The sequence below is a fragment of the Carassius carassius genome, chromosome 1, assembly GCF_963082965.1.
Source record: "Carassius carassius chromosome 1, fCarCar2.1, whole genome shotgun sequence".
NCBI lineage: Eukaryota > Metazoa > Chordata > Actinopteri > Cypriniformes > Cyprinidae > Carassius > Carassius carassius.
Genome location: NC_081755.1, coordinates 6,235,877 through 6,380,055, shown reverse-complemented (window position 1 = coordinate 6,380,055; position 144,179 = coordinate 6,235,877). Strand labels below are relative to the sequence as shown.

Below are 144,179 nucleotides of genomic sequence, written 5' to 3'. Positions count from 1 at the left end.
GGCGATAAACGTGTAAGTTACGTGACTCAAAAGTGAAATGTGTATTTACAACTTACCAGGTTGCCCAATCTCCTCACCGACACTCTTCCAAGCGAGGTCCTTTTTATTCCTGTCTCTATAGAAATAGGAACTTGTGTCGTAAATTTCTGGGTGACTGCTCACTGATAATATCAGTCGTTCCTCCATTTTGAATGAGTGACTCCGGGCGGGCATGCCGCCACATTAGCTCCTTTTACCCACTGTTTTTTACATCGAGAAGCCCTTGCCAGTAAGAAACTGCACCCGGAGTTAAACGATGTATTGCAGACTGCCATCAAAATAGTAAATGATATCAAGGCCGAGGCACTCTCCTCACGACTTTTTACATCGCTATGCACTGAAATGGGCTCAGATCATCAGCACCTTCTGCTTCATGCCGAGGTCAGGTGGCTATCACGGGGTAAGGTGTTAACTCGTCTGCTTGAGCTGCGAGAAGAGGTCTCGCAGTTTTTAGCAAATGTTAATTCTCCTCTTGCTGTCAGATGAAGAATGGTGCGTGAAGCTTGCCTATCTGTTGGACATATTCACTCATATAAATGACAGTGAATGCACTTGAGACAATGTACATTCTCACCTCGACGCACTCATTCAGAAATTCCACGAGTATTTTCCTGAAATTAGAGGTAAAATATATATTTTTGGTTCTATTATTAATATCATTATTATTATTTTATACATGTTAAACACTCTTATCAGTTGACTTCATTGTAATAGTAATTTTTTTTTTCTTCTATCAAATCAATCATCTGTAGATATGACAGAATGGGACTGGATACAGGATCCTTTTTGTAGTGAGGCGAGAGAGAACTGTGTCCTAACAGGAAGAGCAGAGGAGGGGCTGATAGATGTGGCTCAGGCAGGAGCCTTCAACTGCTTTTCAGAGAGTCGAAGACTGGGTGTTTGTTGCCAAGGAATACCCCACATTAGGAGCTGCTGCACTCAAAGTTTTGGTACCGTTTTCTACCACTTACCTATGTGAGAGAGGATTTTCTGCTCTGACTGCAATGAAAACAAAATACAGATCACGGCTACAACCATCACAAGACATGCGTGTCAGTCTGTCGAAAATAATTTTGTAAACCTTTCGTATCCTTCCGATCTCCTCCGTGGGACTCGGTAACCCCACTTCTTATCATGATTTAAGAAACTGATACAAATTCTTTTTGCATCTTATACGCTTACAGACATGTGGTTCTTGCTGCCCATTTCAGCTTCTTAATACTTCCAGTAGGAAACTGTTTTAAGGTGTAATATAAATAATATTTAAATTAAAAACAATTAAAAGAAACATTCCATTGCTACAATTCACATAACTGTACACTATACAGTGATTAAAATATAAATATAAGAAGTATCAAACTAAAAATGGCATTGGCATGTTTTCTTATCCAAGGAACTATTTTCGGTTTTAAACTTTCACATAACATCTTTAGGTTATAATAACATGAAAAAAATTAAATTCAGATTTTGATTTTGAAATATTTATTATAAAATTTTATTTTTTTTCCCCCCAAAATGCAATAAATCCATTGAATCAATATAAAAGTTCTTTTTCTTATTGAAACTGATGAAAATACACAACTTAGTAAGTTGATCCACATATGACAGCCTCTGAACTTGGTCAATATTTACTATATATTATATCATAATTATCAATACATATATACCAGCATTTGACTAAAAACACCATCAGTCATTGCTTCCGAAATGAATTCAATGGGTCATCTTGTTAATGCTATAAATTACAGCAATAAAAGAAAATGTCTTAATTAACAGGAACATGAACAACATCACATTACCACAGAAATTTGAACATTATATTTCAACTTCCCAGAGTGCATTCATCTTTGCCATGTTACATTCATTTAGTTGACTAGTGCTATGTGCTGTATTAACAAAAACATGAATGGTATTAATAAAAAAATTAACACTGACAAGCTACACAATATCATGTTTATAATCGAATGTGATTCATCAAATGAACGTGATATTGTGCAACTTGTCAGTGATCTATGGCTGTGTATTAAAATTCACTCCATCTAAAAGTCCATGATGGAGATTTACCGGTACTATAAAATCACAGAATCGGCTTCACTGACGAGATGTTTATAATACAGTCCTGGTTTGTTGATCATAAAGTACAAATTAGAGGAGTAAAATGATGCAGATTTCATACAAATCGTTGCCATTACTGCCTAGAGTGTGTGGAATGGTGTGCTGTGATTGGTTGAGCGCATATCACATTCTGAAAAAAATGGAGACTGGCGCTTGTCACAGTTTGGGAATAATGGACAAAACTTGATCTAATAACTCAGCGAATATTGCATTTTTGTGAAAAAATAAAAATGTACTTTTCAATACCGACCAGAAACAATACTGATTTTAGGTGGGACTTGTCCCCACCACTTTTTGAAATATATCGCGACACAAATGCTCTGCTACTCAATGGGAGATTGACTTACATCTTTATTAGGTACATCCATTTTATTTGTTTGTTAAATGTGAGGAATGCAGCTCTATAATGCTCTTTGTGCCAATCACAGAGCTCTTTCACAAAGTAGAATACACTTTTGTGTAGAATGCAGAAAACACACAAGAACTGAAGAGGTGACACCACAGCACATCCAGTGTAGGAAAAACACACACGATACTTCAGTACTTTTACAAAAAAGTGTGTGGACACACTTCATGCTATGGGCTCAATCTGGCAACAGAATCGCCCTGATCCTTTTGCTGCAAACCTCTAAATACCTCAGACCAAGACAAACATCCCCCGAGATGGAGACAGATACTAACAATTGGAATTTGCATTAGGTCCGGTCCCAGACCAGGGTAGTTTACACCTCAAAGGGAACAGAAAGTAATTTACATGGAAGACCCTGGAAAAGGTCACTCCCATTTCAGTAATCAAAATATCTCTTAACTCTTAAGATCTGTATTATCTTTGAGACCATTGTACCAGTTGCACTGAGACAATTCAAATGACACCAAACATGACTGTAAATATCACTTGCATTAATGTAGACCATTATATTCTACTATTGACCATTCTGAGTGAGCTATGTGAAAGGAAGGAACTGATGCATATGTGAGAGAGGCGTTTCCTGTATTTTCTCTCAGTGAGATGTGGGAACAGATGTCTGTATGTTAATGCACTGTGTGTCTATTGTGTGTCTCAGAAGATCAAAGTGTCTGAGGTTTCTGTAATTCTTACATTCGAAGCAATTAGGAACCTATAATTGTACATATAAAGATGTACTAAAAAGTCCCATTTAAGTCCCACTTAAGAAATCACTCAAAAGTTCAACTTAATTGCTTTTAATATAACTTTAAAACGTGATACATTTAAAATTAATTACAAATACAATGTACTTAAGCGGCGAAAATAACATTTAATTTGCATTTATGTGTATTATTTTAAAGTATATTATTTCCGCAATAAGTACACTTTATAAAAGTATATTTTTACCAAAAAAAAGTAAATAAATACAAACATTTCAGCAGTTAACTGAGGGGAGTGCTGCTAGAGAGATGAGATGAGAAATGCTTGAACCTTGTTACAAAAAAGAGAGGAGTTCAGCTGGAGAGAGAGTTGAGGAACTGCCAGACTGGTGAGAAACATGTTAATGCTAATTATAACAACCACGCTAACACTCAAAGAAAAACAGCTACTTCAGAAGAGAGGAGGGGTGCAGCTGGAGAGAGATGAGGAGACCAACAGATTGTGGGAAACACAACCTTCTCACACAACAACAGACATGTTATTGCTAATGCTAACAGACAAAAAGTAACAGCTATTATAGAAGAAAGGAGTGAAGCTGGAGAGAGAGATTAGGAGCTCCCAGACAGGTAAGAGAGAGACACTAACCCCCTCGCACAAAAACAGACATGTTAATGCTAATGCTAACAAACATGCTAACAGACAAAGAGTAACAGCTACTATAGAAGAAAGGAGTGAAGCTGGAGAGAGGAGCTACCAGAGAAACACAATAACCTTCTCACACAACAACAGACATGTTAATGCTAATGCTAACAGAGAAAGAGTAACAGCTACTATATAGGAAAGGAGTGAAGCTGGAGAGAGGAGCTGCCAGAGAAACACACTAACCTCCTCACACAACAACAGACAAGCTAATGCTAACAGACAAAGAGTAACCGTTATAATAGAAGAAAGGAGTGAAGCTGGAGAGAGATTAGGAGCTGCCAGACAGGTAAGGGAGAGACACTAACTTCCTCGCACAAAAACAGACATGTTAATGCTAATGCTAACAAACATGCTAAAAGACAAAGAGTAACAGCTACTATAGAGGAGAGAAGATAAGCTGGAGAGAGGAGCTGCCAAAGAAACAAACTAACCTCCTCACACGACAACAGACATGTTAATGGTTATGCTAACAAACATGCTAAAAGACAAAGAGTAACAGCTACTATAGAGGAGAGCAGAGAAGCTGGAGAGAGGAGCTGCCAGAGAAACACACTAACCTTCTCACACGACAACAGACATGTTAATGCTAATGCTAACAGACAAACAGTAACAGCTACTATAGAGAGGAGTGAAGCTGGAAAGGAGCTGCCAGAGAAACACACTAACCTCCTCACACAACAACTGGCAAATGCTAATGCTAACAGACAGTAACAGCTCTTATAGAGGAAGGGAATGTTCTTTTACAAGAGATTCCCACTGAAACATTTCCTTGAATCAGTCTACTTGTAGTTTGCATCCTTTTATCAATCATGTATCTTAATACATTTCCAAAATGAAGTTAATGTCAGTAGACTCTTAAATTATAATGCATCATGCCTCAATAATTTTGGAAAATCAGTTTTATCCCAAGCAATAGAGATTCAGCTCTGAAAAAAAATAATCTATAGTAAATACTACAGTATGGTTCAAAAACACTTGTTGTGGTAATTCTACAGTTGTGGTAATATAACAACTATAGTAATATAAAAACATTACTTAACCTAATACTGTAGATCTTATAAGACTTTAGGGTATATTGAGCTAGAATACACTACAGTTTACTGTGGTAAAAAATGAAGTATAGGTACTACAGTATTTATTACACTTACTCAATTTACCATAGTTAATACCTACATTATGCAATAGCATTCTTTAACAAAGTGTTGTAAAAATTACAATACAGTTGTGCACATAAGTTTACATACCACTTGCAGAATGTGCAAAATGTTAATAACTGAAACAAATTATATGATAAAAGGAATCATGAAAATCGCATGTTATTTTTTATTTAGTACTGTCCTAAATAAGCTATTTAATATAACAGATGTTTACATATACTCAGTGTCCTCGGTGTGAAAATATGAATCTCAAAATCATACAGTCACTTTTGGAAAAGGTTCAAATATATAATAAAAAATAATTTCTACATTAAATTTAGTACTCTCTTATCAATGATGGCTAGTTTCCAAGTTGATGTCCACATGGCAGAAATGTACAGTAGAGTAAAGTCATGGTTAAACATACAATAAACACTATTTACAGCAATAAACTTAAACTGCAATCAAACTTAAAAAGTTAACCATTTTTTATTGTATTCTGGCATCCTCTGAGGGGTTCGCATCATCTCTTCTCAGGTCCTGTCATCTTAGGTCTTTGTATAGGCTGTATACAAATTAAAGCCTGTGTATTTCCTAGTTACGTAAGAATGTCAATCCTGTGGCAGAAACAGAAGCAAATAGAGACAAAATTTGTTAAAATCATTTTTGCCTGACTCAACCTGTCCTCCAACCAATACGCTTGTATAGGTCGTTTGTCCAAATCCCTGAAATACGACCCATCAGAGCGTAACCTACAATTGCACCCCTATCGGCAAAAGGTAGTTTTCATATTAATGTTTTGTATTCTTTTATTTGCACTCTGGTTTGCGTTTTGGGTAGCTCGGTTGGTAGATTATTGCGTTATACCTTGATATGTAATCATGCTATCATGGGTTCGATCCCAGCAAACGGACGTGCACGAAAATGTATATGCTCAATAAATCATAATTTAGCATGATTTCTGTGAGGGTTAGGTTTAGGGGTGGGGTTAGTGGTGGTCATTCGAATGAATTTGCAACCTAGTAAAATATGTAGGAAATACTGTGCGATCAGTGTAAAAAGCCCACACATTGCATTTAAATTGCAGGCTCGCCTGACTGATTCAGCAGCTGTGTTCAACCCAAGCAAAAGAATGATGACGTGCAATTGATCAGATTAACTGCAGTACAGGGTCATCAAATATATAATGTAAATGCTTGGTTAAAGAGATGCATATTTAATCTAGATTTAAGCAGAGAGTGTGTTTGAACCAGAGTTTGGGAGCCAAATGTGAAAAAGCTCTACCTCCTTTTGTGAATTTGTTATCCTAGGTACTGCCAAAAGTACTACTAATCTTCCTAGGTACTACTCTCCCTGTGTCTCTGGATGTTTGATGAATAGCACAGGGACCACCACTCAATCTCCACGCACACATCGCTGATAACGGCAGCGGCGAAAGACAAACGATGGTTGAAAGCATTTTGTTCTGACAGTTCTTTGCAAAACTGCTGCTTGGTCTTGGATCCAACTAGTTTTGCCATGAATGGAGGAGTCTGGTCTTTGAGCACTTGCATATTTATTCTGTCATTCCTTTCATGAAGGTCTGCCAAGAGCACTTTCAGAAGGTCCTCACCCACCACTGCCGGGGACACCTGAAAAGTGTCAGTCAGAGGAAATAGCCTCTCAGTGGCAGCGGACATTCTCCAACGTTTGCGCTTACCATAGGTGAAAGGCCCAGGAAGCCTCTTTGCTTTGTCAGGCTGTTGTCATCACTTGAGTTTGTCCCCAGGCCGATGGAGAACAGTGCAGACTGAGGATATAGCACCTTTCCATAGAATAGCTCCGTGCTATTTCACACTGTAGAGAGGTCCAACTTTGGATGAACCCACCTTTTTGCTTAAAAGTGACTGAAGGGTTTCATTCAGGTAGTTCGCAACCAGCCGAAGGCCCAGCTGGTGTTCTTGTCCCGAAATGGGATGAGCAAGGGGGTCTACTCAAGGAGGTGCTGCATTGCTGCTGTGCAGAAGAACTAATTCACTCTGAGTGTGAATCAGTGTCTTCAGACATTAACCTTCATCAGCTGTCTTGGGCTTATCCAGAATGGAGATTAGGTGTCCTTTGCACAGCTTGGTGCTCTCATGGGTGAGGATTGAAGATTCTATCTCCTTAAATACTGCTCCACTCACTTTCTCCTCCTGTTAAAAGACTGTAAACCTGAAACCGTACCACACAAAACGGTGCCCTTCGCCTAAACTAGTGACACAGGAGCCTCCTAAAAGGGCACCCTCTCCGCTAAGGTCAGAACCAGAAGTCCAGGAGGAAGATGCTGACCAAATTTCTTAACTGTGTGAAACACTGGCTTACAGAAGAAATTCAACTTGCAATGGAAAACCCCCACTTAAGCCATATGCAGGTGTACAAAAGTACCTACAAAGGTGCCAGGAGCTTGGGAGGTCATCGAGAACATCCCGGGCGTTCAGAGGCAAAAGACAAAGAACAAGCTGAATTTCCTTTTAACAAATGCCCTATGGTAAGGGTTGATTTTTATTGGACCTTAGGGAGTGTGATGGATTGTAGAGTGGTAAAGGACTAGTTAGGTATGCAGGAGCTAAACCAATAACTGCCTTAACTTAAAAAATAACACGCAATTTTCATGATCCCTCTTATTTGTTTCAATTATCAACATTTTCTGCAAGTGGTATGTAAACCTATGAGCACAACTGCATATACAACATATTTCAATATTCTTTAGTTTACATATGGGAATAAATATATAATGAGAAAAAAACTTATTCTGTATAAATTTGTAATATCATTTTAATTGATAAAAAAATATGTTTGTTCATGTTATAGTTTTTGGGTCTGAACTGAGGTTTGTTTGCGTCATCAAACCAGCAGCTGTGTACTCCGTTGCTTAGTAATAATGGCGCAGGAGGGCAAAAAACAGCGCTGCTCTCCTCAATGTTTTATCTTGAACTGTTGGTTTTGTTTCCAAAGCTTTGTAACATAAGGCACTTGTGTCTATCTGCCATGAATATACTGCAAATGCTCTAAATAAATGCAGAAGGCCAGAAGAAATTAGACATACATCTCTCTGCTTGAAGTGGGTCAGCCACACACATGAGTAAATGAGTGAGAGAAATGCACAATCAAGCACACATTTTTATTAAATAATACACCATTAATAACTTGAACATTCACTTGAACTGTACCCCAGACCATATTTTCTAAGCAGACTTAGGTACAGTTTGTGAGTGCACAACCAAGTTCAGTAGACAGCATTCGCATCATCAAAATATTACATTTTGATTGACATCAGTCAAACCTGAGTGTCCACCAAAAGTGCTGGTGTAAAAGCACACTTACATACTTTAATCATTCAATTTAATTTTACAATTTTTGGAAAATCTTCCAAAAAATTTGCATAAGTAATGTATCTATAAAAGCATTTAGAAAATTTGCGTAGAGTTGTGTTGTCATTTTTTTTTAGCAAACCTATCTAAATGACTTTTATGCAATGTTTATGTACATAGTCTTTAATGACTAATGATTTAATTTTTTTGGGGGGGGGGATTCTCAGATTGGAAACATGCTACTGGTCAAAGTTAGTTATCAGAACTGCAGGAAATTTATCAGGCTTCAGGATGGATTCATTTTTGAAGACTTTGTTGATGAAGGTGGGTTTTTTTGTTGTCGTTTTTTTTAATTCATTGGTTTGTTGTTTCTTTTTCATACATAAAATGCTGTCTATGTTTAGTCCACTATAGGTTTGGCTTACCACCTGAGACAAGTTTTCACATTTATGATGACACTGAAACTGAGATAGATGAGGACATTTTACAAGATGTGCTCAATGCGAGACCTGATACATCGCTCATTATTGTTAAAAGAGAGAATGAAGGTACAGTGTGGCATTGCATTCCTGTTGTGTAACAAATACATTATTCATGTTTTAATTAGCTTTTGTGTTTCAGAAATGTTTTCAGATGCAACAAGCAGCTCTTGGACTGACATTTTGTCACTTAATCATTCATCATATGAACTTGACCAAATGACAGAACACGTTTACAAGAAATCTAAGACAAATGATGCAGAAGCTGAGGCAAAAGAGGTTACTTGTACATTTAAATTTAAATACATTTTTTTAAATACATTAAGTTAGTACAATTTTGATATATAATGTTTTTTGTTTGTTTGTGTTTTTGAAGATGGTCCGTAGTGCCCTAAAGCAGACAAGTGGAGGAGATGCTGTCCTTGCTGAATACAGTTCCAAAAATACACTTTCAAGTGAAATGAGACGACTCCTAGTCAACATTTTGGTTGGACATATGGTGGAAATGCATGGGTAAAACTGCTTTTATTTGCTCTTAAATACTCATAGGCATGACAGCTTAACACAGAAGCTACAAAGTGAAGCCAGCATCACAATAGAGTTAGCTTCTGATAGAATGAAGCAAGCCGCTCCCAGGCACACAGGAAATATGGCAAAGGGAAGAGGAGTTACAGTCATACCCCAAGATGTTCCCTTTCTAGGGAACTTGTGTTATGTAGTATTATAACACTTTATGGAACAAAATACCCACTACAACATAATGACAAAATATCTGTCCTAATGCAACCCTCTACGGACATCTTGGCAATTGAATCTCCATTGGCTAGTACATTTTTAGTTAACTAAAAGTAAAAGTACTCCCTTTTCAATTTTACTCAAGTGAAAGTACAAAAGTACTCGATTTATGTAAAGTAAAAAAGTTAATTCTACTTTATAACTACCAGATAACAGATCTGACCATCTGATCTTCACCAGGATGAAAAAAAGTGTTTTAAAGTTTGTTGTTTTGCAAACCATCACAGTTATATATGACATGAGAATAAGGCCTGAATTTAGGAACAACATGTTAAGGAAAATATAATTATATTTCCATAATAATTTTTCCTTGTCAAAACTGTCTATGGTTTAAAAACACCTCTGGCCAAATGCCCCCAGAGGGCATCACTTCCACCTTTGATAATTACTGCAGTTTACATCTCTGACCATCACATCCTTTATTTTTCCCCCCCAGATGTAATCTATCTAATATTTGGACTTTATTTATAAAAATGACCTCAAATTAGCACCAGCAAGCTTATTAGCTACACACCGCATCAGCTAACAATATTTACTTATTTCCAGTATGGTTATGAATAAACATTCATATCTGTCTACTCGGCTAGTTAATTCAAACAATATAAAAATGTATACTGTTGATAAACAATATAAAAACAGACGTCACATAGGGGTAAATGCGTAGTATAATAAAATGCGCAAAAATTTTATTTTATTTTATTTAATCTTTTTTATTTTAATGTTTCTTACTTTTTCTTTTTTACCTAAAGCATAAAGACACTGATTGAAGAGTCTGTATCGTCTGCATTCAAGCATTTCAATTGGGCTTAAATAGATCACACTTTACAGCAGATTTAGGTCACAATCAACTGACCTAAATATAATTTTCAGTTACAATAATTAATCCTAAATTTCGACATTAATAACTTACTTTTAGCAGTACCAGACGAGCGCACTCGCCGTTCTCACCTGTGAATTCAGTTCACTGGAGACTCGCACTAAACTGTTCATTTGAATCAGTGAGTTGTCGACTTTAGAGCAGCTGCAATCGGATCATTCTAATTCGTAAATGAATCGTTTGGTGCGATTTGCGTTCCGATTTAAAAGGTTAATTGAAAATAATTTGTTAGTCAATGAATCAGAAACCGCTTCTGCATGTCGGAGCATGTAATGTATTATAAGGAGTAACTATATGTTTTATGAAATGTAGTGAAGTAAAAAGTATGATCTTATGCTTTGGAATATAGTATATAAAAGTAAAAGTTACTCAAAATTACTCCGTTACTGACCACCACTGATATATATATATATATATATATATATATATATATACATATATATATATATATATATATATATATATAAATTGTTTGTTTATGTTTGTAAAATGGTAAAGCTTTTTAGATATCTGAAAGTACACTCTTAACATCAGTCAGTCAAGCATTATAATATGATATTATGATAATCAGGAATTATTTAATGATATTTTAATGAACTTTTGTTGTTGAATTTTAATGATATTTTAATAGGTATCCATGTATAAATGCTTAGACATTGTAACTGAATTTAGGACTAGTGGTGGTGCTTTTTTGGTCATTTTGTGTTTCTGTAAAAAAAAAAAAAAAAAAAGGGAAAATTATAATACTGATAAAATGATTATGATAATAATAATTATATGAATTTTCTACTAATAAGAAAAGTAATAAAGGCAGTAAGTATTAACGAGCTGCTGGATTCATGATTATTAATCAAGTGTGTGTTTGCATGAACTCATTCGCTGAAATCAAAATAGGGACAATAATAAGTGAGCACCAGCCAGTAAGATTGCCATTTGTGGATTAGTTTTTATTTATGTATTTTTATTTAATTAGTCTATTTGTCAGGGACGATGTAAAAAATACATTAATCTTACGAAAAGATGTTTTGTACCAGAGTTAGCAAATGCAAATTTCCATCTGCAGTCCCGGGCAGGTGCACAGTGCACACAATATTAAAACATTACATTACAAATAACTGTCAGTAGCACTAACAAATACATGCAATATTAGTTAGACAAAGATCATTTAAAACTAATCAGATGTTTCAATGAAAAGCTAATCAAAAAACCATCACAGCCTAAAATATATACAACATAGTCAAAAACATTTACTTCAATATTACATTTGTTAAACTTTAAGTGTGCTTATGCTGACACAGCTGGTTTTTAGATAAATTATTTAGATCTACAGAAAACTTTAGACTTATCTGGAATTTATCTGGAAGTTGATTCCATTGTTTAATGGTTTTAAATGAGAAGGCTGTCTGTGCAAAAGTAGAGGATCTCTTCGGGATAGCACAATTTCTGTGAGCAGTGGAGCGGAATTTTTGGTTCGTTTATTCAGAATAAAGTTTTATGATTTTTTTCATTGATGGTGGAGCAATATTATTAACAATTTTGAAAATGGTTTTTAAATTTGTATATCGATTTAAGGAGTCAAAACTTAATATTTTATATTTACTGAGAATTTTGCAGTGATGATAGCGAGGGGCTTTTCTGTCAAGCAACTTTAACGGCTGATTGTAGACCGATCTGAGCGGTTTGAGTGTGGTCTCGTTGGTCTGAAACCAACGGGACAAACAGTAGGTGATGTGTGGAGAGATCATGGCATTAAAATACATGAAAGATGCTTCAGTTGTCAAACTATTATTAATGTGTCTAAAGATGGAGACACTTTATACTTAATAGAGTTGCACATTCTTTTAATTTGTTTTTTAAAACTTAGAGTTTGGTCCAAATGGACACCTAGATATTTTATCTCTGTCACGATGGATTTTTTGTCCATTAACATGGATGTTAGGCATATCTTTAACTTTATTGGACTTACCTAAATACATTCTGACAGTTTTTTTTAATAATTAATGTTAAGCAAGAAGATTTAGGCCAATTACTTATTTTGTCCATGGCTAAGGACAATTTAGTGGCTACTTGCTCCCTATCCCTCCCATCTATGCCCTCGCATACAGCCGGAAAATCATTGATGTAAATACTGAACAACAAGGATCCCAGAATTGATCCTTGTGGGACCCCAGTTGTGCAGGGCTTCAGAGAGGACAATACATTTTTTACCCTCAGATATTGCATCCGATTTGAGTGATATGATTGTATCCAATGCAATGTCTCCATGGACAGATTATACTTAGAAAGCTTAGATAGGAGCACACGGTGGGGTTTTTTTCACAAAGGATTTTCGCAAGTATTTTCCGCCCACTACCGGAAAATACAGAAGTTCTTAAAAGCTGAAAAAATCCAAAGGATTTTGACAGGAAAATACAACAAATAATAATATTTACAAGTAGTGCATAAATTCTGCATGTTCTATTCTCGCTCTCTCGAGTTGTGCTCCGTTACACTAGAGTTCACGGTACAACAAAAACAGGTACACTGCGCATCCATTGAGATGATGAACTGAAAAAAAGCACAGATCGCTTGACAGAGAGGGAAACTGAAGTGCTCATTTAGTGTGTTTGGCGAGTGAAAATATATCTGTGCTAAACTTATACTTAGCCTCCAAGTGACACACTGGCGAGTAAAATCTGAGAATTTATTAGCCATTGGCTAATATTAGACATCATTTAGTCGCCCAGGGTTAAGAGTTGGTCGCACATGTGAGTGATTTACTCGCAATGTAGCGGGTTGTAATGTGAAGCGGCTTGGGCACAACTCGGGACATGAGCACCTGAGACCCAGTAACTATGAGGTACAGGCTAAAAAATAGTATAGAAGTATGTTGGGAGGACCCACTTGCTGCATCATAAACGTCTTAAAGAGGAATGCACCTGAAAAAAGCCTTAGATGATGCCATTTCCTGTGTGGAATGTGCACGGACCTGGAGAGGCAAAGAGAGATCATGCTCCTCATAAGCCATAGAAATTGCCTCTACAATTCACTAATAGATTAGCTGGGCAACACTTCTTAAGGGACCAAAACATATTTGCAACTGGTGATTCTTTCTAGAAGTAGAGATCATCTGAACAAATACTTCAAGGTACATAATGTGTAGTTTCTCTTGTTCCGCCAAACCACGAGGAGGAGGATGAAAGGCTTAAAGGACTTGGAACTAGGTCACATTAGTGGGTACTTTAGTTACATAACCTAGTCTTGGGTGAAGAGTAGCTTTCAACCTTCAATTCCAAACAGAAGGAGGCAACTGACAAGTCCTGCAAATCTTCTAATTTCTGTATAAAAGTGATTGCCAACAAGTGTGTAATCTTAAAAGTGATACACTTAGGCTTGGTGGGTTCCAGTGACAGTTCTTTCAAGACAATAGCTTGGGGAAAGCCCCTGGTGCTGAGTCAGCACTGCAGAGGTTTCTAGTACAGCAGGTAAAATTGTATCAGATTGGACACGGCTGCCATGAGACCTAGCAGTCTCTGAAACAGTTTCACAGTGATGAACTAGCCTTGCTTGATTCTGGTCATTGCTGCCAGAATGTATTTGATACATGCGAGAGAGAAGTGTGTCCGCATCGTAACCAACTCACAGAAAACTGGAGTAAGCATAAACTGGAGCAAGCATATTTCATTGCCATTGAGTCTTGACCCCAAGCACTTTATGTGGTCAATGCTTCCATGCTAATATTAACCAAAAAATTGAGAAGTCGTAGCCCTAGAGTCTTAGAGGAGCCAGAGCGACATCCAGGCATTTTGTGAAAGTGCAAGGGTTAATGCTAGGCCAAACTGGTATTGGTATGCTTTGCCCCCGAGAGCGAACATCAGGAACTTCCTGTGCTGCAGAAAAATGCAGATACGGAAATAAACATCCTTTTGATCTATAGTGAGAAACCAGTCCTCTGGCTTGATATGACTTTCCAAATTGTTTTTGCCATTTGTATACCTGCTGGCATGTTTGGTTTGTACAATTGATGCAAACAAATGATTGTTGTGTTTTTGCTTATGTATAGTTTATGTCTTTGCTTTTAAGGAGAATTCCTACAAGGAACCAGAAGGAGAAGTATGCTCTAGGTGTTGTGACACTTTTTCCATCACTTAAGGATCCATTTTCAAAAAAAGGCCATGTGAGTATCCTTAACTTGTGTATTGTATATTGTAGCTGTCTAGATTGTCCCTGTGAATAATGAACCTTGTAATGTTTTTGCGAAATACCTTAGGAACATTTTTATGATGCAGACAGTGGGACTGGATACATTGCATGGCGACTTAAGACTGTTCAGAGGAATACCAAGAAGCGCAATAAGCCTAGCATCTCCAAAAGAAGTGAGACTGTTTTGAGTGGACCTTCTAGGAACAGATGTTCCAGTTCTGAGAAGCAGGATGAGGATACTTTAAGAGAGGCAATTGCCTTTCTTACTCATTCCACAAATGAATCACAGATCATACTCAAAATGAGGGAGACTTTTCACTATAGGCATAGGCTTGTTCATGACCCAAACAAGACGGCAGATGTTCTGAAGACCTTTCCTTCATTTCTAAATACTAAGGGACTTGTAAGTTTGGAGATTCAAACAGCTTATTCAAAGAATAATAAGCAACATTGTGAATTCTTATTTATTGTTTTTATTATTATTAAAGGTGAATCAAGACTTCTCACTACTCTTCAGTCCTGAAACATCGTCAAAGTTGCTTGAAATGTGGGATACCACTTTTAAGGCAAAAATCATTGAAGAAGCCATAGGCTTAACTTCAACTGCTGTTGTGCGCTCACTTCTTCTGTCAGCAAATAACCAGCGAGATAGTGAACATTGTCCTGGTAAGATGTTATTTTCTCAACTTCATTTATTGGTGTATTTTTTTAAATTGGTAGCCTCAAAGCATAAGTGATGCCTTCACAAAAACCTTATATAGATAAAGTATTTGTCAATTATATCTGAATTTTAGACTGGGACAGTGACATGGCAACATTGCTTTTGCTGCTCCATCTACTTCCACCAACACCTGGAAAGAAGGTCTCAAAAATCAGTGCATCAGATGCCATAAACAGGCTTGTGGTTTATCAGAAGGTAATGAGACTAGGAACGTGACTGCTTTAAATCTTCCTGAATTTACTGTTCCTAAGTTTTTCTTTTTTCATTATTATGTGACTGCATCTTGTATAATGTTTTTCATCTGTCTATTTGTAGTCTCATGCCAGCCTTGAACAACATCTTCAGCAACGAGAAGGAAGACAGCCATACCTCCTTGCTGTTGGCAGGAACCGCAACCAGATTGAGCACTTCTACATAGCTCTGGATAAGAATCTCATACCCTGTCAGACGAATACTTCTCTCGGTGCATTTGATGAGCTATTTAAAGCACACTTTGTTTTTAATTTAGCATATGATGAGGCACTCCTTCATTTTTACACTTTCATTCAGACAACAATCTACATGGTTGATGTAGGGAAAACCAAGGAGTCACCAAGAGTTAAGGAGCTGAGAGCAAAATTACTGAATTAGCCATATATGTTTTAAATGCTAAATAATCTTTTGTGACTCGGTAGCAACAGTTAAGATTTATAGAGGTCTGAATTATAATCAAACTTTCTGTCTTGTTAAGAATACCCCGTTATTTTTTGGTGATGTGGTGCCACAAGACAATAGAAACTGGAATTTGTTGCGAAAAATCTACATTCTTTTCTCCAGGGGTTTCTGATGGCATGACTGTATCTCATAGACATAACAGCACCACCAGCTTTTTTTTTTTGTCCAAAACATAAGTTTTTCAAAAAATGTTAATGAGTCCAACTGACATATTGGATATTGGATGTTTTCTAGAAGTTGGGTAATTTTACCAAGTTTCTTGCCAAGAAACATCCAATGTCCACTGTATGTCAGTTTGACTCATTAACAAATAACACAAAGAGTATGGGCCAATGTGTTTAATACTGAAAATCAAGACGGTGATAAAGAATTGTGATAAAATTCCACTTAAAATTCCTGTGTATACAAATATATGTTCCATTAATTAGGTTAGAATTGTTTCCATTGAATACAAAGTTGGGCTTATTGTTTATAACGAGTAAAAGAATGAAATTTCCGTATTGTCCAAAATGTATTGCTGAGTGTATATTATATTTAGTTGTTCAGCTTTTGTCTGATTTCAGTGAACCCCACCATGCCTCTATAGTATGCAGCTGTGAGGACTATAGAAAATTATGCAATGGTAAGCCATCCTAGATGTATATGACCTTCAGACAAACACAATCAGAGTTTATATATATATATATATATATATATATATATATATATTAGGGGTGGCACGATTCAACTTTTTCACGGTTCGGTTTGTTTCACAGTTTTAGAGTCACGGTTTTCGGTACAGTTGTGCTATATTTATGGAAAAACTATGCTTTCTAATAAAAAAAGAAGAATAATATTCTATCCAACTACAAACAACAGCACAAATAAATTCATTAGAGTAAAGATACAAACAATAAACAGTGATTTTCCATTTGTTTTTTTTGTTGTTGTTTTTTTTTAGGTAGGTCTAGCATAAGTTTTTAGGTAGACATACAGAAATTGAATAAAGTAATCAAATGTAAAACAGCATTGCATATTGGACTATATAAATTAAAGTTAATTCTTTATTAAAGTTACAAAAGCTTTTTAATCAAGAGCAGGGAGTGATTTCTTTGTTGTTGCTGTTCGATTAATATAAAGACTGTCACTTTAAGAGAATGCACAGATACAGTGGCCTGCATTCAGCCGGCTATGTCTGCCGTAGGATACTTACCAAAACTGGCATTTTGACGTAATTTTTGTGTGAATTTGTCCATACACAATACTTCAGAAAGAGCTTATATTTGCGCGCATACTGAGGTGCGAGTTTGCGCGGAGCGCATGCACAAATGTTCTCACTGCGCGTGCGAGCTCGCGTCCTCTGGCTCTTAAATGTTTAAACTGACAAAGCTTAAATTGTCACGACCGGGATACAAGGATTCACGGAGCGAGAACCAATTGCGAGTACGTCTTTATTAAGGGGTAATCCAAAGAGCATAAACAATCCAGGCATGAGTCGAAACCAAAACATCAATCCAAATATAAACACAAGGCAAGGGCACGAACTGATGGACATGAATTATACAAGGAATCCGTACACATGCTAAGATAGACCGGGTTAAATACACAAGGAGAGACAAACGCTAATGGGAAACTGACAGAGTGTGATGATTGGTAACTAGTGACAGCTGGGTGCAATAATACACAACAGAAGACACAACAGAAACCAAAAAACACGAAACATAAGTCCATGAAGGACATCATGTGGCACCCACCAGGGCGGAACAGAAGATCACCACAACCGTGTGATCAGGGCGGAAGCCCCCCAGGGCGGAGCAGAAGACCACCACCACCGTGTGGTCAGGACGAGAGTCCCCCAGGGCGGAGCAGAAGACCACCACAACCGTGTGGTCAGGGCGGAAGCCCCCCAGGGCGGAGCAGAATACCACCACAACCGTGTGGGCAGGGCGGAAGCCCCCCAGGGCGGAGCAGAAGACCAACACGACCGTGTGGTCATGGCGAGAGCCCCCCAGGGCGGAGCAGAAGACCACCACAACCGTGTGGTCAGGGCGGAAGCCCCCCAGGGCGGAGCAGAAGACCACCACAACCGTGTGGTCAGGACGAATGCCCCCCAGGGCGGAACAGAAGACCACCACAACCATGTGATCAGGACGAGAGCCCCCCAGGGTGGAGCAGACATCCGTGCAGCCGGACCAACGGGACGACGAAACTCTGGTAATCCCATGGTGTTTCTGCTGGACTCCAGAAGTTCGGTGCTGGCCTGACTCTGCTCACGAAGATCATTGGTGACTGGCATTTGTTCATTAAGGTCAATGGTGACTTGCCTTTGTTCTTGAAGATCACCAGTTACTTGACTCTGTCCTTGAAGATCACCGGTGACTTGACTCTGTCCCTGAAGATCACCAGTGACTTGACTCTGTCCTTGAAGATCACCGGTGACTTGACTTGCCTCTGGAAGGTCAACCGTGACTAGTCCAGACTCTGGAAGGTCATCGGGAACTAGCCCTGACTCTGGAGGGTCATCGGTGACTAGCCCTGACTCTGGAGGGTCATCGGTGACTAGCCCTGACTCTGGAGGGTCATCAGTGACTGGCCCTGACTCTGTAAGGTCATCGGTGACTGGCCCTGACTCTGGAGGGTCATCGGTGACTAGCCCTGACTCTGGAGGGTCATCGGTGACTAGCCCTGACTCTGGAGGGTCCTCGGTGACTAGCCCTGACTCTGAAGGGTCCACAAACACCTGACTCGACTCTGGAGGGTCCATGAGCACCTAACTCGACTCTGGAAAGTCCACGAGCACCTGACTCGACTCTGGAAAGTCCACGGGCACCTGCCTCGACTCTGGAAGGTCAACCGGAATCTGACTGGACTCTGGAGAGTCAACTGGAACCTGACTCGACTCTGGAGAGTTCACTGGAACCTGACTCGACTCTGGGGGGTCAACAGGAACCTGACTCGATTCTGGGGGGTCAACAGGAACCTGACTCGACTCTGGAGAGTCCACTGGAACCTGACTCGACTCTGGAGGGTCAACTGGAACCTGACTCGGTTCTGGAGGGTCAACTGGAACCTGACTCGACTCTGGAGAGTTCACTGGAACCTGACTCGACTCTGGAGGGTCAATAGGAGCCTGACTCGACTCTGGAGAGTTCACTGGAACCTGACTCGACTCTGGAGAGTTCACTGGAATCTGACTCGACTCTGGGGGGTCAATAGGAACCTGACTCGACTCTGGAGAGACCACTGGAACCTGACTCGACTCTGGAGGGTCAACTGGAACCTGACTCAGCTCTGGAGGGTCAACTGGAACCTGACTCGACTCTGAAGAGACCACTGAACCTGACTCGACTCTGGAGGGTCAACAGGAACCTGACTCGACTCCGGAGGGTCAGCTGTGGCTGTAATCCTGTGCAGCGCCGCTGGGCAAGCAGCCATCTTGGGCCATGACTCTGGACAGGCGGCCATCTTGTGCTGTGGTGCTGGGCTGGTGACCATTTTATGCTGTGGCGCTGGATTGGCGGCCATCTTGGGCCATGACTCTGGACGGGCGGCCATCTTGGACCGTGGCTCTGGACCAGTGGCCATCTTGGGCATTGGCGCTGGGTTAGTGGCCATCTTGTGCTGTGGTGCTGGGCTGGCGACCACCTGGTGCTGTGGCGCTGGGCTGGCGGCCATCTTGGGGTGTGGCGCTGGCTCAGCAGCCGTGACGTGAACAGTCTTTGGAATCTCTAGGATCTTTGACAGCGTGGAGAAATAATCCAAGAACGTGTTAGCGGCCATCTTGGGCGTTGGCGCTGAGCTGGCGGCCATCTTGCACCGTGGCGCTGGACTGGTGATCACCTTGTGTTGTGGTGCTGTGTTGGCGTCCATCCTGCCTCGTGGCGCTGGACTAGCGGCCATCATGGGCAGTGCCGCCTCCGTGGCGGACGTGCGCTTCCTCTCTCCTCTCCGTCCGCCATGGTGAGACGGTGGCTCTAATCCATCCCACACGAGCCCCGGGTCGAAGGGAGGCCATGGTTGAGAGCGGTGCTGAGTCTCCTCTCGACCACTCCCTCCTCGGCGACTTCCCCTGGTCCCCCAGAAAACCACCAGGCGAGTTCCCTCAAATCCATTCCTCTCCCGCTCTGTGGCTGGGGAGGAGACATAAGCTGACATACCGCTGGCTCTTGCAGTGACGGATTCCTTCTGTCACGACCGGGATACAAGGATTCACGGAGCAAGAACCAATTGCGAGTACGTCTTTATTAAGAGGTAATCCAAAGAGCATAAACAATCCAGGCATGAGTCGAAACCAAAACATCAATCCAAACATAAACACAAGGCAAGGGCACGAACTGACGGACATGAATTAAACAAGGAATCCGTACACATGCTAAGACAGACCGGGTTAAATACACAAGGAGAGTAACTAGTGACAGCTGGGTGCAATAATTAAGCAGAGGACGTGAGGAATGTGGTTCATAAAGTGACAGACACCGTTGGGAAGGAGGACATCTAGTGGATTCCCAGGGAACACAACCCAGACACTGTGACATAAATGAGTTTAGTTTAAACACATATTAAGGCCCAATCCCAATTCTATTTTATAGCCCTTCTCCTTCCCATACCCCTCCGCCTACCCCTTCCCCTTGTCCCTTGAAACAGAGTGTCAAGGGGTAGGGGAGAAAATATTCCCCTAAGGATTGGGACACCACTACCATGACATACCACGCCATCATTCGTCATCTAGCTCTTACAATACACACATATACTGGTGTGCTTTAGAGCCTTTAATTATCGTTCTGTATTAATGAGATGCTTACTGACACACAGACATATCGGAAATTGCGCAGCTCACACATCCAGGAGAAAATAAACTTGTCAACGCTGCCCCACGACTTTTATTAAATACAGTTTAAATACTGAATCACTACATTATATTTTCCAGTGACAAGAGGATACAATCGCTGTTTTTAAGTCACTCTAAAAAGATAAACGCACAGACGCGAATACTTCCATTTCTGTTTCTCTCTCTCTCTTTCTCTCTCAAATAGGCAATATTTGAGAAAATGGTTTAGCGATTTTTAATTATTCGGGGGATTAGCCCCCATCAATTTCTACTGCAGTTATCGCCCTGATCAGACACATGCTGTGGCACTATCATGCAGTCTGAAATGATATGACGTTAGAAAATATTAGCTATTTTTTGCAAACATTTCTTTGAGTAACATGACCATTAATATGAACTCACAATTGAATGTAACTTAAAACAAATGATTACTTTTCATTAAAATCTTTATTTATGCCAAAAAAGCTTACATTTATTTTTCTTTTTGTTCGCTGTAGAATACAAACATAAGTACAAACATAACAGGGGATTTATCATTAACATTTGTTTCTCTGGATAATGTTATATAAAGAACTATTAATTCAAACGAGTTATACTTGAAGCCTGCCCTCTGAGAAATCCTAAAATCATTGTTATAAATTGAAGCAACACCTCCCCCATTGCCTTTTAGACGCGGCTCATGTTTATAACAGTAATCTTGGGGGGTGGACTCATTAAAAATAATGCAATTATCATGTTTAGCCAGGTTTCCGTCCAACACAGCACATCTAGATTATGATCAGTGATCATATTATTTACAAAAAGTGTTTTCGTAGAAAGGGATCTGATATTCAATAAGTCAAGCTTTATCATTTGTTTATCCGTATTGCATCTGTTTTTTATTTGTTGAACCTCAATTAAATTGTTAATCTTAACCCTCTATGGCATGACTTTTTATTTTGGGGGGGGGATATGTTACCCCATTTTTATGGGAGCTTGGGGGTCCCTGATAATATATCCATCATAAAATGTTGGTTCGTTACCTCAGGGCAACAATGTGCTACGAGGGTACTAAAACAGCAAGGTTTTCAATATAAGTGGAATAAGGAAAACATGTAATATATTCATTAGAACATGTTTTATTTTGACAAACATAAATAACAAATGGTTCCAACCAATAAAAAAAAAAACAATGAACAATCAAATAAACAAACTAATACTAATTACAACACCAAATGTTTCTGACATTTCATATAAACATATTGTAACACTTACATTTTAACCAACATCCGAATGACTATGTGTGTATGTGTGTGTGAATGTGTGTTTGTGTGGTTTTTTGGATATTGTTTGAATCAGAGCTTCTCTTTTTGACAAAGCATACTCTGATTTCCTATTCTGTGTGAAACCTCAGAAAGCAGTTGCTGGTGGATGTACAACAGAGGTGAACATCACATTTCCGGCACTTGGCTTTTGGTGTACCTGTGCACCCTGGTACCTTATATCTCCCCTTCTTTTCAGCTATAATCATCCAGTGGGCTGTGGCATCCAGGCGCACACCAGGGACTGGAATTGGAGCAGCCTCTCCTCTTTTCCTCATACTCACCAGCAATTGTGGAACAGGGGCGACCTTTCTTGCGCTCCAGGCTCATTCCACTTTTGCATAGGGCTTCAGCAATGTAGGATTTGAAGGTATACAGCTTCATATGTTCATTCTTTCTCATGCCAGTACCTTCACAATCTCTTCGGTAGAGAAGCCATGTGGTCACGATGATCATATCCAGAAGGTGGAACACCAGCCGGTGGTACTTCTTTGATCTGATTTTGATCCGATACAGTGCAAGCAGTGAGTCAAGAAGATCCACCCCACCCATATTCTTGTTGTATTCTTTCACCACAGCAGGGCAGGGGACTTTGGTGATCATCTTTTGCTTGCGATCCCACCTGTCAACCTCGGTGACTGGGTGGGCTCCAGTGTAATCCCTGAGAAGGGTCACTGAGCAATTATCGTACCACTTTACAGCATACAAGGTGGTTTCTCTCACCATGGCCATCTTCTGTTCAAAAGATCCACGTCCTGCTCTTTTCAGCTCAGCATTGCACATCAAGTTGACACCTGGTAGTCTGTTGCCATGAACAGTACCAGTGCAGTGAATTCCCTGCTGAGCCAGTGTAAGCACAAGAGGGACCAACTCGTAAACCAGTTGTCGAAAAAAAACCTTGTTGTTCTTATGCTTGGGTATAGGCTGGGCCAGGCGGAGGACAACGTTGCCACTTGCTCCCACATCTGCTAGCTCAGGGGGTTGTACAACTCTCCCTGTGTAGATTTCCAAGTTGTACGGGACACCATCAGAGCCAGGCAAGACCAGAATCTTGTAGCCCCGTTTCTTTGGTTTTGATGGCAGATATTGCTTCAGTATGTTTCTTCCCTTGAATGGGACCATTTGCTCATCAACAGCCAGCTTCTCACTCATTGGGATTGATGTCAGTTTTGAGGTTAGATGAGTAACCAGTGGTCGGATCTTGTGGAGTGGATCATTATTATCCTCCTGTCTCTCTTCATTGTTATTGAAGTGCAGGTGTTTTTTTGATGGCCTCCCATCTATTCAGTGTCATGGTGTCAGCTACTTGGGATACTCTGCAGGCTTTGTTCCAAAACATGCGGGTGCCTGGTAAACCAAACAATGACATGTACACCACAATCCCCAGGAACTGCTCCAATTCTTTTATGGTGAGGTTAAGCGGCTTGTTTGCATCACATTGTATCGCATACAGATTTGACTGCTCTACAATAACTTCCAGAATGTCTTCAGAGAAAAACTGCTTGAAGTACTGGAGGGGGGACATGATATCATCAGATCTTGGAAGCAGGTCCTGCCATTCTGGGGCCGCGGCCCACAGGTTGAAAACCACTGGATTAATCAAATGTCCTCATGTTTAAACTCAAGTTCACACGATGTAAAAAAGAGAAAAAAGCTTCATTAATTGACAAATTCAGCAATTTAACGTGAGCCTTCTTTACTCACTTTCATACAATTTAAGTAAAAAAAAAAAATTAATAATAAAAAATTGCAGCTGCATTTAACCCTCTGGAGTCTAAGGGTATGTTTGGGGCCTGAAGAAGTTTTGTCATGCCCTGACATTTGAGCTTTTTTCAATTTCTTATAAATATCTAAATGGCTAAAGTCTAATATCACTGTAATCAGCACAAACTGGGCTATAATAATATGTGAAATGCATGTATGTACATGATTGTGTTTTTGAGAAAAAAAAATGTTATGCTTGGTTAGTGAAAAACTAAAAATGTTAAATCACTTGAATAAGGCATTAAAACACATACAGAACATTGGTTCCCCGGACTTTTGAGAACTGGAGCTTGTAGCCTAGAATTTTTCTTTCTAAATTATGTGAAAATCATCTTGTTTACTCACTCACAGAAAACAATATATTGACTTAAATTTTCTAAGACACTTTTTGTTGTTTATTTTCTGAGGAAATCCAAATTTAAAATCCTGAGGTAATCCACATCACATCTTTTTGGGGATGAATTATCTCTTACTCCTCTCATCGCGAAGCAAACAGTAAAATAAAAAAAACTTGAAGAACAGTCTCGCTGCGTTGTCTTCTGTGTTATGGGCATATTCAAGAGGCGCACTTTAGTACATCATCTCAAAAGTGCGTTCAGCGCAGGGGCATGGTCGCATTAGATACAATGAAGGGAGACGTGAAAAACGGACATCGCGTTGTTTTCATATGGATTACTTGATCACAGAATATTTGTTTTCAGTAGCACATGTTTAGTTTAAAAGTAGACATATCAGGCTTTCTATAGATATCTCTCATGTCTCTTCGTTGAGTATTCACTTAGTTACAGTTCATTTTAATGACGTGTTTGTAAATGAAGGTCAGCGCAGACAAAGGCTGCAGACAGCACATCTTGTTTGTTATCTTTGTTTTATATGTCCACAAAGTTTTGTTGTTATTATGTCTGTATACAAAAAAAGTAGACCCTTTACAGATTCTACTGATGTATTGCCCTTTTCTGTATAATCAAAACCGAAAGTGTAATTTAAGTTCTTTTCGGGGTTATCAGGAGAAAATGACTCATAATGCGTATACGCGGCAATCACTTTTTTAAGTAAGGTTTACTAATTTAAATTTACAGTATATGTATACAGTAAAATTACTTTGCTTAGCCTTCACTTTTTAAACAAAATGTCTATGCATGTTTTTAGTGGAAATGTTTAAATAGTCTTAGGCTACAGTCTCTTCATCAAAAGTTAAAAGAAGACCTTTACACAAATGAACATTTGCATGCTATTGTTATTAAACAGATTTTAAATATAAGGTTCGGTTCATTCTTGGTTTAAAAAAAATCTTCAGGTTCCATATGAAGAGCGAAAGGGGAACGGTCCAGCATTTAGCAATAATTAGTATTAACTCAGTTATTATTCTTGATTTTTCAAACTGCTAACACTTTACATTTTTGAATTATGCTTTATGTGTGACCAAAAATTTGAGTATTATTTGTTTCAGCTGTTTGATCGCGCTGGTGCCTTGCGCAAATATTCACTGGAAACAGCAGTCTTTCACTGTAACAATTGGCGCGAGCAGCGGTCCACTTTGGCATATTGCTCATTATGATTTTTTTCCATCGATACTGAAACACGTGTGAACTACAAAGCATATGTTACCTCATGAATAATAGTTAAGCTTCAAATGGGCAACATCACGAATATGGAAACAGATTTCTCCTGACTGAGAGAATGAGAGAGCCCAACCTTACCTTATGCTTAGCTTTAAATAATTATTATTTTTATTATTATTATTGTTTATAGCTAACCCTCTATTATTATATTCTGCAATTATATTTATCCATTAGAAATTTAATATTTTTAATTCTCGTTTTGTTCAGATAAATTTATTAAATTTAAAGGATTTGTTGTAAAGTAAAGGGAACTAAAAATATCCTGTTGGTAAATTATAGCATTATTAGACCAGCCATTATTATTTCTGAATGTAATAAAATGCAACTTATATATGACTTATATATTTTTTTCACAAAACTCACAAACTTAATTTATTTTTTAGAGTGTTAAAAAAAATGCAACAAACGAAAATAGGCGATTAATCCATTAAAAATTGTTAATGTGGTTTAACAGTAGTTACAATTATTATATATTTATTTTTTTCTTTATTTCAGACCCATGGGTCCATATAAATAACTTACAACATCCAAAGACAAAAACAACATAAATAATTTAAAAAACATACAAGCTTTCTCTCCAATGCTTCCAGAAACAGGAAAAATACCTTGTTTCACTCAACACAATATTTTTTAAGTCTCTTATGATACTATTTTTTGAAACATTCATCCGACATATGAAACTGTACATATACTTCCTTAAGACAGCATTCAACATGGGTATATTATTAGCCACAAACATTTGACTTGCACTTGACCACCTTGGGACCTTAAGTAAAATTCTAAGAGCATCATTATATGCTACCTGTAACTTTCTCATCTTTGCTTTAGAATATTTACACCACAGGTGGGCTGTATAGAAAGAAGTACAGTATGCTCTGAATAGAGTTATTTTCACATCGTCTGAACACATAGAAAACTTATGAGCCAGCATATTGGCTTGCCCATACAATTTACAGCACTGGCGCTGCACATCATCATCATCGTTTAGATCATCTTTAATGATGTGGCCTAGGTACTTTACTTTAGTGACTACATTTAAAACTTTATCATCTAGATATAAAGAAGGAAAGTTAATCTTTTGGTCCTCTTGGGTTTTAACAATCATGATTACACTCTTTTTAATATTACATTTTATGTCATGCTGCTTACCATAATTTGAGCAAATTCGAAGCAATTGTTGTAGGCCTACACTATACGGAGACAAAATGACAACATCATCCGCATACATCAAATGATTAAAAATACTATCACCTATCAGACATCCAGTCTTACAGTCATTAAGCTCCACAGAAAGACCATCCATGTAGAGATTAAAAAGAAGGGGTGACAATAGCCCACTCTGCCGAACCCCATTTCTCATATAGAACGGTTCCGAAACGGAATTACCCCATTGTACTTTTAAGGTTTGATGTATATACCAAAAGAGTAAAATTCTTATAATATAAGGGGGAACTCCTCTTTCTTGTAATTTTAAAAAAAGCTTAGAATGATTTATTCGATCAAACGCCTTGAAAGCGTCTAAAAAACACATAAAAACAGTGGAATTATAAGTATTATACTTACTAACTACTTCTTTTAATGAATATATGCATAGATCAGTGCCAAGCTTACTTTTAAAACCAAATTGGTTATCCGTAGTTATTAAATATTCTTTAAGCCTATCCATGAGAATTTGCTCAAATATTTTAGAAAGCACACTTGCCAATGCAATTGGCCTGTAGTTTTCTGTCGCAGTTATTTTACCAGTTTTATCCTTAATAACAGGCAATAGTAATACTGTTGTCATGGAATCAGGTAACACAGCATGAGATAAAAAACCTGAAAAACACAAAGCAAGTAATACAGTAACCCTTGAACTAGCGTGTTTCAAATGTTCAGCAGTTATTCGATCAGGACCGCATGCTTTATTCACAGCGAGTTTATCAATTGCAAACTTAACCTCATCAGGTGTAATAAACATATCTTCTTCATTCGACACATGACCAACTTCAAATTCTTTCCTCGCAACACAATTAAAAAGAGCTTCATAATGTTTTCTCCACAGGTTAACAATATTCTCGGCTCCAAAAGCCCCATCAATACAAGTCGGCAGTGGTATTTTTCTGTTGTTGATAGCCTTAACTTCTTGCCAAAAGTCATAGCCATTATTTTGCTGCAAGTTCTTAGCCATTGAGTTTGCTCTCATGGTCAGCTCATTCCTTTTTATATATCGCAGAGCATATTTGAATTTAGCATTTGCCAGTTTCTTTTCCTCAAATTCTGGACCATACCTAGCTTTACCTGTCAAAACCCAGTTTTTAAAAGCAACTCTGGCCTTCAGATGTAATTCAGAAACAAATTCATTCCATCCGGCCCTAAAATTATGTTTTTTAACCCTTTTTTGACAGAAAGGTCTACTAGCATCATTTAAGCAGTCCACGATTTCATCATACATCTTACATAGCTTTTCGTTATGCTTTGGATTCTTACAACCCGCATTAACACACACAATTGTCTCAGTAGGCACTTTTATATTGCTCAGCTTTTCCTCTGTCAATAATTTATATCTCCGAAGGTCATTTACTGTGAGTCTTGCCCAGTCTAATTTTCCACTTTTTATGGAGTTTTCACATTTAGTCATCTCAGGTAAACTTTCAACATTTAACATAATTGAAATTGGTATGTGATCTGTTGTAGCTAAGTCATATAATATTTCAAGTTTATCTAGGGAATCGTGAGCATCTGCTGTACATATACAGTGATCCAGCCAGGATTTTGTATTCCATGCCTCACTGATATATGTAAAGCTTTCTGCTGGCAATAGTATTTGACTGGAAAGAGCCAACTTGCTATCCTGGCAGAACCTGATTAGCTGTTGGCCAAACAAATAATTATTATCAGATATATCAGCGTTTAGATCCCCCATTATAAATATACTTGTACATACATTGTCTTTGATAAAAGCACTTATAAAAGCAAGCCTATTCATATATTCATCTTCATTTTGGCTGCATTCATATGGAGTATACACGTTCAGAATTACAAAAACCTTTTCATTATGCACCACTTTGATTGCGATACACCAGTCTACCTCTAGCCTAATCACAGTGATCAGAGGATCGTATTTCTTATGCCAAAAAATGGCCACACCCCCAGGTATTCTGCCACGCAATATTCTCATACTTAAGTCAGTTGTGGATTCACCAACTCCATGGAAATCATCATGCAAGGAATTAAGTTTATCTAGATCTTGTTTGGATAAAAACGTCTCTTGTAAACATAGAATGTCCGCTTTCTCCAAGAGTTTGTCAATAACAATCCGTTGTGCTTTATCACTCATATTCCGACCCAAGCGCAGCCCTTTGGAGTTATATGACAGTACTCTAAGATTCATCGTTCATTCTCATGACTTCAAAACCGTAGACGCAAGCGCCTCAGATGCCAACACCCTTCTTAAGCTACTAGTTGTTACTACATCCACTGGGCCTGCATTTGCCCTGGGTTTGCGTGGCTCAAAAAATCGACGTACAAATACTCCATGAGGCCAAATCTGTGGCTCATATACATCTTCCACCTTATCACATTCAACCGTTACTTTAAAGGAGCTATATCGATTCTGAGCAGTGTCCATCTTTTGGCAAGTAACCTCATGATGGAGTTTTTCCTTCAAATAATTAGTCAGTGTCTTAGCGTCAAGATCAGGCAAAAACTTTGTGGCATAAACACTCACCCGCTTTGTTTTCACAGCTTGTATATTCCCCTCAGGGCAAGTTCCAACAATACCGTATGGCTTCTTGCCTCTTGATTGATTTAGACGGGGTCTTGGTTGTGCATTCGCGTTGTCACTCACATGTTTCAGCTGGCGACCCTCCTTCACCACACGGCTCCATGCAGGCGACACAGCCAAGTTCCCCGAGTTCACCTCCGTCGCACTATCCACTACAGCGACATCCAGATATACTTAGGAACAGAGTCAGGGTCTAATCTAGGCTATCCAGGTTTTTTTTTTCTTTTTTCGATTGCATCTGAAAATTACTGTGCATCACATTCACTTTGTGTACTCTGGTGCAGATCCATCTCTAGCGTCGCTCATCTGTGGATGATTTCAAAATGTTTGCTATAAAGGTTGCTGCCCCACTTTATACAGGAAGTGTTCATTCTTGATTGTTTGTGGTTTTCCCTTTTGGGAAGAGGTAAACATTTTTATTTTTACAGTTGATCACTAGGTGGGACCATTAACCCTTTAAATAGGCCTGTGCAAAAAAAAAGGCTTAGTTTCTGGCTTGTATGTGGAGTTATATGGAGTATAACAGCAAATTATAGTGTTTGTGTGTGTGTGAGATTCTTGATTGTTGGTGGTTCCCCTTCGAGGGAACATCGAACTGTGTCGAACGACACTTTGTGGGGGAAGCCCCTCAGCGTAGCGCCTCTGAAGTATGAATGAAACTGAGCCAATCTTGATTGGTGTTGCGCAGTGTTGGGGGTAACGCATTACAAGTAACGTGCGTTATGTAATAATATTACTTTTCTGGAGTTACGAGTAAAGTAATGCATTACTTTATAAATTTACACATTAATATTTGAGTTACTTTGTTAAAAATGTAATGTTTAATTAATTAGTTTAATTAATTTGCATAAAAAAAAGAAGAAAAAAGTACTGAATTAAAATGAACGTAGTCACGTAGAACACTGATACGTGCGCGCCCTGCGCGGGAACAAACTCTAGTCAGGAACGGAGATGGCAGGCCAGAGCGTTACATTACTGCGATGGAAGTATTCTCATTATTTTGAAATCGTCGAAGAAAAGGAGAAGGGAATAATCGTTAAGTGTAAATTATGTGTTGGTGAAAAGCTCTTGTCAACTGCAAAAAACACCACCTCAAATTTAAAAAAACATCTGCATGCAAAGCACAGCACTACAGAATTGGAAGAGAGTGCGCCGAATGATACCTCCACCCCGCCTCAAGCTAAACAACAAAAGCTTGATTTCAGTTCATCATCACCAGGTAAAACAATTAGTTCCACTGAACTCAACAAATTGGTTGCTGCTTTTATTGTTGAGGAGATGCAGCCGCTGTCCACTGTGGAGGAGCCCACACTTAGAAATATCATCAGCAAAATCTCTGTGACAGGGAAAAGGCCGGGAGGCGTGCTGCCCGATCGTAAAACCTTTGCAAGCTTTTTGGATAATGCATATATGGAAATGGAGACCGAACTAAAGAAAACTTTTGCCGACTTGGAATATGTTTCAACCACTGCAGATCTATGGACTGCTCAGAATAAAAGTTTTCTGGGAATTACAGTACACTGGATAGATCCTGCTACTCTGCATCGGAAAAAAGCTGCAATCGCCTGCAGACGATTTTGTGGGAGACACACGTACGATACCATCGCAGCGGAGTTAGAGCAAATTCACAGCTCATATGCTCTTTGTGGTAAGATAACTGCCACGGTCACTGACAATGGCTCGAACTTTGTCAAAGCTTTCAGAATGTTTCAAGCTGACGATGATAATGAAACATAGAATGATGAAGACGAGGTCATAGTTACAAATGACCTGCTCCTTGCTTCAGATCAAGGCTGCATCTCATTTCTAGTCTTACTTGATCTTAGTGCTGCGTTCGACACCATAGATCATGACATACTCATAGATCGATTACAAAACTATACAGGTATTCAAGGGCAGGCTCTAAGATGGTTTAGATCCTACCTGTACGATCGCTACCATTTTGTTTACTTAAATGGGGTGTCATCTCATTTATCATCAGTAAAATATGGAGTGCCACAAGGATCCGTCCTAGGTCCTCTTCTATTTTCAATATACATGTTGCCCCTTGGTAATATTATTAGAAAATACGGAATTAGCTTCCACTGTTATGCTGATGATACTCAGCTATATATCTCAAGGAGACCAGATGAAACTTCCCAATTATCTAAGCTAACAGAGTGTGTTAAAAATGTAAAAGATTGGATGACAAATAATTTTCTCCAATTACATTCGGATAAGACAGAGATATTAATTATTGGACCAAAAAACACCACACAGAATCTTGTAGATTACAATCTGCAGCTAGACGGATGTACTGTTACTTCCTCTACAGTCAGAAATCTGGGTGTTATATTGGACAGCAATTTGTCTTTTGAAAATCATATTTCCAATGTTACAAAAACTGCATTCTTCCATCTTAGAAACATTGCCAAGCTACGAAACATGTTATCTGTTTCTGATGCAGAAAAGCTAGTTCATGCATTCATGACCTCTAGACTGGACTATTGTAATGCACTTCTAGGTGGTTGTCCTGCTTCGTCAATAAACAAGCTACAGGTAGTCCAAAATGCAGCAGCTAAAGTCCTTACAAGGTCAAGAAAATATGATCATATTACCCCAATTTTACAGTCTCTGCACTGGCTACCTATTAAGTTCCGTATCAGTTACAAATTATCATTACTTACCTATAAGGCCCTAAATGGTTTAGCTCCTGCGTACCTAACTAGCCTTCTACCACGCTACAACCCATCATGCACCCTAAGGTCACAAAACGCTGGACTTTTGGTAGTTCCTAGGATAGCAAAGTCCACTAAAGGAGGTAGAGCTTTCTCACATTTGGCTCCCAAACTCTGGAATAGCCTTCCTGATAATTTTCGGGGTTCAGACACACTCTCTCTGTTTAAATCCAGATTAAAAACGCATCTCTTTTGCCAAGCATACGAATAATGTATGTCTTAAATTGTGAGTGTAGTTGCATCTGCATTTATATTCTTTAGCTTGGGTTAAACTAATTTTACTTTGTTGGATCAGCAGCTATGCTAATGATGTCTCTATTTTGTTTCTATGTTTTGCGACTAGGATTTACACAAGCTCCAGTCTGGATCCAGAACACCAGAGAAGAGATGATGCTGACCCTCAGAGGACCCCAGATGATCCTAACCTTGAATCAACAAACAGAACTAACAATTATTGCTACATGTGTGACTGCATCATATAATTACTATTAATTAATAATATTGATAGTTCATCGTCTAGCTGACTACGTCTTGTATTATTATTATTATTTTTTATTTTTTCTAAAATCCTGTCAAACGTGCACAAACTACTAGCTACTACTAAATATTGTAGAAACATAATTTTCTGTAAAGTTGCTTTGTAACGATTTGTATTGTAAAAAGCGCTATACAAATAAACTTGAATTGAATTGAAAATGATGAAAAAATCCGCCAAGTAAATAAAATAATCCCAAGGTCAAACTGCACGATTTAAGCCCAATTTTTCACTCAGCGCCAGGTTTTGCGTGTCAGGTACCATGGTTGAATCAACATGGAAATACCTTTCAATTTTGCAAATTGGATCAACGTTTATATTGTTATGTTTATTCATGGCTGAAAACGCGATGTTGTTTCACCGTTTTACCATTCGAGTGTTGGTCTTTTGTCGATGTTGAATCAACATTAATTGATACAAACGTTGGCTCAATTTACCATGTTATTTCAACAACTACATATAAGTTGAGTGAATCTGACACCTAATGTTTCCTAATTTGCTAAACAATGCAACAAGATGACTTGACTAACAGTCCACAAGTCGTCAAATAAAGCAAACATTCATAATAAACGTGCCTCACACCTCTCCAGGGGGTGAATAAAGGCCTTCTGTAGAGCATGCATGCGTTTTTGTAAGAAAAAAATCAATATTTTAGATGTAATAAACTTTTTTTCTCACTGTTAGTATCTTTCATATACGGAAGCCATTTTGGGGGATGATGTAGCACGTATGCGCAGCGCACGCCTCTGAGTTTGTTTATAGGAGCAAAGGAAGCAAAGTTTCCTTACTTTAGGAAACGAAAGTTTGGAAAACCAAAACTTTAAAAAAAACAATCTCCTCTTGGTTTATATTGAAATCCTAGAAACTTTTTCTTTGCAAATCCTCGGTTTGTACTTCTAATTTGTGTCTGGCATTTTGTTTTGTTCTTTTTTATTTAACTCCGACTGGATTCGTGTGAAAGAAGAAAGTCATATACCCCTAGGATGATTCGAGGGTGAGTAAAACAAGCTAATTTTAATTTTGAGGGTGAACTAACCCTTTAACCCACTCTTTTGCGTTCATTGATGTCACAGCATTTTTGTATGTTTGGGGTTGTCATGATCCGGGTTCCTCCTTTCTCTGACCCCTCGTGGTCATCCTACACACTCTTTCTCTACACCATCACTTTAACTTCATTAGTCCCAGCTGTTCCCACTTACACTTATCTCACCCAATCCTCTCACCTGTTTCCCCTTTTCCCTGATTCTGCCTGCTTTTTCTACCTCCGCTTTCTCTGCCCCTTTTGTCAGTTTATTCCTAGCTATCAATGCCGAAGACGCATCTCCTACCTGCTGAGTCAAGTCCTGTCCTGTCCTGCCCTGTCTTGTCCTGTGTGGTTTGTCTGGAAGCCTTTCTCCTTCACGCTCCTTACTCTGTTCTACCAATTCAGATGTTGTGGTCCTGAACGGACACGATATCCAGCCTACGGTACCCACTCTCTCTGTGGGCTTCGCCTCTCACCGTATTCTCTATTGGGATCTTCCACTGCACCTGGCGCGGCTGCCGCACATCCCGAATCCCAGTAATTAGATTCTCTGCAACGTTTGGTTAATGCTCAGGGTTTACGAGCAAAGAATTCTGTTTTGACTGCTACCTCTGTTTGCGGAGTGGATTAATGTTTCCTGTAGATTCTATGACTCTTTCTCATTTTCATTAAAAAGACTGTGATTGAGAATCTCGCCTTTTGGTCCTCTATCTCCCACCTAACAGGGGTACATTGCATATAAGTCTGTAACGATAATCAATGTCAGTAACATCATTTTCAAAACCACAAACAAAATCATCTAAATAACCTAGCTTTTTCCTCTCCCTGGTAGGATTTTTCCTTTGTTCAGGTTTATTTTCTTCCTCGTGTTTGGTTATTACACATAACTGGTTTGTTTGTTGTGACCTGTTCCTGAGTACTTTGCAGATCAACATCAGGGCTTTTCCCAGATTCTCTAGGATTATCGCTAACCCTGAAATCATCATCAGTTGGTATCATATCCTTCTGAGCACTCATTTTGTAAACAAATTCTACAAGTCTGTGTTTCTGTATTTTCTTGTTATTAGGATAGTAAATCATGTATGCTGGATTATTCTTATAATATCCTACAAAAATACCCTTTTCAGACCTTAAGTCCAACTTTCCTTTGTTATGTTTGTAAGCTTAACACGCTAATCCGAACTTCTGCATCCTAGAAATGTTAGGTTGTCTGCCTGTTAACATAAAGTAAGCTGTCTGTTTATTGAGGTTGTTGAAACATCTGTTTCTCACTACAAAAGCAGTGTGAACTGCATAGGTCCATAATATTTTTGGTAACCCACTTTCTATTCGCATGCACCTGGCCATGTCGAATAAGGTTCTCCAGTTTTGTTCTGCAGTGGCATTTTGGTGTGGAGAGTATGGTGCTGACCTCTCATGTCTAATACTGCATCTACTTAGTAATGCTTGGTTCTCTCTACATGTGAACTCTGTAACATTGTCAGATCTTATGCATTTACCCTTTCCATATGGAGCCTTGTCAGCAAGGAATTTTTCTGTGGCATTCACTGGTTCACTCACTCTCTCTCTCTCTTTTTTTTTTTTAAATATACAAACTCCACACTGGAATAACCATCTGTGAAAGATAATGCATACCTATGACCGTCTCTGGACACTGGGTCTAAAGGCCCTGCTAAATCTGTGTGTAACATTTCCAGAGCTGCTTTGGCTCTAGCATCTGGCCCTCTGTTCCTAGTCTGAATATACTTTCCCTGCGTGCAGACTTCCCAAGATGGGATAGGTTTATCGGTAACACTTTATGAAGCCCGCATTTATAAAACATTATAAGGGTATTTTTAAGGCATTATAATGAATCCATAATGCATTATAAAAACCTTATAATATGTTAAATCAACTCATGAATAATCATAACAACAATTATAATACATCATAATACTTACGTATATGTGGTTATAAGTTTAAGAGTATGGTTATTTATAACACACAATGAACATCATATTAAATCTACTTCATTTACAGTATAATGGACTGTATCATATCTTGACATTGTTTAAGATCTGTACAGTATCTTACTACAGCTTGTGAGTGGTTAGATGTTGAGTGTTATTTGAGTCTTTCCTGTGGAGCTAATGTTAATTAATTGATGTGAGCTTAGTACTTAAGTAACTGAAAAAAATGCACAGTTTTATTTGGTTACATTTTATTTTGATGGTCCCCTTAATCAATTGACTATAAGCAACTTTGCAACTACATGCCAACTAACTCTCATTAGAGTATTAGTATGCTCAAGAATGGTAGAATCTAGTGTGGTAGAATAAACTAATGTACTAACTGTATAGTCAGTTTATCTGTTGCTTGACCATCAAAATAAAGTGTCAGCATACATTTACAGTAGCAGGCATACTAATACTCTAATGACCGCTAGTTGATATAGTTGCAGAGTTACTTCTCAACAGCTGTCTAAAGGGTACCATCACAAATAACTGATATTACAATAAAAATAGTTAAAAGCAAATGTGTCATATTACACATTCATCTGATCTGTTATGTGATCTTAGGGCTGTTTGAGAGAGAAAAAAGTTGTTGTTATTGTTATTATTATTATTATTACTACTACTTGTAAGGGGTCTTTGACCCCTTTAAGTAAAGTACCATCAGAAAAATGGCAAGATATCAGACTTATAATACATTATAACTATGAGAAATTTAATCCATTGTAAAAGTGGATGCAGACTTTAGGACCTTGGTTTCCAAAGGAAATACAAAACTTGCTCTCATCTGAAAAGAGGACTTTGGACCACTGGGCAACATCCATTTCTTCTTCTCCTTAGCCCAGGTAAGATGCCTCTGTCGTTGTCTGTGGTTCAGCAAATTCCTTGACACTTCTGTGTGTGTCTGTGTGTGGTGGCTCTTGATGTCTTGACCCCAGCCTCAGTCCATTCCTTTTGAAGTTCACTTCAATTCTTAAATCAATTTTGCTTGACAATCCTCATAAGGCTGCGGTTCTCTCGGCTGGTTGTGCATCTTTTTCTTGCACACTTTTTCCTTACACTCAACTTTCTGTTAACATGCTTGGATACAGCACTCTGTGAACAGCCAGCTTCTTTGGCAATGAATGTTTTGCCACGTTTCCAACGCAGGAACTTTACCCAGGAACTAGGGACTTTGGCCTGGTACTCTGTCTGTTTCCACCGCAGGAACCAGGAACTAAATAAAGTTCCGGGTAAAAAAATGCCCCTCAAAAAGTCCCTGCTGGCGAGGTAGTACTTTTACAAAGTTCCGGAACTTTCGGAGGCGGGACTTGGGCACTAAACATTTATTCAGATAATTTTCAAAATATTACTGTCATTGTGTCATGAAATGTAATTTTAAAAGTATTTCAGGTGTGAATGTAGTTGTTTAAAACTCAAATCTGTGGTTTATTTATAAAGACAGCGCCTATTTAAAAATGTGTTTCGCCGATCTCGGAGACGTGAGCTCCACGCGATCAGCGAGAGTTCAGTCCTCATGTATCCACCGAGAGCAGCCTCACCTCGGCTAGACCTTCTGATATGTGCCGCTGGCTCTGATGTCTCTTTAGTGGTTAAACATAACGTAATTATTTTGGGGTAAATCTAACAGGTTATCTTTGGTCTGTATTCAATTTATCTATAACCGTCTGGAGTCTAAGGGTATTTTTGGGGCCTGGAGAAGTTTTGTCATGCCCTGACATTTGTGCTTTTTTCAGTTTCTTATAAATATCTAAACGGGTAAAGTCTAATCTCACTGTAATCAGCACAAACTGGGCTATAATAATATGTGAAATGCATGAATGTACATGAATGTATTTTTGAGAAAAAAATTGTTATGCGTGGTTAGTGAAAAACTAAAAATGTTAAATCACTTGAATAAGGCAATAAAACACATACAGAACATTAGTTCCCGGGATTTTTGAGAACTGGAGCTTTTAGCCTAGAAATTTTCTTTCTAAATCATGTGAAAATCATCTTGTTTACTCACTCACAGAAAACAATATATTGATTTAAATTTTCTAAGACACTTTTTGTTGGTAAAAGTCATATGCGAGTAGGCGTCAACTATCATGAATATCACTGTGATTTACACCTGAGAAGACAAAGGCCTGCATAATTAGCTGCATAATGAGCCTCTCAGTCAGCTGTGTGTCACTGAGGGGGGAGAGTTACAAGAAAGAATGTGAGAACAAAATAAATGTATATAATTTTATGTTTGTAGTTCATTAAGAATATATTTAATTATCCCACAACATAATTTAATATCCACTTGGGGGAGCAGTTAAACAGTTTATAAGGAACGATCAAAGCTGACTTTCAAACTTATTTTTTGACATCATTACTCCAGTCACACAATCCTTCAGAAATCCTTTTAACAATCTTATTTTCTACAAAAAAAAAAAAACATTTATTGTTATTATTATTATCATTAATATTAATGTTGAAAAGAGCTGAGAATATTTTTCAGGTTTTTTAGGGGGAATAAATTGAAAGAACAGCATTGTTTTTACATTTGTTACAGTTATCTATTTGTTACATTTATATTATTTATATCAAGCTTTTGAATGGTATAGTATTGTAGGCTATATTGTTATTGAAACTTCATAATGTTTCACTTGATTAAATATTTAGTCAGGAATTATAGTTTGGAAAAAGTCTTTGGAAAAAGTCTAACTAGTAAAATGTTTACACGTTATTTGAAAACTAATACAAGTATATAAATAAATAAAAAGAGACTTACTCATGTTTATGATCTCTGCTGAATAAAGTGCTTCAATCTTTTTTTTTCTGAGGAAATCCATTTCTCAAATCCTCAACCACATCACATCTTTTTGGGGTGATTTATGTCTTATTCCTCTCATCGCGAAGCAAACAGTAAAATAAAAAAACTTAAAAAACAGTCTCGCTGCTTTTTCTTCTGTGTGGGCGTATTGAAGCCGCGCGCTTCAGTTTGAATCTGAATAGAGTGTTCAGCGCGGGGGCGTGGTCACATTAGATATAATGAAGGGAGACGTGAAAAACGGACATCGCATTGTTTTCATAAGGATTACTTTATCACAGAATATCGGTTTTCGGCGGCACTTGTTTAGTTTAAAATTAGACATGTCAAGCTTTCTATAGATATCTCTCTCATGGCTCTTCGTTGAGTATTCACGGAGTTACAGTTCATTTTAATGACGTTTTGTAAATTTTTTGAAAAGTTTTCAAACACTATATTGGCGCCTATTCCCCATTATTTTATGTGGCCTGCGAGAGCATATGATTGTTTTAAAATAAAAAAATCTATGCTGCTTTACATCGTAAATTATCAATACCAATATCAATTGCGTGTCAATAACACAAGCTTGTTTCTATTTTGGCGTTGTATTTATATGCAGAAATTGACTTAAGTGTGCATATGATACGCAATGTCATGACCCAGGCCTCTGTGGCTCTCTCCAATGGCCACCGGAGGGTACCTTCACCTGAGTACTATTACCTTCCTTGACTACATTACCCTTATGCCCCGTACCTCGGAATAATCACCGCCAGGTGTTCCTCATTCCACGCCTTATATAAGCTGTAGCCAAACACTAACTGAATGCAAAGTCTTGTTTAGCCTGTCTAGCACTTCTGAGTGTTTATCCCTGCCTGTTTATCTGTGTATTACCTTGGATTGTTCTGATTCTGCCGATCCTCTGCCGCCTGCCCTGATTCTAGCCTGGTAACCAATCTTGATTCTGATTGTCTCTGATATCCTTGACTCTGTTGTCTGACCCCAGCCTGGTACATCTACATTTTCTAAATTAACATTGCACATGGATCTGAATGTCTCCTCGTTACAGAAGAATTCGCCAACTCCGGATCCAGCGATGTCCTTCCAACTGTCTTCCAAGGTATCTGCTCAAGCTTCTGTGCTGGCCACAGACCAACAACAGTTGCAGAGACTCACCTCTCTCACAGAGGAGCTCGTGAAAACACTACAGGCTCTCAATGTGACTGCCCCAACAGGGAATCCAAAACCAGCGCCCGCTACCGCGCTCACCACTCCCGTTTCGACTCACGCATCACATGGTGTTCGACTCTCACTTCCGGAAAAGTATGACGGTTCCCCAAGCAAGTGTAAGGGCTTTCTAATGCAATGCTACATCTGCATCAACCAGCAACCCCTCACTTACTAAACTGATGAGAGCTGTGTGGCGTTCGTCTGCTCGCTGCTTACCGGTAAAGCCTTGGAATGGGCTACAGCGATGTGGCAGGGTAATTGCATGTCTTCTGTTTCATCGACTGTTTCATTTGCCAATTCCGGGATGTGTTTGAGCATTCCGCCAGCGGAAAGGAGGTGGGAGAGGAGTTAATCGTGCTACGTCAGGGTCACAGCACCGCTGCCGAATATAGACTGGCCTTCTAAACCATCGCAGCTCAGACGGGCTGGGATGTTGAACCTCTTCGGCTATTCTGTCGTAAGGGACCCTACTGTGGTCTACAGTCAGAACTGGCCTGCAGAGAGGAAGGAAAGACCCTGGAACAATTCATGGACCTAGCCATTCATATGGATAACCTGATACTCTCACGATGCACTCAGAGTTCTCCTACCTGGTTAGCCGCTCAAAAATTCATCAAACCAGAACTCATGCAAATCAGCGCCACTCATCTATATACAGAGGAGCGTGAGAAACACATCCGTCAACATCTGTGCCTATACTGCATTCAGGATGGTCATCTGAGGGCTTCCTGTCCTACTCGGCCCCCTTGTCGAGATTCCACCGCGGTGAGTTCTAGTCTTCATTCATTTGGCGTACCGGTTGCTATTGGCACCGAAGGGAGGAATTTTGGGAACTTTATTGACGTATCTTTTGCTGAAACTTATAACATTCCTCTCCTTTCATGTGAATCCCGGGTGCCAGTGGCAACGCTAGATGGTCGACCACTGGGCTCAGGGAGAATTAAATAAATAACGCCAGAGATCCATCTTCAAACTGGGGCTCTCCACACAGAATCCATAAGACTGTTCGCCATTGAATCACCCCAGAACCCTGTCATCCTAGGACTACCCTGGCTAGAGAAACATAACCCACTCATATCATGGTCAACTCAAGAGATCGTTCAGAGGTCAAAATCCTGTCAAAGCCATTGTCTCATCACATGTCAAGCATCCACTCATTCCCAGGTGGAGGAGCTCAAGGAAGACTCAGGAAGTACTCAGTACTCATCGATGGTGAGGAGGCCTATCAGGTGCGAGCTATCCTCAACTCACGACGCCGAGACGGGGTCCTCCAGTATCTCATTGACTGGGAGGAGTACGGCCCGGAGGAGAAATCTTGGGTCAATTCTCAGGACATCCTGGATCCCAACCTCACCACTGAATATCACAGAAACCACCCCGACCGACCAGCTCCCAGAGCCTGTGAAAGGTCTCAGCGTACTGATCATGCTCGCTTCGGGAGCTGCTCCCAGGGAGTGGCCTCTGTCACGACCCAGGCCTCTGTGGCTCTCTCCAACGGTCACCGGAGGGCACCTTCACCTGAGTACTAATACCTTCCTGGACTACATTACCCATAATGCCCGGACTAATCATCACCAGGTGTTCCTCATTCCATGCCCTATATAACTTGTAGCCAAATATTAACTCAATACGAAGTCTTGTTTAGCCTATCTAGCATTTCTGTGCGTTTACCCCTGCCTGTTTATCTGTGTATTACCTTAGACTGTTCTGATGCTGCCGATCCTCTGCCGCCTGCCCTAGTGACCCTCTGTTTTGTCTCTGACCTGCCTATTGTCTGCCACTTGCCCTGATTCTAGCCTGGTAACCGATGTTGATTCTGATTGTCTCTGATATCCTTGACTCTGTTGTCTGACCCCAGCCTGGTACTTCTACGTTTTCTACATAAACATTGCACATGGATCCGAATGTTTCTGACTCCTCTTTACACAATGATTAGGATAAGGGGCATGGGGTTTTTCTGTTGATGATGACCGCGTGGACGGCTCAAAGGAATAAGTTCAGAAAAACACAATATTCTCCATTCATTTAACAAATTAAAAAAATAAATTGAAGCTTTCAGACATGACTTTGTTCTTTTTCTATGGATTTTTTGACAATTGATCAGAGCGCATTATAGCCTGCAAGAGCGCATCAAATGCATGAGCGCAAATCTCTCTGATCGCAGGTGGATTCCAATTCAATCACTCAAACAGAAAGCTCTCCATCGGTCAGATATTACATGTGTGCGCTCAAAAATTATCTTCCCTCCTGAATTTATTGTTGCTAGAAGCACAACCTGGAATGTGGGCATTGCAGAAACACAAATTGGCACATATATGTGGCACAGTAGCCCCAATAAAGGGCTACTACTAATACTACTACTACTACTATATGCCAACGAATGTAAATCAGTATTTACAGAGCATAACAGTAATAAATGTATCTTGCACATGTCTCGCATTGTCCCGTAAAATCACATCTATTGTCTTAAAACAGATCTATAGCCAGGTGGTCACCCTAACACTGAGTAGTAAAATAATTACTAGTCTGAATAAGTAAATTGTAACAAAAACAATACATTATAAAAATGAAAAGCATTTTTTTTTTCTCGATCAGATTAACTTGTAAACTCGTGGAATGTCTAAGGATCCAGAAAATGAATGCATTCAAACAGTAAGTTCAAAACAGCTCTAATGCGGAGAAACAAGGCCAATTTCATCAGAGATGGCAGAGATGGGCTATTAGTGGCTACTCACTACAGATATAAGTAAAAAAAAAAAAGCTTTGGCTTAAAAGCACAAGTGTTTTATAGTGGATGCTGGCTGAAGGTGTTTTAAGTAGTCAGGTTTAGTAATTCTGGAACAGACAGGTCAAAGTAGCTCGTTTAGTGGTCTTTTGGCATCCCTGTGGTGTAGGGTTGCCACCTATGTCTGATACAAAAACCTGGACATATTGATGACCTGACTGACTGCTTTGCTCACAAATGAAAATGTCCATTAATTCACATGTTATCCTTACATAAAACAATTCAGAACAGCATCACAGTGTTCTTGGATGTCAATTAACATACCTGTGTGGTAAAACACACAAACAGACAAGCACTGTTATTTGCAACACTTTTCTCTTTTGCCTGTTAACCACAAAATACATGTTTAAGTACACCAGGTCAACTCCCTGACTGTGGGTGTCGCTGTTGGACAGTGTTTTCTCTGCTTCCTGCTAGCCTTGCTGGAGCTGATCGTAGCTCCGTATAGCTGTTTATTTATTTTTTTACCGAAGGTGCTTAGGCACCTATTGTATCCGGATTCTTATTATTATTCTGCTTCTTCTTCCGCCGTAAGTCTATGGCAGCCCAAAGAACCGTTTGCGGGAAAGTTGTGCAGTTTGGCACACTGATAGAGGACAATATCAACATTAACCACAGCAAGTTTAGAGACTCTGACTCCAAAATAGACCGTTTGTCTGATTCTCACTAAAATTGAGTCAGATCATCTTCAAACCATGCTGGCAAAAAGTTATGGAATTCAAGTTGATTCGTCCAACCGTTCTCGAATAACACTTGAACAAATTTGACGCAAAAGCTCACAAAAATGCATGTGAGGCTATATCTCGGCAACGGTTTGGCGTATTGAAACCAAACTTGGTGTGTGCTATAACAAACATAACCTGAGACTACCTGCAGTGCTTCGGCAAAGTGCCACCTACTGGTCAGGAGATACGGAAAATTCATATTTTTGCTTTAACTTCTGAATGATTTTACCAAAATTCACAAAACTTCAGGTCTCTTCAGATTTGGTGCATCATGTTAAATCGAATGATACCCAATTTTCCCATGTCAGCCATTTTTGGCGTCGCCCATAATGAATAATGTTTTAAAATGCTGTATTTTACAAACGCATTACCGTATCCTTACGAAACTATTACAAAAATGTTCGCCACAATGCCCTGATGGTACTCAAAAATTTTGGGCGCAGTGCCACCTTGTGGACAAAAGTTATAAAGAAACTAACAAAAATTCTAATAATGTTTGAATAAATTGGACTATTGGAATGCATGTGGTCTCCCTATATTCTATGGCTGATACCGAGAACATCGATACCAATTATGACAAAATTGGCCAAACTTCCTGTCCACCATTTTGATTCATGTTGAAAACCTACTTTTTTTAAACTCCTCCTAGACCGTTAGTCCAATTTTCACCAAGTGTGACTCAGATCATCTTCAGATGATGATGGCAAAAAGTTATGGATTTCGTGTCGATATACTAAACGGTTTTTGTTTAGCGCACCAACGAAGTTGTTGGAAAGATGTCAAACTGTATCTGAGGCTATATCTCTGCAAATCTTTGACATATTTACACCAAACTTTGTGTGTGTTATTTTCATCTCAAATTGATCACACCACATCTATTTGGTAACAGCACCACCTATTGGTCTGGAGTAATAAACCGATCATAAACCATTAATAATTACACTTATAAAATGCTATTAACTTTTTATTGCATTAGCCTATTGCAATGAAACTTGTCTCAAAATATTCATGGGCTTATACGAAAACATAGATACCAAATATGCCAGAGTAAGCTAAACTTCCTGTCCGCCATTTTGATTTATGTTGAAAATCTACTTTTTCAAACTCTCCATCAACCGTTGGTCCAATTTTCACCAAAATTGAGTCAGATGATTTTCAGACTGTGCTGACAGAAAATGTTATGGAGTTTATGTCGATAGACAAAACTGTTTTTGCATACCACAGCGATGAATTTGAGGCATGATGCCAAAATGAAACTTCAGGCTGTATCTCTGCAATGCTTTAGCATAATGACACCAAACTTTTTGTGTGTCATTGACAAGTCACACAGAGTACACAAAATTGATTTGATAACAGCACCACCTATTGGTACAACTTGATAAGCCAAGTAATCATGCCACTAGATGTTGTATTTATGATTTATTTTTAGCCATTTCAATTACAATAATCCAAAAATTGCTGATATTGCTCATTAATGCATTTGGTGTGACGCTACATGCCATGCCTAGCTCCTAAATTTGCCGTTGGAGTGCTTGGCCCCGTAATTGATACTTGCAGCTATATTTTTCTGTGAAGCTGCTTTGCAACAGTGTATCATGAAAAACGCTATACAAATAAATGTGAGTTGAATTGCAAACAATTATGAATTAATTTAATAAAAACACCGCCACGTGCATTTGCAGCTTTTGACCACTGAGTGGCATTTTAACCGCAAGTTATCAAACAAACGCATCAAAGCACATGTTCACAAATAGCCATCAGCTTTGCCTCACTGCTGTGTTACATATGACGACTGCAGTCAGGTGGAAAATGAAAGAAAAAGTGTAGTTAAAATATTTAAGATTTATTTAGACCAAACTAAAACAAAAACAAAAAAACAAATAAAACCTTGCCAGGATTTGGCCAAATCATTGAAACTGAAAAGAATGGATGGATTATATAAACGGATACTAAAATTATTCTGCTTAACCTGTTAACCATACCCCCCATTATGGGACTCACAGCTGAAAGTGCCCTACCTAACTTAAAATTGTAACAGTTTCTTACTTCAGTGCATTACACACATAATTTTGGTGTCTTTGGAAAGAAGACTCTTTGGGATGTACTTTTCACCAACCAGAGTAGATGATGCTCAAAAAGCTTAAAAGTTATGGACACTAAAGTGCCTTGAAAAAAGCTTTACCATGCTTTACCATGCTGAATTTAGATTTTTTTTTATTTGATATAAAAATACATGAAATCAGTCCTGGAGCAATCTAGAAAAGTAATGGGTCTTGCAACCATTTTTCTGAGACTATGTCTAGCCCCCCCCCCCAAATACAAAACAATAGACATAATCTTAGACACAATATAACTGATTTATTTGAGCACTAGCAAAATACAATAGACTAATTTGAGTAATTCAAATGAATAAGAAAAATATTTTTTTTAACTATGCATGCCAATTACAGTACATCCTGAGATTGCTAGAAATGCAAATTTACAATGAATTACAATGAAAACACGTGCTGATGTGCTGATGGCCAGTTATAGAGATGGTAATCATACAGATGCACCATAAAGTCAATAAATACACTCTATTCATATCGATGGCGTTCACATCAATAAGCTGTGATTACACAGTAATAGCATGTTGATTCGCTCTCAAACAGATGGTAATCATGCAGATAAAACCACATTTACCATAAAACACTCACATGTATGTGAAAAATGTTGAAAAAATAAATAAAATAAAATAAAGATGACAGGTGCGTCACAGCGCATGTCACGAGAGAGTGCCAGGATTCAAATAAAAAAATTTCTGCCTATCTTTGACTTTTTATTTGTGGGTCATATCATTCTGTTTATGATACTGAATGCTACAAAAACATGCTGTTTTTAATACCAAGACACAGTTATTCCATAAGGGACACAAACAATTCTGTCCCTGAAGAACTGAAAAATAAACAAAGGAATCATCATCCATATTACAATGTTATTGCTTTGTTAACATCAGAGTGCAAGATTTCTGCGGTGCGCAAATCAAATCAAAATCAATTAATTGGAGCGGCATCAGCCATTAGATCATTTTAAAATGTCAAATAGCCTTTAATTTACAGGTTATAACTGCATCTGTCTCGGTTGCAGCCTTGTGAGCCTTGTGTTATTTTTAATGCGGATCCTATACTGTAACCTAAAAGAAATGTGCTCTATTACTATTTAAGTGTTTGTGCAGAAAATTATTAATGCAAATGCATGATATGGATGCACCCTCACAATCAATTTTTTTTTTTCTGATAATGAAATAACTTACAACTGGGGTGCCTTACATACATGAGAAATATATCTACAGTACAGAAAGCTTGAAATGTTTACTTTTAAACGAACCAATTCAAAACTAAATTAAATACTCCCTAATTATGCACATCATGTGGAGATGAGAGTCAGCACGATGAATTTCAATTTACAGCTGTCAAGAAAACATTAGTTTATCTTTTTTCACAATTATTGGGCTACTTCTGCTTGTGCTTTGTGGCAAACTCACTGCATGTGCTTGAGTGCAGAATATATTAAGGCTCATTATGGATTATAGATGTTAATTTAATATAAACATGCGATTAGTTGAATAATGACAAATGAATGACTAGTAACTAGAAAATCTTACATGGGGGCAGACCTATTAAGTACCCCCTAGACATCTCTGTTAAAGCATTTAAAGTATTTTATACGCATTTGTATTCATTCTGCTTTCAGAACGGTTCGCAATGGAAAGATGCCTTAACATTGATTTTTTTTCTCTGAAACACAAAAATTAACATTTTAATAAAATTTATATTTTATGTTTTGAGAATGGCCAACCCTTCTCTGCAGATATTGTTGCTTCTGGTTTGTGCATTGTAAATCACAGAAAGTCTATAAAATATGTTGTCCCTCAAAAACTTCAATCTTTTTTGTCAAGTACGTAACGCATGTGTATTTCCCAAATCTAAAATAGCCTATAAAACATGTTCATAGATGGATAGTTTTCTGATGTCTAGACTCTGTTTGGCATTTAGAAAAACATAAGGAGATGGTTCAATATACTGGTAGCTAATGAATACATTCTGGTCGTATGAATTAGCCACCTCGAAAAACATGCAAGAACCAGTTGTGAGATAGCGTTGCAGACACTTTGCCTAAACCTGCTCTGCAGGTTTGAAACCCTCATCAGACACTGTCCATATGAAAGAGCAAGACATTCACACCTTTATTTTTCAATCCCTACAAGCTATACAGAACTACCCCCAAACCCCTATGGAAAGCCTTTTTATTTTATTTTTTCATTCCTAGGATATGAATTCTTGATATCAAAAATTCAGTTTGAACTAGTTACTAGTTAGGAATTAGATTTTTTACTAGTAACAGTTGCTATTTTTGATATTAGCAATTACATTTCCACTAGTAACAATGTTAATTCTTGATATAAGGAATTACATTTCAACAAGTAAAAACTATAATTCTTGATTCTTCTGTAATTGTATTTTTCACTAGTTAAATGTCACCATAGGCTGCCATTCGAATTTAATTTTTGATATCAATAATTGATTTCTTACTAGTCGAAATTCCAATTTCACATATCAGAAATATAATTCTTAGTAAAAACTAGTAAAAACCTTTATTTTCGATATCATTAATCACATGGTTACTAATACAGACGACTATTCTTGATTTCAAAAATGTAATTGTCACCTAGTGATAATGTTAATTTTTTTGATATCATAAATGTGATTGTTACTAGTAAGAAAGCCATTTTAGAAATCAGAAACAGATATCAGATATACATTTTCAGACATCAGAAATGAACATTTCAACTAGTGACAATGAGTTCTTGATATTAAGAATACACATTTTTACTTGTAACGGGAATGGGAAAATGCGAACGGAGCCAGACTGAAACTAGCAAACACTTGCGCTGCTTCTTGATATCAACAATTTAATTATTGATATAAGGAATAACATTTCCAGTAGTACCAACTAGTGTTGTCAAAAGACCCGGTACTTCGGTACCAAGTCGGTACTAAAAAAATGTAAATGTGACAGTACCAGGTTTCTTTAAGTACCGGTAGTACCGAGGTCCCGTTCAAACCCGGTTCAGTGCTATGATTTCCGCGAAGCAGAAAACGAGTACGGAATCTCAAAATCCAGTCATGAAAATGAAACTTACATTTTAATATGGACAGTCATGGAATTTGTCAAAGTTAGCATAAATTAATCAAATCAAATCACCATATGGACCAGTATCTGTAAATGTTAAGCCGCAAAAGTTGTTTGAAATATGAATCCGTGTTCTGCACGTCTCTGTGTGAATTACTGAATGGCAGAAACGTGCGGGTTTGTTTACTACATAGACTGAAGCGCATGACGCTTGCATTAATTGCAGCATCTGAGCTTCAGAGTTCTCTCTCCATCAAGCGATCTGAACTTTTCAGTTCATCTCAATGGATGCACAGCGCACCTGTATTTGATGCTCTGTAAACTCTTTGTGAAGGCACACGACTCACCGTCGCTTTACTGATAGCGCTGTTTCTCACACATGCAAAGAGAGAGAGAGCGAGAGTCTTACCACGCTGAATCAATGCGCTATATGTAAACTATTCTTTGTTGTCTTCTCCTGTCAAAATAATTGAGTTCATTTAGAATTATTCATATTCATTTTCGAACAAGCAGAAGACATACCGGTTTCTCCGGTAGTGGGCGGAGCTAATGAGCAAATGGCAATTTCATTGGCTGGCGCTGATCTAGTACCGTCCCTGTTTTGATTTCAGCAAATCAGTTTGACTGAACGCAGACAACGTGATTAATATTCATGAACCCAGCAGCTCATCAATTCATAGTGCATTGTATATGTCACAAGGTGACGATCTTTAGGGGCGGAACCAAAATTCGGGAAGTTTGGTTCCGCCCGGAAGTGTTTCCGCCCGGACCGGAAAAACAGAACACCGGAACTTCCGGTAGCGCCGTAAGAAGGAAAATCAGGGAATTCGATGCACCTGTGCCTAGTTAGGGACAGCGGTTGGTGATTGGAGGATACGCTGGACAAGGCAGTACTTAAGGCCAAGTTATTTCACAGTCTGCGGTAGCTCTTTTTGGTGTGTGTGAAGCACTGGGTTGTGCCCGTCTTGGTACGCTGCTGGTAGCTGTCTAACTCTCTCTCTCCCTCAGGCTGGAATTGTATGATTGTGAAGACATCGCGAACCTTAAAGGTTGAGAAGTGAACAGATTATACGGCGAACTGAGACGACGTGAAAAAGGGGATTGGAAGTGGCATTGATGTGAGTACTAAGGGCCAGTCGAAAGTGCCCTGTATATTGACCTGGCGTTGTGTAGATCTCTCCAGGAGGAGGAGGGTGGCCCTACCCCTAATATAGTGTGGTGGGAGAGCCGAAGGAATACTTATTGAAGTAGTCGCAACGACGACATCACTAGCTAGGCCGCATATTCCATCGCCAGATCCGAACCAAGCGAAGTGAAGGAAGACGGGTGTCCTTTCCGTACACTGAGTGTGGTGGGTGAGTCTTCGTGCTGTGAAAACCTATAATTTTGACGTGGTGTTGTATATTGCTGTGGGCTGCTGTGTATTGCCGTGTGTCCTGTCAGATAAACCCCCGCCTTCACGCACTTCGGCGTGGGAGGACAAGGAGATTGCTGGTCCTGGCCTAGTTCAGTACAGTATATGTTGTGAGCGTGCTTCAGATCTCCGGAGATAGCACGGTACGCTGTGTCCAGCCCAGAGGTGAAAGCCATCCAAAGCAGAGTAACTGTGTTTTGTGTCTAAGTTGATACCTGTGGAGAGGAAAGGAAAGAGAGTGAGTAACACAAGGAGAAACAGAGGAAACCTGTACTTACAGTGCGCTGTGTTCAGCCCAGAGGTGAGAGCCATTCAAAGCAAACTAACGGTGCTATTGTGCCCAAGTTGATATCTGTGGAGAGAAAAGGAGAGAGAGGGAATAACACGAGGAGGAATAGAGCGAACCCTGTACTTACAGTACGCTGTGTCCAGCCCAGAGGTGAGAGCCATTCAAAGCAAACTAACTGTGCTATTGTGCCCAAGTTGATACCTGTGGAGAGAAAAGGAGAGAGAGAGTGAATAACACGAGGAGGAATAGAGCGAACCCTGTACTTACAGTACGCTGTGTCCAGCCCAGAGGTGAGAGCCATTCAAAGCAAACTAACTGTGCTATTGTGCCCAAGTTGATACCTGTGGAGAGAAAAGGAGAGAGAGAGTGAATAACACGAGGAGGAATAGAGCGAACCCTGTACTTACAGTACGCTGTGTCCAGCCCAGAGGTGAGAGCCATTCAAAGCAAACTAACTGTGCTATTGTGCCCAAGTTGATACCTGTGGAGAGAAAAGGAGAGAGAGAGTGAATAACACGAGGAGGAATAGAGCGAACCCTGTACTTACAGTACGCTGTGTCCAGCCCAGAGGTGAGAGCCATTCAAAGCAAACTAACTGTGCTATTGTGCCCAAGTTGATACCTGTGGAGAGAAAAGGAGAGAGAGTGGGTAACACGAGGAGAGACTGAGGAAACCTGTACTTACGCCGCTGCCTGTGGAGAAAGAGAAAGCGAGTGAGCACCCAAGGAACGAACTGTGTGAACCAGTACTTACTGTGAGCTGTAATCAGCGAAGAGGTGAGAGCAAAACCAAGCTGAACTAACTGTGCCTGTGTGTCCCAGCCGCTGCCTGTGGAGAAAGAGAAAGCGAGTGAGCACCCAAGGAACGAACTGTGTGAACCAGTACTTACTGTGAGCTGTAATCAGCGAAGAGGTGAGAGCAAAACCAAGCTGAACTAACTGTGCCTGTGTGTCCCAGCCGTTGCCTGTGGAGAAAGAGAAAGAGCGTGAGCACCCAAGGAACGAACTGGGTGAATCAGTACTTACTGCGAGCTGTAATCAGCGAAGAGCCGTTGCCTGTGGAGGAAGAGAAAGAGAGTGGGCACCTCGAGAACGAACTGTGTGAACCAGTACTTACCGTGAGCTGTATTCAGCGAAGAGGAGGAAGAAGGAGGGCGCTACGGATACCTAAGACTCAGGCCGGGGCCCGAGCCCCACGCCCCGGATCCCCGTGGCCCCCTTGCTCCCTGACCTCTTCCCGGCTATAGCCCATCTGGAGGGCCGAGTCAGAGCTTAGTTTTAATTGCCCTTTCCCTATTCCCCAAGCTATTTTTAAATATTTAAATAAAGATTGTTTTATCACTTACTGGTTCTCGTGTTGTTTGGCCATTGGGTCGGGTTTGGGGACCTCCTCGAGGTGGAAGTTGAGAAGGGGTGTGGCTTAGTTAAAGCATAGCCAGCCCCTGGGTGTGACAGATTTGGCGTAGTCGGCAGGGTTTCCACCTCGAGTTGAGTAACCAAGGTCGTCCAATGACCGACAACGCGGGGCTTTCAGCCCAACCCCGTGCCATGCCCGTTTTTATGGGGAGCCCCTGGATTCAAAAATATGGGGGGACAGAATCCGAGGTACGATTGTCTGAATGGAAGGCTCAACTAGAGTACTTGGCCGACCTACAGGGCCTTAGTGCAGCCCAGCGGCTTCAGTTTGTGTTAAACTCCCTGGATGGAGAAGCGCGGCGAGAGGTGCATGCCGCCCCCGAAGCCGTTAGAGCCAACGCCCAAACCGTGTTCCAGTTCCTCACTGAACAGTATGGTGACCACACCCCCGTAGCTGCCCTTCGCTCCCAGTTCTTCAATTGTAAGCAGGGCCCCCGCCAACCGATTAGAGCTTTCGCCCTGAGGTTGCGAGAGCAATTCGCCCGACTACAGACCCGTCGGGACCACGGGTTGGGAGATGGAGAGACTCTATTGCGGGACCAGTTTCTTCTGGGGTTGAAGGAGGGTCCGGTGAGACAGAGCCTACGTATCCAGTTTCGAAGGGACCCGGGTCTTACGTTTGAAGATCTGAAGAAAGAGGCACTGGCCCTGGAAGGTGATGAGACTGAGGTGAGTGGTTCCCCAGTGTGTGCGGTTGTCAGTGAAGTAGCACCAGCACAACCCGGAGGCCCTGACTGGAAGCAAGCACTGAAGGCTGAACTTTTGAAAGATGTCCGCGATCAGATGTCTGAACTGTCTAAAGCCCTCGTAGGAGAATTGCGCCAAGGACGGGCGCGGGAGGAACCACGGCCGGCGCCCCGAGACCGAGTGTACTCAGAGGGAGGCCGAGAGCCGTTCAGGCGCCCGAACCACTTTAACCGGCCCCGTTTCGAATGGGACGAGCAAGGGCGACCCATCTGCAACCGCTGTGGCAAACCAGGTCACTATAGCCGTCAGTGTGGGCCCCGCAGGGCGTCAGAAGGGGGTTTTTAGGTCGGCCGGCCACTGTGGGTCGTGTGGCCGGGACCCCTCGAGAAGACCCTGGAAGAGGATATGGCTCTAGGAGCCAGATGATTGGGCGTAGCCCCGTGGCGAAGGTGAGAGTGTGCGGCAAGGAGATTCAATGCCTGGTAGACACAGGCTCCCAAGTGACGTTGTTTGCTGAGAGTTTATCCGAAGAAGTGTTTGGGAAACAAGGGGCACCAGGGGCGGAGGCCCCCTGGCTTACTCTGAAGGGCGCAAACGGCCTCGACATCCCATATATTGGCTACCGATTGACGGACCTAGAGGTTCACGGAGTGATGGTCCCCCAGAAAGGTGTGATTATCGTGCAAGACCATTGTCTGGGTGCACATCGAGCCCTGTTGGGCATGAATGTCCTCGCTGATTGCTGGGAAGAGCTATTTCGGGCTAGGCCCGTATCGAAGATACCACCTGCAGAGAGGCCCAAGTGGGAGTGTGTGGTAGCTGACTGTCGAAGGGTGCAAATGAGCCAAGTCCGCAGGGAACAGGAAGAGGTAGGAAGAGTGATGTGTCGTTTTGCTTTGTCTGTCCCCGCAAAAAGTGAGGCTGTTGTGTGGGCGCGAGTACCGCCCCGAAGAGCGGGCCCAGAAGAGTGGGTGCTGGTGGAGCCCCATGTGGATTGTCCACAAGTGGAAGTGGCACGAGGACTATCGACGGTCCGGCGGGGGAGAGTCCCCGTGAGGATACGGAATGTACATCCATACGCGGTGCAACTACATCGGCACCAACGATTAGCCCGTCTGACAACGGTTACATCCCACCAAGTAAGGGAAGAGAGGGATATTAGTTTTCGTCAGGTGTGCCCCACTGTCATCGAGGTGGCCCTGACACAAGTAGACACCCCATGGGGTGGTATGGAGAGGAGTGTGCCGAGCCACCTGGCGGGTGAGTCGTTACAAGGGGAGGATTTAGAGCAGGCACAGACACAGAAGTTACAGGCCCTCCTTCGGAGATGGCAGCATGTGTTCGCCACCCACGATGAAGACTACGGATGCACCCAGGTGGTACAACATCATATACCTACCGGGGATGCAGGGCCCAGCCGGGAGAGGTATCGCCCAATTCCGCCCACTTTGTATACCGAGGTACGTACACTCCTGCAAGGCATGCTGAAGCAAGGAGTTGTTAGGGAAAGCAGCAGCCCGTGGGCGGCCCCCATAGTGCTGGTGCAAAAGAAGACGGGGGCTTGGAGATTCTGCGTGGACTACCGTAAGCTGAACCTCGTGACTAAGAAAGACGCTTTCCCTTTGCCACGGATCGAAGATTCGCTTGCCAGCCTCACGCAGTCGGCATGGTACTCTACCCTAGATTTGGCCAGTGGCTACTGGCAGGTGCAGGTGGCCGAAACAGACCGGGAGAAGACTGCCTTTACAACCCCGTTTGGACTATTTGAATGGGACCGGATGCCTTTCGGGCTCTGTAACGCTCCGGCCACCTTCCAGCGGCTGATGCAGCGGTGCTTGGGAGGTCAGTTAATGGAGTCAGTATTAGTTTACCTGGATGATGTGATTGTCTACTCCCCAGATTTTGATTCACACCTGAGGCACCTCGAGGAAGTCTTTCGGGCCATGGAGAAGTACGGATTGAAACTACAGCCCAATAAGTGTCACTTACTACGGAGAGAAGTCAACTTTCTGGGCCACGTGGTCAGTGCGGCTGGAGTGTCCGTAGATCCTGGAAAGGTATCGGCCGTGAAGGACTGGAAGGCCCCGAGGACAGTGAGGCAAGTGCGATCCTTTTTAGGATTTGTGGGATACTATAGGCGTTTCATAAAGGACTTTTCAAAAATTGCTAAACCCCTTAATCAGTTGCTGGTTGGCACAGGTCGTAACCGGGGCCGGGGGTCGCCCAACGTAGACTGGGATGCAAATTGTGAGTCGGCGTTCCAGACATTGAAGCAGGAGCTGCTACAGGCCCCTATCTTGGCATACGCAGATTTCACAAAACCATTCCTTTTGTATACAGATGCCAGCAATCTCGGGCTGGGAGCGGTGTTGGCTCAACGGCAGGACGGAGTTGAGAGGGTCATCGCGTACGCCAGCCGGAGCCTCCACCCAGCCGAGAGGAACGATGCGAACTATAGTTCTTTCAAATTGGAGCTGCTGGCGTTGAAGTGGGCCCTAAGTGAGAAATTTAAAGACTACCTCTGGGGTGCCAAGGTGACGATCATTACAGACAATAACCCATTAGTACACTTACAGACGGCGAAGCTGGGAGCCGTGGAGCAGCGGTGGGTGGCCCAACTGGCCAACTTTGACTATCAACTACAGTACCGACCAGGGCGTGAACACATGAACGCGGACGTCCTCTCAAGGCTGCCCGAAGCGGAAAGCCCCGGAGGGGCCAGCCCGGAGGAGGGCTATATGGTAGGAGCAGTAGAGGCACCAGGCAGCAGACAAGAGGCCGTGCCTGAGAACTGGGGATGGGATCCCCGTCGGTGGAGGGAGAGACAGGCCAGGGATCAAGATGTGCGGCTGGTAAGAGAATGGCTGGAACAGGGCCGACGGCTGACGCCAGCGGAGAGGTTAGCCCAGACGGATACTGGGAGGAGGCTGCTGGGGCAATGGGACAGGCTGGAGCTGAGAGATGGCGTTTTGTGCAGAAGGGTCAGTGACCCGAAGTTGGGCGAAGAAGTACGCCAGATCGTGGTACCCGCAGATGAGGTAACGGCTTTAGTTTCGGCGTACCACAACCAGTTGGGGCATCAGGGACAGGAGAGGACCGTGTCCCTGCTTAGGAGATTCTTCTTTTGGCCCGGGCTAGAGGCATCGGTGCACGCCCTAATTCAAGCTTGCCCGAGATGCATATTGTTTAAGTCCAGACGGGAGGTCCGAGCGCCAATGGTACCCATCCATGCGAAGGCCCCCCTTCATATCATGGCTATGGACTTCTTGACACTGGGCCGACCACGAGATCGCTACCAGAACATCTTGGTAATAACGGATTTGTTCACAAAGTACGCTTGGGCTATCCCCACCCTCGACCAGACTGCAACCACCACCGCTACAGTTTTATGGCGGGCCGTCTTCCAGACGTTCGGATGCCCGGAGTTTCTGCACTCCGATCAAGGAGCCAACTTTGAGTCCAGGGTAATTAGAGAACTATGCCAGTTGTACGGTTGCACGAAAACTCACACCACTTCGTATCATCCTCAGGGGAACGGCGGCTGTGAGAGATTCAATCAGACCCTATTGGGGCTGCTGGGGACCTTGGACCAACAACGGCAGGACGATTGGGTGAGTGCCTTGCCAAACCTCCTACAGGCCTATAACAACAGTATATATAGTACTACGGGTTACGCTCCCACTTACCTGATGTTTGGCAGACACATACGAATGCCTACTGACCTGGTCCTAGGAGTGATAGCCGACCAAGAGGAAGCAAGTGTAACGGAGTGGGTGGGGCGCCATCACCAGCGCTTGCATTTCGCCTACGAGCAGGTGTCGAAAAGGATACAGACGGCAGGAGAGAAAAGTAAGCGGTTGTATGATCGGACTGCTAGAGAAGCCCCTCTACTGCCAGGAGAGAGGGTGTTGGTGAGAGATAATCGGCGGCAGGGGAAGGGGAAACTGAGTGACCGTTGGGAGGCCACCCCTTATGTAGTCTGCCGGCAGCAGAGGCCGGGGCAGCCGGTCTATACCATCCGGCCAGAAGGGAAGTCAGGCCCCGACCGTGTGGTGCACCGGAACATGATTCGCCCATGCCCTAACTACCCTGAAGCCGTGGAAGAAGTCCCCACGGAACCTGTACCAGCGGCCCCCTGGATTGAAGGTTGGGCTGTGGTACCAGGGAGACCCGTGGTGGCACCACCCCCGATCGCCCCGAGAGAACCAGAAGCAGCCCCTGAACAAGCTGAGCCCGATTCACCAGTGAGACGATCCCAGCGAGAGAACCGAGGCCGACCCCCTGCCCGCTATGGGGAGTGGACAGCCCGAGGACGTTCTAGGGACTAGAACGGATTGGCGGGGGAGGATGTCACAAGGTGACGATCTTTAGGGGCGGAACCAAAATTCGGGAAGTTTGGTTCCGCCCGGAAGTGTTTCCGCCCGGACCGGAAAAACAGAACACCGGAACTTCCGGTAGCGCCGTAAGAAGGAAAATCAGGGAATTCGATGCACCTGTGCCTAGTTAGGGACAGCGGTTGGTGATTGGAGGATACGCTGGACAAGGCAGTACTTAAGGCCAAGTTATTTCACAGTCTGCGGTAGCTCTTTTTGGTGTGTGTGAAGCACTGGGTTGTGCCCGTCTTGGTACGCTGCTGGTAGCTGTCTAACTCTCTCTCTCCCTCAGGCTGGAATTGTATGATTGTGAAGACATCGCGAACCTTAAAGGTTGAGAAGTGAACAGATTATACGGCGAACTGAGACGACGTGAAAAAGGGGATTGGAAGTGGCATTGATGTGAGTACTAAGGGCCAGTCGAAAGTGCCCTGTATATTGACCTGGCGTTGTGTAGATCTCTCCAGGAGGAGGAGGGTGGCCCTACCCCTAATATAGTGTGGTGGGAGAGCCGAAGGAATACTTATTGAAGTAGTCGCAACGACGACATCACTAGCTAGGCCGCATATTCCATCGCCAGATCCGAACCAAGCGAAGTGAAGGAAGACGGGTGTCCTTTCCGTACACTGAGTGTGGTGGGTGAGTCTTCGTGCTGTGAAAACCTATAATTTTGACGTGGTGTTGTATATTGCTGTGGGCTGCTGTGTATTGCCGTGTGTCCTGTCAGATAAACCCCCGCCTTCACGCACTTCGGCGTGGGAGGACAAGGAGATTGCTGGTCCTGGCCTAGTTCAGTACAGTATATGTTGTGAGCGTGCTTCAGATCTCCGGAGATAGCACGGTACGCTGTGTCCAGCCCAGAGGTGAAAGCCATCCAAAGCAGAGTAACTGTGTTTTGTGTCTAAGTTGATACCTGTGGAGAGGAAAGGAAAGAGAGTGAGTAACACAAGGAGAAACAGAGGAAACCTGTACTTACAGTGCGCTGTGTTCAGCCCAGAGGTGAGAGCCATTCAAAGCAAACTAACGGTGCTATTGTGCCCAAGTTGATATCTGTGGAGAGAAAAGGAGAGAGAGGGAATAACACGAGGAGGAATAGAGCGAACCCTGTACTTACAGTACGCTGTGTCCAGCCCAGAGGTGAGAGCCATTCAAAGCAAACTAACTGTGCTATTGTGCCCAAGTTGATACCTGTGGAGAGAAAAGGAGAGAGAGAGTGAATAACACGAGGAGGAATAGAGCGAACCCTGTACTTACAGTACGCTGTGTCCAGCCCAGAGGTGAGAGCCATTCAAAGCAAACTAACTGTGCTATTGTGCCCAAGTTGATACCTGTGGAGAGAAAAGGAGAGAGAGAGTGAATAACACGAGGAGGAATAGAGCGAACCCTGTACTTACAGTACGCTGTGTCCAGCCCAGAGGTGAGAGCCATTCAAAGCAAACTAACTGTGCTATTGTGCCCAAGTTGATACCTGTGGAGAGAAAAGGAGAGAGAGAGTGAATAACACGAGGAGGAATAGAGCGAACCCTGTACTTACAGTACGCTGTGTCCAGCCCAGAGGTGAGAGCCATTCAAAGCAAACTAACTGTGCTATTGTGCCCAAGTTGATACCTGTGGAGAGAAAAGGAGAGAGAGTGGGTAACACGAGGAGAGACTGAGGAAACCTGTACTTACGCCGCTGCCTGTGGAGAAAGAGAAAGCGAGTGAGCACCCAAGGAACGAACTGTGTGAACCAGTACTTACTGTGAGCTGTAATCAGCGAAGAGGTGAGAGCAAAACCAAGCTGAACTAACTGTGCCTGTGTGTCCCAGCCGCTGCCTGTGGAGAAAGAGAAAGCGAGTGAGCACCCAAGGAACGAACTGTGTGAACCAGTACTTACTGTGAGCTGTAATCAGCGAAGAGGTGAGAGCAAAACCAAGCTGAACTAACTGTGCCTGTGTGTCCCAGCCGTTGCCTGTGGAGAAAGAGAAAGAGCGTGAGCACCCAAGGAACGAACTGGGTGAATCAGTACTTACTGCGAGCTGTAATCAGCGAAGAGCCGTTGCCTGTGGAGGAAGAGAAAGAGAGTGGGCACCTCGAGAACGAACTGTGTGAACCAGTACTTACCGTGAGCTGTATTCAGCGAAGAGGAGGAAGAAGGAGGGCGCTACGGATACCTAAGACTCAGGCCGGGGCCCGAGCCCCACGCCCCGGATCCCCGTGGCCCCCTTGCTCCCTGACCTCTTCCCGGCTATAGCCCATCTGGAGGGCCGAGTCAGAGCTTAGTTTTAATTGCCCTTTCCCTATTCCCCAAGCTATTTTTAAATATTTAAATAAAGATTGTTTTATCACTTACTGGTTCTCGTGTTGTTTGGCCATTGGGTCGGGTTTGGGGACCTCCTCGAGGTGGAAGTTGAGAAGGGGTGTGGCTTAGTTAAAGCATAGCCAGCCCCTGGGTGTGACATATATACATTAGTATGATAGTAGAATAAGTAGCAGTATTATCTTTTAATAATAATTAATATGATCTTTTACAGAAACCCTCAATGACCAAAAATATCTTAAGCATCACCACCAGTCTTAAGTTAAATTAAAATGACAAATATGCATTCATTAGGCATATAGACTATTTACATAAAGGCATTGTGCTAGAAATATTACTATTATTTAGTAAAATGTATGTGATACTGCTACTACTGTTGAAATTTTTTTATAAAATTTTTAATTTTTAAAGAAATAAATCACAATATTTCTTCCATGTTTTAATTTTAATAGCAAATCCCCTTTATTTACCTAAAATAAAATGTGTTTAAATTTCATAAATTAAAAGACAAATTAAATTTGGGTGAAACTTGTTTACTGTTTTTCATAATTATATAACTTGTAGAAAACCTTTTACACAATTGTAAATAAGTATAAAGAATGGCATTGGTTATATTTTTATTGCTAAAAATTTTTTTTTTTTTTAATTAGCATATTTTTGTGTTTTGCTTTGAAATTGGTACCGAGAACCATGGATTTTCACTGGTATCGGTAACGAATACTGAAATTTTGGTACCGTGACATAACTAGTACCAACACGAATTCTTAATATAAACAATGACGTCATCACTTACAGAAATATGTTTATCATATCAAAAATTAAATTACAACTAGTAATACACATACTTCTTGATCTGTAACTTAAAACATTTTACTAGTGAAAATGTAATTTTAATATGTAAGAATTATTTAAGAATTATGAATTCCTTTTTGGATATTTGCATAGTAATGAATTCCTTTTTGGATATGTGCATAAATTAATGACGAGTGCAACCCTTTATGAATGTTTTTGGCAAAAGAGAATGTACACGTTCGATTGCCCTCTCATGAAAATAAAACGCTCCTGTAGGCAATTTTTTAATCATTATTTTGTTTTTATTTTTGCAGAGGCTACTTACACTAACTATGCCTACCAACGTGTGGTAGTGTTACTCAACACTGCAAAAAGACGTTTACCAACTAACAGATTCTGTGGTGCAGATGATAGAGCACAAAGCAGTTGTGTTTTGACACGACGGACCTGGGTTCGATTCCGCCTTCTGCCGAACTCGTTCTTCTCCCTTTTCACATCCGTATCACATCGGAAAGGCATGTATTTTCAATAAAAATGAATGAAAATATCGAAAAATGGAAAATAACCTGGATATTGGATAAGGTTAGGGCTAGTTGTAGGGGCGGCATCCATTTAATAATTTTTTAATAAAAATTATAATTTACACTCAATATGTTATTATTGTAGCCTATACTGTTTTGTTATGTAGCCTACTACAATAGTAAGGTGCAGATATTGGCCACTATTTGCACTAAGTAATACGAACAGCATCAAACTACTATTACTGTAAGAAAATACTCCTATTATTAAATAGTGCAAATAGAATCTGTTGCTAGAAAACATACTTGGTGTAAATAGAATTCATTGTATTCAAATAGCCCCTGCCAAAATCTGGAAGATGAAACCTGTGATATTAATTTTATCCACTAGAGGGAGCCACATGTTTTCAGTTTTATTGAAAATAAATGCAATAAATGTGTATAACCGTAGTGTAGCAACAGTAGTTTAATATTATTCGTGTGCATAGAAATATGTGATATGCTTGTAGATCATTTACCCCAGTAAAACACACTTATACAAGTATCTCACAGAAGTAGGTACACCCCTTGCATTTTTGTAAATATTTTATTATATCTTTTCATGTGACAACACTGAAAAAATGACACTTTGCTACAATGTAAAGTAGTGAGTGTACAGCTTGTATAACACTGTACATTTGCTGTCCCCTCAAAATAACTCAACACATAGCCATTAATGTCTAAAGCGCTGGCCACAAAAGTGAGTATACCCTAGGTATACATAAAGATGGCGTAGGCTATAAGAAGATCAATAAGACCCTGAAACTAAGCTGCAGCACGGTGGCCAAGACCATACAGCGGTTTAACAGGACAGGTTCCACTCAGAACAGGAGTCGCCATGGTCTACCAAAGAAGTTGAATGCACGTGCTCAGCGTCATATCCAGAGGTTGTGTTTTGGAAATAGATGTATGAGTGCTGCCAGCATTGCTGCAGAGGTTGAAGGGGATGGAGGGGGGGTCAGCCTGTGAGTGCTCAGACTGCATCAAATTGGTCTGCATGGCTGTCATCCCAGAAGGAAGCCTCTTGTGAAGATGATGCACAAGAAAGCCCAATTAGACATATACACTTAGGGGTTTACTGACATTTGTGGCCACCAATTTAGACATTACAATTATTTTGAGGGGACAGCAAATTAACAGTTATACAAGCTGTTCACTCACTACTTTACATTGTAGCAAAGTGTCATTTCTTCAGTGTTGTCTCATGAAAAGGTATAATAACATATTTACAAAATGTGAGGGGTGTACTCACTTCTGTGAGATACTGTATAGTGCTGTACTACAGGGACGGTTCTAGACACTTTTAGGTGGGCTTCAACCACCCTATTTGTGTGCCTCAGCCCCCTAGAACTATAATCAGCAATCTGAAGGATTTTTTTTTTCTTTTTCAAAAGGTTCCGTATAGTTCACTTTAATTTTTTGCATTCAGTTTTGGCTTTCTCATATGTCCCTATTTCTGTTACATCCCTTTTGAGCCATGAGGCATATCAGGTTAATTAACTTAAGTTGACTGTTATAGGTTGACTTATTTTTTTTTTTTTTAAGCAGTGCAGCACTCAGAGTTTAAGGAAATGTGGGATCAATCTGAGTTTTTTCCCCTCACTGAATGTTTGTGATTCCCTTGAATCTGTATTAGTTTTTGTCATGTCACTCACACCAGGCTCCTGATCTTGATTCAGTACAGGATTCATTTCATGTGATTCTGTTGCATATTGATTTTGGTTTGATCCAGTGGCTGGAGTTTCATCAGATGCTGCTGCATTCTGGGTCTAGGATAAAGACAAAAGTAAAAAAAAAAACATTATTCATAAGACAACTGTTCAATATAAAGTAAATAACTATTGTAGATAAAAAATACATCTGTTTATAAGAAATTAACCTGAGAATAGTGGTTCCCTATCTGTCGGTCACTACGAGTTATGTCGAACGACATATGGGGTCTCACTTGGAAGGCCAATCATCTCTGAGCTTAAGAGAAAATGGCAATGAAAATTGGCTGGTGGATTTTACACACCTGAGGTGCATCCACTCATTCAGATTTTTGCTTCGGAGCTGAGTGGTTGTATGAATAGCGGTTATACTAAATAAAGCCATTCAACTGCTGTGTGTCTGGAAGCTGTTCTGGTTGGCGGTCCGGCGCGAACAGCGATGTCCCATTCAGCGATTCCCGTGGGCACTTCAACAAAAAAAACGGACGATTTGTGTCTTTTTTAAAGACGCCGTTTCGTCCGTGTCCTTCTGGATGCGGTCCTTTCCTGTCCTCTGACAACGGCCACTACCATTGTCTTCAGTGTCTGGGCATTCAGCTCAATGAAGACGCATTCGTGGATGGTTCATGCCTGCACTGCGTGTATGACCATTGCAAAGCTGCGATAGCGTCTCTCCTTTCTTAAAGGGAAAGCAGCAGACCAATCTGAAACTACCCGTTCCAGTTACTCTGCCACAAGCAGAGGACCGCCAGCTAGTGCTCTGAGAGATTTGACGGTGACAGTGAAAGCTTCTCCGCTGGGCCATGCCCCATGGACCTCTCACCCCTTCCCCAGTGCTTGTCCTGTGCGGCTGCTGAGTGATTTCTGCTGGGCTGTCTTATGACACTCCCAGCATGTCCTTCAGTTTACGGCCGCGGGATCAGATGTCGATTGCAGCATGGTGGGATGGGCTGTTGACCTCTGTGGATGAAGATTCGGACCCAGAGTTGCCAGCCATGCTTGCTCGGGCAGCTGTGAGCATCAGGTTGGAGGTGAATACACTGTCCAGCCCTGAGTGCTTATGGCTGTGTGATTGGTTCTCAATGTAGAGTGCGGCTCAGCTGGCCTTGGGCTCTACCTTACCCAAGTATGCATTCCCCCAGTGAGCCACTGATCACTAAACTTATAACACACACTATGTGGTGATGACGTAGAAGGACTACGTGAGAACCACTATGGATGATATTGCTTTGCCGCCTTGTTATTATTTTCATGCACTCCGCACTATAATGTGATGCATGCAAAATACATAGTTTTGGCCGTTACAATGTCTCCATCCACAAACAGATGTACATTGTCTGCAGATTAAGGTATTTCATTGCACTTTAACAACTAATCTGAATGGCTTATATATGTGCAATATTTTAAACAAGCCCTCATTAACGGAGTTTAATGTCACAGTTATGTTTGAATGCATCTCTTTCTTGTTTCTGAAGTGGTGTGTCGGTCTCATCATGAGGCGCACGGTCCGGAGCACTGTATGACTGATGCAGCAGTTCAACTTCAACTTTACTCCAAATATATGAACTTACCTGTTTTCAATACTTTATATTTAACGTGTTCGTTTATGTCCAATATTAGTGTTAAACTGTTGGACTTGATGAAATCTACTATTGATTTTCACCGTTGACTGATTTTGCAGAACATAACTTCCGTGCGAAGATGAGGCAAATTTGTCACAGGACGCACGATATGACAGGACGTTTCGTCTGACCATATATAAACTAGCTGTTTTAAATACAGTATTTTTTATAAATAACGTTAGTTTATCAGTATGTTTGAAAGTATATTTTTTCGATTATTGGTGATTCCATAGGCTCTCTCTCATGCACCTGCACGGTTTAACCCTCTGAGGTCTAAGGGTATTTTTGGGGCCTGGAGAAGTTTTGTCATGCCCTGATATTTGTGCTTTTTTCAGTTTCTTAAATGGCTAAAGTCTAATCTCACTGTAATCAGTACAAACTGGGCTATAATAATATGTGAGCAGCATGTGTTTTTGAGAAAAAAAATTATGCATGGTTAGTGAAAAACTAATAATGTTATATCACTTGAATAAGGCAATAAAACACATACAGAACATGATGTATGTTCTGTATGTGTTGATGTATTGGTTCCCGGGACTTTTGAGACCTGGAGCTTGTAGCCTAGAATTTTTCTTTCTAAATTATGTGAAAATCATCTTGTTTACTCATTCACAGAAAACTATATATTGATTTAAATTTTCTAAGACACTTTTGTTGGTAAAAGTCATATGTAAGTAGGCGTCGACTATCATGAATATCATTGTGATTTACACCTGAGAAGGCAAAGGCCTGCATAATGAGCTGCATAATGAGCCTTTCAGTCAGCTGTGCCACTGAGAGTGAGGAGTTACAAGAAAGATTGTGAGGACAAAATAAATGAATATAATTTTATGTTTGTAATTTATTTAGAATATATTTAATTATCCCATAACATAATTTAAAATTCACTTGCGAGTGCGGTTAAACAGTTTATTAGGAACAATCAAAGCTGACTTTCAAGGCTGATTTTTTTGCATCATTACTCCAGTCACACAATCCTTCAGAAATCCTTTTAACAATCTTATTTTCTACAAAAAAAACATTTATTGTTATTATTATCATCATCATTAATATTATTATTTTTATCATTATTATTAATGTTGAAAAGAGCTGAGAATATTTTTTCAGGTTTTTTTTTGGGGGGGGGGGGATAAATTGAAAGAACAGCATTGTTTGTTACATTTGTTAGAGTTACATATATATTATTTACATCAAACTTGAATGGTATGGTATTGTATATTGTTATTGAAACTTCATAATGTTTCACTTGATTCTACATTTAGCCAGGAATTATAGTTTGGAAAAAGTCCTTGGAAAAAGTCTAACTAGTAAAATGAACCATTCACTGTTGCCGGGACAAGTTCTTGGCTCCTAAGCATAAAAAGAGATAAGAGTGGATGCCCCTGTCACCTATTAATACCTGTAGACACGTGGAGTGGTTCAGGTATGTAAAATTCACTAGCCAATTTTCATTGGCGTTTTCTCTTAAACTCAGAGATGATTGGCCTCCCAAGTGAGACCCCATATGTCATTTAACATAACGTCTCCATTCCCTCCATCAGGAACGAGGGTTATGTACATAACCAAGATGTTCTGTTCTGTATCAGTGGATGGAATGCTAACTCACTTCTTTTAGAACGGATGTGTGTAATTATTGAATTTACATTAAATGCATGCAGTAAATACTTTAAAAGTACTACTTTACAATAAGGTTTCATTAGTTAGTTAGTTAAGTACAGTACTAAAATTAAAAAACACTAAATAATTTCCCTAAAACATTAACCATTAGTTAATGTTAATATCAACATTTAGTATATATTATTAAAATTTATCGTGGTCCTGAGCTAACATAAACTAAAACAATTATATTCTGTTGATGACACCTAATGATTGTACAGCAATACACAATAAAGAGCAATATAAATCCCTCATTCATTCATTCACTTAGCTTACATTGTTCTCTAGTTTGGCTGAGTTTTTCGTTTCCTTTACTTGTTAATCTCTAATCTCAAAGCCCATCTGCACCTTTCTTGGTTGTTATTTTTTCTCCTGAGTTTCCATAATCTGTTGGATTTATTGGATTAAAGTAATTCTTTAATTATGTTATTTGTGTACAAAGCTCTAAACAACCTTTCTCCTCCACATCTCTCTGAGCTGAGTGTAGTACACATTCCAGCTGGCCCCAAGCTATGGAATAATTTGCCATTATCCATCAGAATAGCTTCTTCAGTGTCTGAGTTCAAAAGTCTTTTAAAAACGTATCTTTTTTCTCCTGCTTTTAATGTTTTGTGATTGTGGTTTTCTAATGACGTGTTTATTGTGTTATAAACACTGACGTGTTTATAAGTGTAACTTTGGTATACTTTTTTTTTAAAGTGGACAAATCTGGAAGTATTAGTGACACTGTTTCTGTGTCTATTTAGAGCATACGGTGGTTCCCATCGCTTCATATCAACACACTGAGTAGATGGCCAATCAGAGCACACCTCGCTTTTCAGACCGATGAGCTGTTGTATCATGTACTGTAATTCCTAATGCTACCTCTAGGGACGTTGTATTGTAAGAAGAAGAAGTGGGTTCAACAGAAAAGAAGAAGAAGGGGTTTAGTTAAAAGACATGTGATGTTACTGTTTGGAATATAGTGAGGTCTGGAAGATAATCGTCGTGCTTATTACTTATACATAATCAAACAAAATTGGCGACGAGGATACTACGTTTTGCATAACATTACTGACTTATCAACAATGTCTCTGCATGTCTCTGCACCGTCAGTGTTCCTGGCTTGCCCGGGAGAGCCTACCATGCCATTCGACATGTGGTTGCGCATGTTCAATAACTCATCAATAACTATTTAACGGTTATCAACGCAGTGGGCGATGCATGGCCTGAAGCTCGGAAGAGGGCTACACTACTTCATTGTTTAGGCGCAGAGGGTCAACGGATCTTTTATGCACTGCCAGACACCGGTGAGACATATGATTCTGCTGTCGATGCTTTAAAAAAACACTTCATGCCCAAAGTTAATGTTGTCGTGGAGCAGCATACATTCAGAAAAAGAGTACAAGCTTCACACGAAAACATACAACAGTACGTTGCTGCTTTACATGCACTCGCCGCTAACTGTGACTTCGGTGATAAAGTGGATGATATGATTCGCGATCAATTGCTGGAACATTTGCACAGTGATGATATTAGACAGAGGCTTTTACTCGAGCCGGACCAGACATTACAGAAAGCTACTACACTTGCAACACAATTAAAAGCTGCGGCTGAGCACGCCAAGAGAATGACGGCCGACAGAGATGCTCCAGTGCGCGCCGTACAAGTCAAGCCAAATCACGCGAGAGGGAAACACCATTCACTTCCGACTACTGCCCACGCTTCGTCGAACCGTAAGTCCTGTTTTAGATGCGGTTCAGACAAACACCTAGCTAACTCAGCACAGTGCCCAGCTGCAAAGGTGTTTTGTAAATTATGCAACAAGAAGGGACATTTTGCTCGTGTGTCCCGTTCAGCCCCAGCAAGTGATGTGCGCGATGTCACAGTAAGTGATGTCACAATACTATATCTAGATAATTCTGCTGAAGTACAAAAGAAACTACATTGCGAAGTGACTGTCAATACTCCTGCTTCACCTAGCACCAAAGTACAATTTGTTGTGGATACAGGCTCTTCTGTGTCTATATTGCCTCTTCACATTTATTAATACCATTTCAGTGCTACACAATTATCAACACCTGCCATCCGTCTTGTGACTTACACACAGGAATACATACCTGTACTTGGATGCCTGCAAGCACAAGCGTGTGTATCAAATGCGTCAGCTGCTGCCACATTCTTCGATGTGGATAAAGGGACTGCTTTGTTAGGCATGGACTTGATTTCTGCCCTAAAACTTCAAATAAAAGGTGATAATGTCTGCTCCTCGGTCATGGCCACCAATACCACATCCCTGACAGATACTGAAATAGGATGTGTAAAAAACTTTGTCCACAAGGCAAAAATTTACCCCTCAGTAAAACCTGTGCGTCAGAAACTGCGACGCTTACCTTTTGCAGTCCTAACATCTGTTTCAGCTGAATTAGAGTGTCTGCTGAAAACAGGCGTCATCGAACGTGTGGATGCTTCAGCCTGGGTGTCCCCCATCGTTGTTACTGGGAAGAAAGCAGGTGGGATACGAATGTGTGCCGACTTAAGAGAAGTTAACAAAGCCGTCATTACTGACTGTTATCCATTACCACACATTGATGAAATGCTTACCAGCCTTAGCGGTGCTACAGTATTTTCTACTATGGATCTGGCTAATACATACTATCAGATTCCCCTGCATGAGGAGTGTAGAGATATTACAGCTTTTATCACTCATGACGGCCTGTTCAGATACTGCAGGGTTCCCTATGGCCTGGCGTCGGCACCCTCAGCTTTCCAAAAGATGATGGCTACCATCCTGGAGGGCGTACCAGGTGTCAAAAATTACCTGGATGATGTTATCGTCTATGGAAAGACATCTGAGGAGCATGACTCGAACCTCAGTACTGTGTTGCAGAAATTGAAAGAGTCTGGGCTGATGCTAAATGATAAAAAATGCAATTTCAAACAGACTTCATTGCGGTTCCTGGGCCATATAATCAACGCTCATGGAATCTTACCTGATCAAGAGCACCTAGATGCTGTCCGTGAAGCTCCGCCTCCATCTGATGCAGCATCTCTGCAATCCTTCCTAGGATTAGTGTCCTGGTAGTCAAAATTCCTGCCTGGATTTGCGACAGTTGTTGCTCCAATGCATGAGTGTGCTAAAGGAAAAGGACAATTTTCTTGGACGCTTGCTGCTCAAAACAGTTTTGAGAAAATTAAACAGATGCTTGTGTCCAGTCCGTTCCTTGCCATTTATGACCCCACACTTCATTCAGTCATTTCAACGGATGCCAGTGACTACGGGTTGGGTGCAGTGTTCACCCAAGTGCAACTAGACGGAACAGAAAAACCAGTGGCTTTTGCTTCCCGCACACTCACTAATGCTGAAAATAAATATTCTATAGTGGAGAAGGAGGCTCTGGCATGTGTGTGGGCTACTGAAAAATGGCTAACGTATGTGTGGGGCCATCGTTTTACACTTCGCACAGATCACCAGGCACTCACCACTTTACTGACTACAAAAGGCATGGGGAGAGCCGGAATGCGGATTGCTCGTTGGGCAGCTCGTCTGCTTTGTTTTGTCTATGATGTTGTCTATCAGCCGGGTTCCCAGAACCACACAGCAGACTGCTTATCTCGTCTTCCCATGCCGACACCTGCTGATTCCCCCGGTGATTTGGAGCCTGAAATAGTTGTATTAATTTCTTCAACATTAAGTTCTCTTTCAGTGACTGATTTTGAAACTGCCTGTGCTGCTTGTCCTGAACTGGAAATGCTGTGAAAGCAAATTACACAGGGCTGGCCAGCCTCCATCAAAGCGGTGAGTCAGGACATGATTCCATACTTCAGAGTGAGAGAGGAACTCGCAGTGAAAGATGCTTTAATTTTCAAAGGAACAAGGTTGTTAGTCCCTGTGGCCCTGTGACACACTTTGATTTCCTTGGCACACGAGTCTCACCAAGGCATAGTCAGCACAAAACAGAGGTTACGGGATCTTTACTGGTGGCCCCAGATGGACGCTCAGGTCCAGTCAATGATTGCTATATGCATACCCTGCCAGTCCAATGACAAATCTGCTGTGACGCATCCAGCACCTCTGCAGGCAGTTCAGTTTCCTGAGGGTCCGTGGAAAAAACAGGGTCTGGATATAGTCGGACCATTTGAAACAGCCACCCATGGTTGCAGATATGCTATAACGCTCACAGACTATCATTCCAAGTGGCCTGAGCTTGCATTTGCTAGCAGTGCAACTACTGAGGATGTTCTCAAATTTCTGAACACTGTTTTTAGTCGTCATGGCAACCCAGAGTGTATCGTTACGGATAATGGTACACAGTTCACCTCAACTGTGTTTGCTGAGTGTGTGAAGGAACGGGACATAAAACACATACGCACATCTGTGTACTATCCTGCAGCTAACGGTGCGGTCGAAAGATTTCATTGTGCATTGAAAGGTTGCATCCAGACTGCCATTCATCACTCACAACCATGGAACAGATCTGTTACCGAGTGGCTCCAGTCGTATCGGGCAACCCCTCATGCTACGACGGGTGTGTCACCATACAAGCTCTTGTATGGGAGGAAGATGCGAACCAAGCTTAACATCCAGCCTTTACATGAGGAGGGCAAATGTGATCTTGCTGCTGTCTGTGAACATGTGAAAAAGAAACAGGACAAAATGAAATTATACACTGAACACAAACGAAGTGCTGGTAATCCTCGCTTTTGCGTGGTTTACTATAGTCAAAAATGCAAACATCTCTGGCCACATTAATTTATGATTTAGGCTAGATAAATCATGATCTCATATTTTTAATTCTAAACAGAGAAATTTCATAAAAAGTTGAGTAGTTTGCATCACTGAAAAGTCTATTACTGTCAGTTACTAAACATTTCAATTGTAAAACAGTTTTTTAATACAGTATTACTTAAATCTTTCCACAAACTCTAATTGCATTGTGACAGTGACAGTAAGACCTGCATTTTTCAGGCCCTCATCCAGCCAGTGTACAGTACCTGGTACTTTTTTTTAGTACCACTTTGGTTAAGGTTTTCCAAGTGAACCGTATAGTTAACAAAACGTGACATGTAAACTATACTGATCAGTGATTTGCCGGAGGGAATTGTCACTACCTGCATCACTGAACTTGCGACACAATCACAACAGAACCAATAGATTTAAATCAGAACAGCCAGCAAAGGATCAAACTTAACTGTTTTGAATGAGTGCAAATTTTTTAACAATCAGAAAATGGCTGTTCTGTGGTCTGTTGAGGAAGTACAGATGTTCCTCTCATTGATAGCAGAGGAGTGGATCCAGCAAGAACTTGAGGAGGCGATGGGGAATGAAAAAGTTTTCAGGAGTCTTGGTGCAACTATAACAATGTGAATAAACCCGCCCTCTCTAAAGCAGTACTTAACTGCAGTGGAAAAGCGCCATAAGGCATGCCTTCCTGAGAGCTGTCCAAGGGAGCATTTGACCACATTTGTAGAGTGGGTGCTGGTAAACAATAATTCCCCATTTACCATCTTTGCCTCTGAGGATGTTACAAGCCCTGCTCCAAATCTGGATCCAGAACTCAACAAGCTATCACCCCACTAAATGGATAAATTCCAGAACTAACACCTGCCCCAATGTTTGAGCCAATGCCAAATAAATGTAATGAGCCAATCATCCTTTCTGGAGCTGGAGCATCAAGAAACTTCTGAACAGGTGTGTGAGTCGCCAACATCTTGCATTGCCAGGGAATTGCTTGTGGAGTACAAGTGTATGGAGGAAGACCCCGCACACACTCCCACCACTGAGAGTGAGTTGCTGTTGATCTTCAATAGACATTTTAATTATTTGGATAAGGATAGTTCCCTTTTTCTCCCGTCCTCACTGATCCTTCCTGGCTTTGAATTTTCTGTTCCCCAATTGGTCTTTACAAGCTCAGATTTTGCTGTGTTCCCACTGGTTCCACCCAGTTTGGAACTTCCTGTTTACCCACTAATGCACACCCAGCTCAGTTTTTCCTATGCACCCACTAGTCCTGCCCCCCTGTGTATCTAGAGTTCCCACTCAACCTCCCTCTCCCAATACCTCTTCCAAAATCAGCTGGTTCCTTAGCCCTGGTCAAGAGGATCTCGGGCTCTGATCTCAGTACTCAACCTTAGCATGTCACACTTCCAGCTTCACCTTGGCTCCTCCCTCCCTCACTATCGACTACCATACTTAGAGCTCCACCGGACTCCCTCATCCATTTGGATCTGCCTTGATCATTCGTAATCCTGTCTGCACTTTTGGAACAAATCTTTGGTCTTGCCTGCGCCTTGGTCCTCTGTCCCACTAGCTCAGCCTCAGTCCTGTGGTTCCCTGGCTTCATATTGGACACTCGTTGCTGTGGCTTTGCCTCAATTTCTGAAACCATCTTTGTTGTTTGGTCCCATCTGCTCTCCATCTGCACCTAGGGCTCCACTGCCATCGGCTCTGTCGCTGTCATTCATCCCCCAGGGGTTGAATGCTAAATGTTGAATGTTTTTAAATGATCAAAAGGCATACTTTGTTTGACAGTGTAACAACTACAATGCAAACTGACAAGTTTTTTTAAAGTGATGGAGCTAAAACTGCACACATTGCTTTTACATTCAAGCATTTTGACGGTAGATCATAAATTAATAACTTGTCAGAGAAATTGCTCAAAAGGATCTAAGACTTCACTGCACTAAATGTTCAGCCCTCATTAAGCACATAATTTGGCCAGACACGCAGCAGGCACTACTAAAGGATAATAGAGAAGAACTGTATTCTTTACTTTTCGATGAGAAATTAGGTATTATAGTCAAAATCAACAGCTCATTTAGTTTCATTATTTGCTGAGATTGTTCATCTGGATGGAAGGGATGCAACGTCAATAACAGAGGCATTGCTAAAGGGGTGGTGTTAGCGCAGTGGATAATACGCATGCCTGTGGTGTGGGAGACCCGGGTTCGAATCCACTGTGAACCGCCAGTGTGTCCCTGAGCAAGACACTTAACCCCTAGTTGCTCCAGAGGCGTGCGACCTATATAGCAATTGTAAGTCGCTTTGGATAAAAGCGCCAGCTAAATGAATAAATGTAAATGTAAACTTTTTCCAAGAGAACAAGCTATGTCCTAAACTATGCATCAGGCTTGCAACTGACGGATGCAATGAAATGTGTGCACAGCACAATTCAGTTGTCACAAAATTTTGACAGTTCTTATTTGTGAAATGTGCGTCACTCAATTCAACTGTGCTCATCAATGCATGTTTTGCCAAGAAATGTTGAATATCAGATTTCACAAACATACACATGGTTTTTCGTATAGCCCCATTCGTCAGAAAAACTACCATCAAGTTCATACAGAGATCAATGTCGGAGAAGCACTGCTAAAAATCCTTCAGTTTTCAGACACTAGATGGCTGTCTGTCAGTGCATGGATGAATAAAGTGCTGGATCAATATGATAAATTGAAATTACACTTCCAGCTTGCCAAGTATAAAGACGGGAATGCGTAGATGCTGTATCAAATGTATTGTGATCCCGTCAATAAATATTTGGTGTTCCTGCAGCCCATTATTCAAGAAGCAAACAGGTTGAATAAAATGTTTCGGCTGAAAAATGCAAATCAATGCAAGCTTTTCAATTAATTGATCCCATTCTACATGAACCTGCTCAGAAGAGTTGCAAAAATCAACCTGGCAAACATGACTTAGTGGTCCAAGGTTAGTGATTTTGAAATGATCACAGAGAGCAACCACCTGCCTCTATCTTCAGTTGACTATTCATACAAGAGATGTTAAACATGTATTTTACATATGGGAGTGGCATATTTTGAGGTTTGGTATCATTGGGCTAGTTTGATTGGCCATTGGGCTAGTTTGGGACCGGATTTGATTGGCCATTAGGCTAGTTTTGATTGGCCACTGGGCTAGTTTTGTTGCAGAACCTGGCAACCCTATCCAACCTTGTACTGTTTTGCCTGTGTCTGTGTCCAGCTCATCGTCCTCCATGTGAAGTCCCCTCTATCCCTTCTCTGTTAAACTGTTAAAGCATTAACTTACATTAATGGGACCTTATTGTAAAGTGTTACCAGTAAATCTAAGTGCAGTGACACTAACCTGACAACACTTCAGAGACTTCGTGTCTGAAATACCTGTTTGTTAAGAGCAGCAAGACAAAAGATGTTCAATCAATAAATAAACCACAACTGATGCACAGAATTAATGTGAAAAATGCCTTTCAAATTCAGACAAATACAGTGTGATAGAAATATCTGCCTTGAACATTGATGTACTTACAGCATCCAAACATGAGCAAAATCAGCAGAGAAAGAGTAAAGATGCTTTCAGAGGAGAAGACAACAATTCTCAAATCGCCAACTGCACGCTCACCATTAACTGAGGATAAAATATTATTCAAATCAATCTTTATGACAGTTTTGCTAAATAACGTCAAATTGATGCAAGTGGTGTGCTTGCTCACCTGTTTTTAGCATCATTTCTGTCATCAGTGCAACAGCATTCAGCAAAACAACACCAATGGATCCCAATGCATACAAAATCTTTTTAAAGGTGAGGGTTAGATCTGCAGATTCATGTAAATTTATCTGTTACATTATTTGTTTAAAATGCAGATGTTACATTTATCACTGTCTTGTGGCAAAAAAAAAAAAATCCTCAGATGCTTGTCCAATTAGTTTTGATTGATTTTCATTAGGCAGACCAGTCGTTTTAACAGGTGTATACATTTACCCTTACTCTTTGGAAATTAACCAATATGCAGAAAAAATGCAATTGCAATTGTAAATTCAGTTTCATTTACTCACTGCACTCTTTTCTAACTAAAGATCTGTCAAAATGAATGCTTCACTTCCAAATACTTCACATCTGCCATTTGTATATTTGTGATAGTTTTATATTCTGTACTGTATTCATCAAATTTGATATTTTCTTTGGGTATTTAAGCCACATTTTTAAAGCTGAAACTTGGGCCGCTTTGATCTTTAAAGTGAGCCATAACAATCATACAAGTTATTTTTAAAACAAGACACTGAAATTGAAAATGAACAAATTGCAAAGTTATTTTATGTAGATAATTTATACAGTACCTAGATTTTCATTACTATGATTATATATTGCAATCATCCACAGCGCTTGCTGAAATACAGTCATACAGATCCATCCTGCAAAAACATCTGTGAACAGAAATATATATTAAAGAAATGTATTGAAAGATTAACCTTTTTATCAGTCAGAGATATAAAATGAAGTTATTATACAGTGGGGGAAATATTTATTAAATATTATAAAATATTGATACCCTGCTGATTTTGTAAGTTTGCCCACTTACAAAGTAATGAAGGTTCTGTCACTTTTATGATAGGTTTATTTTAATGGATAGAGATAGAATACCAACCAAAAAAAACAAAAAAAACTAATTATGTAAAGGTTAGACATTGATATGCATTTCAGAGACAGAAATAAATATTTAATCCCCTAACAAACAGCAAGAATTTTGGCTCCAAAAGATTTGTTATGTACCCATGTGGAAAACAGATTAGTTCTGTAACTTTAAGAAGTTACTCCTAATGTCAGATGGCTAGGTGTATAAGACACCTGTCCACACAATCTGTATCTTCCTTTCCAATCTCTCCCACCACCATGGGCAAGACCAAAGAGCTGTCAATGGATGTCAGAGACAAGTTTGTAGATCTGCACAAGGCTTGAATAGGCTTCAAGACCATCAGCAAGAAGCTTGGTGAGAATGAGACAACTGTTGGTGCGATTATTCGGAAATGGAAGAAATACAAAACAACCATCAATCCTCCTCGGTCTGGAGCTCCATGCAAGATCTTGCCTCATGGGGTAAGGATGATCATGAGAAAAGTCAGGGTCAGCCCTGAACTACACAGGAGGAGCTTTGTTAATGATCTTAAGGCAGTTGGTACCAGAGTTACCAAGCAAAACTTGTAACATCCTTGAAACAACATATTAACAATACTGGAAATCCTGCAACGCCCACAATACATGTACATGTATGAAGCTACATGTACAGGACCATTTAAAGTTTGCCAAAGAACATCTAAATTTATCGAAAGCTTGGGAGTAAATGCTGTGGTCAGTTGAGCATTTTGGCATTAACTAGACTCACCGTGTTTGAAGTAAGAGAAATGCTGACTATGACCCCAAGAACACTATCCTTACAGTCAAGCACGGAGGTGGACACATGCTTTGGGGGGGCTTTTCTGCTAAGGGTACAGGACGACTTCACCACATTTAAGGGGCAAATGGATGGAGACATCTACTGTAGAATCTTTGAAGAGGACCTCCATCCCTCAGCCAGAACACTGAAGATGGGTCATGGATGGGTCTTCCTGCATGACAATTACCGAAACATACCGCCAAAGCAGCAAAGGAGTGGCTCAAGAAGAAGCACATTAAGGTCTTGGAGACGCCTAGCCAGTCTCCAGACCTCAATCCTGAAACTTTTAGTTGCCAAACGACAGCCAAGTGGCCTTAAGGATTAAGAGAGGATCTGTAATGAAGAATGGATTAAAATTCCTCCTCAGATGTGTGCAAACCTGCTGACCAACCAACAAGACACTTCTTACCTCTAAGCTTGCCAGCAAAGGTTTCTGCACCAAGAAGTTAGTCATGTTTTGCTTAGGGATCAAATACTTATTTCACTCACTGAAATGCAAATCAATTTCTAACCTTATATATAATGTGTTTTTTTTCTGGATTATTTTGGTTGGTATTCTGTCTCTATCCATTAAAATAAACCTACCATAAAAACCCTTCATTTCTTTGTAATAGGGCAAACTTACAAAATCAGCAGGGTATCAAATAAATATTTTCCCTACTTTACTTTCCAATATTATAATATAAACTGGGTCTATACCTTTTTCAAATTTCATTGTTTCAATGCAGAAATAAATAACTACTACCATCATCATAAATGTGAAGGTTATCCATACAGTTTTACGGAGTAAAACTGAACCTGAAAAAGATATTAATGTTTTTAGTCAACAAACCATTTAAAACTCTTGAAGAGTGAAGTCAAAAACAACAAACATGAAGACAATCAAGGAAAAGATATCAGATATAAAATAGAACAAAAAATAAGTTAAAGTAAAAAAGTTCTGATTCAGTCAGTGAATTGACCCATAAACTCTGACAATTGAAATTCCAAATGTATGGAAACAGTTTTTTAAATTTAAAGTTTTAAAGACAGTTAGCCAATTTTCATTTTTGGATGAAATGTCTCTTTTAAGCTGAAAGTGAATTTTCTCAGTATCACATAGAACTATATACAGATGAGTTAACATACTTACATTTCCCCTTGTTTACATCAACCAAACAGAAGAATGACATAAAAAAGGTTATTGGGAAAATTATGGCAACAAGAAACCCTAAAAACAAAAATTAACAATGTTCAAGTAAGATTTCTGACAAAAAAGGACATTGTAATGTCATTGTAATCACATTAAAACCATTATTTTTCATCTCTCTTTAACCTTTTGCTACTTAATAAAATATCTTATAATAAATCAGATTTTGTTACTGTGAGGCTAATTCTCATTGTGCTTTTTGTTCTCAAAAAATGTGATCTATGTTTTATTTTTCTTTCTCTCTCAATATTGTAAATTCAGAAATGTCATAGATTTGATAAAGGTTTACTAACCTCCTCTGGCAGCTCCAAAAGCAATGTACAGGAGGGTGACGTGTAATGAAGGTAGAATAAAAGTGATGAATGCAGCAACAGCTGTTGATTTAACCCATATACATTCTGATATCTCTCCATGGCACGACTTTTCAGTCAACACTACAAAAAGTTAAAAAAATAAATAAATAAATTCAAATTCAAAACTTCAGTTCCACATTAAATTAAGGGGTTAAAATAATTAGCATTATTAAAAGTTGCAGACATGCTGGAATGGGAGTATTTATCCGATTCCATCAGAATATATTAATTTTTGATAGTATTAATTGGAGAATTGATACTTCACACATAATTGTACTGAACTACTGCTTCACAATCTAGTGATTTTTAAAGTATGAGATGGAGTTATTCCCATTTGTATAATATTCTTCTGAACACCTAACAAGATTAAAAGGTAGTACAAAAATTATAATGTGTGTGAGTATACATATATTAGAGATGCACCAATTCAAATTTCTCCACTGATACCAATACCTGATTATTCAGAGTGATATCTGCTGATAACAATAACAATACCTATAGTTTGGTGTGTTTTTTTATAGTAATAATTAATAAAAAAAACTTTATAAGAAATGCAAATAAACTTTTGTGACAAATTGTTTCAGAGTAACTGGTATCAGTTCTAAACACATAAACACATTAATATTATTCATATTAATTTAATATTAACTGACATTAAATTCTGAAGATAAAATTACTTCTTTCTGGCAGTTATTAATTCATAAAATTACTATTAATATTAAACCTTAAACTGGTGAGGTTTCTAAGACCATGTCCACACGTCAACAGGTATTTTTATAAACAGAGTTTTTCCGTCTTCTGTTTTTTAACTGTCCACATTAAAATGCAAACGCATGCTCTGATGCAAGAGCATGCCAAACCACTAGGGAGCGATATAACCTCAACCGTAAAGCCATGTTGGCCAATCAGTAGTGTGAAAATGTTTCCAGTAGGTGGAGATAACAGTGCATGCTCCAACGTCACAAGCCAAAAACTCTGGTTTCAATGTTTACGTGAATACACTGCAAACAGAGTTTTTGAAAATCTTTAACCTGGCCCCGTGTTTGCGTGTGGACAAATGGCCAAACCATGTAGAAAAAGCTGCAATTTAAAAAAATAACAGCGTTCATGTGGACAGGGCCTTAATAAATTCAATGCATTTCCTGCCCTCCTTTGATTGACAGAATATATTGGCCCTGATACACTGCTGTTTTTAAACTAGTGTGAATATTTGCTTTTATCAGCCTATAACAATTCTACCAATTATTGGCCAATATATTGGTGCATCACTAATATAATCAATTATTGATAAGCTGAAAATGCTGTCTTTACATACTAATGGAAAGACTTACAGTAAATGAAGTAGATGACACAGAGCATAATCATGAATCCAAATATAATGACCATTATGACTCTATCAGAGACATTATAATGCACCATTGATCCCAAGGCTTTGCTGAAAAGAACTGAAGGAAAATTAATGAACAACTTAGGTTGAGAAATTCAACACTAAACACATGAAGAATTATACTAAATCATGACTTTCAAGTGAAAATAAAGTAGTAATACCGGGTACATGTAATTTTTGTTTGCTGCAGATTATTGAAACTTTTTTTGTGCATGAATGACAGCATGATAAACATGACATCATGTGTTATAGCATTTAGATTTACCAACCTGAAGAATAAACGACTATTTCCAGGAAATATTCAGATTGAAGAGCTAAATCTGCAAACAAAAATGATTTGGGGTAGCTTAAATTCTCTGTATCAGTGTCAATTTAAACCAAGTGCAAATAGGCCACCTTGTTGGCAGAGGCTATTTATACTCACCCTGTCACAGTTTGTGTTATGTTATGGTCTTAGTCTACTTGTTTGACCTAGTTTCTGTCTCCACTTTGATTCACCTGTGTCTCATTAAATATCCTCATGTGCCTCGCTACTTAAGTTCTAGTCTGTTCTATGTTCGGTATTGTAGATATCTATGGGACTGTTTACACCTGGTCACTTCATGTGTTTTTCTGATTGGATAGCTATCCGATCGTGACAAGACCAGGGGCCCGTTCTTCGTACGTCACTAACTCAGTTAGCTGGATTTGAATGTTGACGATTTGTTGTGATCTTGGATCATTTAGTTCTTCGAAGCTCATCCCGGAGCTGCTGTCATAGCAACAGGTCCGTAAGCTTAAACCTGCTCGGGAGCAGACTTATTTCATGTAAACAGAATTAGATTGCTTCTTTTCAACCAGAACTGATACTCAAAATATGTCTGCTACCACTGCTACTTTATTACAAGTGTATCGTACTGATCCAGGGACAATAATTTAAAATAATAAATAATAATCATTTAAAAATTATTTAAAAATAATATAAAAATGCTGTGTAGTCCATAACAGCCTACTATAGACACAGACAGTTTTACTCACTGAAATATTTATTTTTCATAAAATTATTACTTCATAATTGTATTAGAGTCTTACACACATGCTATACAGATAATAGAGTCGTGCATTATTTTGAGTGATGACTGCTATTATAAGAGTGGCTTGATGGAGCGCAGGAGATGCAGATAACATGATATTGACCCTTAAGAAACTTTCATTAATGCTGTCACGTAACAAATCTGTCCAAATATAAAATAAAATGAATAGTGGTGGAAATTATGATTCTTTTTAGAGATTCGTTCATTTTCAGTTCGTTCACCAAAATGATTCGTTCAGAATCGTTCACTGATTCGTTCAGTGACCATTTCTTCGTATTACACAAAATAAGCCAGCAGATGGCAAAAAAAGTGTATTATGTGTTATGTCTTAAGTCAACGAACGTATTCACTTGTTACAAAAACTGATCTGGCTTTATTAAAATGTGTGTATAATCACATTCAATATATAAAGTCTAATTAAGTTTTTCAGATGAACAAAGCACAAGGTTTTCTTGCCTAATTAGCATTTTAGTTGTTTGGTCAGACAGTTTGTATATTATATATTCACATTCATAAATCGGGAATTAAACGCGGAGTTGCTAAATATCAAAACAAGCGTATGTGCACAGTACAGTACTTAACTGCGCTTTGCTTTTTTGCAAGATTGACATGCTAAATGGCAGACTAACCCGGTTTACTCTCATTCATTTCGTTCACGAACGAGATAAGCTATGTGCCAGTTCATTTCATTCACGAATGACATGTATCAGCTCATTCAACTCATTCACGAACGACATGTGTATCAGTTCAGTCATTTCGTTCACGAATGACATGTATCAGCTCATTCAACTCATTCACGAACGACATGTGTATCAGTTCAGTCATTTCATTCACAAACGACATGTATCAGCTCATTCAACTCATTCACGAACGACATGGGTACCAGTTCAGTCATTTCGTTCACGAACGATAAGATCTCCAGATCTAGTTCAGACTCATATGAAACTCGTTCATTAAGGGCGTATGCGTTCACTACATTCAACAAATCACATACTCTGTCACATCTCATACTCGAAGGCTATTGGCTCGAGGTTGAGTAATTCTTTGACAGGATGAAATGGTTGTTACCCGGTTCACTGAGCTGCGCATGCGCTGCTTATAGCGCCGCGCTGCTGTGAAGGGAGGAACTTCACTGAACGAGAAGTACGAGTCAGTGGATTACGTGAACGAGAACGATTCGTTCACCTAAAAGATTCGTTCAAAAAGAACGATTCGTTCACGAACGACACATCACTAAAAATGAATAGATAATTTCTACATTGAAATAAAAATGTAAAGACTGTACAACTATTATAAATTGCGAATATAAATAATTGGGAATCATGAAAATAATTCTAATAAAATAAAAACATGCATCTATTATCTGTTTCATGTATCTATTATAACATTTATGTAGTTTTGTTTGCTTGGCTGTTTCCTTATAAAAGTCCAGAAATTTGTCAAGTTTTTCGTCAGGTGTTGTTTTAAATTATATGACGTCATTACATTGCCCTCTTGCCACCAGCCAATCGCTGCACTGCTGATCGTGGTTTCGAGTATCGATACATATCCCCTTTTAAGCCAACACATGAACGCGCAATTATCTCAGATAACTCAATCCAGCGATACTAATCATACACAACAGGTGTGTTTGAAGAACCCAATTAGCCGAATCATGATTAGCATGACGATATCATCTTGGATGTGTCATTTGATCTCGGATGTAATAAGCGACGTACGAAGAATGGGCCCCAGGTGTTATAGCCCTCCGAAACGCATTCGAGATGGATATAAATCCAATTGCTCACACCACTTCAGGAGATGGTCTGTGATTTATTACAGATGAAACTAAACAAGTGTAAAGGCATCTGGTTGATGAAACCACATATGTAAATTTTACTCCTCTCAAAACGTTAAAATTATAAACGTGTGAGAGTGTGTTTTAGGCTATATGCAGGGTTCTAAATTAACTTTTTTGATCACCAGCCAATGTGGCTGGTAACTTTCTAAAGTTACCAGCCAATCAGAATTTCCACTAGCCATTTTTTTCCGGTAAAAATAACAAATTATGAGTGCCACTGAATGCATTTGATCATTTTATTAACATTGTTGGCATGAAAAACACATATAAAGTACAATGCATAGGCTACAACAAAATATACACTGACTCAAATTTAAAATTATTAGTTCCCACCACGAAATTGCTTGTTTTGTTTTTTCTTTCGCGTAACTTACATGCGGCAATCCTTACAAAGCATTAAGACTTTAATTCTTGTGATCAAACACAAGCCATTCATGACCCGTCAGCCATTTGGCATTACATTTTCTTTTCTTTGTTTCTCTGTCCGTAATACGGAGCCCCGCACGTCACCTGTAGGAGAAAAAAATCAATCCGTGGCGACGGTTTTGCAATCCGTCCCCTCAGTTTATAAACCGTACTCACGAATTCATAAACTGTTCCCTCGGTTTAACAAATTGTGTCCACGGATTAACAAACCGTGCCCACGAATTCCCAATCCGTGCGCTCAGATTTTGTAAACCGTACCCTCGGTTTTTGAATCCGTACTCACGAATTCATAATCCGTGCGCACGCTTTCGCAATCCATTCCCACGGATTTGTAAACTGACACGCATTTGTGGCGCCGCCCCCACCGGCAGATTCATTTCTGTTTATTAAACATTATTTTTCATAGTATCCAACGAGACCACGATCAGCATTCACAAAATAGTCTTCTTTTTAGCGTTTATTTTACATTAATCACTAATAGGATAAGACACAGTCGCCTGTGTTTTATGGCCAAAAAAATAAACGCTAAAAAGAAGAAGAAAATAAGGGTAAAAAGCAATACAAAACAAATAATATGCCGGTTATGTTTTCATTCCTTTTCTCTGTAACTGAATGAAATGTTATTTTTGGCCTAATTATTTAATAATAACATTAACAGTGAAGCATGCATCTAGGTGGGTTGGGTTGGATGGAGCTTAGTATAATAAAATCACAAAAATAAGTCTTCATGTTATGAAAGAATTGTATACAAGCATTTCCAAAACTGTCAAAGGTTATTTAGAAATAAAGCAATTCATGAATTATTTTATGACAAACATTTTACTGTCTTGTAATCATTTATTTAGCCTACAAATTAAAATTATACAAATAACTTTCTTTTTATTTTTATCATTATTATATATTATTATACAGGTTATGCATAAGAATCTTTTATCCAAAACAACTTACAAAAGAGGAAAAATAATTACTCCAGAGTCAGTCACAATGGCAGGTTTATTGTACAATAATAATCAAGTACTATTATAAGATTATCACAAATTTAACAAGATTTTGATGCACATCTTTCTTATTAAATCTTTGTATTCCACCTCGTACTACACTTGATAGAGAATCACTTAAGACACTTTGCTGTAGACCCATTCCACATAATAATCTTCATTAAAACTGTATGTTAACACGTAGGAGCTTGCTGCATGAATCTGTGAGTACGGTTTACAAATCGATGGGAATGGATTGCGAAAGCGTGCGCGGCTGCGCGCAGATTATGAATTTGTGGGTACAGATTAAAAAACCGAGGGTACAGTTTACAAAATCTGAACGCACGGATTGGAAATTCGTGGGCACGGTTTGTTAAACCGAGGGAACAGTTTATGAATTTGTGAGTACGGTTTATAAACTGAGGGGACGGATTGCAAAACCGTCGCCACGGATAGATTGTTTTTTCTCCTACAGGTGACGTGCGGGGCTCCGTAATATCCTCATCCCCTGCCTCGTTCCTCTTTTCGCCCCCAGAAATCTGTCCCAACCACCGCCGCATTTAGTTTAATCTTAAATTTTTTCTTTAATATCTAACTCCCTCCTCTTTCAATCTATGTTCCCTGCTCTGGCTCCATTCGTTCTTCTTCCTTGTGTTTTCTGATGGACGCTCTATTCGTTTCCATGTTTTTTCGTGCTGGTTTAACTGCAAACTGCGTGCAGCCAATGTGCATATGAAACGTCATCACGTAGCATTACAGCACAGTGTTCATGGGACATGTAGGAAGTGCTGCCAGGGGATAAATGACCGAGAAAAGAGCCTCATGCCATGGATCACCAGCCAAACTGGCTAGTAAGTTTTAATTAACACCCGCCAAAATGAATTTTAACCCGCATCTGGCGGGTTGGCGGGTGTTAATTTAGAACCCTGGCTATATGATATTATAGTCAGATACGCATTCCGCGGACGAGTAGCTGACCTTCTCTCTCAAACTGCTGCAAATGTAACTGAATACGAAATATGAGTAACGTAATCCAATCAAAACCATTTGTTTAGAACCATGCCAGCAAATAGTTGATTGTCCCCTGATGACCCGCTTCATGTTTCACAGGAAGAGAGTAATTTAGCTAGCAAGCTTCAGGCCTCCAGAACAAGGATAAAAGGAACATCGATAATGTTTAAATGAACAACAAAACGTTGTATCTGGTAAGGTTCCAGTGACAGACACAGCAGGACACCATGACTGTTTAATGCATAAACTGATAATCGAATCAGTTAAATTATAGAATTATACTGATGTTCCCCTGGCTTCATGCTTCACAGGATCGCCCAGCATGAATGTCAAGAATCTGGTCTAGGAACTTCCGTTCACTCACCACCATCCATTGCACTGATATACAGCTGAATGCACTGATAACACACAGCTGAAACCAATCACACATTAACTATATAACACTCACTCAGATCACTTTCAAACTGCAGAGTATTGTTTAGCCCATGTTGTCTCGTTTCCTGCCCTGTCTTGCCTTCGTGTTTTGTCCTTGGATTGTTTACCTGGTTTTTGAGTCTTATTTTTAGATTACCCTATCTGAATATTGTCTGAATACCTGTTTGCCATTGTTTGACCCATGCCTGTTATGACCACATCTTTGTTCAATAAAAGCTTGCACATGGGGATCTCACATCTCGCCAGCCCCATGACAGTGAATTTCTTAACCTCAGGACTGTCCCCACTCTCCCCTTCCTTTCTTTACATTCCAGAAAACCAGACGTTTTATTTGCAATGCTTTGGTATGAATGAAATTAAATATGATATCGTATGAATGTCTTGGCATTCCATGCAGAATCCGCTCTCTCATGCTCGCTCCACGTGTTGTCTATTAAATACTGTTACAGTCATGTTTACAGAGGATAACTGACATCGTGGAAGCTCTTTCATGAGATTTGATTTCTCTGATATAATACAACCTTATGCATAATACAATGACGAGTTGGTGTCCCACACATTTAATGGCTGGAACACGGCAATGCGCTCTTCTCATACATAAGAGATTATCTCTTTCTTGGAATTACAAATAAAGTAAAGACAAAATAATAACAAGGCGGCAGAGAAAACTTCTCATCCATAGTGGTTCTCACGTAGTCCTTCTCTTAAAGACTGATCACTAAACTTATAACACACACTATGTGGTGATGACGTAGAAGGACTATGTGAGAGCCATTATGGATGATAAGTTCACTCTGCTGCCTTGTTATTCTTTTCATGCACTCCGCACTATAATGTGATGCATGCAAAATACATAGTTTCGGCCGTTACAAAGTCTCCATCCACAAACAGACGTACATTGTCTGCAGATATAAGGTATTTCATTGCACTTTAACAAGTAATCTGAATGGCCTATATATGTGCAATATTTTAAACGAGCCTTCATTAACTGAGTTAAATGCCACAGTTATGTTTGAATGCATCTCTTTCTTGTTTCTGAAGTGGTGTGTCGGTCTCATCATGAGGCGCACGGTCAGGAGCGCAGTATGACTGATGCAGCAGTTCAACTTTACTTTTTACTTTTTCAAAACTTTACTCCAAATATATGAACTTACCTGTTTTGAATACTTTATATTTAGCATGTTCGATTATGTCCAATATTAGTGTTAAACTGTTGGACTTTAAAATAAATCTACTATTGATTTTCACCGTTGACTGGTTTTGCAGAACATTTAGACTGATTACCTCAGTGCGTAGATGCGGCAGATTTGTCACAGGACGCATGATATCACAGTTGAGTATTTTTTTTTCAGTATTTTTATATTTAACAGTAGTTAAATCAGTCAGTATGTTTTAAGTATATTTTTTGATTATTGGTGATTCCATAGGCTCTCTCTCACACATCTGCGCAGTTTAAAACACCAAATAGTTATGCTATTAAAAGAACGAAGAGTCTCTCTTTGCACAAAAGAGTATAAATAGCATAGCAAATAGGATCTTACTACTATTTATATTTAATCCAAAATAATGCTATTTTTGAATATAAAATATCTATTGTGATTTTCACTTGTGTAAATAGCCTCTGCCATGTATTACAACACATCAATTATTTAAGAAATCCACATTTTAAATATTCATTTATACAAATAGCATAAAATCACTCATTTAAATTGTTAAATTAATTGCTGAAGATTGAAATCTGAAATTAAAAATCCAAACCTGACATGTGTTCTAAATATGGTGCAACATAAATCAACATCAGAGGCCTCTGGATATATAGAGCACAGCAAGAGACGGTCTCGTACAGAAATCCTGCAAAAAAATAAATGAATGAATAAATGATGTTTGAAACATCAAGGAATGTTCTCAAGTAAGAGACAATGTACATCCCACTGTTTGTTATCGCAGAATAAGTGATAAAATGACCCATACTCAGAATTCGTGCCCTGCTTTTAACCCATCCAAAGTGCACACACACTGCAGTGAACACACACACACACACCGTGAACACACACCTGGAGCAGTGGGCAGCCATATATGCTACGGCGCCCAGGGAGCAGTTTGGAGTTCGGTGCCTTGCTCAAGGGCACCAATAGGGTGGTCTTGTATCACCATGAGTGGTGATATTTTGCGATTAAAAACTGACTGGATGTACATTATCCTTCTTATTACATGGCTACATGCCACATAAATGTTACGGATCACTCAGAGACAGAGGAGTAACAGATGAAAGATGTTATTTATTGAATGGACACAAGCAGAGGAGCGGGAAGTGAGGAGTGGATGGGTGTTGGGATCCGTGCCGGGAAGGAGGGGACCACACACACGCACCGTGGGGTTTTTAGGAGGATCTTGGAGGTAATCCTTGGAGAGAAGGTAAAGAGGAGTTAGTCCTAATAGTTAGCGCAGGAATGATCTTGTCGCGAACGTGACCGGACAATGACTGGGTGCGTGTGTGTGGCTTTTGTGGTGCTGTGGTGGATGATAGGTGATGCGGATCAGGTGGTGATGATTAGTATTCAGGTGAGGGTGTGCGTCGTGATTGTGTGGAGGTGGAACCTGGCGTGTTTGTGACAGTACCCCCCTCCCCAGGGCCTGCTCCTGAGGGCCGGGGACCCCGACGTCGTGGTGGGCGTCCTCTACCCCTGGGAGCTGGTCGGTTGGGGTGTCTTGAGTGGAAGGTATCCAGCAAGGAGGGGTCCAAGATGTCGTTGCGTGGGACCCAGGAGCATTCCTCTGGACCGTATCCTTCCCAGTCCACTAGGTACTCCAGCTGCCCACCACGCCGCCGGGAGTCCAGGATGTCCCTGACCGAGTAGGCTGCGCCGTCATCTAGGAGGAGAGGAGGGGGGGCTTCCGTCTCGCCAGGTTCTGTGGAGGGAAGAACAAAAGGATGGTGAGGTTTCAGGAGTGAGACATGGAATGTGGGGTGATTCCGGTACTCGGGAGGAAGTTGCAGTTTGTAGGTGACCGGATTGATCTGCTGAGTGATAGTGAACGGGCCAATGAATCTGGGACTAAGCTTGCGGCAGGGTAGACGCAGGCGGATGTCCCGGGTAGACAGCCAGACCTTCTGACCGGGTTGGTACTGGGGAGCCTCGGAACGGCGAAGGTCGGCTGCCGTCCTGCGTCTACGGAGCGCCCGTTGTAGTTGGTGATGGGCCGCGTCCCAGACCCTCTCGCTCTCCCGGAACCAATAGTCGACCGCGGGAACGTCAGAGGGCTCTCCAGACCAGGGAAACAGGGGTGGCTGGTAGCCGAGTACGCACTGGAAGGGTGTGAGTCCGGCGGTGGGTTGACGGAGGGAGTTCTGTGCGTACTCGGCCCACCCCAGGAATTGGTTCCAGGAGTTCTGGTGGCCGTGACAGAAGGTACGGAGGAAGCGTCCGATCTCCTGGACCTTCCTTTCCGTCTGCCCGTTGGACTGCGGGTGGTAGCCGGAGGACAGGCTGATGGCCACACCTAGGAGGGAGTGAAATGCTTTCCATACCCGGGAGATGAATTGGGGGCCCCGATCCGACACTATGTCCTCTGGAATGCCGAAGTACCTGAAGACATGGTTAAACATCAGTTCTGCCGTTTCCATGGCAGTGGGGAGACCCTTCAGAGGAAGAAGACGACATGCTTTAGAAAATCTATCCACAACAATCAGAATATATGTGTTATTATCAGAGGGAGGAAGGTCGGTCATGAAATCCACTCCCAGGTGTGACCACGGGCGGTTGGGGACGGGCAGATGATGGAGTTTGCCAGATGGTAGATGGCGAGGACTCTTGGACATGGCGCAGCTGTTACATCCACTCACGTACCTTCTGACATCCGAGGCCATGTTGGGCCACCAGAAGCGTTCCCGTAGCAACGAGAGGGTTTCATTGACCCCCGGGTGACCAGTGCCAAGTGATGTATGGGTGGCGTGGATGAGAGGAGTGCGACGTGTCCTATTCCACGCCGGTGTCCCATTGTAAAGCCTTGCCTTGTAACTGGGAGATAATGAAAGCTACCTTAGCTCGATCCGTTGGGTATGAGAGCGGTTGCATCTCCAGGACCAGTGAACACTGAAGCAAGAATCCGCTGCATTCCTCCGCCGAACCAGAGTAGGGCGCTGACCAGCCATGGGACTGGCGTGCACGGCAGGTGAAGGAGGGATGATGGGATCCGTGGAAGTGCTCGCTGGTGGTGGTGATGCAGGTACTGACATTAGTGTACGGCGGAGTGCATCTACTAATTCTTGGAAGGGATCCGTGAGGCTCATGCTTGTGTCTCTCGGTGCTGGTCCGGTCATCTGTTACGGATCACTCAGAGACAATAAATATTTAGAAAATAAATATTGATTTGTTACGTTAATATAATTTTCATTCAACATAACCTAATATTTAATAATGTTTTCAAAAGGTTAGCACAAAAAAAATTATGTATTCTTTGTATACTTTTGTCCTCATAATGTTGGGTGAAAAACAATGAGAACAACATTCTGTAACATCCTTTGAATATTTAAAATGGAAATGAACTTCAAATGCACAAGGTTGTGTGCTATTTTGTAGTGTGACTTACATTCAGTGGGTCTCATTCACTAAATATGTGTTGACACAAATTTTTGCCTGAAATGTGGGTATGGACGTTTTCATGAATTAATCATGAAAATAATTTATCAAAAACTTTCATACTAAAATGTATTCTAAATGTATGGAAAATTCAAGAACAACTTATACCACATTTACGCAATAATCATAAAAAACGACCAGGGCCTTATAAGCATGTGTTAAGAACCCTACATATAATTAGATATGTTATTTACAGGGTGGATGAAAAGTAACTAGACATTAAAATTGATAATAAAGTATAATTAGAGATCCATGCACTATCACCTGATCCTTATATAAAAGGTGATTAATGTGTCTTATCTTGTGTTTGGAAGCATTGGCACACTTGGTACTGCTTGAAGACATTGTGGCGTGTGCTCTAAGGAGAGAGCGTGTCTTCAGAGAGTGCACAGATATGTTTGCTGAGAGTGACAAATGGCTGTTCAGTCACTTTAGGTTGCCCAGAGAGGTCCTTATTGATTTATGCATATCACTGGAATCACACCTAAGCCTATATACAGCTCTCACCCTATACCACCTTATCTCCAAGTTCTTTTTACTATCGGATTACTTGCTACGGGAACATTTCAAAGAGAAATTGGGGACCGAGCTTGAATTTCCCAAGCCTCTATAAGCCTTGGAATTCACACGGTGGTAAAAGCTATTGTAGGTCTTATGCCAATTTATGTAAAATTTTCTTATGACATGGCACACCAGATGGTAGTTAAGAGGGGGTTCAATGAGATCAGTGGCATACCTAATACCATCAGTGCAAAAGACTGTACCCATGTACGTATCAAAGCACCATCCGCAAATGCAATAAACTATGTGAACTATGTTGTAGGTGACATTATGGTCTCAAAACATGGCTCATGACACCTCTAGATTAGATTAGATTAGATTCAACTTTATTGTCACTGCACATGTAGGTACAAGGCAACGAAATGCAGTTAGCATCTAACCAGAAGTGCAATAAGCAGTAAGTACAGAATATACAAGGTCTATAATATGTACAATAACTATACAGATAAGTATTATGGACATAATTTACAGATTTTAAATACTATTAGCATGATATACAGATAGGTGTACTATGAACATACTATACAGATGGATTATGTAAAAGTGTATGTACACTATAGGCAGAACTATGAACATACGAACATAATTACATTATTGCAATGGACAGTAAAGTGCATAGAAAATATTTCAGTGTGCAAATGGATTATACAGTGTTCCTGGATGAACAGACAGTAGTGCAAGTAATAACAAGTTACTGTTTTTTGCTTGTTGTGAATAAATAAATAATCAGTCAGTGTTGAATAGGGGGAGGTGTCTGTGTGTGTGGTGTGGGGGGTGTTGAGGGGTGTCAGAGGGCAGAGTTCAGCAAGGAGACAGCTTTAGGGAAAAAGCTGTTCCTGAATCTTGTGGTCCCTGTCCGGAGGATCCTGAAGCGCCTCCCGGAAGGGCAGGAGGTTAAACAGTCCATGGTCAGGGTGAGAGGAGTCCTTGAGAATGCTGCGAGCTCGACGTAGACAGCGTTTCCTCTGGATGTCCTCAAGAGCAGGAAGTGGTGTCCCTGTGATGCGTTGGGCAGTTTTCACCACCCTCTGCAGTGCCTTGCGGTCAGCCACTGAGCAGTTCCCGTACAAGACTGTGATGCAACTGGTCAGGATGCTCTCAATCGCACACCGGTAGAAGTTCACCAGGATGGATGAAGACAGCTTGTTCTTTTTCAGTTTCCTGAGGAAGAAAAGGTGCTGGTGAGCCTTCTTGACCAGGCTGGAGGTGTTTGTGGCCCAGGACAGTTCCTCCGAGATGGTGGTTCCCAGGAACTTGAAGCTGGAGACACGTTCAACAACCATCCCGTTAATGTGGATGGGGTCATGCGTGCTTCCTTTCTTCTTCCTTAAGTCCACAATGAGCTCCTTAGTCTTATTGGTATTAAGGAGCAGATTATTGTCAGTGCACAATGTGGCCAGGTGCTGTACCTCTTCCTTGTAGGCAGTCTCATCGTTGTCTGTGATGAGGCCAATCACCGTGTTGTCGTCTGCAAACTTAATGATGGAGTTGGATCCATGCACAGGCTTGCAGTCGTGGGTGTAAAGGGAGTAGAGGAATGGGCTCAGCACACAGCCCTGTGGTACACCAGTGTTAAGTGTGATGGTGGTGGAGTGGGTGTGACCTGACCGAACATGCTGAGGCCTGTTGGTCAGAAAGTCCATAATCCAGTTGCCGAGGGAGGTGTTAATGTCCAGGTGTCCAAGTTTTGTGGTCAGCTTGGAGGGAATGACGGTGTTAAATGCTGAACTGAAGTCAACATTCAACATCCTAAAATACGTGTTGTTATGGTCCAGGTGTGTGAGTGCAGAGTGCAGCACTGTGCATACTGCATCCTCTGTGCTCCTATTTCTGCGGTAGGAAAATTGGTGTGGGTCCAGTGTGGGTGGGAGGCAGTCTTTGAGGTTTGCTAGGACCAGTCGCTCGAAGCACTTCATAATGATGGGTGTAAGTGCTGCGGGGCGATAGTCATTCAGGCACGTTGGGGAGGAGTGTTTTGGTACGGGCACAATGGATGTGGACTTAAAACATGTTGGCACAGTTGCTTGGGTGAGGGACAGGTTGAAAATGTCTGTGAAGACCCATGCAAGCTGCTCTGCACATGCCCTAAGCACACGTCCAGAAATGCCATCCGGGCCAGCAGCCTTGCGTGCGTTGATCCGGCCCAGTGCAGTGTGGATATCTGCGGGGGTGAGTTTGAGAGGTTGGTGGTCTGCTGAGGGTGTAATTTTGGTGGCCATCTCCTTGCTGTCGCTGTTGAAGCGAGCATAAAAGTCATTTAGCTCGTTAAGAAAGGAGACGTCTGTGACCGTTGGAGTGGAGTTGCTTGACTTGTAGTCACTGATGATCTGGATGCCCTGCCACATGCGTCGGGGATCAGAGTTGGAAAAGTGTTCCTCTACCTTCAGCTTGTAGCAGTACTTGGCCTTTTTGATGCCCCTTTTTAGGTCAGCCCTGGATTTACTATAGGCCTGAGCATCATCTGACCTGAAGGCAGTGTTGCGGGCTTTCAGCAGAGGTCGCACCTCCTTGTTCATCCATGGCTTCTGATTAGGGTATGTTGTTATCTGTTTTTCTGTTGTAACACTTTCAATGGTGGAGTTGATGTGATCCAATACAGAGGAGGTGTAGATATCAATGTCCGTGTGAGAGCCACAGGCAGCCTGAGAAGCAAACATACTCCAGTCAGTGTGTTGAAACCTGTCTTGAAGTAAAGAGTCTGCTCCAGTTGGCCACACTTTGATGGTCCTCACTGATGGCTTCACATGGTTGATGAGGGGTGAGTACTTAGGGGTGAGAAACAAAGAAAGGTGATCAGACTGTCCGAGGTGGGGGAGGGGGGTCGCGATGTAAGCTCCATTTATGTTTGTGTATACATGATCCAAAGTTTTGTCTCCTCTGGTGTGGCAGGAAACATGCTGGTGAAATTTGGGGAGCACTGTTTTTAATTTGCAGTGATTAAAATCACCCGCGACAATAAAAGCAGCCTCCGGGTGAGCAGTCTGTTGTTTACTAATGGCTTCATGAAGTTTGTTCAAAGCAAGCTTGGCATTAGCATCCGGTGGAATATAGACTGCGGTTATTATGATGGAAGTGAACTCCCGTGGCAGATAAAAAGGTTTACATTTAACCATGAGAAACTCTAGGTTAGCTGAGCAGTGTCTTCCAACAATGACAGTGTTCGTACACCAAGCTTTGTTGACATAAATGCACAATCCACCACCTCTTGTCTTGCCGGAGTCATCTGCCGTTCTATCTGCCCGGAACGTGTAGCGTCCGGCTAGCTCAATAGCATTATTGGGTACGTCACTGTGTAGCCATGTTTCTGTGAAAACTATGACATTGCAGTCCAAAAGTCTCTTACTGTGGGTGATGCGAAGTCGTAACTCATCCATTTTGTTCACCAGTGACCGCACATTAGCGAGGAAAATGCTGGGTAAAGAGAGCCGGAGCGGTGTTAGCTTTAGCTTGACTCTTAGACCTCCGCGCTTCCCCCGCCTTTGTTTACGATCTCGACGCCGCCTGTGAGCACTTCCGCCCGGCTGGGTAGACTGCATAGCCTCGGGTGTTCTAGCGATCTCAGGGATGAGTCGAAGATTGGTGATAAAACTGTTGGAGAAGTCCTCACCGATATCCAAAAGCTCCTGTCGGGTGTATGATGTTAAAGCAAAGCTGTTCAGTACGAACAGACCCGAGATGAGCAGGAATAATACTGCAAAATTGCAAAAACTGGAGAGACGCTGAGCCTCGCGATGTGTTCGCGCCGCCATCTTGGTCTAACCAACCCAACGACTCTAGCCAACCCAACGACTCCTCAAGAAGTGCGCTACAACCTGAAACATGCCTGTGCGTGCTTAGTGACAGAACACACAATCGGGTTACTCAAATCCCTTTGGATGTGCTTGGATGCAGCTGGTGGAATGCTGTTATACTCTGTCAGATTGTTTTAGCATGTTGTGTACTGCGAAACATCACAATGGCACGGGATGTACCCGCTCCTTATGGACGACATGTACAGCCGGAACTTGTGGGTGACGAGATGCACGCGCCAGCCCAAGCAGCGCTTCAAGCACGCCTTCAGTTGATACAACGTTTGTATTAGCATATAATCTCATTCTATTTTCTAAATAGCTTTTGTAGTTTGCTACAGTGGAATTCTATAATTAAGCAAATGGAATTTGTAAAAAGGGGGTTTAAAGATTGCAAAAAGGTTTTAGGGAATATAAAAACGTATCAGAAAACAGAATTTTGCCACAATATTTATATACTTATGCACTTTCGTTATCGCCAAGCAATGCTATTAATTTATTCAGTGACTCATTTATTTCCTGTAGGCCAGCTGCCACATCCTTAATGGCAAGGATGAGGGCATCTTGAGTATGGAGCACCTCATCGATCAGGTGGCCCCTGCCCTCCACCCATGTCTTTTTTCCTCTGTGGAACTAAAATTCTTCTTATGGCCTTGAACTTCATGTCTAACCACATTTTTTTTTTACTTCTGCAACCGTCGCCAGTGGATACACTTTTAAATAAAACATTTTCCTGCCTTCCACCTCCGACAGCAATACCTCACGTTCATTATTGTTAAAGTTCTTTTGTTTCTGTGCCATAATTTTCTTTCTCTGGACAAGTGGTGCTTTGTGGAAAGCCCTTATATGGAGCTGGTTTGGGCGTGTATTATGCTAATTACTAACCTTGTGCATGCGGGCGCTCATTTAGAAGACTCCAAATTTACTAACAGAAGAACAAGTTTAAGAACAAGCTCATGTGCGTATGCACGTTGTCACGGGAGGAGCCAACGACAGACACAGTTGGCGTGGGTGATTCAGATTTCTCTTGGCACAGCTATTAGAAGACTTACAAGTGTCAGACAGGTTGCTCACGTGACATCTATGTCATCAAGCTTAGTTTGAGTCTGCGTAGTACGCTCGACCCCCAGGAAACGCGTGCTTCTAATTGACTTCACTTGTCTCCGTTGAATCCAATGGGGTCGCTGTGTCCATTTCTTTTACTGTCTATGGGTGAGTGCGAGCACGAGTGCGGATGCATGAATGACGCATCACGGGTGTTTTGCCTGTCTACTGTCTTCACCGTGAAACACATTTTTTATAATTATGTACATATGTTAATGTTTACATGTTTATTTACATATACGTATATGTTAATAAAACGAAAGTTTTTTTTTTTTTGAGCAACTGGCATGGTGCCCCCCAGGAAGCTGGTGCCCTACGCAAACTGCATACTCTGCGTGTAGGGAGTGACGGTACTGCATATGCAGTACAAGGTTATGGTCAGGCAGTGCATGAGGTCCAGGAGGGGTGCATCTGCAGAAGTGCGGAGATTGTTTCTGCACTGAATTAAAGTGACAGCACATTGTTTGCGGTAAAAATAACTGTCAGTGCTGCTCCTTCACACATGGACTGCATGCGCACTGCAAACAGAGTATGTGTGAACCTGGTGTAAAATGCTGCCTCACATACAGCTCACTAAATCAGGCTTGTGCTGTGTGTATTGTCAAAACAAAAATGCAGTGTATGATCAAACATTTAATTGATATATATATATATATATATATATATATATATATATATATATATATATATATTTAAAAATATCTGTTTGAAAAAAGGGGCTCCACTCCTTATTAAAAAATCCCCTCTCACAAGAGTCTCCTAAGAGGGGAATTCATTTACATTTTTTTAATTCAGACCCAGAATAAATGTCTAAAAATCATGATTGGATCATAAATATTTCTACATGATAAAAAGCTTTTAAAAAGATACTGCTGATACTGCTCTCTGTGATTGGCAATCAGTAATCGGCATCAAAAATCCTGCTGAGAGCACCCCTTACTGTGCCTACCCTGGTTATAAATAATAATAATAGTGGTTTTGTTATTGTGCGATCAACAGATCTGAAACACTCACCTTCTGTAACACCCCAGAGGACAAAAGCCACAAACATCATAATATTTGGAAGGAATGCATGAAGAACCCCAAGAGTCCTGACATGTCTGGTTGCAATTGGGTCTGAAGAACAAATAGAGAATGTAAGTGTACGTATATCATCTTTAGACACTTTACATACTCTTACCCTTTTAAATGCTTACTTAGCTGTGACTGGAGTTTATAAGCAAATCCCTAAAGTTAATTCACCAAAGGTTCTCGAAATAATTTCCTAAGGGTTTGTATACTTTTTCAGGTTTTGTCTGGATTCATCTTGATTGTCTTGATTCCCATAGTGTTTTCCAATTTCCTGTAATCATTGGGGGTAAAAAAAAATTGTTTTACATTTTAAATTTTGTAACTATAAATGTTTGCTTTGAGTCAATAGTTATTTGTGTGTTAACACTTCCTGTCACATGTCGTTTAAAAATGCTGAAATATTCAAGAATATTACATCTGAACAGTGTTGGGGAACTAACTAGTTAGATTTAATGGAATTATGTTAATTTAATTACGAAATAAATGTAACTGTAATCAATTACAGTTACTGAGGGAAAAAAAGTGTAATTGTAATCAGTAACTTATGAAAATGTCAATGATTTCAAAGGGGGTTACATCAGAATTTTTTCCCATACACATTTAATTGATTTCTTTCATAAATTGCACAATGTTCTAAACGAAACGTTTCAGGAGTTTAGGACACAAAATAGGACACATGCTTATTTGATACTTGTCTTATTTGCTTCTATTATTATTATATTTTTTGTTTACTGATTAAAAAAAAAATATATATATATATATATATATATTTTTTTTTTCATATATATATATATATATATATTTATATATGAAAAATATATATATCATCAAAGATGTAGAAGGTAAACGCATTTTACTGGACTTTATGCACGATATACTTCACAGCACGCTGGCACCAGTTTTCTCAAGTTTCAAGATAAGGAGATTGTCCTGCATTCCGCGAGAAGCTGGTATATCATCCATAATGGCTGTTCTCCTCACCACACAAGGCTGAAGAGTACCATCGCTGTATCAGCACCAGATAAACCATGTACGATCAGGCGATCATTCCGGATTTGAACATTTTATACGAAGGGGGAAAACTTATCATCCCAAACCTTACAACACTAAACTTCAGTCCAGTCTGTTTGCCAGCAGTGAACAATACTTATAACAATTCTTAATGATAGGTTGGAGGGTGTCCTTTTTTTAATAATAATAAAAATGTGTTTTCTTTGCTCATATAAATAACTAGAGTTAAGCTATGTTCTATTTGACTCAAATGTAAATTTGTATGCATATGTAAAATATTGTGCGTTATTGTGGGACTCATCTGTCGCCCGCTCTAGTTAGTTGCCTATTGTATAAAGTTGCCTTGTCATTTGGGGACTAGGCTTTAGTTCTTGGGAGGGGGTAGGGGATGTTCACCATGTTCTCTATATTTTATAGAGAGGGTATACTAATTTGTCGAACACTTTATTGTCAGGAATTCACACTGCTTAACATCTACCTCCCAAATGCAGACTGTCCTAAATTTATAACTAAAATGATTGCCCTATTTAGCCAATATAATACAGAATTTGGAATATTTGCCAGAGACTTCAATTGTAGTATAGGTATCATTCTTATATCAGACCATGCACCGTCTCCCTTCGGCTATCCCTGCTTCAGCAGGTGCATCCAACTAGGAACTGGAAATTTAATTCTTCGCTCCTTATGAATACGCAAGCCTGTAATAATATTAGACAATGGCTGGAACAACATAAGCAGGATAAAGCGGCCAACCCTGTCACTCCTACAGTGATACGGGATGGAGCTAAAGCGGTGATTAGAGGACAGCTGATTTAATATACATCCGCAAGGAAAAAATCGATTACTGAGTGAACTGAACAATTGAAGAAGGAGCTTACTTATTTATAGCAACTTCATAAACATTCGCCCACGGAGATAAACTTGAAGAAATTTTTATAGCAATCCACAAGCACAAATATGTGTAAATGGGAAAATGGAAAACAGATTTTCCCTGTATGCTGACGATATAATTCTGTATTTGTCCAATCCAGAAAGCTTAATACCAGTGGTATTTGGGAAGTCTCTGTTTATAAAGTGAAAGACAATATGGTATAAGTCAGTTTCAAGACATGTTAACCAATTGTTCCCTTAAGTCTTTCTCAGATTTAAGGGTAGAGTTCCATTTCCAAGACAGGAGTTTTGAAATGGGAGGACAATATCTCTGGAGTGGTCCAAAAATAGAGGAGATTTTGATGAACTCCCAAATTTTGAAAGAAAGGATTTCTGAGATATACTCTGCACTGATAGATTATCATAATTCTTCCTTGGTCTCACTTAAAAGGGATCTAGGATGTAACTTCGGTGAAGAACAGTGGGGGACTATATGTCAGAATATTTTCACTTAATTTTTCTTGCAGCAAAATAGCTGAACAGAACTATAAATTTATGCATAGGATGTCTCTTAACCCACTTTGTTTGAGTAAAATGTATCCTAATGTGTCATCCAGATGTCACCGATATAAAACCTACATAGGATCAGTTATGCACATCTTTTGGGAGTGTAGAAAAATATTTCTGGAAAGCAGTAGACGATTTCACATCCAAGGTTTTACAAATTCCACTGGACAATATGCCAACACAATATCTCTTTGGTACGGTATTGGACAAGACTCTTGACCCTACATCTGCAAAGAGACTTGGCATAATATCATACTTAGCAAAAAAATTTGTTTGCTCAGCTGGAATCAACCAAGGCCACCAACATTGGAACTGTTTAAACAACTTTTGAAAGAAACATTATGATTAGAACAGTACACCTACAACTTAAGAAACAAGGGTGATTTTTTTCTGAAGAATATGGATGTCTCTTATAGAACTTTTAGCCACCTAAGATATACTAAACAAAATGTATGACCATATTTAAAACTACAGCTTGACATTAATGTAATTTTAATGTAATTTAATTGAATTATTTTCAATTAGCTTTTCTCTCTTCAGTGCATCTGTACTGTATTTTCCATCAGTTTATTACATTTAAATATTGCTGCTCTTAATTTATTATTTTACTGTACTTGACCTTTGTTACTGATTATTTCTGTTATTTTTGTATATATATATATTAAAATTATATACAAAGTAACTTTTACGGACTTTTAAATTAAATGTTCCCTCCTGGTGGAATGACCTCCCCAACTCAATCCGAGCAGCTGAGTCCTTAGCCATCTTCAAGAATGGGCTTAAAACACATCTCTTCCATCTTTATTTGACCCTCTAACTTTAAACTCACTATTCTAATTCTATTCTAAAAAAAATCTAACTACCTTTCTAATCTTTTTGTATTCTATTTTCTTTTCATTTATTATGCAATTGTGTGTGTGTGTGTGTGTGTGTGTGTGTAAAGATCTCTAACACTAGCTTGCTCTATTCTTTTTCTATTCTATCCTTTTTCTTTTTATTTATTATATTATTTAAAAGCCAATGCTATGTGTACTGTGTTAACCTAACTGAGACTTGTTATAGCACTTATGCATAAATTTATAGTTCTGTTCAGCTATTTTGCTGCAAGAAAAATGAAGTGAAAATATTCTGACATATAGTCCCCCACTGTTCTTCACCGAAGTTACATCCTAGATCCCTTTTAAGTGAGACCAAGGAAGAATTATGATAATCTATCAGTGCAGAGTATATCTCAGAAATCCTTTCTTTCAAAATTTGGGAGTTCATCAAAATCTCCTCTATTTTTGGACCACTCCAGAGATATTGTCCTCCCATTTCAAAACTCCTGTCTTGGAAATGGAACTCTACCCTTAAATCTGAGAAAGACTTAAGGGAACAATTGGTTAACATGTCTTGAAACTGACTTATACCATATTGTCTTTCACTTTATAAACAGAGACTTCCCAAATACCACTGGTATTAAGCTTTCTGGATTGGACAAATACAGAATTATATCGTCAGCATACAGGGAAAATCTGTTTTCCATTTTCCCATTTACACATATTTGTGCTTGTGGATTGCTATAAAAATTTCTTCAAGTTTATCTCCATGGGCGAATGTTTATGAAGTTGCTATAAATAAGTAAGCTCCTTCTTCAATTGTTCAGTTCACTCAGTAATCGATTTTTTCCTTGCGGATGTATATTAAATCAGCTGTCCTCTAATCACCGTTTTAGCTCCATCCCGTATCACTGTAGGAGTGACAGGGTTGGCCGCTTTATCCTGCTTATGTTGTTCCAGCCATTGTCTAATATTATTACAGGCTTGCGTATTCATAAGGAGCGAAGAATTAAATTTCCAGTTCCTAGTTGGATGCACCTGCTGAAGCAGGGATAGCCGAAGGGAGACGGTGCATGGTCTGATATAAGAATGATACCTATACTACAATTGAAGTCTCTGGCAAATATTCCAAATTCTGTATTATATTGGCTAAATAGGGCAATCATTTTAGTTATAAATTTTGGACAGTCTGCATTTGGGAGGTAGATGTTAAGCAGTGTGAATTCCTGACAATAAAGTGTTCGACAAATTAGTATACCCTCTCTATAAAATATAGAGAACATGGTGAACATCCCCTACCCCCTCCCAAGAACTAAAGCCTAGTCCCCAAATGACAAGGCAACTTTATACAATAGGCAACTAACTAGAGCGGGCGACAGATGAGTCCCACAATAACGCACAATATTTTACATATGCATACAAATTTACATTTGAGTCAAATAGAACATAGCTTAACTCTAGTTATTTATATGAGCAAAGAAAACACATTTTTATTATTATTAAAAAAAGGACACCCTCCAACCTATCATTAAGAATTGTTATAAGTATTGTTCACTGCTGGCAAACAGACTGGACTGAAGTTTAGTGTTGTAAGGTTTGGGATGATAAGTTTTCCCCCTTCGTATAAAATGTTAAAATCCGGAATGATCGCCTGATCGTACATGGTTTATCTGGTGCTGATACAGCGATGGTACTCTTCAGCCTTGTGTGGTGAGGAGAACAGCCATTATGGATGATATACCAGCTTCTCGCGGAATGCAGGACAATCTCCTTATCTTGAAACTTGAGAAAACTGGTGCCAGCGTGCTGTGAAGTATATCGTGCATAAAGTCCAGTAAAATGCGTTTACCTTCTACATCTTTGATGCCAAATACACAGATATTCTTTGGGGAAGTTGTGGCCTAGTGGTTACAGTTTTATGCCTAACCCTAAGGTTGTGGGTTCGAGTCTCGGGCTGGCAATACCATGACTGAGGTGCCCTTGAGCAAGGCACCGAACTCCCAACTGCTCCCTCGGCGCTGCAGCATAAATGGCTGCCCACTGCTCTAGGTGTGTGTTCACAATTTGTGTGTCTGTTCACTGTTGTGTGTGTGCACTTTGGATGGGTTAAATGCAGAGCACTAATTCTGAGTATGGGTCACCATACTTGGCTGTATGTCATTTCACTCAGTAAGCAGTTATGTATGTACAGGTATATTTTGCTCACTCTGGATAAGTACAGTTCTTGGATAGAAGAAAGGTTGTACCGATGATTCACTCAGCAGTCCGGACTACCCTCTGTAGTCTTCTGAGGTCAGATTTAGAAGCTGAGCTGAACCAAACCATGACTGAAGTGCAGAGGATGGATTCAATGATGGTGGAGTAGAACTGTTTCAGCAGCTCCTGTTGCAGGTTAAACTACCGCAGCTAGTGAAGGAAGTACAACCTCTGCTGGGCCTTTTTCACAATGGAGTCAATGTGAATGTCCCACTTCAGGTCCAGAGTGGTGCCAAGGAACGTGAATGACTCCACTGCAGTCACAGTGCTGTTCATGATGGTGAGTGGAGGGAGAGCAGGGGGGTTCTCCTGAAGTCCACTATCATCTCTACTGTTTTGAGCATTTTAAGCTCCAGGTTGTTGAGATTGCACCAGACAGCCAGATCTTTAACCTCCTGTCTGTAAGCAGACTCGTCACCATCCTGAATGAGGCTGATGAGTGTGGTGTCGTCTGCAAACCTCAGGGGCCTGACAGAGTGGTCCTTAAATGTACAATCGTTGGTGTACAGGGAGAAGAGCAGAGGGGATAGAACGCAGGCCTGGGGAGCTCCAGTGCTGATTGTTTGGGTGCTGAATGTGTATTTTCCCAGCCTCACTAGCTGCTGCCTGTCTGTCAGGAAGCTGTTTATCCACTGACAAACGAAGATGGGCATAGAGAGCTGAGTTAGTTTGGGCCGGAGGAGGTTTGGAATGATAGTGTTAAAGGCCAAGCTGAAGTCCACAAACAGGATCCTCACGTAAGTCCCCGGTCTGTCTAGGTGTTCCAGAAAATAATGCAGTCCAATGTTTACTGCATTGTCCACAGGCCTGTTTGCTCTGTAGGCAAACTGAAGAGGATCCAGCAAGGGTCCAGTAATATCCTTCAGGTGGGCCAGGACCAGTTTTTCAAATTACTTTATGACCACAAACGTTAAAGCCACATGCCTGTAGTAATTTAGTCCTGTAATTTTGGATTTCTTTGGGATGGGGATGATGGTAGAGCGTTTGAAGCATGAAGGGACTTCACACAGCTCCAGCGATCTGTTGAAGATTTGTGTGAAGATGGGGGCCAGCTGGTCAGCACAGGATTTCAGACAGGCTGGTGTAACACCATCTGGACCTGGTGCTTTTTTCCTTTTCTGCTTCCGGAAGACCTGGCGCACCTCATCCTCACTTATCGGTATTGCAGGTGTGGGGGAGAGGGCGGTTGCAAGAGGTCTGAATGGTGAGAGCGATTGTTTGGAGAGGTGTTCAGGACGGGTTGCAAGAGTTGTGAATGGTGTGAACGGTTGTTTGGAGAGGCGTTCAGGGCAGGTTATGGGTGTTCTTCTTTCAAACCTGCAGTAAAGATCATCTGTCTTCATCTCCAGATGTGCTGTTCGCTTTGTCGCAGAGGGTAATGCTGACTCTGTCTTATCAATGTTTGTCCTCTACTGCAGAAAAGTGGGTCTCAGTTTCCTCAATCCATTTTTCATTTGCAGACACCTCACATTTACTGTCAGTCAGATTGCTCTCTGAAGCTGAGATTTGGAGCTGAGCTTGCCATTACTCCCCTTTACCACCGTCACGGTTTCTGTTGCAGGTTCCTTCTCAAACAGTTCAACATTTTCACTGCAAAAATGTACAAATCTCTTGTAATGAGACACATTAGTAGAATGTTTTCACAGCAACTATAGTTTTCCACCAAAATAAAAGATCAACTGGTTTCAGTAAAAAAAAACTAAGCACAAAATATGCATGTTATTGTACAAAAACTTTGAATCTTAACATATTGTATTTGGATTATTCTACTATAGGTTTTTAACAATACATCCAAGCACAAACACTGCAAGCTAAAGTTTGAGATTATTTTCATTTTTTATACAGTATGTTTCAAAAATAAAACTGCTGTTTTACAATTTTCAGCATGTAGTAGTTTATTGAATTTGATTGTAAAGCCATTGCTTCCAGTGATTGGATTTTTAACCTTTATAATGAACATACAGCTGCCATGTTGTATTACCAATGTTGATTCAGTTAGCAAAATCAACACCTAATTCAACATTGATCCAACATCAGAAACAACATCAACAACAGAAAGACCCATGCTCAGTGGTCGAATTATAAATGGACGTTGCACACCGCATTGCTCTTCACTGTTGTATAAAATTTGCATATTTATGTGCTGATATTCAGAAAAGTACATTGCATGTGCAATCAATATAAAAACAAAAACTTTTTTTTCATTTGAACTGCTTTCTAATGGCCTTCATCGAGCAGTGAATGCTTCTGGACTCAAGATTTGGTTTTGTTTGTTTTTTGCAAAGTCTGTGACACACTCGTCAACTCTCCTATCGTCTCTCAGTCCCTCACAGTCACACATACAGTACAATAACATTATTTCAAGGGAATGTCTTTAAATTCTAATTAAGGGAAAACCATACCTTCTCTTGTCTTCTTTTTAAAGAACTTCAAATGTTGTGCTTGAACCATTTTCAAAAAACCTTGTTACAGTACCGAGTTCTGATTTGCCAATCGCCGTTAGTTCATGAATTATCATAAGGTAAAGAAGTTTAACATTTAATTTCCACAACCAATTTCACATAATACACAACATTATTAATCTGAAGTGGATGGTTAGAGACCCTCCATTGGTAAAAGTTTAAACTCAAGTGGATGGTTAGGGGGGATGGAGGTTTCAATGGGGGGAGCGTTTTGTCATTTTTTTCCACCAGGGGGATCACATCCCCCTCAATTTGAGCCTTTCCCATGCTGAGGTAAGATGTTGAAACAATGTCATAATTTCAGCGGTGAAACAATATCACACTATCAACGTTGATCCATTTAGCAAAATCGAATCCAACATTGATTCAACCATGGTACCTGATGTTAATTCACCAGCGAATCAATGTTTAAATGCCGGCTGGGGAGCACTATTGTAAATCAAATGTAATCAGTTACATTAATAATGTATGTATTGTGTATATTGTGTATATGTAATGTAATGTAATGTATGTAAATAGGGTAACTTGTAATCTGTAACCTATTACATTTCCAAAGTAACTTTACTAACACTGCACCTGAAACACTCAACAAAAAGACATGTCAGATGTTAATAATAAGTTTCTGTGCAACAGCTGAACATAAGGAAAAGTTTGGCTTTCTTTTCCACTTAGACATATTAAAGGTTGGATGCTGTTAACTTGCATTGTATTGAACTGCAGATGTGGGAAATTGTTCAGCTGTAGAAAGTCAGTCATGACACAAGGGGCAGTAAAATTAGATAATTATCTTATTTTACTATAATTATTTTTGTGTGAAATATCTTTTTAATGGTCTTTTTTTATGTTAAAATACTTTGTCTTTTATCTTAAAAGTCAACTAAGAGGTAAACATTCTAAAAATCAGGGTTCCCACGCGTCCTGAAAACCTGGAAATCCTGGAATATTAATGACCAATTTTCCAGTCCTGGAAAACACATGGAAAATAAGAGAAAACATAGATTGTCCTGGAAAAAATCTTGTTGTCCTGGAAAATTATTATTTTTAAATTTTCTTGATCATTAAAGAATTGGCCGACAACTGGTTGAAACAATTAACGTAACAGAAAGCGCTCTGTTCAGGGATGCTGAGTTTTGACACGTGAGCTCACGCTGTTTAAGCAATGTTTGCAGCAAATGTTCACTGGTATGGAGGTAATATTTAATTACATGTTAATATTATTATAAAGTAATTATTTTGATACGCATGTGCAAGGGGTCTGCACGGTGAATTACAGCATGCGTGACGGCATTTGCCTGAGAAAAGGTTATCGATTTGTTAAGTCTATTTTATTTAGAATCATTGGAACGTCTTGCATCCCCATGACAAATCAGACCCAAACTTCCCAAACCTGTTTTATAAACGATATAGGAAGTGAAAATGAAATGCTGACGCGATGCACAGCGATAATTGCATGTTCATTGTGCAGCACAGACTTGTGAACATGAGGCGGAGGCCGGTAGTATATAATAGTACTTATATAAACGTGTATATAAAGGCACGTTTGCTATTGTCTGTTTGCTCTGTTTCACCAACCTAGTAGTTCCACACAGACGTTTCTCTTAGCAACAAACAGTACAGTGAAGTTTCTTTGCCGACTGTGAGTGAGTGTGTGTGTGTGTGTGTGTGTGTGTGTGTGTGTGTGTGTGTGTGTGTGTGTGTGTGACCAAATGGTCCCCACAAGGATAGTATAACCTGAGATCATCTACATTGTGGGGACCAGCCAGCAGTCCCCATGGGGGAAATGGATTAATAAACATACTAAATATTTTTTTAAAAATGTAAAAATGTCAGAAGTTTTCTCTGATAGTGTAGGGGGATAGAATATACAGTTTGTACAGTATAAAAACCATTATGTCTAAGGAGATTCTCTAGCAGGATAGTGAACCAGATGTGTGTGTGTGTGTGTGTGTGTTTGGTGCATTTCTGATTTTATAGTTGGGTTATAGCCATTAATTGTATGCTTTTTTTAAGAGAGGAGAGAGGAATATATTACTTTAGGCTGTGAATATGTGATCCTTATATTTTATTTCCATCATCATGAAATTTGAAATGTCCTGGAAATGTCCTGGAAAATGATCTCTGAAAAAGAGTGGGAACCCTGAAAGTGGTTGGTTGATTTCCCTAAAACTGTAACACTGGGACATTGATATTTTCTAGTTTATCTCTCTGCATTGAATAAATGTCTTGAGTAATTTTCCTGTAAACATACCTGTGAAAAATTGAGATCTGCAGTAGATCAGCCACCAGAGCACAAGTGCAGATCCAGATGCAGTAATAGAGAAAATCAACACCATTATGTGGGAAACAGAAAGACCTGGGAAATACAGAGATTAGACTATACACAGAAGACAAAGTTGGTGTAATTTATTAGTGGGGCAGATAAAACATGTACCCACTATTGTTTGCCAAGTCTGACTTAGTCCCTACTACTTCTTGAAACAGCATTCAGCAATATTTCAAATACAGAACAATCTCCAACACATGCAGTTTTTCCCTTTTCTTCAGCTACAGGGACTCACTACCCAAAGCAGCAGCAAATAAACATATCCCTGCTGTGGATATTCATTAGCATAGGTGTGGTTTATTTAAAATAAAAATGTATGTGAAGTTGGATTAGGTTAGGAAGGTGGACATTCAAATTAATCACAACAGACCTGATATGGAAATTAAAATGTGTCAGAAATATTTAGATGACAGTGCAGTGTTGAAAGGTCCAGTCAGACCAACACTGTAAAGCATTGTCCTGTGAATTAATGGTAGAAAATTGGCAGCACTTTTGCCAATAATTTACTGTTAACAGTTATTTACGGTAATCTACTTTACAGTATGTTACTATAATACCATGAATAAAACTGAAACTGCTCTTAACTAATTTACAGAATGTGACTTCCTTAAATTGGCCAACTGCCATTTAAGTTCATACATTAACATTTACAGTGCATGCATGATTATTATCCAAGTTGATATTCTGATTATAATTTTTTTCCAACCACATTGTCTTACTCTGTATATCCCAATCTCTTGATATAGATTTTTGTATGGGGTGGTACTGCTCTTTTGTTTATACAGGCTGTTCGGTCACTTGTTATTTTCATGATATTGTCAATTAATTTTTCTTAATTTTTTCTTAAGCTTGGCTTGGTTTTCACTCTGATATGCATTGTCAGATGTGAGGCCTTTTATAGTGAGGTGTGTGTCTTTCCAAATCATATCCAATCAATTTAATTTGCAAAAGGATAACTCCAATTATGGTGTAGAAACATCTCAACAGAGATCAAGAGAAATGGGAAGTACCTGAGCTAAATTCCAAGTGTTTTTGCAAAGGGTCTGAATTCTTATGTAAATGTGATATTTCAGGGGGTTTTTTTCTCTAAATTTACAGGCATTTTTAAAATTATCTGCCATTATGGGGTACTGAATTTAAACGATTGTACTAACAGGCTGCAACATCATAAAACTGCAAAAGTGTAGGGGCTCTGCATACTTTCTGAATGCACTGTACTTACTTTCTTACAATTCCTTGCAGCTTTAAAAAAAAAAAAAAAGCTAAACCAAAAATGTATTCATCTATTGTATTGACTTGACAGAGTAAACTGGTTTGTTTGGCAGTTAGATCAGTTGTGTAATGTTTATGTTTATCTGTTACTCACCCATCCGATTCAGTACTCCAGTTGCATTGGCTGAAAGTCCTTCAGCAAACACTTGACACATGTAAACTCCTTTATCCTCAGTTCTGACACTCTTCAGTCTGAGAGAGAAGTTTCCTTTAGGGATTTCAGCAGTGAAGAACTCAACTCTATCTATGTATCTCTCATCTGATGAATCTGGAAAAGTCTTATTCATTTGATAGAGCAGAACCAGAATATCTTCATCTGTTTTCCTCCATGAAACTTCTTCAAAATGTTCAGGTGGGATGTGAGAGTCTACAGAGCAGTTAAGTGTGACGTCTTCACCCACAGACACAGATACGGAGCGACTCGATCCTGATACTAGCAAACGTTCTGAAAGAATTAAATAAACAGTTCCAACATCAGATACAACATAGTTTTAATTTTATGTACAGTATTCCTTTTTTATCATGAAAATTATGGAACTCATGTGATCCAGACTCACCAACATCTTTTATTTGAACCACAGTCTCACCAGAATCCTGCTGACTGTGAACTGTACATGTGTATTGCCCCTTATCTTCAGCTCTCAGATTGTTCAGACGGAGGGAGAAGTTTCCATGTTGAATCTGATCAGTAAAGAAATAAGCTCTATCATGATAATCCTGCTGCTGGGCCTCTGGTCGACTCTCACCCTCTAGAAACAGATGAACCAAAGTCTCTGAGCCTGTTCTTCTCCATTCCACCTCAAGACCCTCCATTGGTGAAAGCTCATCAACATAACAGGGCAATACCACTGAAGATCCCAGAGGAGCAACCAGAGGACCAGGGGGACCATGTACAGTCAACCCTAAAATTTGAATAAACAATATTTATTAAATAAAACACCAGGATGCTCAGCATGTAACAGCTATAAATACAGAAATTACTTCTTTCTGCCATTTAGAAATTTGCTGTACAAATTCATTTGTATAAAAAAAGTTGTATTACTGGAGCACAGAAACTTTTCTTTTTACCTTTGATTGAAAAGAAAAAAAGATTAAAACCCATTTCTCTAATACACTGGTTCTGGTTTTCAATTAAAGGAATTATGTTGTAAAATTAGTCTAGATATCTTTATAAACCGCTAACTGGTAACTTAGCAGCTGCTACATACATTTTTAAAAGTTAGCTTTTAGTACAATATACATGTTTATTAATTAATGTTAGTTTTGCTAGCGTGCTTTAGTTGGTAACATATTTCCCCATTGACACATTCTGCTCTTCTAATTTCAGAGTCTCCAAACACTGCAGCTGATTCACCAGAGACAGCCTTGGAGGAGAAATGGTGTGTCCTTATTTGTAAATATATCATAATATTCCAAATGCAGCGTAAACATAACTTGTTTTGTTCATGTCAATTTTCAAGTTTTAATTTTTAGAAATCTACAATGTATTTTATTTCATTTTGACGTGATTTAATGTATATGTTTCAATGTGTAAATATATTTTATTAATTTAGGTCAGATAGCAAATGTTGCCGTTCTTCTGGAAAACGTACTCTGTTATGAACGTAACTTCTGTTCCCTGAGATACGGAACGAGTACTGCATATAGGGAAAAGCTCCTTTTTCCCTCCATACTGAAGCCTTTTTTCAATAACGCAGTGCAACTGCACTGCCATTGGTTTAATCTGTAAACTTTTTTAAACCAATGGCAGCGCTGTGGCGATGCAGTGCACCAAAGCCGCCAAAATGGGCAGGGCAAATGGCTATATAAGCAAGCAAATTGCCAGAGGAAATCAGGTCATACGACAGAAGCGACGACACTGAAGCCGCAGCCTCGTGGCACGGTATATAACGCAGTACTCGTTCCGTATCTCAGAGAACCGAGGTTATGTTCGTAAGCGAGTATGTTCCATTTCCATACTTCACTCATACTGCGTATGGGGAACGAATTCAACTGCACTGTGCCACTGTAGGGAACAACAATACTTGTCTTGGACACCTTGGGGTCCAGGGGACAAGTGAGAGGGCCAGAGGCGTTGAACCCTTTACACTACACTTCTAAGAGGGAGCTAGCTCCCTGGAGTTGGCATGATGATGTAGTCTGATAGAGACATTATTTCAGAGTCATTGTCATACCGAAAGGACCAGAGCAATCAAGGTCGGGATGTCCAGGTTATAGAATCTGACAAAAGTGGACGGCGAGGACAAGCCGACCACCTCACAGATGTCCTTGATAGAGACACCACTAGACCAGGCCCAAGAAGAGGCCATCCCTCTAGTGGAGTGGGCTCTTACTCCTATGGGGCACTCAAGGCCCATAGAGGAGTAACACAGAGCAATAGCGTCGGCTATCCAATGTGAGAGGTGCTGCTTTGAGACCCTTTGGTGTGGCCACCAAAGCAGAAAAAAAGCTGGTCAGATTGCCGGAACGGCTGTGACCGCTCAATGTATATCCTCAAAGACATCAGGGAGCAGATAAATTCCAGTTCTTGCTCGCCTGACAAAGGAGGCAGTGCCAGGAGGGAATTACCTGTGGTTTGAGTCATTGGGTCCAAACTCAAGGCATGCAGGGCTCACTGGGAGGGCCTGCAGATTACTAACACACTTGACCAATGCTAGAGCAAGTAGCAGAGCGGTTTTGAGCGTTAGGGGCCGAAGGTCAGCAGGCCGCAGCGGTTCAAAGTGAGGTCCCAAGTGGGAACAGTGAGAGGATGTGGGGGGTTCAACCGCCTTGAACCTCTCAGGAAACGCACAATGAGGCTGTTTCGACCCAGTGATTGGACAGTGCATAGGAGCATGAAATGCTGTGATTGCTGCTACGTACACCTTGAAAGGGATGAGACCCTTGTCTAGACGCTCTTGGATAAATGACAGTATTGGAGATACGTCACACTCAACAGGGTCAGGGTTTCGTGCTGGGCACCAGTCAACGAAGACTGACCATTTATGGGTGTAGAGGCATCTTGTAGACGGGGCTATTGCCTGAAAAATGGTGTGTAGCATGTCCCCGGGGAGGCTTAAAGGCTCCCATCGAGGGACCGTATGTGCAGAGCCCAGAGTTCTGGCTGTGGATGCTAGATTGTCCTGTTCGCCTGAGAGAGGAGGTCCCGCCTTAGGGGGATTGGCCATGGGACTTTCACGGAAAACCTGAATAGCTTCGAGGACTTGGCTCCTCCAGAGTGGGGCCACCAGGAGGACTCTGTGCTTGTCTTCCCTGACTCGTCTGATGACCTAAGGGATCAGAGCGATCGGGGGAAAAACTTAAAGAAGGAGGCTGGGCAAGTTGTGGACCAGCACATCTGTGTCCTTTAAAAAATAGGTTGGGCAATGAGAGTTGCTTTCTGAGGCGAAGAAGTCGACCTCTGCCTTCCCAAAAATCTCCCAGATTTTGAGAACCATCTGGGGATCGAGCATCAATTCATACGAGATAGCATGTCTGCTCCCAGATTTGTCCTGCCAGGTATATAAGTCGCCTTGAGCGATCGCAGCCTGGGTAATGTCCATTCCAAGAGGCGCTTTGCCAGTGCGCAGAGGCGGCAGATGAAAGACCGCCTTAGTGATTTATGTAGGACACTGGGACTGTCATGCTGTTCGACTGGACTAGGAACGTGACGTCCCTTCAGGAATGCCTGAAAGTATTGAGGCAGTTGATATGGAGATGCCTCTCCTCGTGTGACCACGAGCCGAAGGCTGGTCTGCCCTCGCAAAAAGTGCCACAACCCAGGTTCGATGCATCTGTTGAGAGCACCGTCCTTCTGGAAACTACCTGTAGGGTACTCAACAACTGAACCAAACAGGGTTCATCCAAGGTTCCAGGGCTGCCAGACCGGCCTGGTTGACCCTGATGCAAAAGCGGGCGTGCCGCCAAGCATAAGGTGGGACCCAGAGTTTCAGCCAGTATTGCAGGGGCCGCATTCGTAGGAGGCTGAGCTGTAAAACTGGGGAGGCAGAAGCCATCAGCCCTAGCATCCTCTGAAAGATCTTCAGAGGGAAAAAGGCTTTGTTCCTGGCGGAAGCTGCGAGCTGCTGAATTACCAGAGCGCGCTCTGGTGACATGACAGCCCTCTTATGGACTGAGTCGAAGACTGCTCCCAGGAATGAGATACGTTGGCTGGGGAACAGTGAACACTTTAGTCCTAGGCACTCTAAGTGGTTCAGGAGCACGGATCTGTGATGGTCTAGTTTGGTTCGCGACTGGGCTAGAATGAGCTAGTCATCGAGAGACTTCAGAACACGGATTCCCATCTGTCGCCAAGGGGAAAGCGCCTCGTTTATGCACTTCGAAAAAGTGCGGTGAGCTAGAGTTAGCCCGAAGGAAAGGACTGTATATTGGTAAGCCACGCCCTCGAACGTGAATCTCAAGAATCGTCTGTGATGGGGGGCTTTCTGGTTGTGAAAGTAAGCATCTTTCAGGTCCAGTGAGACGAACCAGTCCTGGGGGCAAATCTGCGTGAGGATCTGTTTCAATGTCAACATCCTGAACTTCCATCTCATGAGAGTAACCGAGTACGTTCTCTTACGAGAGTTCTCTCGTACTTCGTGTTAGCTAAGACGCTACGGGAACCCTCAGTAAAACGCCGTGCGTTCTGAGATCACACACCAATAAACCTGGAAGCGACGCCCAGGATTTACAGTGCACAATCACCAGAGGGACTCACAGAGAGTCCTAGAACAGGAGGGGGAAACCCTCCATCCCATATCTAGCAGCGTTCGTAGACGCGGCAATATGACATCACATATTCAAGGCAAGGCCTGACCAATGTGGGAATGTGGGTCTTACGCAATACTGCCCATATAACAGTCGGCAGCGCATCGCGCTTGCGATCTCAGAGTTCCAATCAGGACACTGATTCAACTATACCGACAACAGCTTTGCTTGCAGAGCGGGAACCTCTAGGTTATAGAACCTGATAAATGTAGACGGCGAGGCCCATCTTGCCGCCATACATATATCCTGTATATAGGAAATCCCACTAGACAACGCCCACGATGAGGCGACGCCTCTTGTGGAGTGTGCTCTGACACCCAGTGGGCACTGAAGGCCCCTGGAGGTGTAAGCTAACGCTATAGCGCCAACTATCCATCTGGATAGGCTATGTTTCGAAACAGCCATTCCCTTGGAACGTCCACTGAACGAGACAAACAGCTGCTCAGTCTGTCTGAAGACAGGAGAGCGAGACACATAAGTTCTTAAAACCCTAACGGGGCAAAGAAGACTTGGGAGTCCCCATCCTCTTCTGACACCGACAGGGCAGACAGGGAAATAACCTGAGCCCGAAACGGTGTGTTGAGGGATTTCGGCACATAACCGTGCCTAGGTTTGAGTATGACTCTTGAGTCATTAGGCCCAAACTCCAAGCACGTCGGGCTCACAGAGAGCGTGTGCAGGTCACCCACACGCTTCACTGAAGCGAGAGCCAACAAGAACACTGTTTTGAATGACAGATGTTTGAGGCTAATCGTTCGGATAGGCTCGAAAGGGGAACCTTTCATGGCCTCCAAAACCGTCGAGAGGTCCCATACAGGGACTGAGGGAGGTCTGGGAGGATTCAGCCTTCTAGCTCCTCTAAGGAAGCAGATGACCAAATCGTTCTTTCCTATTGACTGACCGAGTGTTGTCTCAGAAAACGCTGCGATAGCCGCCACGTAAACTTTGAGCGTGGAGGGGGCTCTGCCCTTATCCAACAGCTCCTGTAGGAAGGAGAGAACCTCCGTCACCTCACAACTAAGGGGTGAAAATCCCCGAGCTGTGCACCAGCTGGAGAATACTGACCACTTCGAGGCATATAGCCGTCGAGTCGACTGAGCTCTAGCCTGAGTGATAGTATTTAGCACTCCCACTGAGAGATCAGCGGGTAACCGTTGAGCGCCCACATATGGAGGGACCACAACTCCGGTTGAGGGTGCCAAATCGAGCCCCTGGCCTGCGAAAGGAGGTCCCTCCTCAACGGCACTGGCCACGGGGCAGTGTCTGCTAACTGCATCAAATCTGGAAACCATGGTTGGTTCTTCCAAAGTGGTGCTACAAGCAGTACTGAGCATCTTGTTTCCCTCACCCGTTCTATCACCTGCGCAAGGAGGGAGACGGGGGGAAAAGCATAGAGCGGGCAGCACGGTCACCTTTGTGACAGCGTGCTTTCGTTCTTGGAAAAGAACGCGGGGCAGTGAGCGTTTTCGTGGGACGCGAAGAGGTCCACTTCCGCCCTGCCAAATCTCTCCTACAGCAGCTGGACTGTCTGTGGGTGTAGAGACCATTCGCCCGTGGGAATGTTGTTTCTGGACAGTCTGTCTGGACCCAGATTCTGTAGCCCAGGCACATGAACTGCTCTCAGCGAGCACAAGTTGCGCTGAGCCCAAACCAGGAGGCGTTCCGCCAACCTGTACAGGTTTCGGGACCTGAGACCGCCCTGGCGATTTATGTAGGACACCACAGACATGTTGTCCGAACGGACTAAGACTTGGTGGCCCTTGATTCGGGGACAAAAGCGCGTCAGCGCGTTCTCCACTGCCAGCATTTCCAGACAGTTGATATGTTGGAGCTTTTCCCGTTCTGACCACAGGCCAAAGAACGGTCTGCCCTCGAGCAGCGCTCCCCATCCCGAAGTGGAGGCGTCCGTCGACACCACTTTCACTTTCGAGGAAGTCCCCAGGCTTACACCTGATTGGTACCAGTCGTTCGCTGTCCAGGGTTTCAAGGCTGTAACACAGCTCTGATTGACCTTGAGACGCAACTGACCGGATATCCACGCTCTGCGCGGTACTCGCGCTTTCAGCCAGAACTGCAAGGGGCGCATGCGGAGCAGGCCCAACTGAAGAACTGGTGATGCTGAGGCCATGAGACCTAGCATCTTCTGAAATTCTCTGAGCGAGAAGGTCGCGCCGCAGCGGAGAGAGCTCGCTGCACGCCGAATGCCCAACGCGTGCTGTGGCGACAGCCGCGCCATCATGGAGCGTGAGTCCAGAGCTATACCCAAAAACAGTATAGTCTGACTGGGGTTCAGCGAACTCTTCGTCCAGTTGACACTGAGACCGAGTTTCTCGAGGTGATCGAGTAAAATGGCCCTGTGTTCCACGAGCTCTGATCGTGATTGAGCCAGAATCAGCCAGTCGTCCAAATAGTTCATCACTCGCATGCCTCTGAGTCTGAGAGGAGCAAGCGCTGCGTCCATGCACCTCGTAAACGTACGAGGAGCCATGGACAAGCCGAACAGCAGGACTGTATACTGGTATGTCTGGCCCTCGAAGGCGAATCTCAAGTATCGCCTGTGACGTGACGTTATCTGTATTTGAAAATACGCGTCCTTCAGATCTATCGACATTAACCAGTCTCCTCTGCGAATATGCGCGAGGAGTTTCCTGGTTGTAAGCATTTTGAAACTGCGTTTCACCAATGCCTTGTTCAGCTGTCTTAGATCCAGTATGGGTCTGAAACCCCCGTCTTTCTTGGGCACTAGAAAGTATCTGCTGTACAGCCCCCCTTCGACACGCGCTAAAAAGCGCGGAGGGCGTTGAAAAAACTGTAGCGAGTAGCCTCTCTTTATAATGTCTAGCACCCAATCCGAAACCCCTGGAAGCGCTGACCATGCTTCTGCATGAATGGCTAAGGGTTGGATGCGAAGCGCGCTCTGTTGGCTGGGCAACGGCAGCGCTTCGATGTGCTGTAACATGGGCGTTATGCCTGTGACATTTGAGGCGGGGAGCGCGCTTGATCACAGCGGGCAGATCGTTCGTCCTCGACCCCGCCACGGTGCTTAACCGAGTGAGGGAGGGCTGAGCGGGTCCCGTGGGACTCGTGCTGTCTGTGAGTAATTGTGGGCTGTAAGCGTGCACATTTACTGCTTTCGACTCGCTGTCTGCCTGGGCAGAACGAACGTGCACGGGTTTCGTTTTTACAGAAACCACATGCCGTGTGTGACATAGTGTTTGTGGGCACTGAGGAGTGGGCACATTTACTATGTAGTGCGCGCGATCGACCTGAGTCGCTTTTATGGGCGCGAGCCCTGTGTGAAGGGCTGTGCTTATATGTGGAGATGGGCACTGAGCAGTGGGCATCGTCACTACCTTTATAGCACTATCAGCCGTGGCCGGGACACCAGAAATTACACTCTTTTCGGGAAATATCTGGGTAGCCGTGATAACGGTTTTTGTGTGCAGGCAAGCGGGCAACTGTACAGGCTTGCGCGTTGCAGAAGACGCTGAGACAGTCACAATTCCTGGAACTGAAACAACGGTGCGCTTGGGTGAGAGTTCGGCCGCAGCGGGACTCGTACACCGGCGCTTTCCTAGGAGTGCTAGGATGTTCCACCGGCGGAAGTGACTGGTAGCCTCTGTTTTTAGCATCATCCAGTGTGGAGAATGCTGGTGAGACAGACAAACGAGTTCGCGCTGAATATGGAGCGTTTCAAACCTTTGCCACCTCTTCGTGAAGCTCAGGAAGAAATGGGGCGGGCTTTGGGTTTGGAGAAGTACGCTCATCCGGAAGAAAACTACCATCCAGCCGGGAACGAGAGGGGGGCGCTGGTGCAGACCACTCGAGGCCGAGGCTCGTCGCGGCCAGCGTGAGCACTCGCATCAGCTCCTTCTCGATGTCAGCTCGTCTGCTGGGCTTCTGAGCAGAAAGTGCGAGATCCCCGGAGCTCGCCCAGCCTTCACTGCCCGAAGCTAGCAGAGAGCACGTGTCCTCTTCCCCCGACGCGGCCCTGAGATCGACTTCCTCGGAAGGCGCGGCGGCAGACAGCGGGCGCTGACCATCGGGAAGGGATGAGCTGGAGACGGTTCCGGAATCCGCTGGGAGCGGCGCTTTTTACGGCGCTGCAGCGCAGCGGGGAATGCAGGCTCGGAGAATCATGCCAAGTGAGTCCTCAGAGTCACCATTGGCAACAGCTCGCAGTGAGGGCAGCCGCCGTTAATTTTTTGCTTCAGTGTATCGTGAAAAGAGACTTTTCCCGTAGCGTCTTAGCTAAGACGCAGTACGAGAGAACTCTCGTAAGAGAACACAATTTATTTAGAATAGAACCGGGATTTTCCTTAGTTGTCAGTTATAATCATCAAAATTAAAAGAAATGAATATTTGAAATATATCAGTCTGTGTGTAAAGAATGAATATAATATACAAGTTTCACTTTTTGAATGGAATTAGTGAAATAAATCAACTTTTTGATGATATTCTAATTATATGACCAGCACCTGTATATTAGACCCTGCTTTAAAGGTTCACAGTTTAGGTTTACAATTGTGCCATACAATGTCACAACATTTTGATCTGTCAAATGCATTATTAGGCTATTATTAATAGTAGTATTAGCAGCAGTATATGTTAGCAATAAATTGTTATTATTATATTTTTTTCCCTCACACCCAAAGGTGAGAATGCACAATCCCTGTCACTGACCCAAAACCAGTCCAACAGCACACAGCCTGGATCTCCTGACTCCCCTGATGTGCCCCCACCCTGCACAACTGAAATACCTTTGTGTCGCACTCAAAACAGAAAGTCTGAGCCAGATATCTCAGAATATCAGCGCTGTGTCCTGAAGGCAATTAATAATAAGCCAGACGATTAATAATAAGCCAGACTTCTCTTAAGTGTATCTGGAGCTTTGAGACGCCTTCCTCCATGCCAACGTTCAAAGGTTAAAATAAAATTCCAACAGATTTTACATGAGGCAGAATTTACCTCTGACAGTTAGTAAAACACTGACATATGTACCCACACACACACACACACAGAAATACTTATATACAGCTGTAATTGCTTACATTTTTATATTTATTTTTTCATCCGAAAACCCCCCTTGAACTGAATTCTGTCCAACTTGCACCCAAAATCTCATGAACCCACACAGACCGGCGGGTCCATCCTTTCTTTCTACGTGGTTCAACCAACCCTCCATCCAGAGCAAGTACTCTACATCCCAGCTAACAAAAAAGGTCCCCAGGACTTTCCCTAAATGGCCTCTGTGAACATTCTCTGGACATCAGCGTTTAGGGTCACCTTTATGTTGAGCGGACGTTCGCGAAGACGTCCTCCGGACATTCACGGGGAGGTTCACAGGACGTGCAGCGGCCATTCGGGACGTTTAGGAGACTAAGGCCCGAGACACACTGGATGAATGGCGTAAGCATCTCAGCTGCATGGCCTGTCCATTTTTAATTCGGCTCCCATGTTAACAGGTTAGAGCTTGCAGACTGCCTGCGTGAGACGCGCGTCTTGCGGAAAGCGCGTGCATGCTAGAAATAGAACCAACGCCTATTTTTCATGCAACACGCAAGTGTGTCACCGGCTTTATGCTTTAAGTCCCCTGAATTTTATTTTATTGTACTTTTAGGCAAATCAAAGACAACAGAGACATTGTATGAAGCAAAATACGTTTATTTTAATTGAAAAATTGTAAATTTGCAGTGCTCTATTCGTGTGTGTTTGTGTGTCCGCGTGTCTCTGGTTGTCAGCTGTGGTTAGTCCGATGGCAATTCTTCCGTCTACTAACCTAAAGCAACAAAATGAACATATTCAGTAGTGTTATGATTTTATACGTCAAGGACTATCCTTTATCCACTGACAAAAAATTTGTAAAGACTGCTCACAGTTTCGACCAAGAGGTCCGAAACTTAGCAGACATATGCCTAGGCGTATTTTTACCATATGGAAATTCAATACTTAAGTTCAATATGTCTATATTATATACGTTTAATCATTTCAAGCTAACGTTAGCTTCGAAAGTGTTCACATAGCCTAACATCAGCAGCCGCTCAGTACAACTTCAGCAAACGTTTAAAAAGTTAAACTTTTCATATAATGTAAGCATAAGGATATAAACAGTAGTTTTGATAGCTATAATGTCTAATAACATTATATAATAAGTATAAATACCTTTTTGACCAAACAAAAGCGAAAACTCAAAGCCGTGTCTGAGGAAATCATCGGGACGACCGTTAACTAGCGGCTGAGCGTTGCCATGGTTACATGCTGCATGCCCTTAAGTGACGTCATTCGATCATGTGTTCTTTTGATCAACACCTGATTGGATCGTATCTCCTAAAGTGACTATGACTTTTTTTTTTAGCTGCATGTAGTATAGCAGTCTTAAATGCAATAACTAAAATAATATATTTCCTAAATAATATTTCCTTGTCGGCTTACCTAACAGTTTAATACGTAAATGGAAATAATTAATGTATTTGTCTTACCTGTGTAATTTTCCACTTTGTTTTCTTCATGTTTTTCTTGGCTGCATTCATCACTCTAGAACATTCTTGTAGAGCTCCCGGGATGCAACCGTATTTTCTTCATTCATGCATAAACCTACTTGTAGCCTATATGTTCAAATATATTATTGAAGTGTATCATGATTTTGATGTTTAAATGCTGAAAACAGACTCCTGATTTAATGACATTTTAAATTAGTTACTCCTATTTTCTTTTTCCAGAAATTAAAATTATTAATTCAACATTAACTTTTTATAATGAATTCAAATCTATTATACTACAGTAAAAAAAATAATATCAATCTGCAAATCAAAACATTGCATTTTTTTTTTGCATATTAATATCACAGTTTAAAAAAGTATTTAGTTTTAAGGAATGATGCCCTTTAAAATCCAATGAGTTTATATTTTAGTTTGATTTTGTCAACTCTCTTTGTCTGAGTTGCAAGGTGTCAGGTCCAGTGTTGGGAAGGTTACTTTGGAAAGGTTATAGGTTACAGATTACAAATTACCTTATTTAAAATGTAATATTTAATGTAACTGTTTCAGTGACTATATTAAAGTAATGTACTGATTACATTTGAATACTTTTTGATTACTTTTCTAAATTTCTATTTTTTATTTATTTTGATTATTTTTAATCATTTAATGCAGGCAGGGTTAATGTTACAGTGGTACTCAACATTGATTAGGTCAGACTTTCAGAATCCTTCTTCACTTGAATTAAGATTATAATAATTTAATTGTAAAGATCAACCACCTCAAAATAGGACTTTAGCAGCTCTTTTTACTTTACAATCTTTTTGAGGTTAAATACAGATTTAAAATCATAAGATATAGTTTAATATCTATGATACTGTTTTTGAAATCAAATCTTTGCATAGCTCTGACAGTAAACACTGGCATCTAACAATGCTTTGAAAAACAACATTTAATCTTATAATAATAATAATAATAATAATATACATAAACCATAATAAGAAATAAAACAGTTATGGAATAAGCACGTGTCTCATTCTGTGTCTTCAACTCCTGAAACATTGGTGTCTCATATTTTAAATGTGTATATATTCAAATGTAACTCCCTTTGTAATTATTAACATTTTCATAAGTAACTGTAATTTAATTACATTATTTAATTAATTAATTAATTAATTAATTAATTAATTTTTCTCAGTAACTATAACAGATTACAGTTACATTTATTTTGCAATTAAATGATGTAATTTAGTTACATGTAACTAGTTACTGCCCAACACTGGTCAGGTCTGATGATAAAGGATAAAGGACTGGATTTTTCAAGTGTTGGAAAGGAAATGTCAGAAACTGGGATGTTCACAAGCTGGCTCGGACGAATGATCTCCGAATGTCCTTGGGGGACGGCAAGATGGCAGCCAAGGTGGATGGTCTCTTTTAAGTGCGGATGTCTTAGGGGTGTTTTTTCCAAATATTTATAAAGGGAGACATTTTTTTCTTACTTTATTGACTACTTGTATTTTATATTGAATTGTTAACTAGATGATAGGCTCTGGAATAGTTCCCCCTCGGTTGTATATTGATTTCCTCTCACAAAATGAAACCGAGTACGATCAACAGCTCTGGTGGTGCCATTAAACGAACACAAAAAGGCCAAGATGAAGGGACAAATAATGACATTGAGATGACAGATCATTCATACACTTTTGAGAGAGATCTTCAGCGTATGCCAGATATGGATGACACGCCAGAAAAACCTTGCAGCAAAAAAGTGAAAGACGAACCATCACTCCTTGAAATGCAAGAGAATATCGTAACTCTCTTGTCCAAAAAAATTAATGAGACCTCGGGGCACCTGGAGAATCTGATTCGAGAAAATACGCGGATTGGAACCTTGAAAAAGTCAATTGACTTCGCCCTGAATGAAGTTAAGGACTTAAAAGATTATATGAAAGCAGTTAAAAAAATTACTAATTTACACGAGCAGAAAGATGCTGAGCTCGAACGAAAAGTCAATGAGGCTGAGAGATATCGGCGGAGATGGAATTTGAGGTTGCACGGTGTTCCCGAGAAAACAGATGAGGATCTCAAGCATCTGGTGATTGGAATCTGCGGTTCAGTTGCTCCAGACCTAAAGGAAAGATGCAAGGTCGATGTGGACATTGTTCATAGACTGGGTCGGAAAAAAACACGGCAAAAGCCCAAGAACAATGATAATTCAGTTTACGAACAGGTCTACTCGGGATCTACTCTGTAAAAGGGCAAAGAACTGTGAATTCCTTCAAGCGCAGCACTTACGGTTTACAGAGGACCTGACGCTGGATGTGGAAAGACGAAAACTCCTGTGGCCCATGGTGAAAGATGCCAGAGAGAAGGTCGTAAAGCTTTTTTTGTGGAAAGTAGAGCCTTTGTTGATGGTGTCGAAATTTTCCCCACATAATTTTCACAATTTTCAGTTTGGTTCGGATGATTTTTGACCATAAAATAAGCACAAATTAAAAGACAATTGGTCGAGGGGGGATGAAGAAAAAAAAAATCTCCCAGGTTAAATTGTTAATAAATAGGAACTATGCACCCTTTGAGTTACATATACCTTAGCTTTTAAGAGTTTTCTCTTTCTTTCTTTTTTCTGTAATTGTTAAAAGTTTATGTCGTTATCTTTTTGTTCTTTTAATGTCAGGGCTATTCGAGATTTAACTAAACGAAAGGCTGTTTTTTTGTATTGCAAGAGATTTAATGTAGATTTTTATTTGTTACAAGAGACCATTGCTTGTTCTTCAGATGTACATTTTTGGAAGGCAAAATGAGGCATTGACGTTTGGCATTCTTTTGGAAGTAATCATTCAGCAGGAGTTGCGATTTTAAAGGGTTCATTCAAAGGTAAAATTGTGAACACCAAAGTCCATAATGGGGGTAGGTGGATAATTCTAACAGTATCCTTGGATGGGAAAATGTTTTTGTTAGGTGCTATATATGCCTCAAATATTAAAAAATATAATGTTGATTTGTTCTCTGATATTGAAAATTAGATTAATAAGATAAGAGAAATATTTCATGATAATGAAATTATTCTAGGTGGGGATTTTAATATTGTCCCAGATGCTAAAATAGATAGAATTCCTATTCCAGTTAATCCATTTACATCTGATTCAGAGCTATCTAAATTTTGTGAAAACTTAGGGATAATTGACATATGGAGAAATAAAAATCAATTTATGAAAGAGTACACATCAGCCTCTTTCACACAGTAATACCAGTAAATTGCCGTAAAATTACCGGAACGACTTTACCAGTAAATTCAAAAATGCGCTGTTCACACAGTCAACAACATTCCGTCTTTTTTCCTTTTTTCCGGAAAAGCACCATTCACACATCCATTCCAAAATACCGGTCAATTCTGTGACGTCATAAACCTCTAAACAGCTGCGCTCGTATTTTTAAACATGGAGGGTAATACATGGTCAGTATTTCTGTTGATGGTTTGTTAATGGCTCACCATTAATAAAACACCTGATGCTGTAGGGAGCTGACCAATTTAGTGAAATTCGTCTTGAAAGGACTAATAGCACAATGAAGTGGCGATTGTAAATTGCAGTCTGTAAGATGCGCGACATGGCAGAAAAGGTGCGTTCACAAATGTAAACTATATGCTGATCCAAATTAATATCAAATAGGCTAGTCTATCAGCGCAGATAAACAGTTCTGCGTTCAAATTGAGTTAAAAATATGTTGCAAAGTACCGGAAAAAAGTAATTACCATGAATGTGACAGAGGGAAATAGAAAAAAAAAAAAAAAAAAGTTTTATATATATATATATATATATATATGTATATATATTTGAATTATTTACTAATAAACTAGTGTTTTCTGAGTCTGTGTCCCAAGGATGAAGTTGCCTGACTTGTCATCTCCTTATTAGACACGCATTCTATATGGATTATGATTGTAATAAAATAGTTTTTTTGTTTGTTTGTTTGTTTTTATTATTTCGTTAAGTAGTCCTTTAAAGCTTTCTACTGATATATGTATCATGTCTGTGAGGCATGTATTCGCTGAGTTTCGGTTTATTTTTGTAAGCGCTCCTGTTCAAGACAAGACGGCAGAAAGCATGTTTATTTTCTTTATTTTACATTTCTTTATTTTATATTATTATCTCGCTGGCACCTATATGTCCCAAAAAAGCGTGCTTTATCTTGCAATTTCCGCACAAAATATTCGATATAGTGTACATTTATATGGGTTTAACGTTAAAACATCGTTACATGCTTGAACTGTTTTATATCTTTAGATTTTATTTTAGACAATTCGTGATGATTTGAGGAGGCTAAACTGATCAAACAGGTTATGATCAACTCTCCCTCTCTGTGCTGGCCGCTTGTTACTTTAAAAACAAAACTTATAGGCCTGTTTAATGAACAAAAACTGATCCAAACATACAAAACTTAACTATTTTAATAGCTGAAACAGTATTAGCTGTTTTGGGAGAATAGGGGAAAAAGACGGGCTGAACATCCTCAAGTGTGTTGCGGGGCAAACTGAAAGTTGATGCCGAATGTCCAGCACTCTTCGTCACTGCTCCGACTTCTCGTTTGTACCCTATGTGTTTTTCCCTAGGTACAAACTAAAATAAGTTGTAAAACTTAAAAGTTTTTATTTTTTTATTATTGTGTTCGGCATGATGGGTCGCGTGTGATTTCATGACGTGCCGCGGGTTGAGATCCACTGGTTTAGAGCTACAGGATTTGTGGAGCAGCAGGATCCCCAAATAGATTGACAAAATTCATAATAGGAACAAGAAATACTTCCACTACTACTTCGTTTGTGATGGTCGTCTATTTTTTAGATATTAAGACGCAATGTTTTCAGTTTATTGATGACCTGACTTTGTCCTGTGAATGCATTGCTCTCGGAGACAGTTAACAGTTATTTTATCATGCGTCACTGCATCACTAACAGTTCCTCTCAATTGACGACAAATTTCTTCATCCGCCCGGATAAGGAGGAGCGCTTTAATTTCACTGTCGCTTCAGTTGGATGACATTTATTTAATTTTCTTAAACGGTGCGTGAATGCGTCACATTGTTATGATTGGCCCGGAGTAGACGTCTTACGTCACCGCGTTCTGAACTCGTACGTGCTCATACCGGTAATTTTCCTTCTGTGTTCACACAGAGCAGAATTCCGGCAAATTACTGGTAATGTTACAACTTCTCATACCGGTAAATTGCCTGAACGAATTTACCGGTATTTTTTAAAAGATCCTGTTCACACATGATCTCTTTACGGCAATTTACCGGTAATTTTCCGGAAAAGTCTGTATGTTTGAAAGGGCTTATGGAGTAATAGAAATAAATCTAAACAGTCAAGAAAATACCTTTGGTTAATTTCTAATTCATTAGAACACAATATTAACAAAGTTTCCATTGAACCATCAATATTGTCTGATCACAAAATGATTTATCTTCTTATTAAATGGAATAATGAAATTTCTTTTAAAGACTCTAAGACTTATTGGTAACTTAATAATAGACTACTGGAAATAGATAGTTTAATGGATTTGCAGGCTGAGTTAGATAAATTATATCTAATAAAAGCAAAAGGAGCATTCGTTAGATCACGAAGACGCTGGTTAGAGGAAGGGGAAACTAATTGACGATATTTTTATAATTTAGAGAAAAGGAATGGAGAGTATAGATCTATTAGAAAGCTTAATATTAATGGCCATGAAACACAGGATCCTATTATTATTTCAAAATATGTCTCAAATTTTTATGGTAAATTATATTCTAGTAATGCATGTTCTATAGACAAAATAAATAACTTTTTAAAGCCCCTAAAATACCATATAGATAATATAGATGAAGATTTTAAAGCCTTTTGTGATAAGGAAATATCCGGTTTAGAGATTAGAACAACTATAAAAAAAACTTTAAAAAGTCCCCAGGTAATGATGGCTTAACTGCTGAATTTTTTTAAGTATTTCAGGATGATCTAGCTGAATTTCCATTAATGGTCTTTAAAGAGTGTATTGATCAGGGTTTTTTGCCTCCCTCTATGACACATGGTCTAATATCACTTAATTCCAAAGCCTGATAAAGACCTATTATCACTAGATAATTGGCGGCCAATCACCTTAATTAATAATGATAGCAAAATTATTGCTTATATATTTGCTGAAAGGCTAAAATCAGGATTAGAATCTATAGTTGACGAGGTGCAGTCAGGTTTTATAAAAGTAAGACATATTTCCAATAAAATTAGACTTGTATTAGATCTTATAGATTATAATGAAATTATCAGTGAAAGTGGTTTTATTCTGTTTGTTGATTTTTATAAGGCCTTTGATACAATCGAACATGATTTTATTTTTAAAACCCCTTGAATTTTTTGGTTTTGGGGACAAATTTCAAAAAGTAATCAGAACCCTGTATAACATGATTAATAGCTCTGTAAAATTGGCATATGGAACTTCTCATAGATTTGAAATCAAAAAGGGGGATTCGACAGGGCTGTCCTATTAGTCCATAACTTTTTTCATTGGTTGCACAAATTATGGGCATTCATATTAAAAAAGATATTTTCCGTGGTATCAAAATAGAAGAGAAAGAAATCAAATGCACACAATTAGCAGATGACACTACCCTTTTCTTAAGAGACTACACTGAAGTTGAATGTATCTGGTCTTTCCCTGAATATTAATAAATGTGAGCTTATGGCTCTAGGTTCCTGTAACTTTCCAGCAATATGCAATATTCCAGTTAAAGAAGTTGTCAAATATCTAGGTATTAAGATATCTAAAAATAAGGAAGTCAGGAATGAGTTAAACTTTACACCTATTATTCAATCATTTGAAAAGAAACTGAATTCTTGGCTGATGAGAGATATCTATTTAACTGGCCGTGTATTACTGGTTTACTGGTCTATTACTGGTGTATTACTAAAGCCGAGGGTTTATCTAAGTTGGTTTTTTAACGATCGCGATCCAGTAAGACACAAGGCGAGAGCGATCCAAATGCAGGTATATTTATTGAGGGGTAATCCAAAGAATAATCCAAAAAGCCGGGTCAAAACCAGAAGATCATCCAAAATAAAACAAACAGGGAAGGGACAGGAAGACGAGGAATCTCGGAGAACGAGAAGACTGGGATCACGAAAGGTAAGGACTCCATACAGACAACAGGAAAGGACTGGTAAATATAGGGAGGCTAATGACAATTAAGTGAAGGCACCTGGTGCAATTAACAGGAGTGCAATTACTGTGATGAAGGGACAAGGCTAGTGGGAATTGTAGTGCCTACGGTGAGGTGCCTATGGGGAAGTGAGACCACTAGTGGACACCCAGGGAAACAGAGACTAGACAGCGTGACAGGTTTATACTGCTCAAGTGCTAGATATAAACCCCTCATTAATTAAAATGATAGATACCAAACTTTTGAAATTTATTTGGAAGAACAAATCACACTATATTAAAAAAGAAAATATTTGTAGATCAAAAATTGATGGAGGATTGAATGTTTTAGATTTTAAGACATCTAACACAATATTTAAAATAAAATGACTCCAAAATTATTAAAAAAAATAAGCAAAGTATATGGTATACAGTACCTAACTTTATATTTCAAAAAGTAGGTGGTATTGAGTTCATATTGAAATGTGATTATGATATTAATAAAATACACATTAAACTTGCAGATTTCCACAAACAAGCATTAATTTCATGGACTCTCATGTATAATCATAATTTTCCCTCCATAAATGTACTATTTGGAGCAACAAATACATAAGGATTAGAAACAAATCAATATTTTTTGAAGATTGGTTTGAAAAGGGAATTATTTGGGTTAAACAGCTTATCAAAAAAGTGTTTTATGCAATTATGCTGAATTTGCTCATATTCATAACTTTTTAGTCGATCCTATCCAATACTGTTTGGTTTTACAGGCAATCCCTAGGAATATTTTGAGGCTATTACAAGGTAGTAATAATTATTCTCTACAAACAATTGAAGAATTTACTTCTTGTATTATGTTGCAGGGCAAGGAATTCACAAATTTGGATGTAATAATATTTTCTTACGCTCCCTTCTTCAATCTAAAATTATACTTGCTGTCACTACTCGCTGGAATTCTCTATTTAAAAAATGTATTGATTGGAGTAAAATTTGGATGACACCTCATAAATATTGCATCACAAATAAAGTGAAAGAAGTTTCATATAAAATTTTTCATCGGGTTTACCCAGTTAAGTCACTTGTGGTACAGCGTTTTAAAGTGAATATGAAAGATATTTGTGTTTTTTGTCAAATTTCCCCTGAGACTATTAATCATTTATTATGGGAGTGTCCCAAGACCCAAATGTTTTGGAAAGAACTCAGTATATACTTACAAAGAAAGACTATGATACCTGTTAACCTTGAAGAAATTGATATTATGCTGAAATGTTTGTCATTTGATGGTGATAGAAGTATTCTGTTTATATTTGATTTAATTAATCTTTGACTTTAATTGATTTAAATTCAAATGGAATGAAAAAAAATCCAAATTTTGAAGAATTTAAAATAGATATTAAAATATATTTAGAGACAATATCCAAAAGCAATAAAAACTATTCAGTTGTTTAATAGATATAATTTCAGGTAAAATGCCTTTTTTTTCTCTCTTTTGTTTGATCTTTTTTGGATTTTTGTAAGTATTACCCCTGATATGTATGGTTATATGTACTTTTGTTTGTAAACTTAATATTCAATAATAAAATAATAATATTAATATAAACCTCCGAACGTCCGTCAGTGGACATCAAAAGGCGGACGTACCCCGGACCAAAACGGACGCTCGGATCGCCCGGGGGACGTCCCGTGTTTGCTGGGATTGTGTCATAATTTTAGTCAGAAGCAAATTATCTACCGTATCAGATATAAGTAAAAGTTTAGCGGATATTCCGTATCATAGCAACCAAAGCGTCTCAACTGAACAAACAACGCTGCGCCACAAAAAGCGCTCTAAGGCGCTCACATAAAATGTGCACGTCAATTCTTAAATGATTCACTCGGATTAATAATTTATGTTTAATCCTTGAACCCCAATTCTATTATTTTATCATCGAGGTGAAAAACATGCCTACCAGTGAAAATCCCAAAGTAGTAAATCAGATCATACTTACCATCTGCGATCATCAATAATACTGACATCAAAATACAGGTCGGTAAGTGCATCTTCAAATTTGCGAAATCAAACAAAACGATCATGTCTTTCAACTTTAAATGATGGCAGTCGTAGATACTAATAACGGCACGTTCACCATAAACTATTCCTATCAGTTTCGTGTTTACTTTCACTTTTGAATTGTAAAGGATTGGTCGAGGCGACCCTTTTTGTGATGACGTCACACAAAGACTAAAGAAAACGGGGTCTGGAAATACTTTATTTTGAAAATGTTAATACAACTTTTAAAGTCAATTGAATTAAAAAATGTTTGATAAATCGTTACTCCCTTTGGAATCACATCCCACACAGTCTCTTTAACCAAATAGGAGGCTTAGAATTCCCTCTTAAATTGTCAAAATTCCACCAGCAAGTGCTTTTAGCCTGGAAAATTTGCTACTCACACAATTTCTCTCCTCACACTGCCTTCATTTGGAATAATATGAATATAACGATTGCCAATAGATCTTTATTTTTAAGGAATTGGTTTAACAGGTTTAAAAATCACCTTATGAATATGTTTGATAATTATGGGAATCTTTTAACTTATGAACAAATCATGCAAATCCACAATTTCCCTGTGCATTTTAAGGAATTAATTTGGTCATTAATGCTATTCCTCCTACTCTTGTTCATCTGGTTAAAAGTCATATTCACTACAACTCTATAGTAATTACAAAACCAAAATTAGTTTTAAACGGTCTTGAAGCTAATTGGTAAAAAATGCAATAACAAACATATTTTGTTTTCCAAAAACAAAATAAAATAACACCTAGAGGAAATTTTTTTGGATCTCTATTATTGATAATTGGAAGACTGCTTTGGTTAATCCCCTTTATATATTGTGTCAATAACAAAACTAAATAAATACATTTAAAAAAATTGCATACCATCTACCCTGTTAAATCAATAATTTCAAGATACTTTTATATTGATGATTTATGTTATTTTTGTAAAAATGAAAAAAGGCGTTAACCCATTTGTTTAAGGTATTTTTAGCTGAGTTTGATTGTTTTGTATCTTCATTGAAATTGTTAAAAAAACAAAAAGTCATTAACATGTTTAAAATATGACATTATTTTTAGATCCCCTGTTACTGATTAATGTCACACTTTATATTACACTGACTGTCTTATGCTGTGCTCTGTATGCTATTTGTTCTGTGTTCAATAAATAAAATAAAAAAGCGATTCAAAGCCAATTCAAACCAGCACAGATTCGGCTACAAAAGGAGCTTACAAATATCATCTTATTGTGATGTTGGTTGCCAGGATTGACATAATACATGCTCCAATTTGACATTTTATTGCCTACTTGCTGCCAGACAAAAAACAAACAAACAAAAAAACGACAGCCCTTGGCTTCCTTAATATGAGTCTTTAACGGGTGCAATCATTTTTAATTCTTCTGGAACCAGCATAAGCACAGTGAAAACACACAAATAGCTGGTTAATAAGCCTTTGGCATATCAAAAATTTACAATTAAATCCTTACACCTTTTACAGTACATCATCATGCATTTTAAATAACAACACATAAACAATAATTTGCTCAGTTAACACATTAAACTCCTGGTACAAGTGGCACAACAAAATTTCCAGAAACTGTCAATGTAGACAATTTACATCATTAAAGATTTCCGTCTGTAAACATGGAATTAAAAAATACACACCTCGCTCCGCTCACCAATGGTGCAAATTTTTAACTTGCTGCTTCCTGAGTTCCAGAGTTGATGGTATATGTGCTAAAAGGCACACAAATGTGTGTCTCTTAATCTCCCTCCTTGCCATCTAAGCCCCTTCAGAAAATCATCTCGCTTAAATGGCAAGGCATACGCAGTAGCAGGTCAGGCTGTGGCTTTATTACAGCACAATGCTGGTGCTTCAAGCATATCAGACTGATCTGCTAAGAGACCTGGATAGAGGCAGGGGCCTTTTTCTGATCAGGTAGCTGAGCTGCGCCGCACCACGGATCTCTCTCCATGCTACCAAGCAGGCCGCCTCCACCATGGGCAGGACTATGGCGGCCATGGTGGCAGCGGAGAGACATCTGTGGATGAACCTGGCAGACATCGGGAGGAAAGAAAATGCTCAGACGATGCTCAGGTTTCGCCTTCTGAACTTTTTGGTATTTCTGTTGAGATGGCGATTTGAGAAGTTCAGGGAGACGAAGGCGCGCTCTGCTGCTTTCAGATCCTTCGTTCCACGAAAGTCCAGGTCTGAGCCCGAACAACATAAGGGTCCTGGTCTGTCTCGATCTGAGGATCAAAGATGGGCACAGAAGGCTAGTGTCCACCTCGCGCTCCTCCCCCACCTGCGGGCAGGGGTTAGAGGAATCGTGGGTCACGAGGAGGTAAGCAGAACCTAAAGGGTATGATCTAGACAAGGCAGCGTTCTCGTCCGAATCGGAGTGATACCGAGGTATCTACTCGTTCCATTTGGGGATTTTTAACCCTCTGGAGTCTAAGAGGTTATCAGGAGAAAATAGCCTCATAACGCCTATATGCGTTAATCGACTTCAGAGGGTTAATCTCTGCTTTTATCCTCCCCTTCCTAATTCCCCTGTAACCACCAGCTCTCCACCTGATCGAGGTTAGGTGGAAACCTCTCGCATAACAGTCTCCTATGCTGGACCTATAATGTTTTTATGGTTCTATGTTCATAGCAACCACCTGACTGATGGTCCAGACTAAAAGGAGGCGCCCCTTGAGCGGGGCTCCAGCGCAGGAGGGTGGGTGAGTAAATGTAACCCTCTCTGTATATACTTATGTGTATTTAATTGCTGTTGGTTACATGTCTATTAATGAACTCTGTTGAGTTTCCTTTGCAGTGCTCAGTCACAGTGTTTAATAAACACCCGCCAGCACCAGCCATCCGGCTTAATGTCCCGGTATTAGGCGGCTGAGATCACTGGTTTCTGAGGGAGCCTCCTTGATCATCAGGCCTGGCACAGCACTGCAGGGAATTTCATGGATGTCCGGCCAGGTCACCCCGAGGGGTCTCCTGGCCGCTTAGGGGTGCTGTCGCATCTACCGGGAAGTGGAGGTGGCAGTTACAGAAGTCTTCTTGTATATGCTGCCTCAGGTAATGCTCCCCTTGCCCGAGGTTTGTAAAATTGAGCTTGCCTCTCCCGTGAGATTCAGCGCCTCTGCAATGCTTAGGAACCTTTAAGTACACACGCTAAGCTTTGTGTACTTTCTCAAAACCACATGGTGGTCAGTGTGCACGTGAACACTTTGCGTGATTTCTAAAAATCCACAAGTGGTAAGTTTGCAAGCAAGACTCTGCAAACTTTCTGAAATCTTGTACGATAAGGGTTACGCGCTCCGCTTCGTTCCTTTTCTTGAGATGATTAGACCTTGGTTCCTTGGGCTCCATTCAGCCAGTGTGTATTTGTTTATACACCTCAAGCATCGCATCCCTCAACATGAGGGGTTATTTGGGTGATTCTCATGGTAATTTAGCAGCGCTCCCCTTTTTCCAAAAAAGGGTCGTCTATGAGCGCGCTACTCTGAGCCCGGAGTTCTCCTCTCATATGAGACTGAGTTTTTTCCCCAGAGCGCTCCAGTATTGTTTCCATAGATCGAGTTGATGACTCTCAATCATACTGTTTTGAGATGCAACAGTCCATCTATGAGCTGCTCTATCGGAGTGTCACGAGAGCCCCTCCTTAGAACAGTATTTGAAAATCCATGCTATGGTAAGTGTGCACGTGAAGTCCTTGCACACTTTCTGAAATCCAGACTGTGGTAAGTTCGCAGGCTAGTATTCTGCGTTCTTTCTAAAATCCTATATGGTGAGGGCTTCGCGCGGCCCTAACAATTAAGTTGGGTATGTAGCTTAGGCCTTTTGGCCGTAAGGGGTACTGTCACAGACAGCCGTCTAAACGTCCCAGGGGCAACTCCCATGGAAATGGTAGAGTTGGTTCTTTTGGTGAGTTAGTGCTCACCATGATTCTGGCCTGCACTCCCCTCAGCATGGCGGCATGGGTATACTGTTCCCCAAAGCGCCCACTAAAGGATGCAGTTCGAAGTTCCCTCGAAAGGGAACGTCTTGGTTACGTATGTAACCCTCGTTCCCTAAGGAGGGAACGGAGACGTTACGAATGGGATCTCGCCCGAGAGCCCAATCACCTTCGAGTGGTACAAAACGAGCCAATGGTACACAAAGTACCTTGGTCTGCGGGATTTGCATCGCGAGCTCCGCCCCGCAGAGCGGGTATATAAGGAGCAACACGAGCAACTCGCATTCAAGTCTTAGCTGAGGAGCCGAGCCAGTGACCCAGCCGTTCAGCAGAACAGCGATGTGGCAAGGGGACGTAACGTCTCCGTTCCCTCCTTCAGGGAACGAGGGTTACATACATAACCAAGACGTTCCCTTTCAGTCGGTCACGTTCGACATTACGAATGGGGTCCCTTACAAAACGCCACATGGCTGTCTTCCAGCAACCCATGTGAGTGACAGCACCCTGTCGTGAGGCCAGCATGAGTGAGGGCCTATAGCTCACACAGAATACAGTGGGTAGCATATTCCAGCTGGACGTATGCTAGCAGGCTGCCTGCCCGTGGGAGGATTTACAGAAGGCAGGTATCTACCAAGGTGGTGATACATAAGAACTCTGAGGTACCCAGCCCGCAGGGTGGAAGTTTCAACGACAGAACTGGCAAGGGGCTTGCCAAGGGAAAGACACATGCTGCGGAGAGACTTACTGTGGACATACACACGTGGGATTACCCAGAAAAGGGGAATCACAACACATGGAGGCACCTAGTCCCACACAGGGCTGACCAAGGGGCATGTACGCAAGTTTTGGACATCAACAGTGCTGGAGGAACCCAGGGTTCTGACTGAGGAACTCACCTGAGGGGAATAGCGCACGCATCCAGTCCGCGGAGTGCAATGGCGCAGCAAGCGGATTGACACCGAGCAGGTCCTTACTGGCCCGAAGGGGCGAGTACCTGGGAGGACACGGGCTCTACACGGAGATTATAAAATCTTGCGAATGTGTTAGGTGTCGCCCAGCCCGCAGCTCTACAGATGTCTGCTAGCGAGGCGCCATGCGCCAGCGCCCAGGAGGAAGCTACACTCCTAGTTGAGTGAGCTCTCACCCCTAGGGGGCATGGCAGCCCAGACAGCAAGCAGTTTCGGCCCAGAACCGACCCAAATCTGGCCCGCGTAAAATCCATGCGGGCCAAATGTGGGCCAGATCTGGGCCGAAACTGTTTGCTGTCTGGGAGGTCTTGAGCCTGATAAGCCAGGACAATAGCATCCACTATCCAGTGGGATAACCTCTGCTTGGAGACAGCCTTTCCCTTCTGCTGGCCTCCGTAACAGACAAAGAGCTGGTCTGAGGTCCTAAGGCACTGAGTTCTGTCCACGTAGGTGCGGAGTGCACGTACTGGACAGAGCAGCACCAGGGCTGGGTCTGCCTCCTCCAGGGGCAGCGCTTGCAAGTTCACCACCTGATCCCTAAAAGGAGTGGTGGGAACTTTGGGCACGTACCCAGGCCGGGGTCTCAAGATAATGTGAGAGTTAGCCGGCCCGAATTCCAGGCACGCTTCGTCAACTGAAAATGCCTGCAGGTCCCCGACCCTCTTCACCGAAGCCAAAGCCGTCAGGAGCGCAGTTTTCAAAGATAAAAACTTTAGCTCTACTGAGAGCAAGGGCTCGAAGGGAGCCCTCTGCAGTGCCGATAGAACAACTGCGAGGTCCCAAGAGGGGACTTGCTGAGGGCGAGGCGGATTGAGCCTCCTTGCTCCTCTCAGGAACCTGATGATCAGATCGTGCCTCCCCAGAGACTTACCTTCATCAGGTTCATGGTGAGCCGAAATGGCGGCCACATAGACCTTGAGGGTGGAAGGAGACAGCCTTCGTTCCAACCCCTCCTGAAGAAAGAAAAGCACTGACCCAATCGGACATTTCCAGGGGTCCTCACGCCATTAAGAACACCAAGTGACGAAGAGGTTCCACTTCAAAGCATAGGCGTGTCTGGTGGACACGGCTCTAGCTGAAGTGATGGTAGCTACCACCTGTGGTGGCAAGGTACCTAAACCTTCCGTAACCCATCCAGAACCCACACATGTAGGTTCCACAGATTGGAACGTGGGTGCCCCGTCTCTGAAAAGGAAGGGCGGTGTAGTCTCCATTAACCGGGGCGAGACTGCTGCCGCGAGAGCTCGTCGGCTGCACGATTGAGCCTGCGTGGAATGTGAATGGCACGAAGCGAACTCAGATGCTTGTGACTCCACAAGAGGAGGTGGCGTGCGAGTTGCGACATGCGGCGGGAGCGTAGACCACCCTGACGGTTGATGTACGCTACGGTCGTAGTGTTGTCCGTACGGCCAGAACGTGCTTGTCCTTCAGCAGGGCCCTGAAGCGGTGCAGAGCAAGACGTTCTGCTAGCAACTCGAGGCAATTGACATGCCACTGAAGTCGGGGTCCTGTCCAGGAGCCTGACGCAGCATGCACGTTGCACATGGCACCCTAGCTCGTGGCAGAGGCATCTGTTGACACAACAACATGTCTGGACACCGGTTCTAGGGGCACGCCGGCCTGTAGAAACGAGGGGTCCAACCACGGGGTAAAGTTTCGGCGGCAGGCCGGAGTAATGGTCACTAGGAGCGTGCCCTGTTGCCATGCCCATCTCGGGACTCGGTCGTGAAGCCAGTGCTGAAGCGGTCTCAAATGGAGTAACCCGAGCAGTATGACCGCCGCTGCGGACGCCATATGTCCCAGGAGCCTCTGAAACAGTTTCAGTGGAACCTCTCTCTTGCCCTCGAATTGTCTCAGGCAATTCAGCAGTGACTGTGTGCACTTGTTCGTAAGCTGCGCGAACATGGCGACCGAGTCTATTTCCATACAGAGAAAAGAGATCATCTGCACAGGGGAGAGCTTGCTCTTTTCCAAGTTGACCTGAAGACCCAGTCGGGTGAGGTGTCTGAGCACCAGATCCCTGTGCTCGCACAACCGCTCTCGAGAGTGAGCTAGAATCAGCCAGTCGTCGAGGTAGTTGAGGGTATGGACACCTTGTTCCCTGAGAGGAGCCAGGGCTCCCCCGCGACCTTCGTAAAGATGCGGGGAGACAGGGCCAACCCAAATGGGAGAACCTTGTACTGATATGCCTGCCCCTCGAAAGCAAACCGAAGAAACTGTCTGTGTCGAGGAAGAATGGAGACATGAAAGTATGCGTCCTTCAGATTGATCGCTGCGAACCAATCCATCGGATGAATGCATTCGAAAATGCGCTTGGGAGTTAGCATCTTGAATGGGAATCTGTGCAGAGTTCGGTTCAAGGCACGCAAGTCCAGAATTGGCCGTAACCCACCTGTCTTCTTGGGTACTATGAAGTAAGGGCTGTAAAAGCCGGACTTCATGTCGGCTGGAGGTACCGGCTCTATCGCGGCCTTTGCCAGCAGGGTCGCGACCTCCGCGCGCATGACAGGGGCAATCTTTGCCCACCATCGTCATGTGGACACCCCGAAACCTGGGGGGACGCCGGGCGAACTGAATCGCGTAGCCGAGCCTGATTGTCCGGATGAGCCAGCGGGAAGGCCTGGGGAGCTCTAGCCAGGCTCCCAGAAACCGAACCAGTGGGGTCAAGGGGACTACAGGCATACCCATGGCGGGGCAGCATGGTGGAGCAGACAGCCCCGGCATGGGAGGCATAGCGTCCCTTAGCGGGGCGGAGTGCGGGCACTCGTCTGACTCCAAGTAGCAAAGAGGGCATGAGAAGGCAGAGCGTTCTCAGGCCGGCTTTGCATGGAAACTGGCAAGGGGAGAGGAGAACGAGAGCGGCGAGGAAGCACGTCGCCAACTGTCATTCGTGGCCTCTTGGGACCCGGAGGTAGAGGAAACAGCTCTTTTAGTAAAGGTTTGGTAACAAAAAGAAAATGAGAACAAAGGATTCTCCCCCGGCCCTCCTCCGGGGGAAGGAGTGGTCCTGCTACCATCTCCTGACGAGCTGACGTCTCCAACTCCGGGTCGCCCGTCTCAGGAACGTAGCTTGGCCTGGCGTTTGGCAGGCTTAGGGGCAGAGACGGGTTGTGCCACCCTTCTGCGGCCATCTCCTCGCTGCGGCCGGGGTGAAGGCTGCTATTGTGGCCGAGTGGGAGTGGAGGAGGCCGCAGGGGGGCGCCCTCGGTGACGAGCAGGCTGAGGCGGCTGTGCCATAAATATATAATTTCCATAAATATACATTACAAGAGTAAAGTAACCAATTAACAAACTAGAAATAAATAATGTGTATGTGAAAATGTGTGCATGTGTATAACGTACAGCACTTTTTTATGTACCTACTCTTCCAATTCTTCTAGCATCCTCAAAAAGTTCTGAGGCTGAACAGGGCCCTGAGGGGGCATGTGCTGATGGTAGTGTTGAGCTGTCTATGTGTGTAGAGCGGTTAATATGAGCAGTTGTGTAGGCATAATAGGTGAATATATGGATGGTGGCATGTGTGAGTCTGATGAGGAACTAGACTGGTCAGCCTCCTGGGCCTCAAACAAAGCATTCATTATTTTTCTTTTTACCCAGGTCTGTAAAAAACGCATACACACTGCAGATGGAGGTCTGCAAAAAGGTCATGCACTCTATGCAGTTTATTGAGATATCTCGTATCTGCACTTCTTTTCTCTCTCTCTCGAACACTTATGGCGGTGCCATCAGGTAACAAAGGGTCCAGCAGTCTTGGGAGGGTTGGTACCGTAGTACGAAGACGCCGTCCCATGAGCAACTGGGCTGGGCTGGGCTGTACCCATTGTGAAGTGGAGTTTACCTATATGACAGTAAAGCAAGGTAGGGGTCATGCTCTTTTTTAAGGAGGTTTTTTATGGTCTGTACAGCCCGCTCAGCTTCTCTGTTGCTGTGTGGATGCTTTGGGCTACTGGTGACATGTCTGGATCCATAAGCACCTGCGAACTCTGAGAAAGTGCTGGATGAGAACTGTGGCCCATTATCACTCACTAATGTCTCCGGGATGCCGTGGCGTGCAAAGATAGACTTTAGGTTCGTAGTGACATCTGCAGAGCTGTTGAGTGAAAGATTTGCCACCTCAACATAACGTGAATAGTAATCCACAACTAAAAGATAAGTTTTCCCATTCAGGACAAACAGATCTGTCCCTAGCTTTTGCCAGGGCCTCTCAGGGAGATCAGATGGGATCAACGGTTCAGTGTGATTAGTGCGCTCTTTAATGCAAGCATGGCATTTCAGAACCAGCTCGTTCAACTGTTGGCTAAGTCCCGGCCACCACATACTTTGCCGTGCACGTGCTCTGCACTTAACTACTCCTTGATGCCCTTCGTGGAGTCTGTCGAGGACATCATTTCGCAATGCAGAGGGAATGACGAGTCTTGTACCTTTCAGAAGAAGGCCTTCATGAACAGATAGGTAAGCTCGCTCGGACCAGTAAAGCCTCTCAGTCCCTGTACAACAACCTGACTTAGGCCATCCATCCTGACACATTTTCATGACATTTGAGCAAACACTGTCTAATTTGAGGTGTTCTCTCAGGTTGTCCAGGAAAGATTGACTTGCTGTGAGATGCTCCACAATGTTGTCCACATAAATGTTAGTGCTCTCAATAAACCTCGTCATCCATGATTTCTTTATGAGCAGGTAGCGGAGCACGTGACAGAGTGTCGGCAGTCCATAAGCTCTTTCCAGGAACATGAGAAATCTCGTATGAATAGCGCATCAGTCTCATATGGAAACGCTGGATGCGGGGAGGTAGGGCATCCAAGTCCTGGCCACAAAGGAGATTCAACAGTGGTTTGTGATCGGTTTCCATATCAAAATGTTGACCAATCAAAAAGTCACGAAATCTCTCACATGCCCACGTCAGCCCAAGGGCCTCCTTTTCCACTTGCGCGCATCTTTGCTCAGTAGGAGTAAGAGACCGTGACGCGTAGGCAACAGGTCTCCAATCAACACCGTCTTTTTGCAGCAGGACTGCTCCCAGTCCGTACGATGATGCATCTGCAGATACTTTGAGTGCTTGTTTGCATCGTACAAGGCCAGCACTGGAGCAGATGACAAGTCTTCTTTCAAGTTTTTAAAAGCTTTAACTTGTTCTTCCCCACAGAACCAACAATTTTTCTTGGACAGGAGATCTCTGAGTGGTTTATCTTTTTCCGCCAGATGGGGAATGAATTTTCCCAGCTGGTTGACCATACCAAGAAAACTCCTTAGCTCACTGACGTTTGTTGGCTCTGGCATCTCCTGGACCGCTGCGGTCTTGGCTGGGTCTGGTTGCACTCCTCTGCCTGAGATAATGTGGCCAAGAAACTTGACTACGCTCTGTGACAAAGCACATTTGTCTAAGTTAGGCCATCCTTAAAAATATTGTTGTTTGCCGTAACCCGACCGACCCTGTCAATTTAGGACCGACTCAATTTTTTTTTTTTTTGCTTTTAGTCCGACCGACTTGCCGATTGTAAATTTGCGTTAAGACCGATCAATTTTTTTTTACTCTTCAAACAACTAATAAAAAAGCAATAAAATAATATTAATTATATTTAAGTAAGTTTTGTAAATATATACATTTCCTAGGCCTATATACAAATGAAGGCTATCTTCCTTAATTAAAAAAAACTGATCTTTTACCATCATTTCTCCTGTCTAGTCTAAAACCGTGTCAGTGTCGACTGTCACTTTGTGTTCGAAAATCTATTGCACGAATCGATTGGACCAACCAACACAAGTTTCGAAAATGAAAATAGGAAATTGATTTTAACGACCTTCTCTCGGAGCGCGTCCAGGGTTTTTTTTTTTTTTTTTTTTTTGGAACACGCGTCACAGCAACTGCAGCTTCGGACACACACATAACAGCAAATAATACTTCTGCACAATGTTTCTCTTTTTACAACAGAAATGTGAATTCTGCCGGTATTCAGACAATGGCTGTGTCCAAATTCAGGGTCTACATCCTTCGGAGTACTCATTTGAAGGATGTTACGTCACAGCGCCGTGACGAAGGCTGTCCAAATTCGTAGGATCCTTCAAATGCGGCCCACAAATACGTCCTCCTTTTCCCCGAATTGGAAGGATGGGTGTGGTGGATCCTTTCCCGTCCTACCTATCCCATAATTCTTTTCGGAAGAGCGTAATGGCGGACGAAGCGAGCGGTAGCGGAGTGCAGGGATTAAAGTTCTCCGTCGCTACGACGGATTTCCGTTAATTGCAGCGAGTCTATGACGGATTTCCGTCAATTGCAGGGTTCCCGTCTGTCCTTTATGTTTTAAATTCACTTTTCATAATTTTAAGGCCGTGAATAGGCTTTAATTTCTCAAATAGTGTAATAAATGTCTTAATTTTAGTTTGAATAGGTCTTAAATTAAGGAAAGACGAGGTGTATTCACCCTGCTGAGGGGGATGTGATCAAAGCCTGGAGTGGAGCGAAAGCACGTTCCTCTCTCCACTCTAAGCATTCTGTAATCACTTCGCTCATGGTCCACTCCGGGTTTTCAATTCCCGCTCACGGAAAAGCTGCTCCGTGTTCACTCAATTAGCTTTGGAGAAGTGCATGTCAGATGAGCGCTGGTGTAGAACTACATTTCAGTTAACTTTACCATGGACACACTTATATTGCAGGAAGGCTCCGATGTATCGGAGATAGATAAAAGTGTCAAAAATAAGTGGAGATGGGCTTGGCTCAGCGAAATGGGTGAGAATGGCAAGCCTTTTAGTTTGTGGGCTAAAAAAATCAAACTGCCAGGTACGTGTCTTTGCACAATATGCCACAGGAGACTACAATATGGCAATAATGGCAAAAAAGTGCTTGCTCGCCATCAGTCAGAAGCTAGTCACAATGCTGCCGTTCGTGCTCTGCAATACACATGCTCCCTGCCTGGTGCGACAAGTACCACAACGGAGGTTCATCCATCCATGGCCGATCGTGTGTGCGATCTAAAAGTGCGCATATGTTCTTTCATAGCGGAGCATGACCTGTCGTTCAAAGTCTCACAACCGCTGGTTAATTTAATGCAATCAGCTGTCAAAGACAAGAGTGCACTTTCGAGATTGTCTGTATCTAATGCACACGCCTCCTACTTGTGCACACATGGCATTGCTGTTCATTGGAAAAACGAATTATCAACAAAGCTGAAAACGAAGATGTTTTCTTTAAATGTAGACGAGTCAACAGATGGAAACATGGACAGGATTCTGAATGTTCTTATTCAATACTTTGATGAGGATATGGGTAAAGTGGCAACTCAGCATATGGCCTCAAGGAAAATGAATATTGCAGATGCCTTAACAATCACACACACACTGACAGACATTCTCCAGTCATATAGCCTGAACTGGAATCAGGTTGTTGGTATACTGTTGGATAACTGCAATGTAATGAGAGGGAAAAAGTCTGGAGTAGAGACACTAATCAGGAGAGAAAATCCATCACTCCTGGACATCAGCGGAGACACTGTCCATATGGTCTCAAATGCAGCCAAAGCCCTTTTAAATCCTTTCCAGGGATTTGTGGAACAATGTTGCTCTGATGTATACTATGACATTGAAAAATCACCAAAACAGAAAGAAGTTTTTTCTGAGTTTCAGTCCTTACTTCATTTGGCGAATAAGAGCCTAATACGTCCCATCAGCAGCAGGTTCCTGCAAATGCTAGATGTGTGCAACAGAATACGGGAGCTAATGGATCCATTGGTTGTGCACTTCTACAGCGTCCTGTCTCCTCATGATCAACACAAACACAGGTACATGGCAATAGCATTCTCTTTTCTTTTTTCTTTAAAAGGTGAAACTAATATATTTAGTATATTTAACTATATACATATGCATGATTATACTTCTCAGAGGGCCGACATCACATTTCTGCATTTAAAATCCTTTTTTTAAATTGATTTCATGTAATATTCTAATTTTCTGAGATTTTGAATTTGTGGTTTTCATAAGCTGTAAGCCATAATAATCCTCAAAATTATAACTTTTGCACAATATTCTCATTTTTTGAGATTCACTTGTCTGTGTGTGTGTATATATCAATGATCAATTAGGTTATATCAAGTAATAGATATACAGTAGTGACTTAAAGGGTTAAATAAGGACAAATATTGAAGCTCGGCTTCATTACAGATGCAGTGAAATTATTAAATAACCTTCATAGGAGGGATGGAAAGTGCCTTGACCTCTAAACAAAAATTATATCATGACAAATTAAGTATTGGCAATTAGAAATAGCAATGTCTGTTTTCTCTCCTTAATCCTTGTGTATATGCTTTTTTGTGATGCAGATGGCTCCTAAACCAGCTTCTTGATAAGCATGCAGTTACATCTGATGAGAAGGCCAGAATAATTTTTCTGCAACAGCAAATGGCAAAATCTGCGAAGATCGGAAGTGATGTCAACAAAAATCGGAAGATGCGCATCTGTATGCTTTTTTCAGAGTTTGACAAGCTCACAACCCTGATTGATTTATACCGAGTTATGTTCACTTTTTATTCACTTTAAGTGGTAAGAAAAGTACAGAGATTTCTTATGTATTGAAATCCTTTTATTGGTATATTTATTATGTGCTTATTTTTCCTGGAATCCTGGAATGGAATCTAAGTTAACCATAAATGCAGTTTTTAGATCACTGTTAATCAGATAACTTTGGTTCATACTACTACTACTAAACTTTATTTAAGGGATACTCCACTTTAAAATGAAAATTCTGTCATCATACAATCACCCTCATGTTGTTTCAATCCTTTATGAATTTCTTTCTTCTGCTGAACAGAAAGGAATGTATTTAGAAGAATGTCAGTAACCAGACAGTTTCTGGTTATTGATATTCTTCTAAATATCTGTATGATGACAGAATTTTCATTTTAAAGTGGAGTATCCCTTTAAACAGCACATTTCAAAACAAAGTAAATTTATACAGATGAAAATAACAATAAAACAATAAAGCTAAAAAAATATATATAGGGTTGTAATATTCAAGGAAGAGTATGTTACATTACTATTAATGTGATAATGAATAAATGGATAAAATATTCAGACACATTTCTAATCAGGTTCTATTGTGATTTTCAGGTGTACTTCCAACTTTCCAGGTGTTCCTGAAGAAGTTGCAGAATGAAAAGCCCATGATCCATGTGCGGCATGCTGAAATGGTGCTACTGGTTCGGGAACTTCTCTCAAAATTTATGAAGCCTGAAACTATCCCCTTGAGTGCAAAGGGCTTGTTGAAGCTTAATGTTCACAAGAGAGACCTGCAGTACACTGACAAAAGGTTGTCTGTGGGGAAGTTCAGCTTCTTTGCCTTAAACAAGGCTAGAGTGGAAAAGAAGCCCTGGGTGCAGAAGGTCTACAGCTCTCTCAGAGAAGGCTACATAAAGGCAGCAACATACCTCCTGAAAAACCTTCCCCTCAACAACAACATCATCAACTCTTTATCTGTGCTGACGCCATCATTGATTCTCCACGAATCAGTTCAAGGTGCATTCAACACCTTGGCCAAGGCCTTGCCAAATGCTGTGAAGTCTGAGGAGTTGGGTCAACTGGATGAAGAGGTGCGAGCCTACCAGATTGATACAGATCTAGGAGCACTGGCCAAATGTTTTGAGGAGAACATTGCATGAATCGATGTTGATTGGTGGAGTAAGATTTTTGCCATGAAGATGCCAGGAGGAGGAATGAGATTCCCCATCTTAGGGAAGTTGGTAAAGGCTATTCTATCATTGTTCACTGGCCCTCTTGTGGAAGGATCGTTTAACATCATGGATGACATAATTGAGAAAGACAGGGTTAGGCTAAACATTGAGACTTATGAAGGCTTAGCCATTATCAAGTCCCACATGAAGGTCATTGGCGAAACTGCCTCCAAAATACAAATTACCCCTGCATTGAGGAGATCGTGCCTGTCTTCTTATGGGACATACCAAAATCAATTGAAGAAAAAGAAGGAGAACCTTGACAAGCAAAAGGAAAGGAAACTGAGGGAAGCTGTGAAGGTCCTCTCAGCAGTTAGGGTTAAAAAAGTAAAGAAAGGTTCCCCCTCTTCTGTTTGTGCTACAGCCTCCACCTCCTCCATCCCTGGAGTTAAATGCAAAACTGCTGCTACAGCCTCCACCTCCTCTACGCCTGGAGTTAAACGCACTGCTGCTACAGCCTCTACCTCCTCCATCCCTGGAGTTAAACGCAAAACTGCTGCTACAGCCTCCACCTCCTCCACCCCTGGAGTTAAACGCACTGCTGCTACAGCCTCTACCTCCTCCATCCCTGGAGTTAAACGCAAAACTGCTGCTACAGCCTCCACCTCCTTCACCCCTGGAGTTAAACGCAAAACTGCTGCTACAGCCTCTACCTCCTCCATCCCTGGAGTTAAACGCAAAACTGCTGCTACGGCCTCCACCTCCTCCATCCCTGGAGTTAAACGCAAAACTGCTGCTACAGCCTCCACCTCCTCCACCCCTGGAGTTAAATGCACTGCTGCTACAGCCTCCACCCCTGGACTTAAATGCACTGCTGCTACAGCCTCCACCCCTGGAGTTAAATGCACTGCTGCTACAGCCTCCACCCCTGGAGTTAAATGCACTGCTGTTACAGCCTCCACCTCCTCCACCCCTGGTGTTAAATGCACTGCTGCTACAGCCTCCACCTCCTCCACCCCTGGAGTTAAATGCACTGCTGCTACAGTCTCCACCTCCTCCAAACCTGAAGTTAAATGCACTGCTGCTACAGCCTCCACCTCCTCCACCCCTGGAGTTAAACGCAAAACTGCTGCTACAGCCTCCACCTCCTCCACCCCTGGAGTTAAATGCACTGCTGCTACAGCCTCCACCTCCTCCAAACCTGAAGTTAAATGCACTGCTGCTACAGCCTCCACCTCCTCCATCCCTGGAGTTAAACGCAAAACTGCTGCTACGGCCTCCACCTCCTCCACCCCTGGAGTTAAACATAAAACTGCTGCTACAGCCTCCACCTCCTCCAAACCTGAAGTTAAATGCACTGCTGCTACAGCCTCCATCTCCTCCATCCCTGGAGTTAAACGCACTGGTGCTACAGCCTCCACCTCACATGGAGCAACTCCTGCACATGTAGTTAGTAGTCAAACACTGAAACGGGTGTCTGGTGTAGCCAAGCTTCAGGAATATGGTTTCACAGCCAAAAGGCAGAAGAAGTAAAAAGCACTCTAGAGACTTTTGCACAAGAATAGCACTTTAATGGTGGTGCTGTTACTTTATCTTTTTTTTCCTGTTAATTAAGAGTTTCATAAAACATTGTTTGGTCTTATAAGATAAATAAAAACATGCACTGAAAAGTTATGTAGATGGTTGATTATTTGTCAAGCTAAGTTTTTTTCTTTTTCATTGATTAAAATAGCTTTTAAAATACGCCATCTGGCAACATTAAAGCGGTTTAAAACGTCTCCCCTTAAAATGCTATTGGTCTCGACTATTTAAAAATTGAAAGGAATATGACTTGGCCTGAAACAAAATTTCAGTCAGAAGAATTTTTTTCACTTTAATCCCTGGGAGTGGGAGAGGAGTATGCTTTTCGATGTAAGTTTTTTAAAAACTGGCTTTTCAAAAAAATATATTTTTCATTGGTTGTCTAGTTAGGCATTTTGTTTTAGCGTTAAGCGTTTTTTTTTTACATTTGTACGTTTATATGTAAAAAAAAAAAAAAAAAAAAAAAAACTAGCTTCTTCCTTACTGCCTGTGTGAATATTCCCTTACACACAGCTAATTTGTTAGGGACGAAAGAGCAGACAGAAGTGTTTATAAAGCTCCGGGGAGAGAACGATGAGCTCTTCACCGGAGCAAAGAACTCTGCCACTGTGGGATGGAGGTACATGAATAAATCTATTTAGAAATCCGATTGTAATATCAAGGCAGTTTTGTTTCTTTTTAGTTTTGTGCAGTACAGATAACATTTCCTGCAGTCATTAAACAGCTGAAACATTTTCTTACTTCTCTTGTTTTGTCCTTTTGT

The 144,179-nt window shown here is 41.1% G+C and overlaps 3 protein-coding genes and 1 long non-coding RNA gene across 4 annotated transcripts; 3 read left to right on the top strand and 1 right to left on the bottom strand.

Moving 5' to 3' along the window:
* Positions 1–4,101: 4,101 nt before the first annotated feature.
* Positions 4,102–16,333, top strand: LOC132140082 (uncharacterized). The gene is made up of 10 exons (XM_059548895.1): positions 4,102–4,250; positions 8,660–8,756; positions 8,837–8,980; positions 9,054–9,190; positions 9,288–9,424; positions 14,646–14,739; positions 14,833–15,168; positions 15,254–15,431; positions 15,560–15,681; positions 15,802–16,333. The coding sequence occupies exons 2-10, from the start codon at positions 8,669–8,671 to the stop codon at positions 16,114–16,116; spliced, it is 1,551 nt and encodes a 516-aa protein (XP_059404878.1). The 5' UTR covers positions 4,102–4,250; positions 8,660–8,668; the 3' UTR covers positions 16,117–16,333.
* Positions 16,334–61,466: 45,133 nt separating this feature from the next.
* On the bottom strand, positions 61,467–127,360 carry LOC132139978 (uncharacterized). Its single transcript, XM_059548724.1, has 16 exons — positions 127,205–127,360; positions 107,383–107,727; positions 106,920–107,270; positions 105,479–105,583; positions 95,190–95,291; positions 85,841–85,933; positions 78,590–78,640; positions 78,265–78,378; positions 76,874–77,014; positions 76,524–76,601; positions 76,091–76,189; positions 74,298–74,384; positions 73,673–73,774; positions 73,489–73,587; positions 73,309–73,343; positions 61,467–62,010 (listed from the first exon to the last, which is right to left on the bottom strand). Exons 1-16 carry the CDS (start codon positions 127,287–127,289, stop codon positions 61,798–61,800), a joined length of 2,100 nt encoding a protein of 699 aa, XP_059404707.1. The 5' UTR covers positions 127,290–127,360; the 3' UTR covers positions 61,467–61,797.
* Positions 66,062–68,236, top strand: LOC132104206 (uncharacterized). Its single transcript, XR_009423519.1, has 3 exons — positions 66,062–66,152; positions 67,406–67,539; positions 67,893–68,236. It is a non-coding gene; the product is annotated as an uncharacterized LOC132104206 (long non-coding RNA).
* Positions 127,361–139,391: 12,031 nt separating the features above from the next.
* Positions 139,392–141,823, top strand: LOC132127658 (uncharacterized). The gene is made up of 3 exons (XM_059539675.1): positions 139,392–139,951; positions 140,489–140,678; positions 141,296–141,823. Exons 1-3 carry the CDS (start codon positions 139,392–139,394, stop codon positions 141,821–141,823), a joined length of 1,278 nt encoding a protein of 425 aa, XP_059395658.1.
* The last annotated feature ends 2,356 nt before the right edge of the window (positions 141,824–144,179 follow it).

Excerpts from the sequence above, each read along its gene's own strand:
- LOC132140082 (XM_059548895.1), top strand. The coding sequence starts at position 8,669 with ATGCTACTGGTCAAAGTTAGTTATCAGAACTGCAGGAAATTTATCAGG. Across the intron at positions 15,169-15,253 it reads TTCTAAATACTAAGGGACTT|GTGAATCAAGACTTCTCACT; the intron begins GTAAGTTTGGAG and ends TTATTATTAAAG. Across the intron at positions 15,432-15,559 it reads AGATAGTGAACATTGTCCTG|ACTGGGACAGTGACATGGCA; the intron begins GTAAGATGTTAT and ends TCTGAATTTTAG.
- LOC132139978 (XM_059548724.1), bottom strand. The coding sequence starts at position 127,289 with ATGATCGTTTTGTTTGATTTCGCAAATTTGAAGATGCACTTACCGACC. Across the intron at positions 105,584-106,919 it reads TGGAGTACTGAATCGGATGG|GTCTTTCTGTTTCCCACATA; the intron begins GTGAGTAACAGA and ends TGTATTTCCCAG. Across the intron at positions 77,015-78,264 it reads TGTCATCTACTTCATTTACT|TGTTGACTGAAAAGTCGTGC; the intron begins GTAAGTCTTTCC and ends AACTTTTTGTAG.
- LOC132127658 (XM_059539675.1), top strand. The coding sequence starts at position 139,392 with ATGGACAGGATTCTGAATGTTCTTATTCAATACTTTGATGAGGATATG. Across the intron at positions 139,952-140,488 it reads CATGATCAACACAAACACAG|ATGGCTCCTAAACCAGCTTC; the intron begins GTACATGGCAAT and ends TTTGTGATGCAG. Across the intron at positions 140,679-141,295 it reads CCCTGATTGATTTATACCGA|GTGTTCCTGAAGAAGTTGCA; the intron begins GTTATGTTCACT and ends CCAACTTTCCAG.